The sequence below is a fragment of the Typha angustifolia genome, chromosome 6, assembly GCF_048772165.1.
Source record: "Typha angustifolia cultivar Huaian chromosome 6, ASM4877216v1, whole genome shotgun sequence".
Lineage (NCBI taxonomy): Eukaryota > Viridiplantae > Streptophyta > Magnoliopsida > Poales > Typhaceae > Typha > Typha angustifolia.
The window spans coordinates 253,291-389,608 of NC_133244.1; the positions used below are offsets into that span (position 1 = coordinate 253,291).

A 136,318-nucleotide genomic window follows, 5' to 3' on the forward strand; every position below is an offset into this window, starting at 1 on the left:
TTTAGAAATTAAACGTTTCTCTATCAGCAACGTGTATATATCTATGTAGTTGTTTGTTTCATCTGGAATCAATCATCTACCACCACTTCTAATGACTTATATTTGCATTTTTTTAATTATTTTCCTATTCTAATTCCCTCATATAAGAAACTCGTCTCATATTTGTTATCACTGTTTACAAGTCGTAATACCTTAATAAGATGCTCAAATACTACGCGGCAATTATAAATTATCCCAAAATGCATTTTCAAGAGCAATATTTATTAAAGTTTCACATAAAGTTTTATCTTTAGGTTTCGTAAATTTAATTTTTATAAATCACTCGTGTGATATAAACATTCACATAATATCACCATTATAGCGCATGATATTCTCCAATACTAAAATATGAGTGATAAATCTAGTGGGACAGGGTCTAATAATCTCCCTACTACTAGTCATCTACACACAAGTAAATGAGAAATTCAACTATAGTTATATAAAAAAAAATTTGTCAATCTCTGACCGTCATATATGATCATGTTAATTTTAGGCTCTTGAGCAATATCCTCCAACATAAAATCGATACAATGTGCAACGTATCTCTTTATCATAAATAATTTTCCAGTAGCCTTATAATTGGCCCCGTTATCTGTAATAATTTGGTCTACTCCTTTTTCATATACCACTTCATCCATCAACTAACAAAGATAATGTGCATTTTTCAAATGAAAAGTAACATTCTCAGACTTTAGAAATATTATTCATATACTCAACTATACCAAAAAGATTAATTATAGTTCTTCTCTTTTGTGTAGTCCACCAAATCACAAATTTATATACAACCAAAATCATTATAATACCATTTAAATGGTTGAATGTAAGTTTGAAACTCATCTACTACTAACTTAATAATATCATTTTAAGTAGGAGGCGGAACATCAGACCCTAGTTTAACATAGTATGATAATAAATATCATCAACTATATTGGAAGAAATATAATTATAAGATAATTTTAAAAATAACTCTACCAATGTAGTTCAACATAGTATGATAATAAATATCATCAACTACATTGGAAGAAATATAATTATAAGACAATTTTAAAAATAACTCTACCAATGTGCTTCTTTGCATTTTTAAATTTTTTTAGAGCTGTTTTTAATACAAGTTTGTGTACAAGCACTTTTTATCTTAAGATATATATTCGTTGGTCTAATATTTTTGGACTCTGCTGTAACACTACAAATTATAGGGGTAGAATTATTGTTCTCATATTCTCTCTCCTTGTATATGAACTAATTTAAGACTCTAGAAGTTACTACCACTATATTTTATCTATTGCTTCTTTTTATATATATTTTTGCTCTTTTTATTGCCATTCTCATCATCATCTCGTATTAATCACTACTATTATCATCAATATGTATATGGTTATACATCATTCTTCACGAACCATTGACTCTCTCCGTTTATCATTCTTTTTGCCTATTAAATGAGCCAATATTTATTTTTTGATTTTCATAGCTACTTGAGTGCAAGTTGCTACATTTCCTTATCTTTCAGTTAAATATTTTTTTTCAAATAACTAACACTCCTACTCATTTTTCTATTCATACTAGTTGCACTTAACATGTCTTATATTTTGTGATACACTTAGTTATGATCTTTTCTTATTACATTAGGTGTTTATTTTCATTAAAATAAAATTCCTGTAGGTCGCGTTCGAACGCAAGTGAAGTCGCATTCGAACGTCCTTGTGAACGCCTGAACGCCCGCGTTCGAACGCATGTGTCGCATTCGCAAATCCAAAGAAGGGGCTTTTTGAGTGCGTTCGAACGTGATCGAGCGCGTTTGACCCGATCGACGGGAATCCTCTAGAATTAGGATTTCATATTGTTTTAAGACTTGTTGGCTAGCCTCTATAAATATATGGATGGCAACCAACTACATATTGCTATTTGGATTCTTGATTTCTTGCCTATCGTCTGTCAAGACCCCCCTCTTCTTTGGGATCTCGACCACTTCATTCCCTTCGTCTACTTCCCTTAATCACTTCCACAATTCACCCTCATCTCCATACCCATCCATAACCCTAGCATCCACTCCACCCGTCACCACCACCATCACCCACGTTATTCCGTATTTTCGTCCCTGTTACAGTTCAAATCTGTGAAGGGCATAAATACAAAAGTTGTAGATTAGGAAGTTACAGATCCAACCCAATTAGTTTCATAATTTTCTAATTACCAAATAATATCTGACAAATATTTTCCCACGGACTGCTTCCTACAATAAATTCAGATCTTAAGGAATTGTTCCATAGTCGATCTTTTAGTTTCAGATCTCATCAATTGGTATCAGAGCCCATCAATTAGTATCAGAGCCTATAAATTTGTTATCAAAGCCTATCATTTTGCCACCAATGTCAGTATCATATGACTTCTATTTTGGAACTATTTTAATTTTGGCTACAAGTAAAAAATAAATAAAAATCAAAATAAAATAGAAAATATATTAAATTTAAAAATAAATAAAACCTCTCTTTCTCTTAATATTTTTCCTTTCCTATTCCTTCTTTTTCTTCGTCTCTCTCTCCTTTCCTCCCTCTTTCAAATTCCTTATTATCGAAAACTTGACAAAAATAACTCTAATTTTTTTTAAAAAAAATCCTCCATTTCTTCTCTCTTTCTTCGGTGCCCCCCTCTCTCTTCTTTCCTCACTCTCTTACTGCCGCATCCCTCTCTCTCTATAGTTGATGCAACAACTATAGCAATTTTTTGTTGTAGCGGTAGGAAGAGAAAAGAAATGAGAGAGAAGATAGAAAAGTTGAAAAAAAATAAAAACTCATCCGAGGTCATTAGAGGTCAAAAACTTAAAAGTGTAAGCAAATGAAAATGTACTTGGAAATTAATTTGCTATTGCAAGTTATGGATAATCCCATTTTCGAAGCGGACTTGCAATTTGAACTCACTACAATGTGTTACATTTTCTCCAAGCTACCTACCCTCTTCAGAGTTGATCATCATTTCTTAATATATGTTTCCCCTTAAATGTGGAAACATATCTTGATTTAGTCTCAGTTAGAAGTGATTTTACATAGAAGATTAAATCAAAGTGGAATAACTACACCAAAAAAAAAAAGAGACTCATGTAAAATTCTTTCAGGAATTTCTAAAATTTCAATAGTTACCTTATTTTCTCTAAAATATTCATCAAATATTTATTTATAAATTATGACTCCTAAGTTTGTGCTCATAATTTATGGATATTTATGTGGTGTTTCCTGTAGGAATAATCACGGGAACAACAATACATATTTTTGTGCCAAATACTGACCAAAGTGGACATGTGGGTATCAGATGTACATAGTTATTTAAGTATTGGCATATGTAAGCACTTAATTAGTCATGAATCAAATAGGCTAAGTATTTGAACATAACGAACATACCCATCATTCTCACTATAAGTGGAAAATATTCTTCGTCAGGGAACCAAAAACTCATAAACTGACTTGAAGCTCCATCGAGTTCGTGAAGTTCCTCTACATCTAGTACACTTCTAATAGCAATTGGGAGTATCTCTAGATTGGACTTAGGTGAATAAGAATAGGAAAAATCTAAGGTTTCATCTAGATCTACACTTTACTAGTTCAGCCTACATGATCGATCTACACCAATTTAAGTTCGGTCCACACTGAGCTTAAATTACCTCAAATACTTCTTTAGTGCTGGCATGTCGTGATGCGCACAGTATACAAATATACTGTACCTCAAACTTAATATCAAAATATATTCTAGTACCGTAGCCTTACATAAAATACTAATAAATTTTATCATCTTAGGTATGTAGAACCTTACCCAACCAAAAATTAACAGATGTTATCATCGTTTTATATTTAAAAAAAAAACATTGAAGAGTTGAACGTTTTCTTAGAAAAAAATTGAAAAAAAAAAATAGAATTAATATTCGGAGGAACTTTTTTTCGTATCTTTATAATAACATATTTTATGACTAAAATAAATAACCGAGCATAAAATTACGATATTATAAAAAATTTCTTTATATTTTAATCTATAGCTTTCTCATTTTGTACTTTTAACAATAAAACATTTAAATTTTCAGCGTTTTATATGTATCTTTTTATTCTAGTAAAAGCATTTTTTTTTTATAAAGACACTTATCATCAGTGTTTTACTTGAAAAAATATTTATCTAATTAGCATTTTATTATAGTTATAGTAAAATAAACACTTTTCAGTATTAAGTTTGGGGGGGCTAAGCTACTCCAATAAAAAAAATTAAGAATAAGTCTAGCTTGGACAAAAACTCAACATATAACTCTGAATTTATTTCCAAAGTTGCCAAACTCACCCAAGCCCAATGTTCAAACTTATTTTATTCCTCTAGCTGTTCCTATGGTTGAATTAATGGTATCATTTGGTGCTCTTGGATCAGCTGAGATGGCACCATATCTCAATGCCAAATGTTTCCAGTAAACATGGCCTTCCAAATAGCCAGTTAGCCCATCTACTAATGGATGCTAACAGTGCTGTGATTGTAGCAGCAGTCATTTAATTATGATATCTTTTCTAAAAGGTACGAGTTTTTTTCAGAAAAATATTGATAACCTAGGGTTCACATCATAAAAAGTCTATAATGTAGGTTTTTATCTTAAATTTTTTTTTACCCTTTTTTAAATATTTTATAAATCATATCCCGTGTTTTACGTCCCAGGTTAGATTAATACTAACACCGTTTGAACAAATTTGCTATCATCAAAGTTGGGGCCGAGAGGGATAGTAAGAAATTTCGATAGAAATGAAAGAGATGGAATTGTTATGAGAGAAGAAAGAGTACAGATTTACAAATATTAAAGCTTTTAAAGGGAGGAAAGTTATACATAAATGAAAAGAGAATAATAGTAAGCATCTAACTAATTAGGTGCACCAAATATAAACTCTGGCCCTCTCTGCAGTAGATTAGTGCTCTTGAATTGTTCATCTGCTCAAGATGTTGGAACTCCCAGGAGCAAAATAAACATTATAGCAGACAGGAGTAACTTTTCATTGGAAGTGGGGTCTCTTCTTCTTCTTCTTCTTCTTCTTCTTCTTCTTCTTCTTCTTCTTCTTCATCATCTTCCTCTTTTCAAGTTAATTTGAATGAGCAGTCACAGTCCCCTTAGAGATAAGGGTCGGTTGTCTAAGTAAGTACTACACCTACTGTTACATCCTCACCAACAAAAACTCTTTAGCTTCAGGTGGGCCTTCCTAATTACCTCCCCCCACTCAACAATTAACATTAATTGCTTCTCTTTCTCTTTCTCTTTCTTTCTTTTTATAATAAATTATGCATCAATAGGCTAAGGTTGGTCATTTCTAATTAATAGATTGGAAAACTAGATCAACCATCCCAATAATCTCTATCATGGGATGGTTGTGGTAACACCTACTATAGTATTTTTATTTCAAAGGCCAATATCGATTGATTCATGGGGCCGAGTTGGATGGATATCTAGATTACATTGCCTTCTTTTCTTTTAAATTTTTTCATTTTAAAAGAAGTAAGAATTTAATAGTATCCACTGAATATCAGTAGCTACTTGCACAACATGAGTAATTTTAATCAATTGAGCACAATTAAACATATGCACGAGATTATTGTCACTTTACCTAATAGATGAGACATAAATGTCTAGTATGCATGCATGCTCTATCTTTGGGAGCATAATTATCCTCAAAAACCACAAAAGAGTCAAAAGAGAGAGAGAGAGAGAGAGGAATCCCATATGCAAGTCTCTTTTCCAGTAGTCTTTTTTATCCGACTCCTAAAAAGTTTCACTCAAAAATCTTTATGTTAGATGAAATGAAACCCAACACAAGACTCTTATCTCTCTCTCTCTGACCTTGAGATCTTTTCACTGTTGGAGAACTTTCATTCAAATTCCAGTTCTCCTTCTGGGCTAAAAGGTGGCTCATGAGACAGGATATGCCTGCTCTACTTGGGGAACTTGAAAGGAAAACAAAGCAAAGTGGGCACTTGATAGCGTCCAAAACGTCTACTTCTCCTTTCACTGTTTTGGTAAAACCTTTCTTATGTTGAAATTTTGATGAATGGGAAAGCTACTGAATAGTTTTCAACTCATATAATCTCAAATTTAAGTTTTAAATTACACTAGATATGTTTAAACATGTATATATATTTACAAGGGATATAGTTTGGTCAAAAAAAAATGTTAAAAAAAAATCTGGAAAGTCTGATAGAGAAGTAGGACCTATCAAATATATGCAAATGGCCACATTTAATGCAAACATGCAGTGGATATACATACACACTCTCCTCCACCTCCTCTTTGGGGGGGCACAAAGTATCTGAAAAATGGAAATTGCCACCCAACAAACAAACCACTGCAATCCAAGAAAAGAAAGTAGTTGCAATAATAATAATACTGCAGACTTGCATACATAAAAGAGAGTATTTATTCCCTCCCCAACATACTTCAACAGTAGGCACTGCCAGATAAGAAAGAAAGTAAACATAGTTTGAGCAGCTAAACAATTCCAAACTCAACTACCAGCAATTATGCAAAGAAAGCAAAGAAGGGGACAAGGAAAGGGTGGGCAATTCAATACAATGCACTCCTGAGAGGATAATGGAACAAGTAGTTCCAGTTTCTATTTGACCAAGTTGTTATCATTCAGGAACTGGGTCTCAATGATGTTGACCCAACAAGCAATAATGCAACATCAAATGGTAAGATGTCTATCATGATATTCCCATCAAATCTTTCAGAAAATTATCCCGAATGAATGACGTGGACGAACAGCAAATGAATGGAATAAGTCTAGCTTTTTTACAATGTAAAACTTGTTCATATATGAATGAACAGATGGATGCATCAAATCAATTACTGCCTTTTAAAAACTCCCAACAAAATTGAAGATCACAAGAAAAGAGAGATAGAATCAACTTTCTAGTGACCAACCAATTGCATCAAACAGTGTAACAGGAAAACAGTGGTAATTATTAATTTATTATTGAGGTAGAGGAATCAAAATCAATTTAAAATGCAACTTTTATTGCAGCTAAGTACTTCAAGATAACGATCTAGCTGACTGCAATTTCTCAACCACATTGGTCCAGGGTCCCAAAGAGCTTAACTTCTTAAATTAGGAAGTGAAATTTGCTTAGACCCAAAAGGCCAAAACCCTCTACTACCTGACATGATGCTACGAGAAGTAGAAGGCAATACAGAACAAAGAATAATTACGTATTCTTGAAGCAATTCAAAGTTAAACAAAAGAAAAAGATTAAAAAGAATAATGCAAACTATATACTAGAGAAGATGCGATAAGAACGGTTCAAGATAGTGCCTTGGAACATCCTAAGGGGACAATTTCAGGAGCACCATACAAAACCATCATTCTGCAGGTCAAAGGAAACCATAAAAGAGATTCAACTAAAACTTCTACGAGTTACGCACAGTCGTTTAGTTTTTGTGATTGGAATAAGAGAATCTAATCAGATAAATATAATTTTTGTATGGTAGTTGTCACTTATGGTAGTACATTACAGAATGAACAATTTAGATTAAGTAACAAGGACTAGTCCTGAGCATTTTGGCTGAATGAGACAGAACCACATTGTCACTGTAGCTTGACATACACAAAGCTACTTTTTCTGGTCTGAGATTCCAATTCCTGTTGGTTGAAGTGGTGATCAACAAGATAATCCATCCGCCAAACAAAAACTAATACTTGATGAGAAAGATAGCAGGATGGCTCACAAGCAATAGAGGAACTATTTTATCACCGTAAATCATTAACATGTACATTGTAACATCGATTATAATCTAAGAAAAACAGTAATTCAGTCATATCCAGCTGAAACAAGAAATACAGTTCCTTTAGTATGCTCTTATAAAATGTCATTAGGGCTTCATAAAGAACTAACAAAAAAGGAGAATTAACATCACCGGGTCAAAGAAAAGAATATTGGAAAGTTGTTAGTACCATCAACAAGACTATTATGCTGCCAGCAGAAGCAAGAGTTGCAACATGATTGCATGTCTAGAAAGCTAAAGAAGCATAATATCAGAGGTTGGAATAGATACTATGCCTTGCAGCCAATCCGGGACTCACGTCAAGAACTTCCAATGCCACTCAACTAACAAATACCACAAACCAATAATAAACTGTTGCAGGAAAATGAAAGAAGATAATTTCCAGAGTTACCCAACAGAAAAGACTAAAATGATAAAAAGACACTATTATAAGCTATCCACTTATTCGTTCACAAGAGCTTATAGGGGAGCCCGGAAATATCTGTTACAGAGCACAAATATCGAAACAGTAAAAGAGAAATTTGGACTTCCATGTAGTGGTCCTTTTGAGCTTGAAATTTCTAATATAAACAATTGAAGAGACAATTTTCTTAGGATATAAGAAAAAAAAATTGATTGATCAAGAAGAAACACTGCAAATCATAATTTTCTCGCGGACATAACCATCAAATTGGAACTATTTCACAATGATTTTTTTTTTCTGTTTTGTTTTTTGACCCCATTTTTCAAGGGTAAACTCTTTGCAAAGCAATGGTACACTGCTATAAAAAAAAAGAACAGCAGGATTCAGTAAACAACAAGGAAAGTAAGGAGATGACTAGTTCTTACAGTGCAACCAACTAGTCAAGGTTGGGGCCGTGGAGGCGCTTGCTTGAAGGCGACAGTGGGAGCAATCCGGCAGCTCCTCCTCTGGTGCTCCAGTACGAGCTCCTCCGCAAACCAATCCAGCTTCTCCATATTAGTCTGCTCCGCAATCCTCTTCCCCCCGAACAAAACAGATTCAACATTCTTCTGCTTCAGCATCTCCTCGGCTGCACCCAGCAGCGCCTTCACATTCTCGGGGCTCGGATCACAATCCGAATCCACTCCACAACTCTCCATGCTTGAACCACTCCCCTGCACTCACCAACAGCAAATCATCCTCTTTAAATCAAGAGAAGATCAAGACACTTTAAGGAAGCACCAATTAATGAAGACGACAAGCAAGAAGCCTAAAACAATAGGATGATACTCCACTAAGCACTAGCGCAGAACCAAAAGAATGGAGAGCAAGAATTTGATGAGGTTAAAAGAAAAGAAAAGAAAAAGAAAAGAAAAGTAAAGAGCAAGAGGATAAGGTGTCAGTGGAAAGGAAGCAAAGGAATCCCTGCAAGATCTGCAGTGCCTCCTCTTCGGCTCTTCCTCCTCCACGAAATGGTGGCATAGTACGTCCGTGACAAACACAAGACATGGGAGACAACTCATCCAAACCCCCCCAATCTCAGTTCTCTTGCCCGCTAAAGATCAAATCTTTGGACCTTTCTCACTCTCACAAGCGCACAAAAGACCATTTTTATTTTTATTTCTATTTTATTTTATTTTTATTTGTTTTTGGCAATCGAGAGTACCTGCACTCGAACGTAGTTGGAACTCCGGCACTGCCCGAAGGCGAGCGCGACGGCGTGATCGACGAGGTCAGCGGCGCCGTCGGAGGCGATCCGCGCCACCGGACGGGCCCACTCCTTCGGGCCCCACCTCCGTAGCCGCCGGACTTCGACGGCGGACGCGGCGCCGCCTCCGCTGCTGCCCACGCCGCAGCCGAGGGAGAGGACGAGGAGGTCCTCGACTCCGCGAACGAAGGGGAACTCGTTCTTGTTGTGGAGGACGTGCGTGATGGCGGCGGCGGCAGGGTTGTTCATCGCGAGTCCGCCGTCGACGGCGACGCACGACGTGGCGCCGTCAACCGAGCGGACCTCGGCCGGTTCGAACCGGCCCGGCTCGGCCCACGTGGCCCGGCAAACCTCCCACAGCCGGAAGTCGAAGCTCTCGCTCTCGAGCGCGTCGGCACGGGAGAAGACGAACGGCGCCGACGACCTAAGATCGTAGCACGGCACCAGAACCGGCTTTATCGTATCCCTTAGCGTCAGCTTCTCCCCAAACGCCTCCTTCATCGCCACCTCCATCGCCAGGGTCGGCGCCGACAGGGGCTTCTTCTTCTTCCCCACCCTGCCGAGAATGGAGGAAGTCGACGACCTGGGCTTACGGAATAGTCGCCCGGCGTGATCAGCGAGGAAGCGCCACGTGTCGTCGGCGCGGAAGAGAGGGCGCCCGCCGTCGCGGGAGGCGAAGAGCATGGCGGCAAAGACCCCGCCGACACCGGTGCCAGCGGCGACGTCGAAGAAGTCGGAGATGCGGGCCTCCGGATCGCCGGATTTTGACTTGAGGGCCTGCTCGAGGTGGGCCAGGGCCTTCCCTGGGAGTAGGCCGCGCATGCCGCCTCCGTCGATGCAGAGGACGCACACCTTCCCCCTCTGGTTCTTGATCGACGGCTCCGATGCTGCGGCGGCGGCGGGGGGAGCCTTGGGCACCCAGAGCTTGTGGTCGTCGTAGCCGAAGAGGAATTTGCTCTCGAGGATGGAGAAGATCTCGTAGTTTAGCTTGTCGGCGTCGACGCTGGGCTCGTCGTCGTGCACCTCCACCAGCATCTCCTCCGCCGCCTCCATGTCAAAGTCTTAAAAAGAAAAGCTCTCACCTTTCTCGTTCTCCTCCTTCGTCTATTGGATGGACATCTCCCCAAGGAAGCGACAGGAGAGGAATTGCCAAGTGGGTCGTCTAAAACCGAGGATTCCTAAACTGGGTAGCTCTCAAAATTGCAACTTTTTCTTTCCCTTCTCTTGTTAGTCTTATTCTTCTTCTTCTTCTTCTTCTTCTTCTTCTTCTTTTCTCTCTCTTCCACGATGGCAGGCTTTGGAGATCTCTGCTGATACTGCTGTTTCTCCTCCCCCACCCTTCCTTTGGCTTCCTTTTTTATTTACAGAGCACGCGAAGAAAGAAGAGGGGGAGAGGACAAAGATGGTTGAGAGAAAGGAAATAAAAGAGGGGTTTGAGTTTGGTATAGCATTTGGAGAGGGGAGGCAAAAGGACACAGATGGATTCAGAGCATGTCTTCTTCTCGCTCTGTAACCGATGAAATCAAATGATAAAAAAAAAATGAATCCTCTCTCTCTCTCTCTCTCTCTCTCTCTCTCTCTCTCTCTCTCTCTCTCTCTCTCTCTCTCTCCCTCCCCCTATCCCCTCTTGGCTGTGATTAATGCGTTGTTTTGTTCCTTGGCTCTTCCTCTCTCTCTCTCTCTCTCTCTCTCTCTCTCTCTCTCTCTCTCTCTCTCTCTCTCTCTCTCCTCTTCGCATCAAATATAATCTCCTCTGTTCCTCTCCCTCCTCTACGGTAACTTTTTCTCGTTAATAAAAAGAAAGAATCTTAAATGTGAGAGAGGGGAAGAGGAAGAGGGAGAGTGAGAGAGGAAGGAACGGTTGGCGATCTGGACGGAGTCGCGACGTGCGCGGCAACCGACGGCCAGGATCGCGCATTCGTGCGGGGCTCCCCCGAAGAGACCGACGACTACCATGCGGGCCCACACAAGCTTTGTCTGTTGTGCAGCTTGCGGGAAGAAAGAATTAAAGAGAGGGTTATATTTAATAGCTATATATCAAAATTTTGCAATATCAAGTATTGATTTTTATTCCACAGGTTTAATTTAATACAAGGGTTTAATTTACATCTTGTCACTTTCACCACTTGAACAATTAAACAATAAAATAATAATTATTAGACCAATATAGAGAAAGGAAAATCTAAACTAAGGATTGCATCATAGTATATAGTGTATTTGAATACGACTATAAAAAAGTTTGGTCTGAATTGTATTCCAATCATACCAATAAAAAGAAGCAAGCAAATGAAAGAAAGAAAGAAGAAGCAAAGGAAAGGAGAATGCTTTAATTAAAGGAAGCAAACAGTGGGCAAGAAACCCAAAATTATATTTATTAAGCTAAACCAAAAAGTAACCCAGAAGTTATCAATCCCATCATGGCTTTAAAAAGCATGAATAAGGTAGGTCTGAAGTTAAAAGTGAGGAAATGAAATGACTCCAGGAAATACAATCAATCTAGAATAATCATGGGATTTTTTTTTCCCCCTTGTTTATAAATAATTAAATTAAATATTAAAATGTATCTCCCAATTTTACCTTATGCATAATTGAGGATATAATAAAATTAATGGCTAATTAAAATCAATTAATTTTATTTTAATTTAGTTGGTCTTTAAAACTATTTATTTGGATGGATTCCATTCCTCCTCTTCTCTTTTTGGTTTTTGGGGCTTCACAACAAAAGGGGAGAGATTAAAGAGCTCCTGATTTCCCGGCATGAGTGGAGATACTGACATCACTACCCGCCCCCCACAATAAGTTAATCTGCACCCCCTTCTCGTCCTCTCTCTTTTTATCCTTCTCAATTCGAGGGGGGTACTATTTTATTAATACGGGGGCGTGCACGTATCACCTCACCTGTGGCTGTGATTACGAACCGGGACTCGTGCTCCTCACGTGTAGCGACGATGGCATCAACCAGGGGCCCACCTAAATCCCATTCGTGATTGGCTGTTAGGTGACACATAGCGGTATATAAATAATTAAATATACACAACTCTTTCAACTGGAAGAATCGAGGATGTTATTTTTTTTTAAAAAAAAAACTTTAATTTATCTGAAATATATGTTAAAATGTAATTTATCCTTGGTTATCCGATGTGATGTAGGCCCGATCGGATCACCTCATAGGAGATATTGGGTTCAAACGTCTAATGTCAAGATCGTTGTGTTAAAATTAATTAGAACTATTTTAAATTTTCATTAGCCTATAAATATCTCGAAGACCGTCATTTTGAGAAGAGTGATGAATATTGACATTTCTATCATCTCCAATCTCATCTCGCTCAACTATCTCCTTCCATCCAAAGCTGATACTATTTTCTTCCTTCTCGATTGCTAATCCCCATAGTCCAGTAGGGCCAGCCATCTTTTCCCTCAAACCCTAGCCATCGGTGAGCTTCTCCCTTCTCATCCTTTCTTCTTTAGGGTCGACTATCTTCTCTCTCTTCTTTTTATCTAAATCACAAATCTATCCTACACTGCCATCACTATTATCTCTTCCGCTCTCATCCTATGAATCTTACCTTCTCTATTAAATCCACTATTAAATTGCTACCATTATTTGTACAAAATAAATTCACCTTATCCTGGTTCACAACATTATACTCATAAATCATCTCTAGATGATATAATTTTGAGATATCTATAATTTAGTTTTTTGTGTTCTACTTTTAACCCCTCAAAAATATTTTGTCATCAATTTTATTTTACCAGCAGTTACATAAATATTAACCCTAGATATAAAATGATCTTAACATTTTTTTTAAGTAAGCTTTTTAAAATAAAAGAGGAACTGCTATTTTAGGTTTCTTATTTTTTATTTATTAAAGTAATAAAATATTATTTATTATGTCGGTTACAAATGATAAATATTTATACGAATAAAATGTGAATGATAATAAAATTAAAACTTATAGAGTAATTTTGTTAAATCTCTCTAAAATCTAGATCTAGATTAGTATGGTATGGTTAGATTGTAATCTTTGATGATGACATTTTGAAGGACATTAACTTCAAAATTAAGCATTGATATTTGTCGTGACATTGACTTTGGCATGGTTTAGTAGCATTGGCCATACCATATGATAATTATGAAAAGAGATCAACAAGGAGGAGAAGGTTTATGTTTGGGAAATTTTACCATTTATTAATATGGTTAGATCAGCTTAATTTGTTATTTTTCTTTTATTTAATTTATTTTGAGAGAGAGAGAGAGAGAGAAGGTGGAACTTTTATAAGAATACTTGCATAATTAGTCTCATTAACCAACTTGCTTAATTTGATCTGTTTGATTTTATTGCTGAGCTAGTTCAATTTAATTAGTTTAAAACATTTCACCATTCTTATGTTCTTGTATAATAATGAGGAAGTGAGTCATAATAATTTGATAGTTTCTATAAGCTTAATTAAGCTTCTTTGATTGATGGTGTCACTTATGTCCATTAAATTACATATGCTTTATATATATATATATATATATATATATATATATATATATATATATATATGGGTTAAATGTATTTTACTCATATGTACTTATGTCAAAAATTACTTTATCTCAGTCTCTATACTTATGACTAAAGTGAAACCGTTAGTTCTTTTATTAAACTTAACTGAATAACGTTAAAATAACTAAAATGTTTCTATCGTATTTGTTAAAGAAGACATACATATTTTGATATAATATAGCAAAATTATCAAAACAGCCATAGTACTTGGTTTGAGATTTTTTTTAAATATAGAAGGTAAAATATATATATTTACGATATATATATATATCGTAAATATTCTTATCATGCACAAACGTGTGATTTAAGCTTTTCTGAAGCTGTACTACTATATATGCTTAATTTGTCAAGCTAATGAATGAGTTGTTGGACCACTACATAATCTGACCTACTATCTAACCCGATTAGAGTTGAATATAGGTAAAAAATCTTTATCCGATAAAATACCGATTTAAAATATAGGAAAGTTTTGTATAAAAATTGAATACGAATATGGATTAGGTATATTTTTTGGGGTACTCACATAATCAGTCTCACTCCCTCACTTTCTCTTTGCATTTCGACAAACTCTGTTTCTAACCTAACCTTAGTTGTCGTCTCTCTCTTTCGCTCCTTGTGACCTCACCTTCCTTCTTTCAATCCCTCCGACCTCCAACCTCAGTTTCTTCGACCTCCCTCTCTCTCTCTCTCTCTCTCTCTCATCCACTCCTTTACTCTCTCTGGCATTCCAACCTCTCTAGTCTTCACCTACCGGATGCCACCTCCGATCTTTTTCATGTTAGATTTGGAGACCTAGGAGAGGATATATCTGTCTTTCCACTCGACGAGGCAATCAATGGCGGTGGTTGTTGCGACAGAGCCGTCTTTGCTGTAGATCGATATCCGTCGATGATGCGATTCACTTTACTATATGACCTAAATTAAGAAAAATATCCACATATATCTCCTAGGATTAAGAAAAAAAGAAGAAGTAAAAGTCAAATACATTTTATTTTTCTATACTTATGCTCAAAATCACTTTACCTCTGTTATACTTCAAAATATCTCAAACCAATCCCTATAGTTATGACTAAACTGAAACAGTTAGTTTTTCTGTTAAACTAAACTGAATGACTCTAAAATGACTAAAATATCCTTATATATGAATATATGATAAATAAAAATGAGTAGATATGGAAATTGTTAGAGAAAATATCTAAAACATAGACCTTTTTACAAATCTCATTTGACTAGGGATGACCGGCTATTGTTTCAAATCGCCAATCATATCTGAAACCATCTGAGTCTAAGATTCATCAAAAGAAAAGTTGGAATAAAAAATGTCCTTATATAGGAATATATGGGCTCCTATTCTTCACTTTCCGAGATCTTATTATTCTTCTCTTGGAAAACTTATAAACCCCAGAGGATAACGACGTGAGATTAATAATAATTAAGTACCACCCGTATTAATATTTAGATAACCCAAGTGGGATAAGGGACTCTCTCCCACTTCTATTCCCATATACCCCACTCGTGTTATCTTAACAAATGCTTATTTATCCTCCACTTGAGGGGGGAAATATTCAACTCTATCCGACATATTTATTCTAAATATTAAAAAATAGAAAATTATTTATTAAAAAAAAATACTCTAAATTTTGTCTTTACTGCCGTTCACATCCTAACATATTCATGAATATATGTCACCCTACCCATACATTTTATTTTTATTATTATTTTTTTTTAAAAAAAATATTTTGAGTTATTATTTTGTAAACTACTTCTCACTTGACTTTAACAGTCTAATTTTCTTTTTATTTTTACCTTAATTTTAAAAAAATTTACTCAAGGGTATTTAATCTTATTATATATATATATAGTTAATTTTATTTGTTTAAGGAAAATTAAGCTTAAGGTGATAATTCTTTTTATATATATATTTTTTAATAAAAAAAGTAAGTCTTATTATTATTATTATTATTATTATTAGGTATTGTAATTTGGGGTAATGGATGGCCATAAACTTTTGACATTCCATCCACAAACTTTGGCTTAATTAATTGTTCATTAAATGTTAATGTCATAATGGTGAGTGACTACCATCATTATAGCCTGCAACTGGTGGAGATTTGTAGGGTATAATGCCAATCCACTAAATGATTAGAAGACAACAAAGGTATAAAAAGCATTAAAAACCTAGATTTGGGCATTAATCAATATCCATGTTTGAATACTCTTTTGATCTCCTAAAATAATACTCTTATCTGGACATAGAAGATGCCTTTTATTTTAGCACTTTTACATATAAAGTATTACAACATAAGAATAGATACTTTTTCATGATTTTTATGTACCTTAGATTTATTTTTCCTATGTAATATCTCAATATATTATATATTTATTATGTAACTATTTATAAATCTAATATAATATTCTCAACTAATAGTAGAACCTTTTACAAGCTAATGTCGGGTAGGGATTCCACACGGGTCCAAGTATGTCATTGAACGCGCAATGACACATTGATCATGTGTATATCTGATGGTCTGATATATGTGATTAAGCACTCATATATGTTTAAAAAAATTCTAAATTACTTCCTTGTGCCTGATATATTTTTTTTTCCTCTCCTCACACAGAATCTTTATTTATCCGGTGCATAATATTATGATAATATATGACTATCGCACTACAATAATTATTCCATGTTAGAGTCTATATATTCATCAAATTAGTCGCAGTAAACCACTTTCGAATAGTCTAGAATCGTCGAAATCATCATCTATAATATTAATAAAAAAAATAAGAGAGTCATAGTCTAAATGAAATAGAGTTGGACACAAACTTAACTTAAGAACCCACTTCAACCTCTAAAAGTTTTTTCTCTTTGATAAATAAAATCTAGAAGAGATGATGAGTCACCCATTATGGAGAAGAGTTTAGACAAAGAAAAAGTAATCTAATATATATGTATATATGTACTTGTTTTGTCACTAAACTCCTTATAGTGGTAGCCTTTTGTTGTGAAAAAACTTCATCTCCATCCATCCAACCTTCTATCATTCCTCTTTACGCATCACAACAATAATAAGAAAAGAGAGAGAGAGAGAGAGAGAGAGAGAGAGAGTTGCTGACAAAAGGAAAGTTTCCATAGGCTAAATGCTTATAAGAATCCCAAATAAACTAGGGACACATGGGGCCAACTAATGAATGGGCCCACAGGAAGCCCAAAGAGTTGTTGTTTAAGAAAAATAGATTAATTAGTCAAAGGCATGGAGATGTGATTATTAATATAATTAATATCTCCTTATCTCTCTCTCTCTCTCTACATCTTTCTGCTAATCCCATGTTAAAAGCAGTCAAACGGGGACGGGATTATTAATAGAAGACGGAATGTTTTAAAAAGAACAAGTGCATTATTTTTATATATAGGGCTTCTTTATAAAAAACACCCTAACTTTTTTCCTTATAATTAAAATTCTACAATAGAAAATAAAAACTAATATAAGGTGTGTTTTTCAAAAAAGAAAATTTATAATTTTTGCATGACGTGGTGATCTCAATGATTAATTTGATCCGGTGGATCGTCTACTTGTCATCTAATTACTTGATAGGGCCGAGCTTGCCGGTGGTAGCAACGACAAGTGATCCTGAAAAGCTTCATTAATTTTAATTAATTCCAATCCATCACAATTAATTAATTAATTAAGCACTATTTAGAGAATAATGGCCGGACTAACAATGATGTTACCAAGACCTAACAATTAATTCCCATGTTACGCACGTACACCTTACCTTATATATATATATATATATATATATTATTTATATTTAATCTTCTCTAAATTGGTAATATTAATTGCATAAGATAAGATATGGATGCATGATTGGTTCCTTTGTTGCTTTCATCGATTATAGCATCTAAGCTAACTATATCTTGGGGTTTTATGTCCCACATTTATGTACAAAAGAAGGAAGTGGACGACCTACTTTTAATTATTCTTATATTTTTTATTATTATTATCATTATCATCGCAAATTATAATTTAATATTATTGGAAAGAAGGGCGTCTCATTTTGATTTGAATTAAATTAAGGAGATATCAATAAATAATATTGGTAGGAAGGATGATGAGAAAGTCGGCAGGATAATTGGAGGAATGTGTAAATTTCCATCTCTTTTCTTTTTTTAAAAAAAAAAAATAAATAAATAAATAAAAGAAGATATGACATGACCCTTTGATTTGATAAGGTGTTTGGTGTGTAATTAAATATTTATTAACTTGTTGGATTTTTATTACAATAGTCTTGATAATATGTATATAAAATTCTAGAGTAGTGTAGTCATTATATATATATATATATATATATATATATGTATAGATGCATCCAAGTATCAAACCGGTGATCCAATTAAGTCCAAGTTAAGTGAGTATTTTATTGCATTTAGTCCGACACATTGATGGGGATCTCTTTTAAGAATACAATGATCACTTTCGGACATTTACCTTCCATTACAAAAATGTTTTAGGTAACTAATAAGACTTTGGTCTCTGAAAATATAAATAAAATAAAATAAAATAAAATAGGAAAAAAAAATAACAAAGGACTAATAAAAGTTAGAGTATGTTTAGAGGGTGGGCCGGGCCGGATTTTGGGGGCAAATTGGCCCAATTCTTGGTTAGTTGTATCGTGCCACTGTTGTTAGGCTTTTGGATTGGATTGGATTACGTCGGGTCGGATCGGGTCGAGTCGGGCTGTATTTTTCATTGAAACGATAAGAGTAGATGGATATTTGGAGTTAAATACAATCTTGTCTTAATTCTTCCTCTCTAGCCTTTTAATTCTGCGTTGTTTTATTTAGAGTTGAATACATTACAGTCTTATTGGCTTTTGGTAATAGAATTTGATCATAACATTCCTTCTACTAGGAGTGGTAATTGATTTTGAGCCTAATTATAATATAAAGCTTGAATTGATATTAAATTTGAGCCTAATTATGAGATAAAGCTTGAATTAATGTAATTTTAATTTGAGTTAATAAACGAGCCGCTCAATAGTAATTTCAAGCCTAAATTATGTATTATATATTATATAAAATTAAATATGATATTATTATTTCAGAGCTTTATCAAGCCGAGCTTAATTAATCTGGCTTGTTTTTAAGCCCGGCTCGAAATTAATTTTGAGTCTACTTTGTCGAGCTTGATTGAACCTTACAAAGCTAAACTAGATTATTTTGACCACCCTACCTCAAACCTATCTATACCACAAATATTCTTCTGCCCTGATATTTTAATTTTGAGATTCCAATGGTGCACATAGATTCTCCACTGAATTTGCTATAGAATCTCTCTCTCTCTCTCTCTCTCTCTCATGCTTGTTTGGGAACTGGATTCATGTCTTCCTCCTACACCAGAAGCCATGCTTTTCCTATATGGAGAGCTACTTCAAGCTCACTTGGACCAAGAACCAATGCACCAGCCAAAGCAATCTCTTCCAAATTGAAGCACTAGTATGTTCTTTTCAATCTTGATTTCAAAGACAGAACGTCTAAATAACATTTGTTCTACTTTCTTTTTTTTCCTTTGGCAGTCATTCCACTTGCACCAATCTTAAAAGGCACCATCATGTATGTGAGAGTTTGATGGTCCTGATGACACACAAGAGGAGGCTTGTAGTATCAGAGGCCAAAGGGAGCTCAGAAGAGTCACCAATGGTGGAGAAAGCATCAAAGAAGAGAGGAACAATAGTCGGCGCCGTTTCCTTGATAGTCGGCACCAGCATTGGGTCTGGAATCCTTGCAATCCCACAGAAGACTTCCCCTGCAGTACTCTCTTTCTCTCTAGATGTGGTTGCATCTCAATGCTACATATGAGAATTGTTGCAAACGTAGTATTCAAGTTTTAGCCACCATTTTCATTTTTGCTCTTTTGTTCTGCTCTCTATGCCTTTTGCGACAAGGATGGAGATCAAGATGCTTTAAACTCTTTGTTAAACATATAATTATTAGTCCATCACCTGATAGTTTAAGCTTTTGGGTCAACTGGTTATCAAACATGACATTATCTTCTATTATCTTCACCTAACTAAGAAACTCTCAAGTTTCATGCCATTGATACTAGTACGCTTCACTTCTTGACTATTGCAGGGTTTTGTTCCTAGTGCTGTTTCTATAGTCATATGCTGGCTTTTTCTGGTTATTGAAGCTCTCCTTCTAGCTGAGATTAACACCTACCTATGGAAGAAGAGGAAGAAGGATGAAGAAGAAGAAGAAGAAGATGTTGTTCTAGAGGTTATATCCCTGAGGACCATGGCCCAAGAGACACTAGGAGAGTGGGGAGGCAATTTGGCAACCATCACTTACCTATTCTTGGCTTACACTTCCATGGTCGCCTACACATCCAAATCAGGAGAAGTCATCTCTCACTTGATCAACCTCCCTGCTTCCATCTCAGGAGACTTTTTCACACTTGTTGTGGCATTTCTCATCTTTGTTGGTGGCACACAGATCATAGACCAAGTTAATCAATTGTTGACCATTTCAATGATAGGTATGTCTACTAAACTATAGTTCTACCCAAGTACCCAACTCAACTATAAATCCTTAGCACTGATAGTATATGATGTTTTATCCTTATGATCATATAGCTCATTGTATAGATATAAATCTATCTACTTGCTCATGATATACTTTCTAATGCAGGATTATTGATAATGATTGAAGTTATAGCGATTGCTTCTGGCGGTGGATCCAACTTGACAACAATGTCGAATTGGGAGAAGGTTCCACCAACTATACCAGTGATTATCTTCTCACTGGTATATCATGACATTGCACCTGGTACTTAGAATCAACTAGGTAATTTATGAAGAAGCATGTAATTAATTACACATGAACCAATCTTAGCTTCATCTGTGTACAGTTATTTGTGCATATCTTGGCGGGGATCTTGCGCGGATAAGGTTATCGATAATATTGGGGAGCTTTGTGCCATTGATATCTTTACTTGTTTGGGATGATATTGCACTTGGTCTCTCCTCAAGTTTTGATGGTTTTGATCCCTTGGACTTGGTAAAGATGCAGTAAGCAATTAATCTTTTCTTGTTCATGGCTACAAGTAGGTTTCACATCGCAATTGCAATTTTTCGATTGCCTAACTTTTGACTTCTACACGTCAATAATACTAGTATATATTCTCTATAATAGCATGTTGTGGCATCCTCCTGTTTGAATTCATCTCCTAATCTTAAATCACATCCATATGTTTGATTGTGTTTATAAGGGTTAATTTGATAGTTGCTTAATAAGATTTGGATCCAAATTCTCTATAAGTACATTCCATATGATTGATCTTGAGATGGTTATGGGCTCCATTCAACTTAACATTTACTTCTGAAAGTAGCTAACAGTTCCTACACAAGAAAGTGCATCATGAAACAAATTTACAGCTGAGGATGGCCTAAAGAAACAGAACAAGTTATGCAAAGAGAATATTAATCTAAACCATCCCCATTTTTCCTGCTACTTATCAATTTTTATATGGTTAATGAACTGAAAAGAAATCAATCTATTGGTTAGTCTTCTCCGGGAAACATTATCAAAGGTAATATATATATATTCCAGACATATATGTCATTTGAAATCAGAGTTTAAAGGTAATATATATATATTTCAGACATATATGTCATTTGAAATCAGAGTTTTGAAAGGGCAAGTGTACCGTGAGTAATCATATGTATCTAACTCATTAAAGTACATAATTATTGCTTTATAGCATGCCTCTGTTATTGAGAGAATAATTATTTTACTTTTTGGTACATAAGCATGCCTTGACTGAAGATAATCTAGGATTGTTATTCACCAAAATGCTCTTTTCTGCAAGATGGAGTAACATGTCACTGATGGTAGAGACATTTTCGCTTCTAGCAGTTGGGACATCGCTGATTGGAACTCTCCTCGGAGCGTCTCAATTCTTTATCGAGCAGCTTAAAATTCTCTTAAATTCCATTGCACCAGCAATCCAAACACAAGTAAGTTTGCCTTAATTCAATTATTATATTGATGATGATTATTGCCATGAAACCATTAGGTAACTTATACTACAAAAGTAATCTTAAATGATGCAAGCAAGTGCATGCCAAGATAATCCATTCTCCTAAGTGCACTCCAAGAACCTTTTGGGCCTATTTCTTTCACTCAAGAAATCACATGGCATATATAATGAATAGTATGATTGGTTGTAGGAAATGATCAGAGATGTTTCAGTTGAAGGCATTGCAAAAGATAGAGCTCACTACAAGAGGGGAAGAAAATCGTCAGCGAACAGCAAGCTCAGCTTTTTTGCAACTTCACTTGTGATTCTTCCCACCATACTCATCTCAACAATTGTGCCAAATGCATTTTCACTAGCGACAGACATTGCAGTAAGTGATTCAACTTAGAAATTAGTAACAAGTATATTCTCTGATTACAGATATGAATTACGTCGAAAGTACATATTTTCTCTTTGTTGTTCAGCGATCCTTATGTATCCTTATTTCTCGAAAGACGTAAAAGTTTCAAAGATAAGCTAATTTCAAGCAACAAATTGATATCAACTACCTTACAAACTCTTCTAACATTGAATATCAAATTAACTGCCCTAGATCACAAGCCTAAAACTCTAAAATCTGAAACCTTATGCCTGAATAATTAGTCAGTTTACCACAGTAAAACTAAATTGTTGAACTAACATGAAGCAAAATGTTAGATATGAATTTTATCAGGCTCTAATTCACTGAGGGAAGAAGTGAGGAAAACTATTTTGTCCCTCTTATGAATGAAATTTTGAATTAGATTCTTGAGAGAACTTGTATAATAGATGGTGAAGGTTTCCTCTGAATTTTCCTTGTCTGATGCTGAATAGCGTAACATACTAGGTAATGTGTTCTATTATGTTATCCTTCTCGTAAAAATTGGTATGAAATTTATTAGATTCTTTTGAAATCTACGATCGCCTTCTTTCTAGGGCGGCTATTGCATGATGATATTGTATGGCGCTCTTCCACCAATGATGGCATGGGCTATGCATTTTCGATTGGCAGACCGCGACAAAGATATCGACCATGAAGGTGAAGATTCTGAAGACAGCTACAGAAAATTACTAGTATCTAGTACTAAGCCTATACTAGTTGGAACAGGATTATTTTCTTTTGTAATAGTGGTGGAGCAAATCCTACAAGATGTAGTCATTTTGAACTCTTACTTATTTTCATAGAAGATTATGAAAATGAAACCTAAATGCAAATAAGTTCTTATGCAAACACTGCTTATTTTTCAATTGTTTGAACTCTATGGAAGACTACTTTGGCTTCTCTAAGTTCCTCTTCTCTTGTGAGTAGAAGAGACAAGATGACTATTATGAAGCAGAAGGTTTAAAGATTGAGTTAGAGTAAGCAATCGATTCATATAGTGCAAGATGGATCTAAGTAAAGATCTGGAAATTAATCTTATGATAGAACTAATAACATGATCCAATCATATCAAATTAAATCTAAATATTTAACTAAAGAGATTTGTTTCCTCTGTTGCTTGAACTTGATCTTTTCCTAATATTTTTTTGAGGGGGATTTTTTACATAACATATCATAATTGCCACTAAATTTTTTCATAATATCAGAATTACCACCAGATTGTGTTATTTCAAAATACACCATTATAATTAATTTTTAACATAATATTCCTAATTGGTTATTATTAAAGTTAATAAATACGTATAAGTGACTAAAATAAAATATTTATCAACAAATTTTGTCTCACATAAAATAAGATAAATTTCATAGTACTATTGCATTATATATAATATTGGATAGCTTTTAAATTATTCGTAATTATTTATATAAGAGCAAAATAGTCTTTTTTTTAAAAAATAATTAAATTATTCTTTAATTATAATTAGTTAGATTTAATTAATGATGATATTTTGAAAGTTTTCAGTAATTACATATGAAAATCCTTTATTTTTAATGGAAATTTGCAAATAACGCCTTATATTTTACATTTTTATTGATTGAGGCCCGAACCGGCTCGGCCCGATGAGTAGGAGCCCAGTAGACTCTGGAGATGAAACCGAGACCCTTCTCTCTCTCTCTCTCTCTCTCTCTCTCTCTCGCCATAGCCTCTTGAAGACAACCGATACAGCAGTAAGCATGTCTTCTTTACCTTTTCTTCTTTTCCTTGATGTCTATTTACATGAATTCGTTAACTTCTGATTTCTCTGCCCTCCGTACACCACGAATTGAGTTCATCGTAGTCTTGTTGTTAATGCTCAATTGCTAAAATTGTGCCTTTGTTGGACTTCGTAGGTGTTCTTGATCCTAGATGGTTGTTTCCTAATGTGATTAGAGTAGGCATATGCACATATGCTCAGATGATGTTAGTCGTATCTTCCTCCTTGTAATGTTTGAAATTCTTGTCTAGGGCCTTAATTTGTATTGAGACGGCATTATCGGTGGAAGCAGACAAATGGGCTCCGTCGATTTGATCAAATCTTGCCTTGATTCCATCCGCCAGGTGAATTAATACTTCCATTGATTTAATTCTTTTCGCAATTGGTGCAGATCTTAGATTCAGTTCAACCAATTGATGGCACCGATTCTGAAGTTGCTGTAAATTTGCACTGATTTCTTACTCCTTTGCCCACTGAAGAATATGAGTGATTTTGTATTTTCTTTCCCCCATTTAGACTAAAATTTTGGCGATACTAACTAGCTCTCTTAATTCCTCTTATTATTTTTTGTTCTACTAGGTTTCTGATCAGATTTCAGAGGCCATTCTTTATCTAGATGATGGTTGTCTGGAGACCTTTCAGTTTATCGGTGCATTCCCTCTCCTTTTGGAACTTGGTGTGCGTGCTGTTTGTAACTTGGAGAACATGTCTCCTCTTGATGCTGTGAGTTACTTTTTTATAGTTACATTACTGTCATGTCGTAGTTTAGTCTATATTGATTCTTGCAAGCATATGTCACTGGGTTTGTGTTGTTCAGGAGCATTCTCTGATGCATATTGATGTGTTTGATGTATATCCTAGATACCCAGGGAAAATGTGTATGCACAACTGTAACAGTTGGATTCTCTTGCATATAAGGTTTGCTGAGCACATATTTGCCGGACATGTTCGAAAATTGGGTCTTTTTACCCTCTTTGTACTACTAAGAATTGGTTTTCTGCCTGGCCTTCTTAATGGACATTGCAAAACTCACTACGAGAGTCTGAGAACTCTTGCATATTATAGAATGTTTTCCTAATAAGAACAACAAAATAAAGGCTCTCAACCACACAAAATGCTTGCATTTATGTCTGATTGTATTTGCTACTTCTTAGCTAGATGTTCCCATTTCCCAAGACAATGCTCCACTTTACTGTGTTTCAATTACATGTCTTTAATTTGCAAAGGCATTTTACTTGGCTATTATTATTTATATTTTAATTGTATCTTTCTGTAAATAATGTGAAAAAGGCAATCTAGCACATCTTTAACTTACAGAACTTATTTGCTTTGCAAACATTTATTTGAGGGCTAATCAATTCCTTTCTAAATGTAAATTGTAACTGTGAGATGTAATGGAGCAGCAGGAGTGAACTATGGAGGTTTAAGATGGAATCAACTTGTTGCCTGACAAACATGATAATTATAAAGCTTTTCTGCACATATACCCCTGCAATTAGCTAAACATTGACCTATTTAAAATTAGAACTTGCTTCTTTGCCACTCTAAAAACCCAAAGTTCTTGTGTATCTGGTATATGTGGTGCTCAATATCTTTGAAATAACCAAGGTTAAACTGTAGACTATGTACCATACAGAGTAGAGACAATAATTCTTCTAACTTCTAACCCACACAATTCCTTAATTTCTTTTAATCATCTCTTTGGCAAATCTAAGTTGGTTCTGAAAATTGAATAATTCTTCCTATCATTCTTATTTTAAGTTGTTGTATGGTGAATCTAGTTTGCTTCAAGAACCTATTATGTCATGATTATCTCTTATATTTGTATGATATGTTACAGATCTTATCATATAGAAGATGGCACTAATCTACACATAACACTGAATTGCTAGAGGCATGTGGTCTGTTTGCAATTTGGATTTATTCTGTAAACCTTGAGAATATCTGATTGTGCTAATAATAGCTTGATATATTTATAATTGATGATTGATCTGTATCCATCACATCTACTCTCTTTGTTCACATCAATTGAAGTTTGAGATAATTTTGCCCTTTGCCTTTTTATTTGTTACCACAGACTGCCAGCTGGGACTCAACTTTTGTGGGCCCTGCAAAGAAAATTGTAATTATCACGTCACGTCTTCTCAGTGATGCTCATCGGTATATTCTGCGCTGCCTGGGCACTCATAGAACAATTCGTCATTGTACTATTTTTACATCTATTTCAGAGGTGCTTCTTCCTTGCAAAATATTATTGATTCTGTTAATGAACTTTGTCTTATTGATTTTTGACATGATCTTAGTATGATCTTCCGTTCCTTTTTTCATGTGAAAGGTGATTGGTTTTTATTTAACTTTTCCTAAAGTGAAATTGTTGAATCTATTACTTCCATTTTCCTGCGATCTGTGTTAGAAGAAAAGGTTCAGCCATATATTTTGGATTTTTAGATAACCTCATAAGAGTCTTGCTACACATGACCTCATTGGCTGCATGAGAAGAATGAGTACTTATCAGTTATCACATATGGTAACAATACTAGATATATATCATCTCTGTCAAGTAAGCGTAACCTTCTTGCTGCTATAAATGTTCATATCTCCTTTTCAAAAGAAGGTTTTAGTCTTCCAATGATCTTCAAGATATCTTCAAGATACAGTTTAGTGGGAGAAGGGATGTCTAGGTATTGAGAAATGTGATATTGATTGCAGATGATATTTACTTTTATTGTTTAAAGTTCTCTTCTCTTGTTTTTGTTTGTAATTTTCAGTTTACAAAGGCTGAAAATTTGGATGCTTGGCAGGAATTCATTTTCTTGTCCTCTCATATTGAGTTTAGAGGGTGTCAGCGGTGCTTGCCTCTTGCATTCAAGAGGCCATGGATTCAAGTCTTAGAAACAGCCTCCTTAAAGATGAGGGGAAGGCTGGGTACATTTTCCCTCCTCAAACTCCTGATAAGCGGGAGCCTCATGCAAGGGACTCTAGGATGCCTTTTTTATGTTGTGAAATCTTGAAGTTGGAACGATGAATTTCACTTTAAGCTACTTAGAATAAGTTGCTCTTTTTGTTGATATTCTACTAACATAATTAATCATAGAGTCATAAGTTATGGTCTTTAATTGTAAATATTACTGGTGTTATCTTAAGGCCCCTTAATGATGGTGAGTTTTGCAGAATGCTCTTTAAGTATAATGTAAAAAAAGTTCTCTATTGATTTCATATTTAGTGATCCCATCATCGAGCTTGACATCTATTGCCATCAACAGTTCTGTAGGAGCTTGACACCGTGGCTAGATCATGATGCAGTTTTTCAGGCTTTAGTGAAACACACTTAGAATGGTCTATCTTGATGTTTTCCTTTTTTTCTTCTCTTTCTTCTTTTTGTAGCTTTTACTGTGATCTTTCTAGTATGAAGGCAGTTTCTTAACATGCATCCATGTTTTGCAGACTGCTCATTCAGCATATATTGATTCACCTCTGGGACCAGATGCTTTTCATGAGTATGAATCCTTGCTTATCCAAGATTATGAAGAGCTTTTGAGGAAGTGCGAGGAAAAGGGGTTTCTCTCACATCATGACAAAATCACTGCTTCTGCAGAAGATGACCCTCTGAGAAAATTGGCTTCTGAAGATGATAGCTGGTCCCGGTGGTCTACTAAGGACTGCGAGCCTACAATTGAAGCTAGTCCGGCTAAAAGAGATTTATATGATGATGAGTCAAATTATACAGAAGCTGAAGGGTCAAAGAAAATGCTTATATCTGTGCTTCATTTCCCATTGATAATTTGTCCTATATCACCGAGAGCATTTGTTTTGCCTTCAGAAGGCACAGTTGCGGAGTCATGCTTGTCAAATGCTCATGAAGACTCTCTTAGTCCTGGACTACCCCCTATATCTACTGGTCGACCTATTGATGGTGAAGATGTTCCACCAGGAGTAACACTGACTGCTCACTTCCTATACCATTTAGCTGATAAGGTAGTCCAGGGCAACCCATGTGCTTGTTAGTTGTTTCCTTCTATTTATCAAAGCTAATCTCTTGCTTCTTATAATTGTTTTCTGATGTATATGTAGATGGATCTAAAGATGGAGATATTTTCATTGGGTGATACATCAAAAATCATTGGTAAGATGCTGACTGACATGTCAAGCCTATATGATGTAGGCCGGCGTAGTAAAAGATCAGCTGGTTTGTTGATCATTGATCGTACACTCGATCTTCTAACACCCTGCTGCCATGGGGATTCGTTTCTTGATCGGATGCTATTCTCTTTGCCTCGCAGAGAAAGAACCTCATCCTCTTCACTTGTGAAAAATGCACAAACTTCAAGCAAATACTCCCCTGGTACCATAAAACTTGCCCCACTAGATATAAGAATACCTTTTGAAAAGGTACTCAGCAAAGATGAACATGGTACAAGCAGCATTCAGCTCTTTGAAAACATCCTAACTTTCATATCTGGGTGGCAATCTGGTGAAGTTGATTCCGAATATGCCTTAGGTGACACCTCTGACAAGGCTCACAATAACAAACTTGATAGTTTTAGCATGCCAAATGGGTCCTTTCTATCCAATTATACAGGAGCAAAATATTTGGAGGCTTTACTTGATAGAGGGGCTAAAGATGGATTCATGCTGATAAAGAAATGGCTCTTGGAAGCTCTGCAGCATGAGAAAGTACCATTCGGTTCAAAAGGTCGCCTAGCTTTGACGTCTGCATCAGAGCTTCATGCTATGGTTAAAAAGTTGGCTCAAGATCAAATTTCTTTATTAAAAAACAGAGGGATTATTGAGTTGGCTCTAGCTGCTGAGATTGCTCTTCAAGAGCCTCAGAGTTCCCATTGGGATGCATTTGTTAGCGCTGAGAGAATACTAAGCGTCAGTTCTGCAGATACAAGTCAAAGTCTTTCTAGTCAAATCCGTGATTTCATCAATACAAGCATTTTAGTAAAATCTACTCAACAGAATAAAAGGATTGAAACTTCGGAGGCCCTTCTTAGTTTTCAAGATGCATTACTTCTATCAGTTATTGGTTTTATATTGGCTGGTGAAAATTTCCCAACATCTGTGAATACCGGTCCTTTTTCTTGGGAAGAAGAGCATTCTCTTAAGGAAGCAATTGTGGATGCCATCCTGGAAAATCCATCTTCTGCAAAGTTCCAATTCCTCTGCGGTTTGGAGAAGGAACTTGAAGCTAAGTCTAAGAATGCTAATGTAAATGATGAGGATGCTTCTGAGAAGACATCCAAAATAGACGATTTCGATGATCAATGGGGGAGCTGGGATGATGAAGATACAGATCATAACAATGAGCAAGCATATGGGGAAATGCAGCTTAAATTGGAATTGCGAGATAGAGTTGATCAGCTTTTTAAGTTCTTCCATAAATTGTCATCTTTGAAGTGGAGAAGTCCAGCTCTTAGAGAAGGGTTAGCATCCTTGAGCAAATATGGAAGTGATACCTACAATAGAAAAGGTTTACTTTACAAGGTTCTAACTGCTGTTTTATTGAAGTATGATATACCTGGACTGGAGTATCATTCATCGGCAGTTGGGCGTTTTTTTAAAAGTGGGTTTGGTAGATTTGGCCTTGGACAGGTGTAATCTTCATTCCAGAATTGTCTACTCTGTTGCCATTTTACTTACTCCCACTAATATGTACTATAAATTTTTTCCAGGCTAAGCCAAATCTGGGAGAGCAAAGCATTCTTCTCATTTTTGTGGTTGGAGGCATCAACGGTCTTGAGGTTTGAATATCTATGTACCTTACTCTCACGTTTATTATTTAGGTCATATGTATTTTCCCTGCCTTCTAAGGGCTTCCTTGAAGGCAACTGCTCAAACGAGTTGCATGAGACATTGAGGTGCTTGTCATCAGATGTATGTTGAACAGTAATGATATTGAGAATTGGTGCAAAAGTGCTTGGTGGCCATTTTATCCTCATATTCTGTTTCTTTTTCTTGAATTACTATTGCATAAATTTGCTTATGTGATTCTAAAAAATAATGATGGAAATAAGGAAATACCAATGAAAAAGGTGGTGTATGCCATCAGTTACCGCTTCCTTTTTTATTCACTATATTAGAATCTTGAGCCCTAGTCTTGAGTCCTGGCAAACGTTCAGCAGGCCTAACTACTCTTTTAACTGGTGATAAATCTTTTTGTATGCAAGGTTCGGGAAGTTATGGAGGCAATATCAGAAAACAGTAGGCCAGATCTTGAGATAATTCTTGGTGGAACAAACCTCTTAACTCCAGATGACATGTTCGAGTTGATGTTGGGCTCATCTAGCTTCATCTGAACTGTCAAAGAAGGTCAGTCTAGCAGCAGCTGTCAGGCGAGATTGCCTCGTCTCAGGTGAATTAGTTTTGAAATTAACATTAAGCCAGTTCTTACACAACTAAAGTTGGACGTATACAAGTGCATCTTGCAACTGATCCTTACCTTAGTTATTTATTCAGGCAGCAGTGCAGCATGATCTGATTTTTGAATCACCATACAATATAAAATGAGCCTTCCTGAGTTTCTTATATTTTTCCTGAGACATTTTTTATGAACTTGCACTTCCAAGGTAAACAGGAACAGTAAATTTCATATATGAGATGGCTTTTGCCGTCCAAAGAAACTTGCTCAAAGTTGCTAGGCCTCTGACGAAAGCAGTAGGATATAAGATTGGTCAAGTGGAGAACAAGTTGAAGAGGCCTACTTCAATGCAATAGTTCTTGCCAGATTATTCTGTATCTCCTTTGGAAGTTAATGTAAATGATACATTGGCAATAACAGATATGAGCATTCAATCCAGTATTGTGACAAATGAAGGTGGCAGCATGGCACTACTTACTCTGTACAATAATCATGTGGTTTCAATGTGCTAGATGGTGACCAATGGCCAAATATGACGATACAACAGCTTGACAACCATTAGTCCCAAACATGCTGACTGCTTCTCAATTTTCAATGGTGGCAATGGTGTCCACAGTGGAGTCATTTTGCTCTTATAGGTGTCTGGTTATCTTAATTAGTAACTGTACAAATGCTTACTTGAAATTACGGCATATTGTGAATTTTTGTTTTCACCCCATTTTTTGCAGTTGAGTGCAGCCGACAGTGTCTGTTTATAAGCATACTCGTCATTCTATATACTTGTGGCTGGAGAGTATTTAATGTATACTCATGCTCTTATTTAAAGCTTTAACAAACTTTGCACTATATGGAGTATGGACGAGTGTGATAGAAAGGAAAGATTTTGCTCAAGTTGTTTCTTTACTTTAGCTTTTGCTTCAGGTTTGGTTTCTCTATTATTGCTTCATGGCTAAAGCCTAAGCCTTCTTTCTTTCACAAGACGGTTTGTTTGTTTGCCTTTCTATGGTCAGTTAATAGCAAATGGGGAAATCCTCATGATCCAAGAAAAGAAAAACATCTACTTCATAAAAGCCATATATTTATTTATGTGTGCATGGTCTGGCATTTACACAATCTATGTCAAGATTGTGCCGAGAGTCCTTTTTGTACAAACATTAGAAGAATATTTAGCATGCTGTAGCTGATATGAGTAGCGTGTTATTATCTCAAAAGATAAAATTATTATTTTAGATTATTAATAAATAGTTTTTAGAAAGTTGTATTGAATAATAAGATGAGAAATAATACTGAAATAATACACTAAAATAAAAAAAAATTATTTAGTTGCTATACCAGACGACGAGAATAAGGAGGTATGAGTTATCCCAATTTAGAAAAGGACCAATTTGCCCCTCCCAAATACTTTACTAAAATATCTTATTTGGTTATATACTTGCTAATATATTAGAATATATTTATAATAAAAATGTTTTGATATGGAATGACTATATCTTTGTGTGATGCTACTTATGATGATATATCTGCAGTGCGTATATTACGGTGAATTAAGTTCAAATTATTTTTTGGCTGGGAATTCCAAATTTAACCATAAGAAGATCAATTTATATTTAATTTTTCACTTAATAGAATTTTCTATCTTTCTCAAAAAAACGAAAAAAAAGGAAAGAAAATAAAATTAATTTGATAAATTTATCTCCTATCCCAACAAACACAATTTATCCAATACCCATTATATTCATTATTCTTATTTTCTGGAATAGAGTTTAGTTGGTATTGATATTTATCGTGGCACTTCTATAAAACAACTCTAATAATAATAATAATAATAAATTAGGATAGCACCATCCTTTATTTTGTTTATAAATAAATATACGGTCCCTTATTTCGCAATCAAACATTAAAGGGGTAGAAAAGTAGAATGTCACATTATTTCACTATTAAATCCTCATTTTATCCATTATGTTTGTGTGCGCGGATAGTGAACTCTAGCTCCAGTCGGCCCACTAAGACTTGCTCCAATTTCGCCTCATAAAATCTCTCCATAGAAAGAAAGCTTTCCTCTCTCTCTTCCCCACGAAAGCACACTATGACATCTCGGATCGCCGGGTCGCTTCGTAGTCGACTTGGCCGGCGCCTCTCCTCCCTCGCGGCTAGACCGGCATACTCGCTCGCTGGCGCCGCTTCCGATTCGCCCGCCGCCCCCGTGAAGCGGCTGATCGATTCCAAGAATCTCGAGACCGTCGTCTTCAAGGTAAAAAACCCTAAACCCTAAATCAAGTTTCTTGTTTTTCTCTTTCCGAAGTGAGAAGTTCTCTTCGTTCAGTCTTTTGCACTAGGATAGCTAGTTTTAATAGGCAAGGAGTTGGTCACACGTGTTGTTCGATGAAATGCCAATGCGGCAATCTCTTGTCACATTAGCTATTTAACTGAGGTAACCATTATTTGGATTCTTTTTGGTTATCTGGGAAAAAGATCAAATTTTGTACGTTATATCAATAGTTGCATTTAGGGACAGATACTATAAAACTAGCTTGCTTTCTTGATTATAGGCCTAGCTTGCATCGTTCTTATTCTATATATCTTCGTTGGGTTCTTATTTTTGGTATAGATATTATGTCAATTTTTAATTTAGCAAGGCTCTATTAGAAGAAAGCTATTAAACTATCTATTTGATATCTCAAGTATGTAAATTATGTTTACTAAGTTACTTCATTTTTTTATATCATACTGTCTTTTGATGTTTTGAGTATTTAATATCCTATGTCTTTTGATGTTTTGAGAATTTTCTGCTCATTAAGACTAAGCATTGTTTCTTGTAGAATTTCTCATAAGTTATCCTGTTTTTTGTTCTTACTTCTAATTTATGATTCCCTTGATTTTCTTAAAGTTTTCTCATCAAAGAAATCTCATTCAAGAAATCTCATTCTTTACAAATCTTGACAGCAGGTTGCATTTCTTGTTAGATATGATTCTTCTTTTTTTGTTTGTTTGTTTGTTTTTCTTATCCTATTCTTTTTCCTTTGCAGGATGTAACAAGAGCTGAAGGTCAGCTATATAATTTAGCCTTTGAAGTCGATTTTGCTTTTATATAAGTTGCTCTCCGGAATATATTGGTTGTTCCTTATGAATTGACAGGCTTTTGATGTGCATTATGTATTCAAATTCTTCTTGTATGGCTCGGAGAAGTTTTACACCTTTTCAAATCCCTGTTATATATATGGTTTATTTGCAGTTATGTGTTATTTTCAGTCCACACACATCCGTAAGCATGCCCAGAATGCATCTGATGTTTGTATAAGTAAATCTGAAGTCCTGCAATCCTGCAGCATGTTACTAGGAGAGATTACCTTATTTAAGAACCAGAAATTTCTCGTTTTTGAGCTTATAAATTACATCTAAATTGGTGAAGGTATCTACTAATCATTTTTAATATGATTGAACCCACCATAAGACTGTTTCTGGTTCATGGAAAATTCAAGAGTTATTATCACAGAACTTGTACACCTTGATGTTGTCTTCCATTGAGAGAACATAGGTTCTATCCGAGGGTATCATGTTTCTCACCATGACATTCTAGTAGTGGATAGTTCAGATTAAATTTGTGTTACTTTTTTAGCTTCAACATTTTCCTAGGTGGTGGACCAGATTCTTGGGGGGGGGGGGGGGGGGGGTTGACAACCAACACATGATTTTTATTGAGAAAGAAATAAACATGAAATTTCAATACAATTGTGGCTGTATGCTATGGTTCAGTTCATTAAAGATATTGTTCCTATTTGCAGCTGAACTATCGAAAACAATTCATATGGTCAACCTCAAAATATTTTTACCCAGATGCTCAGCCTGGTCAGCGTAGGACCCGAATAGATGTAGTTTTAGAATCCCCCCCCACATTAGCAGAAAATGTGCAGAACAAAATGTGATCTTTGGTAGACTAGATATGTTCATTGGGCAGTTTGTTACTTACAGGTGGTAGGTTTTTATCATTTACAGGACTATAGGCATATTATTAGAAAGAATTGTATAACTGTGTGTTTAAAATGTTCACTAGTAGTTGGTTGGGCTATTTTTGATCGCATATATTGTAGCAGTTTTTGGTGTAGTTAGATCTTTCTGTACAGGTTAGTATTATGTTCTTAAAACGTAAGGATCCACAGTGCAGGTCTGGAAAGGTAAGATGTAAAAGGAGTGCCTTTTGTGATTTGAACCTGTGAACAAGTTGTTAAGTTACTCCTCATGCTTTCATGCTTACATTACATTCCCTTTATATCATTGTAGTGATCTTGTAGTTATTCACTGTTTGTTCTTCTCTGAATTGTATTTTCTTTGATTTCTATGAATTAGAACTTTCAAGAAGGCCATGTTTTTTCTTCCCCAATCTTTCAGCCGTAAAGGTTTTCTCAGATCTCTAGATGGGCAGCATAGCTGGACAAAACTATGACATATACAATCTTATTTGCTTCTTATTAGATTGCTTTATTGTGCAAGCAAGCAATCTAGCCATGAAAGGCATGGCATTCATGATATGAAGGGTACATTTTTAATATAGTAATATTCAGACCTTTAATTATCAGTTGTCATTTTGATGATGCCTCTTCAGCGCACTAAGCATTTTCCTTTTGAACTCTTGTTTGTCTTAGAGAAACAAAAGTTTGCTTTTGAGGAATGGGTAACTTTGTGGAATTGTCATTTACTGGGTTCAGTGGATTCCACCTGTCCTTGAATGTGTCCTAACAGATCTTTTGCATGCTAAGAATATAAACTAGGTAATTTGGCATCAATTGATATGATCCTTTAAGTTTTCCAGCTTTTTTCACGGTTGCACATTATCTTGATATTCATGGATGACTGACTGCTTCTGCATGTCCTCTGTATCTGATATTCTTAGTGCTATAGTTGGTTTATTCAGATATGAATATTATCTTGTTTGCAAGTTTAGCATGTGATTTATTAAATTTATATCTTTATTTATATTGCGGGCATTCTTGCAGGGATCTCTGTTACATTCAGAGACCATTTGAGATGGCATATGATCAACAGAAGTTCTTTAAATTTTGTGAGCAAACACTGTGGATATTATTGCATGGTTCCTTCTTTAGCAAGAACAACATGTGCATCCAATTATTCTACAAAAGCATCGCCGCCAAAAGAGGTTTGAGTTTGATATCAGCTGTATATTGCTGTTTTTGGTTAGTTTGTGAAATGCAACTGCTCTATCTATCTTCCGTGTCCAATTTTTTAGTGTTCTTTGAGTTTCGAGAAATGAAAAATTAAAGGTTTCAAGTATCGAAATCAGGATAATAAATGGCCGTTTGAAAAAACGATACGTATTGGCGGTATCAGTAGTATCGGCCATTCGTATCGGTTTGTATTTGAAAATAATTTCTAAAATATAAAAAAAATCTAAATTGTTTAGAAAAAATAGTAAGATATAAATATAAATTATTCACATATAAAGTCTAAAAACTAAAATATAAATAATATTGTCTCAATCTCCATCTCTCCTTTCTACCACTCACACTCCTCACACAAATAAAAAAAAATTCTTACATTCTCTCTCTCTAAGTCTCTCTTATCAAACTCTCTTCTACTAACTCTCTGTCTTATCAAACTTTCTCTCCCACTAACTCTCTCCTATCAAACTCTCTCTCCCACTACCTCTCCCTCTCTCCTACTAACTTTCTTTCTTATTAAGTCTTTTCCTTAAAAAAAACTCTCCTTCACCCTCATCGACTACCACCTCTCCCTCTCTCCCTATCTCCAATATAGTTTTTTATTTTTTTTCTCCACATCTCTCTCTCGTATCTTTCCCTCTCACTCTTTCTACCGCAACCCATAAACTTTCTTCCTCCATATCTTCTCTCTTTCGCTCTCTTTCTTCTGCCCTTTCTTCTCCTTTTTCCCTCTCTCCTTCCTTTTTTTCTTTTATGCATACTCGTCTCGGGTGGGATTGGCTGATACGACCGATCCCACTCGGGATCAGCCGAAACTAGGAACTATGAAAAAATTAACTTGAATCAGAATCATGAGAGGTCATATCTTTCTTTGACGGTGTAATTAGAGGTTGTTTAAACATCTTCTTTGACAAGTCAAAAATTTGCCTATTGGCCTCACAAGATGATGAAGCAGAAATTTATCTATTTGTGATTTTCTACTTTGTTTTTGTAATACATAGATGTGGCTAGTAGATTTCTATGTTTTAATGCTGAGCACCTAGCGTTAGCATGTGGAAAGTTATAGTTCTTTAATTTTCTTGATTAGTATATGTGGTTGGTAAAGGTTTAGTATCTACTGACTACATCATCAATGTACAGTCATCTTAAGAAGCTTGTCAAAAAATATCTATATTGTAATCAATGTTTTGAAAGGTGGTTGTGAGTGGCGGGCGGTCACCCCACCGCCTAGCGCCTAGGCGGAGGCTAGTGACAAGGCGGGTGACAAAGTGGTTTAGCATTTTTAATATAGAAATAAATAAATAAACATATATAATATACATTATAAACTTATATGTAATTATTGACAAACAAATTAATAGACTAATTACTAAGTGATTAACATTTAACAGATTAAAATATTTCAACGGATTAAGTGATTAACATATAATTACTGATTTACAACTTTACAAGCATTTATTCTTCAACAGATAATCAATCTATTTTTGATTTGTCATTTTGTCTAATTGCCTAGCATAACTGATCAATTGATTAAAACAAATTTATAAAAAAAGGACATTCGATCTGTCTGACTTAGAGAGGCTATGAGGGAGGGAGTGAGAGAGAGAGGGAAAGAGGACCGTACCTCTTCTGCTTCTCGCCATTGCAGCACGATGCCGCCAGCTGCCGCTTTAGCTGCTTTGGAGCTCGCTGCTGCTAGTAGTGGAAGGGAGAGCCGGAGAGGATTAGAGGTTTAAGCCCTTTAGGGTTTCTAATTTCTCTATCGAGGCTTGAGAGAGGAGAGCAACGAGAGAGAGAAGAGAGTTTTGATATTAAGGCTAATGAGTTAGTCATCTTAGTAATTAATAACCCGACCCTTTACTTGTTTGTAACCTGATAAGGCGGGTTGGCAGGCCTTTTGGTGCTCAGGCGGTCTGCCTTATGTGAGTGCCTGACTGAATGGCGGGGCGGCTGATGCACTATCCCACCATGGTGGCCGCCTTTTTTGATTTTCAAAACACTGATTGTAATATATAATACCTACTAGGTCCTAAGATAGGGAGATAGGAAACGCATTGGATACACTAAATGGAGCAATACATTGAGGGACTATGAAGAGTGTCTTCCCTCTTTTGTTTAATTGGTCCCATGAATTTTCTTGTTTAATCAAGCGGCACTGGTTCTTTGTAAGATGCCATCCTATTCTGTACTATGTTGCAATATACTTTTAGATATTTATGTAAATCCTTTTAGAATTTAAAAACAAACGGAGTAATCTCTGTTCCTCTTCAATTTAGTTTTGTCCTAAATCTCCATAGATATCCTCTCTGATTCATGAAGAAATGTAATGCTATTTGCTTCATATGACTGACTTCATTTTGATGGAAGTAACCTCTCAGAACAAGATATTTGATAGGTAATGTCTATTAGATGCTTACCTCATTTTAGGTAATTGAAAGGCCAAACCTGTCAGGTCCTTGGTAGCAGGAATAATGATCATTGCTTTCCAGTCATTGAATATACATTATAGCCATTCATGATTCAGGAACCCTGGAAAAAGGAAGAAAAATTCCATAATATGAATGCAGACACGAACTATTAAAGGCTATCAGGAGGAGGAATAAGAGAGAGCCTTGAAAGTTGTAAAGAATCTTAGAGACAGGGAGAAGTGGAGAGTGATTAAAAACGTTTTAAATGGTGTATCTTTTGTACAACAATCATAGTATTTATTCATGGCTTAGGTAATGTCTATTAGATGCTTACCTCATTTTAGGTAATTGAAAGGCTTCTAACTCTTCTATTTCAAATAAGAAATTATGAAAAAAATCTAAACATCTCTGTTCTTTCTCATATCTTCTTATAAATTCAAAGTTGTTCTCCAATTGATAACGTAAGCTGCCTATCTTTGGAATTCTTTTGAATTGATGCCACCCTTTGAAGAGAGCATGCTTACTATGCAACTTCTATTTATCTATCACCACTGTTTCTCTATCTTATCTCTTTATACAAGTTCCCAAAAATGCCCTTTTGTTCGTATGCTTTCTAAAAGAGAAATCTCCATAACGAATTGTGGATACTGGCCTATCCTTCTTTGTATCTCGTTATAACTCCAAAGGCTTTTTTAGTTTCTCTCTATCCTTCTATATTGTATTTGCATTACAACTCCAAGGATATCTTTCTTAATAGATGAAAAAGTGTAGAATTAATAAGGAGATGTAGTCTAGGACTCTAGGCATCTTTGTCCATTATCCTTTTGTTACAATTATTGTAACTCCTGTATGCCAGTTTGTCTTACATAATAGAGTACTTATTTCTTGATGAAAGATCATCTTTTCCTTATTTCCTCAGATAACCTAAACTGTTATTCATACACATACATATATCTAAAATTCTGCATATAATTTCTTACTGTCTAGTATTATTTATGCCCTTCCTCTACAATAGTTGGTATTTACACCTCTCTTAAGAAAATTATTTTATGTTTTTTCTCAGGAGAGGAAGGATATATCTACTGTAGAAGATCCTTTTGATGCTCCAACATACAATATTCCTGAAAAACCAGTGACATTCACTGAGGGTGCTTCATACAGTGTCATAATACTAGTTGGGCTTGGCATAGCAGCCTTGGCAGCATATGCGGTTTTCAAAGAGCTAATCTTTGAGCCAAGAGAGTATGTTACTCATTACTTCGAAAGTTTTCCATTGTTATAATCTGTAACAGAGAAGTGATTATGTTATTTGGGTTAATGCCTTGTTGTTTGTGTAGAAATGATTATGGATGTTCTCTTATGATCTATAACACTGGTAATTGCAAATATTTTTGCTTAAGGTGGTATTTCTGAGGTCTGCCATACATCACAAATTAGAATAATCTAAGAAACTTACTAATGACTACTCACAAATTGTCGAATACTTGTTTGATGACTTTCTTAATTGTTTCCTACACTTCTGAAGGGGGCATCACTTTTGCATGATAAGAAACACTGAGGTTTTCTTCTTTTTGTTGGAATCTAGTATCGATTGCTATCAGAAATAAGTTTTTATTGTTTATAAAGTTCCATTTGTAGTATCTACATGTGAACATGGTATGAGGTCAGTATCATGATTTAGTGATGGTTCCTTTTCTGATTTACTATTATAGAGAGCCTTTTGTCTCCATTAAGAATGATAGCCCCTAAACATCCTGAGAAGATGTGTTGAATTCTCCCTTGAAATTTTCTGTTTGACCACTATTGGTTAATCATCTGTGTATGAAACAGTCAGCTTAATCCTTAATTTTCTTCAGTGCTTATATAGTTATGTTGAGCACTATGATTAGTTTGGTATATTTAGATCATAAACCACATATCAGGGGGATTAATCTATAATTTGTGCAATAAACTGTCATCTGCAATCTGCATACCTTTTGAGATTGTGTCAAGATAATGCACTCCTAAAACTGAACAACTGAATCTTATACTGCACTATTTTATGGGTGGTCAAGAAATTCATTGGTGTAAAGTGTTTTTCTTGTTGCTCTCTTCTATCAGGCTAGTTGTTTGAATCTCCCTCTCTTTTTTTTTATCTTTTTTTTTTCCTACTTGCTGCTTGGTAAAGAAAAGCTTCCTCATTGTTTGCCACTTTTTTTTGTGTGTGTGCAGATACAAAATTTTTGGAAAGGCTCTTGAAAGGGTTCAGAATGATAGTCAGGTCAGTGATAGGTCAAGACTTGAGACTGCTACTTAATTACTGATCATCTTATAGACATTGCTATTTATGGGCTATCCACCTGTTCTTTGTAGAAATAAATGTGCTTTTCATCTCTCCATAATATCTGGTTTTCTTGTTAGGTTACAGTGAGAATAGGCTCCCCTGTCACTGGTTATGGCCAGGAAAGCAGAAATCGTGCTGCGAGGCAGCGCATTCCGAATAGAGTTTGGACCGATGAAGATGGCGTCGAACATGTTGAGGTAGCACTAAGCTTCAATTTCAGCTATTATTTGCAAATTATCTACAGAGCATCTTTTTAAGCTTGACTTCATCACTTTCTAAACTTAGAAGCCCACAACAGCTAATGTGTGATTAAGAGTATCATATTCTATTTGTTTGAATACTTGATTTACATGATATTTTTTCAATGATCTCAAGAAACATGATTTATTATGCATACATAATATTCCAGTCCCATGTCTATACAGGTAAATTTCTATATTCGTGGACCACATGGAGCTGGGAAGGTGTACGCCGAAATGTTTAAAGATCTTACTGATAAGAAATGGAAGTTCATGTACTTAATAGTTGAGATTAAGTCACCGTCCCAAGCACAGTTGATGCTAGAATCTTATGTTCCAGCTTAGAGCACAGGCAACAATGGTAATTTATCAGTCTCATCCTTATAAATGGTGTATAGGGTGAGTTTCTTGTTAGCCATAGATTTTATTTTTATAGACCTTTGCCATGTCTATTTGTTGTCCTTGGCATGGCTAGATTTGGTCCCATTTGGGGTGTTTTAAATTGTCGTCTCATTTTGATAAAGTTTTGAGGGGCTTTCTTTCTTTCTTTCTTTCTTTCTTTCATTCTTTCATCTTTTTTCTTTTTTCTGTTGTTGTTGTTGTGGTGGTCTTCTTAAATAGCTAGGGAAATACACCAGGAAATTGAATCTAGGAATCACATATTGAGCTGTTTGCTTTCCTATAAATTTTGAAGAATGAATTTTCCTTCTTTATAAGTACTAGTCGTCAGGGAAGGTCATCATTTTTATCTTTGGTCTGTATATCTAAACAATTCTCCATTTTTACTTGCATTAGGAAGTGAAAAAAAAATAGCAATAATGTCTCTTTGTTTCAGGGAGAGAGAGTTCTTCAATTGGCCAAAGTTGGGGCAATGAAGCTTTTGAGTAGAGAGCGGTGACAATTTTTCTGGAAATGATCTGCTAGCAGGGTTAGCAAATTTAGTTCATTTATGAAACATTTGGCTCAAAATTTTGATCGAGATCAAGACATTAGGAAATGAGCCACACACACAAAAAAATAATAAACTTTGGCTTGTTAAAGTTTAATAATTATCAATAATAGCATATCTTATTTATACACATTACTTTATTTTAATGTTTGTTTTAATTTCACATTGACTTAGTCTGAACCAAATTTGAGCAGTATAGGTGCTTACCTAAATCTAAATGGCCAATAACTGGGGGAAAAATTAGGTGATTTCCTTTCATCTAATCTAGTTATGTTTTCTTCTTTCTAATATTTGAATCTACTCATTCAATAATTTATATATATATTCTCTTTAGCAAAAGAGACCTCATTTTATGTTGGAAGAACTGCTCTTATTAATTCATTCATTATCTAATAGTTGTCCATAGCTTGTACAAGGTTTGAGCCCAGCTGTTGCCGTTTGCCCAACTGGCAACTGGCAACTGCTCAATGAACTAAATAAGTTGGATGTCCAATCTTATTCTTGGGAACTATTGTTTGCCAATTGAAATGCATATCATCACATGTGTTTAATCTGATAGTTGGTAGTACTTGAATTACATACATGCTTGCTGGTGATTACCTGTCAAATTATATATATGTATCTGTCTCTCTCTATTTTCCTATAAGATTGCTTTGACTCAATAATTCATAGGTTTCTTTCACACCTTGAAAGATTCTTGGATCACTTCTCTTGTTCTCATTTGGTCAGCAAAAGCCAGATCACAAATAAGGATTCTAAGTGTAGGACAAGGTGTATCTTAGTTGCCAAAGTAGGAGACTTATAAATGAGTTGGCTGGTTTAGTACAACTAATCTCAACTTGGAGTTGGACTTTTTCTCTAACCAGCCTGGCCCAAAACTAAGCTAGCCCTAAAACTTGACCAATCTGTTGACCACTTAACCTAAAAGCTTAAAAGTCGTTTAGTATCCCTAATATCGCACATTAGTGCTAATGAGGGTCTAAACCCACCCATGACTCTGATACTAAGTTTGTAACATGTGTCACTCTTAAATATTTATACATCTTATTCCCTTCTTTTTGGGTGGGTCAACAATTGTGATAAATCCTTTTTAGCATGATCCATATGGGGATTATTCTTGGAACAAACGTTCTTCTTTTCCTGTGATGTATACCACTTATTTGTATGGTGAGAAATGTGCATCTCTCTTTCTTTCTTTCTTCACACCAATATGTTGATGCCAATATGCTCATTGCTTTCTCCATCCTCATCTATCGGCCTGCAAGAATATCTCTCATCCTTTTGATGCAAAGCTATGATTCGAATATTATGTCTCAGCCCTGTGGTGATGAAACAATTGCCAAAAGGGAACTAACTATACATGATTATTCCCCTACATCTTTTCTCTATCTCACATACAAACAAAGGAATCAGAACATGGTAGATTTTATATATCAATTTACGTATACTAATAAGAAGAATGCACACCTTTATTCCACTCGTTTTCCATGTTAGCTAGTCTGGCACCTTTTAGGATCATAAATCCTTCTTCTTTATGTTCATAATTTCAAAAATTAACAACTTTAATTAGATCAGCATATTCTACTTTGCCACTAATTAAGTTGGGCAGGAATAAAGAGCTTATCACTTTCTTCATCCATATCCATTACTAAATACATGCCAAGGGAATTACCATCTTCTTCTTTACTTTACTTGCTCTAATGAACAACATAAACAATTCCCATGCACGTAACTCCATAATGTTACTAGCTATATATATATATATACCTCCTTTCTTGGGATTAATTTCTAATCATGCTAATTAATTAATTACTGTGGATAAGTTCTTATAGTGAAGGTTTTCACTTCAACTGAGTAAACTACTGCTTATACTATTGTTGTCAACCATGATGCTCTAATATAAATTCAAAACAATATTGCAAGCCTTTTTTTTTTTTTTTTCTTTTTAGCTTCTCTACCACTTCAAAACAATTAAATTAAAGGAAGAAAAAACATATTAAAATCTGAAATAAGATCTGATAAAATAGTATTACGACGTGCAATGGATAATAGAATAGAAAAGAAAAATATAGCATTCAAAGGAAGATAACAAACTAAAGAGGTCGAATGGCATTTTATGTTATATACTCTATGTTTTTTTATATATTTATATGGATTAATCAAATGTCAGATAAGATAGTTTGCTCCCTCCCTCTAATGTTGCTCGTTGACCTTTATTTTTTATTAAAAATTTTATAGAAGAAAAAAATTAACAAAATTAAATAATTTAATATTTTATCCATCTCTTTCTTCTTCCATCCATTTCTCATAAACTAAAACTGGAAAAAGAAATCACTAATAATTCTGAGATCTTTTGTTAGTGATAACATTTTTATGGCACGTCAACCCCAAAGTCCAACGTTGACTGTCGGGAAATATATTCAACGCTCCTAAAAAAGTAAAAAGCCCAAAATGTGGGTCCCACTGTGGGGATATTTTCAAAAGATCCCCTGCATTATGGATTTATTATGGTTGTAAAAGTAAAACCATTTACGTCAGCTCACTGTGAGTTAGGGAATTTCAAACTGTTATTTATTTTTAATAAGATACATGATTCTTTTCCAAATTATAGGTTAAGGTAAGGTTAACCTACCTAAGACGACGTCCAATGCATAATTTCTATAAAACTTGTGGGCCTTTTCAGAAAAGGCTATGCGGTAACGTTGCAACTAGGAAACAAATAACCGTAACGTAGTCCAACGGTAATTTGATCCGGCGGCTCCTCCGCCAACGGTTTTCCAACGGCTTTTCGGAAACTAACCCTACTTCCAAACTTTATTCACTATATTATTAAAAAAATAATATTTCTTTTTAATTTTTAATTCTTTTGGTATTAGGTTTGATGCCCATTTTGATAAATAAAATTTTATATTAGTTTCCTTCAAACATCCACGTCGGCAGGGAATCCCTTTTTCCTTGGCGCAACGTAAGCGAATCTTGTTTCCTAATCTCACTCCACATCATTCATTCATTCATTGTATTTGGAAACCAAGGCTTCATTCATATATAAGCTAATAGTTGTTATTATTTAGCTTATGGAGATTAACACAGTATGTTATAAGTTAAAAAATTATTACTTAATTTTGTTTTAGTATAATAGAAACAAAAACATGTGCATCTCTTAAAAAAATTTATTTAGTCTTCGTCTAAAAATAAATCATATTAAATATATCTTGGAGTTTTCTATTCTCTCCGCGTATCCGTGACCGTGAGATGGTCTACTGTAAAAAAGACAAATAGATAAGTTTATTTTTTCAAAAATATTAAATAATAAATAAGAAAAAAAATGTTTATTTAGAGTACAAGTTTATTGATAAAATAGGACGGAGCTGGATTTATCTTTTGCTCGTCAACCGGTGCTCCCATCATTGTTGGTAATTATTTCGGTCGGTTTGTCTTAGCAGTCATGGTTAAAGCGATTGATATGAGGGAAGCGCTCATTGTCATCTGGAATTGTGGTTTTTCTCACCTTATCATTTTATTAGTGGAGCTCTTAGTAACAGTTATACTAATTACAAGGCGAATAAAACTGTTGATTGGCTCACGACTACTGCTCCGATTATGGATTAAGTAATTTATTTTATTTTTTTTTAAAAAGTTTATGGAAATTCAATTGGCACTTTTTTAAAAATAAAAAAAATTGTGGAAAGAGGAGATGATGGCATGGCAAGTTGGGATCTGCTGCTCACCGTTGCAAACATACATCGCCATCCCTCTTTGTACGACTCTGGCTGTGATTCCACGCCATCCACCTTAGGGCCCCAAATCTCTGGCTCGTCGCCACGTGTCACGTAGTGGCGGTGGTTATTTTAATCCGGGGGGCACCTTCGCCAACGGGTTTATCTCGCCACGTTTCGCATTCTTATCCGTAGGATCCCCACCAACGTCATCTTGGAAGTTATTTTCACATAATTATAAGTATCCCTCTTAATTATTAATTAGCATCCACATCCTTAATTACATATATATATATATATATATATATATCGAGTTTCAGGGAATTACGTACCTGATACCAAAATATTAAATGACTTCAGGGACTGAATGATAAATACACATAAAGTAGAGTGTAAATAATAATAAAAAGTAAAATATAGGATCTTTTTGAATAATTAATTATAGGAATTTTACACTTAATAAGCAAGTTGAGCGTAAGGTAAAAACGAGGTAAAAGATATTATATAGATGAGGATGTCCAGGGGTCTATAAAGAAAATAGGCAATATTTGGGGGAGGAGAGTGAAACTAACCCAGATAGGGGCCCGCCACCGGCTATGTCCGGTGAGTGGCCTGCGACGCGACCTGCTAGGAATCCCGTCACCGTCTCGTTGTGTTCACCCTTATCCTCTTCGTTTTATATAAAGCGGGGTCTGCCTCGCTACTCTTACCACCACCATAAAGAATCCAATAGTAACTACTATACGCCAAAAAGAACAATCTCTCTTTCCCACCATTTGCTTGTGTTCTGTTCCATTGTCTTCTTGTTCTTCTAGTTTCTCGCGTCGAAATGGTAATTGGGCTCGTTTTCCCAATTGGTTTTTGTGTATATTTTGTTGGGTTTTGTTTTCTTGTGATTGATTTTGGATTGGAATGTTGCAGACGAAGGAGTGGATAGATGGTTTGACGCAGGAAGCCAAAACTAAGCAGTGGAAGAAGAAGGTGAGGGGGTTGGGATATGACCCCCAGCCATGCGTCTCGTGCACCACCTTCAACATTCTCGCGCCAATCTACAAGAGGCTCGATGAGGAGGTGAGGAATGGAATTTCTGGCATTGTGGGAGATGGGTTTTGGTTGCTACTGCGAAAAGTTGTCTCTTTTTTAGTTACTGGGCTGTTTTTGAAGTATTCTTTTTGTTGGGTTTTTTTGATTTGGATAGGATCAGAGTTGCAGAGAGAGCCAATACAGGGCGAATTGGTTAACCAGGAATCAGCGCATCATAGACCGGCTGTTGGCGGATCATTCTTCCATAATTTGCCTCCAGGTGAGTTGAATTCCAGTGTTTTGATTTGGTTTTGAATTTGGAGTGGGGTGTTCCTTTCTTTTAATTTTTGTTTAATATGTTTACGGTGTGCTTCAGGAGGTATGGTTAGGGAATGATGAGCTCGTTGATATGTATGAGAAGAGGTTGGGTGATGAAAATTATATGAGCTTCAAGCTCGCGCGCACCAATAATCGCGGAGATGGTATGTTTTTAACTCTGTTGTCTCATCATCATCTTCTTTTTCTTCTTTTTTATTGAGCATTGAAACGCATATTTTCATCCAATTAATATCCCGAAGCATGTTTGAAGAACATGTAATCATTTTATGTTTGCAATAATATGCAACTAGCTATTTGTGGGTATTTTTTTATGCTTCCATGCCCTGAAATTGAGAAAGATTAATAGGTATTTTGACAGGGAAATGTTGGGACATTCTTGAAGAGAAATTTTATGATGGAAAGGTATTCGATAGATTTCATTTAGTATTAGATTTAGTCACAAGAGTTGCAATAATTTCAATCCTCAAATATAGAATGTAGAAAATGTATGTGAGAAGTTAAAAGTAAGGACCAAATGGAATATATGTGAATTACAGAAAGAACAGATGTTCATATTAGTTGCTGAAAAGATCGGTTTCTTGTACAAGAATGATTGGTAAGGTGTCAGTTAGCACAGGCCTAGTTTGAAAAATAGATGGAGATTAAGGAGTTGCCGAAGTAAAGGGACACGTGGTCTGCGAGAACGGAAGATGACGAGATATACATTTATATGCATCTGAAAATTATGAGGACAAGAACCTTACTCTATCTATTGATAGTTATAGAGCAACGACAGACAGAGCATTTCTACTGTGTTGAGATTGATACATATGCACTTTTTATTAACATCGGAATATTTTGTTAGCCAGACAGTTGTTGCTTACAACACACATACCTCTTATGTTTAAACAGGTCTACTGACTGCTGTACATAGGGACAACTTTAGAGTTTTAAACTACCGAGAGTTGCTCTTCAACGATTTTGGAGATCGTGTTGCTCAGCTATTACATGTTGAGTCAGTTGTTCCTTTCTGGCAGAACCAAAAGAGAAACATTCAACAACAAAGCCTCATTGTGAATACTCATTTGCTATTTCCTCATGACTACAGTCTTTGTATAGTTCGTCTAAAGCAGGTACATTGTCATAATTTCTTGTACACAGATAATTGTATTTGTGTTCCTTTCTGCATTTACAGTGCTAGTCAGAAATTCTTGATAGCTATAGTTTTTTCTTTTTTTCCAATGACAGGTCTATAAGATCCTTCAGTATATAGAATCTTACCAGAAAGAAAATAAGCTTGGTCCTATGCCTATTATACTGTGTGGGTGAGTTATATACCAAGATTTTGGTTTTCCTTTTAATATTAATCTGCTCTGATTGACATCATATTTCCTTATTTTCTTTTGTTCAGTGATTGGAATGGAAGTAAACGTGGACATGTTTACAAGATACTTAGATCCCAGGGATTTGTGTCATCATATGATACTGCTCATCAGTATACTGACAGTGATGCAGATGCCCACAAGGTAATTATAACTTGATTTTATATGATTCTCAGGCCCGCAGAGTAAACAACCAGAACATCTAGATTTGACTTTATTTCTGCTCCCATGTAGTGGGTAAGCCATCGCAATCATAGAGGGAACATTTGTGGAGTAGACTTTATATGGCTTCTTAATCCCAATAACTATAGGAAGCCCCTGAAAACTAGCTGGAATGAAGCTGTCTTTGGAATAATTAAGGTAGTCTTTATACTTTTGAATTTCCATCTTCACTGTTAAAGCTCACCATATTATCTTAAGATAATGAAGTTTATATATCTATTATTTGTTTTCGAATTAATCATAGAAATATTTTTGTAAATTTGTAGTATTTTCTTTTACTTCATGTTGGGTCTCCTAATTTATCTTCTCTGGATTCAGTCTTTTGGCTCTTGTGGAATTTAACAAAAGCTTAATCTTTGTTTTTCAGAATCTTCTTCGAGCAGCTTCTCTTTCTGAGGATAATGCATTTGCTCTCCTTAAGGGGGACAGTCCTGGTGATTATATCACATATTCAAGCTTCTGTCAGGCACTCTGTCAGGTAATTTCTGCTTGCTTACTGAACATATAGGTGTCTAAAACCTTTTAAAGGTGGAAGCTGCTGACATTTTAGTCAAATGCAGTTAGGGTTACTTCGCCATCCTGACGGTCTGAGTTCCCAAGAAACTGAGGATTTGTGGATCCAAGCTGACATTGATGGGAATGGTGTGATGAATTATGAAGAGTTTCAGGTAAAGTATTCATCTTAAATGTCAAGTTTCTCGTAATCAACTTGTAGCAAGCCATAATACTATTAGTATCCTTGGTCACAATGAGAATTGCATAGTGTTTGAGCACTTTTGAGGGCCAGAAAGTGTTTCTTTGGAGTATCACTGGCCATACCACTACTTCTGTTTGCCGTTAAATGATTGACTGCTCTCTCTGACACAACTTGGTAGTCTCAAACATTAGTAGCTTCAGTTTATTGTCATAAGTATATCAACTCTTCCATCAAATGATCGACCATATCAATGCTTTTTCTGATCGTAAAACTTCATGTCTCTCCATCAAGTATTACATCTACTCGGTTTCTTATCAAAACATTTCTAACCTTCTGCAGCAGCGGATTTGGAATCCTAAATCATCGGAGCAACCTGAGGAGAATTTTGAGCAGGTTAATAATGCTAGAAAAACCAAGTCAGGCCCAGTGAAGAAAGCTTTTGGTTTTAGTGTGAAGGATGCCGTTCTCTTCCCGCCAGAGATGGAGAAAGGAATGTGGCCTGAGAATTACTCCCTCTCTGATCATGCACCACTCACTGTAGTATTCTCTCCGGTGAGGGTTCCTTGTACCCAGCTAGTCTGCTAAGCCGCGGTATTGATCAGTCTATAGATACATAGGCATGCTTGTAGATGTAAACTTGTATATTTATGCACAGAGAAGATAGTGTGTAATGAATAGAATACATAAGAGTTGCAAGATACTACGAGAGAAGTGGAAAATTACAAGGTTGAGAAGGAAACACAGGATGTTTCGATTCATCTTACTGAGACATCGTTTTCCAATGTAACAGAAGCTAGATTTTATCAGATGTAAGTTATATGACATTTGGCCTAATCAAATGTGTATATAAAATAACAGTTTTGCCTGTTCTTTGGGTGCGAACAAATACTGAGTCCTTATTTGTGTAAGCAGAGTACTGCAAAACTATGTGACAGACGGATGAATTTTTTTAAGCAGCTAGCCTGCAGTTGACTCTCTTCTTTCATATTTCTTTGGAAGAATATTGCAGGTCAGTAGAATGACTCATGGCTCCTCATTGTTTATCTTTCAGTTAAACAAAGTTGAGATTTGATTCTTTTTTTTCCTCTGAGGACATGATCCTAGTTGACCATGATCTTAGTGGGCTGCCTGTAATCGGAAGTACACTATTAAATCAACCGACACAAAATAATTGTTTGACCTTCATTAAACAAATTAGGCATCAGAATCCCTGACAACTGGAAATCTTGCTGACAAACTATGACACCAGAACTACTTATGAGACCTTGACTTTGAGCCAGAACTCTGCTCTTTTTTCTATTGTGTGTGTGTGTGTGTGTGTGTGTGTTTTTGCTTTGATTGTTATTCATCATATTCCAATATAACTTTTCTTGTTAGCTTGCTAATCTATATATACATGACTGTAATGATGCTAAATCATGTTAGAATCATGTGTTGTTTTTCTCTCAGCTCTCATCCTCTGTTCAAGATGGCATCATCTCTCATAAAGTTTACTTTTCCACTTAACAGAGGTCCAACTAATTTCTTACTTGAGGAATATAATATTCAAAGAAGGATGCACCAATCAAACAGAATACCAATTTTGAATTTATTCGGCCAAAGACTTACATGATTGTTTATAAAGTTAATAAGGGATCCAACCAAAATCCTAATCTGACACACAAAAAAAGAAAAAAAGAAGACAAACTTTCACTATATAAAAGAAAAGGATCTGGATTCATTGACACAATATAAGACACACAGGAACAAACGAAATTGGATTTTGAGTTCTATGTATGAAACAAAAACTTAATAAATTTTGAAGACTAAAATTATAAACATTGGCCAAACTAATAGAATCACGTTTTCCTTAAGACTTCATCAAATTTCATGCAAATTTGAGCTCATCAAATGCTGATCTCCTCCTATTCCAACACGGCTATTTATTTATTTCTCTCTTTCTAATTTTAATATCTCCACAGGAGCAACTTCTTTGACGATCTTGGAGGATTTCTGGCTCTTTGCATAGACTGGTAGAATAATGAGATTGTTCTTAATTAATTTACGGATCCTTGGAGTATATATAAACTATCTCATTTTTATTTAAACAAAATTTCATCAAGCTTCTTCCCCGGTTATAAGTAAGTATGATTAAATCAAGAACGAGCCACTCATTCAATAATGGCGAAACTTGAAGATTAAGAAAGACTCTCCTCCCATGGCTGCAGTAAAGACTTTTAAGGGGCTTGTTGATGTCCCAGTTTACATAGTTTATGCCATGGGTTAGCCCAACCCCATTCCTATGTCCAAAGATGTGAGAAATAGAAATTCAAGCCCATGGAATCATGGTGTGATTTAGGGAGGACGCCATACTGAAAATGCCATGGAAGACTTCATTATAGTCTTAGACGGCATAAATTGAAATTATAAATTAGGAGAAAATATATTTTACTCTCTTATAGTTAGTCCAAAGTGCCTAAAATTAGGATGAAATATCATATTTTTATCATCTAAAGTCTAATTTGTATTATTTTAGATATCAAATTCTCTAAAATTATCTTAAATGAGTGGGGGCGGCAATGAGCCGAATATAGGTTTTAGTCATGTTTGGCTTGAAATTAAATTTGTGGAACTCTAACAAGACCCAAGCTAAATAATGAACTAAAATCCTAGCTTATATTCAGCTCGAAAACAATTAAAGTTAGCTTCGTATAGCTTGTTTAAAACATAGCAGGTAGCATAAAATAAATTTATACGCTAGTGAGTCAGAGTTTTCTTCTCAGCATGACTAGAATGCCACTGGACCAAATTGTCATCACCTTTGGATACGCTAGTGAGTCAGAGTTATCTTTTCTTCCATCAATTTAATTTCATTCAGTATCATCCACCTGTTGTTTTTGGTCTCCGACTTCGTCAAGAAATTAGCTGGTCGACGATCTGGTGTCGGCTCAAGAAGCTTCCTCTCGATGGGTTAGGTCTTTTATGATAGACAAATTTGTAAGAAAGCAAAGTTTTTCGTGATATAAATTCTTTATATTTATCGTAAAAGGTCAATCGCACAACCTTTGGTCAGGCCTATGGATGGATTCTTTTAGGTCCACGGGCCACCTCGCTATCGGACCTGTGAGGGACTCTTTCTTAGAGTATTGAAGTGGACTACTCAGTCCAGGAGCAATCCCCTTGGTTCCAGACCCTAGAGTTCACTTTTCCGTGTATAAGTTCTAGGAGGAGTTATTTGAATTGAATGACTGTAGATTTGATTTCAGTTTCGCATATCAACCTCAGATACACGAATAAACATGAGTGGTCAATCATATATCCAAGAGATGTATTTTTCGTGTTTCAATAGCTCAAAACTAAGAAGTGAATCAATCAGCTTCCTTCCCTTGGGCAGAGTATTCCTACAAAAAAAACTAGCTATCATTTCAACAATAAATAAGACGCCTTTTGAAGTCATATATGAAAGCTCAAGGTTATTTACTTTCTTATGTGCATGAGACTTCTAATGTGGCTTCAATAAGCCAATCTTTATTTGAACTAGATCAGGTTTTGCAAGATGTTTACGAACAATTATCAGTAGCCAAAGAAGATTATATTTATTTTGCCTTCAAATTTATTACCAAACTTCGTTAATTTTGTCTCTATAAAGTGCTCCAAAGATTGGTGATAACATATCACTTGGAACTACCGTTGGGGTCCAAAATTCATGCTCTCTTTCATCTCTCAATTAAAGGGAAAAAATTGGTGAAGGAGAGTACATATCCCCAAGATGAACTGCCAACTCTGCACCCAAACTCCAATGAACTTCATTCTCTTCCACAAGCCATTTTGAATTGTAGATATCAACAGCTCCTCATTTGTTCATCTTGGATTAATTCATTCAAGATAATAATAAAAGGTTACAGGTGGATTAACTCAATCCTTCCAAGCCTAGTTTAAAATTGCAAACTTTGCTATACTACTAGTGTTTCAAAAATCCATCCAAGGCATTCAGATATGAGTGTCCGGATTAGTCCCATTGACCCCCCAGATTCTAGCAGTCGCTAAAAATCCACATCATTTTACCATTAGCTATTTTGGAGGCTTCTTTGATCGTTAAAAGGAAAATAAGACTAGTGCTTCTCATGCAAGGCATTTTGAAAGTGCTCTAAAAAGAAAGCTCTCCCCATGCTAATTAATAGAAGAAGGAAACACGATGAGAGCTCCCCTAACACTGCCGTGCGTTTGACCATCAACAAGCTCCTCGTTTGTTGGAAAGGACTCTCCTCTGCTAATGCGACATAAGAAAAGGCATAAGAAATTATAGCTTGTCTTCTAGATTTTGATCCATTGAGGATAAAGGTTTGATTATTGGGGAAGGACTGTTATGTGCACTATGATTACCTATATAATTTGCTAATGTGATTTCCTTAGTTTTTCTTATCTTGATCTTTTTTTTTCTTTTCAAGTTACTTTATGCATTCTTTCTTTTGTAATCCCTATATAAGGGATTGCTACAATGAATGAATATTGGATGGGAGGAGGAGATCCTAAAAGCATCTCATAGGAGGTTAGGATTCCTCCACACACACACACACACACACACAAAAACTTATTCCGGTCATTATAGCTTATTTTACTCCTCAGTTGGAATCAATCACCCTATACTAAATCCATGATCAAGGCTACTAACATTTGTTTCTTTAATCTGTATTACCTCTTTTTAAAAATATTATAATGTCCAAAATAAGAAATAAGAGAGATTGTGATGAAAGTAACATAAGATAAATGAGGTTTTGAAAAAATAATCAATTTTCTAATAAGTTGATGTAAAACAAAAAAAAGAAAGAAATATTTTGGTTATTTCATATTAAAATTAATGTATATCAAACAATTATATATATATATATATATATATATATATATATTACTACTTTAAAGTATTTAAGTAATATAAATAAAAGTTCAGGGAGCTATTCTGAATTTTAGCTTAATCAAAGAAGTGTAAATTATAATAATTAATACAGAACTTTTTTTTTTAATTGATAATGAGCTTAGACATCATCATTAGGCCCGACCCATCCAAGCCCGACTCGAACCCGCTTGATTTTAATCCGGTTAAGCCGGCCTGAGCCCGACCCACTACTCTCATCTATGATCTATCGCGGTCCGGCCCGAAAGCCCGATCCACTACTCTCATCTATGACACGACTCATAATGCATGTATATTCTTATAATTTTTTTAGTCATGTTAGGTGTTTAGTAAACTGTATATCAACATATAAGTATGTTCTTATAAAAGACAACTAAAATGTCTTTATATAAACCCATTAAAATCGGTCTAATAAGATATAATATTTTTATATTTAACCCATTAATTAGATCCATTATACTTAAGCCAAGTCCAATATCCAATGAGCTAGTGGGCGGTAACGGGCTAGAATATTCTAGCTCGGCCCGGCCTAAGTGATTGATGAGTTGGGCCGTGAACAAATATATTTTTTTAAGCTCGGTTAGTAAATATGTTGAATAATTAGGCTATCTCTCGTTAGAAACAAACCACAATGAGTTCAAATTATACACTAAAAATTTCACCAAAGATCAATCCTTATATTTGGTGGCCAGGGTTACTGCAAATCAATGAGCTACTTATTTAAAAGTTTTGTACAATGATCTGCTAACAGATTCTATTGGACATATGCTTTAAAATTAATTTAAAAGGAAGAGAAAGACCTTGTGGTGTTTTCATTAATCTTGTAGCCAACTTGCATTTATACAGTGGATATATCCTTTTCTTCAATTCTCTTATTCCTTGTTTGGTTGATACAATTGATCAATATGAATGACTAACTTGATACCATTTTTTAAAATCCAAGTTCTGATAATATACTGGAGTTATACTATCTTTTTTTCTTTCTTAGTGAATGCCCACTCCGAAGTTGCAATATAAAGAGTTGACTAATTACCTTATTGATAGCTAATTATGACAAGATGATCTTTCAAAACTGTCAACCTTCAATTTTTAGTTTCTGTCACTTTGTGGAAAAGTTATTTCTAATTTTACTCTTGCTACTCTAACTCCAGAACGATGGCTTATGGATGCCAAAGGATTCCTACAACTATGATTGGCCAATGGCAACGTTGGCGAGGACGAAAGTCATGCGGAAGGTTTCCTTGTGAATAAAGAGAGATAAGGGAAAAGAATACATAATAAAAGAGGAGGAAGAATAGACACAAATCTTTATAAACATAACTCAACTAGGTTTGCCGTTTACATATTTATAGATGCTAACTCGACTAACCGACTTTACTCAAGTTAAGATCCAACTAAAACAGACCATATATTAGATTAGAGTGAACTTGATATGGAATCAAACTAAGTAAATAATTGAATCAGATATAATAAGCATATGATTCAACTGAACCATCTCAATCAGCTTGTTGGCTCGGGCTAACTTAGGCTCAGACTCAGACTTGGCTCAAATCAAATTAGATCATTTCCTATAATAATTATACTATAGGCATATAAGAGAGATATAATTAGCTTGTGAGGAGAAGAGCGAAAGTACATATTAGTTTCCTGATAACTTTGAATACTCTGTTTAAGATAACAATTTAAAACTATTAACAACCAAGTTGTAATCGCCCCTGAACCCCCACCCCCCTAAAAAAAATGTCTTTCATCTTCACCGGTGTGTGCAGGGTGGCTCACCCCTTAGGTTGGGTAGAGGGCCGCTGTTACATCTCTTTATTTCTTCCTTCACTTCCCTCCCATTACCTTTCACCGAGACTCCTCTCATCATCTGGCCAATAATGAAATACTGCTTGATGAAGTCAAAGCCGGTGAACCGGCCGTCGTTAATAAGTCCTCCCTTGCTCCCTCGTCTTTACTTCTGTATTTGGTAGTGTAGTGGTGCTTTAGGTGCTTGTGGCAACCAACCTTAGGTGTGATCGGTTGGGCCGACAGCAGTGGTCAATCGATCGATTTTGGCAATCGGTGAGCTAGGCAACGAGGAGAGCTCCTTCTCTTGCTCCGATGAGGCCTGATAGGGCCTCGAAGAGGGTGCCAATTTGGCATCGATGAGGCCCTTGAGTGCCTCACTATGGCTCCCGATGGGCAACCATGACCCTCCTTCCTCCTGTCCCATCTTTTGCCACGCCCACGTGGTGCCTCGCTGTGGCGATCGGTCGCAACCTGATGTTGGAGCCACCTCGGTCATGCCCGTTCCCTTCCCTAGGTCATCGGGTGACTCCTGGCGGGTGTGGGGAGTTGTCGAGGTCGAGGCCCTTAGTGGCATCCTCCTCAACACGACCCTCCTTTGTCCAACAGTGTTTTAATATTGGCTGGCCACTGATTGGAGGTACCCCTCATGGAACGGTATCGAGCGAGAGGGGAAAGAGCCCCTCCGTACCTTGGTCTAAGTCCAGTTCGATCATCGATATGAAAAGCTGGTACCAAATATAACAATTGGCAATTATAATTATTAGATTAGGACTCTAAATTCTAAGGGATATTGAAATATTTGCCATGAAACAGTAATGGAATTACATCTTTTTTTCTTTTTTTTTACTTTGAACAGAATCCCTACTTATACAATGTAAAGCAGATGTACACTGTCGAAAATTATACTGATTCTATAGAATATTCCTAATCGATATGTAAGATAATAGAGTCAATATGAGAATGCTATAAAACGGTGATGGTAACATATCAAGTCTAATTAAGAAATCATATCAAACCAAATAATATCTCTAACAAACAGAAACTATGATACCATTTTTCTAATCCGAGAGGAATTGATGTTGACGAACAATAACTCTGAGAGAGAGAGCTAGAGGAACATCAAACAAAGGATAATCTAGGACAGTAATTTCAGATTCATTCCACAATAGATTTAATAATTCTTAACCCAATGTTTGATCAATGAATCAAATAAGTGTTTGATCATGATCAACTTTGGTTTGCCTACCAGGGCCATAACTTATCAGGACGACTAAGTCAGCTCATTTGTCAATGGAATACTAAAGACAATTTAGTAGTATGGCAGCAGGATTTTGAACAAATCTTATGAGTAGTTGTTGGCCAGTCATTTGCAAATGATTACATTTCTATTTTTTTATTCTTATTATAAAAGTAGCACTGACAACATCATGTCTTCTGCATCCTCATTTAAAAAGTTTTGTACAATGATTTGCTAACTGATTCTACTTGACATATGCTTTAAAATTTAAATGAAAAAGAAGAGAAACACTTTGTGGTGGTGTTCTCGTTAATCTTGTAGCCAATTTGCATCTATATGTTGGCTTTTATCTTTTCCTTCAATTCTCTTATACCACCTTATTTAGTTGAGACAATTAATCAATATGAGTGACTAATTCGCCACCAAATACTAAAATCTAAGTTCTAATAATATATTGTAGTTATTATTACTAATCTTTATTTCTTACACAAATGCCCACTCTAAAGTTGCAATCTAAAGTGTTTGACTAATTACCTTGGTGATAAACAAGTGGATCTTTAATTTCTCTCAATTTTTGGGAAAAGTTATTCCTAATTGCCATTATGAAATGGTAGGTTCCGTAGATAGTATTTTATTTAACACCAAAAAAATTATTTTTAATTATCATATCTCTAATTTAATAAATTTATCGTACTATACGATTTCAGATAATAATTCAAAATTATTGAACCATCAATTCTAATACCACTTGTAAAGAAAATTAGATCTTAAAGTCTATCTCACATATAACCATAATCAATAAAAAGTTAATAGTGGGTCATTCAATTATGTGCCCCAAAGAAGATAAAAGCATGCACCTGTATATATTTTTATTAAAATCATCATGTAGATTAATCACTCTGCCTTACAAGTTATTTCCCCAATAAAATATCATAATAGGCACCTATCAGTTCAAATGTCACTTAAAAAATATATATATAACTGTAATTATCCTATGACCTAATAATTGGTATAAACTAATAGTATCATGGAAGCGATTGACACCAACCTAGGTATAATTTAAAGCTAATTAAACTATTCTTTGTTGTTCACGACTGAATCCATTTGGAATGGTAGCTAGAGCTTACTGGGACACCATGTCACATCTCTCTTCAATTAAAATATCCACCTCCAATAATAGACAAGATAGAAGTCATAGATAAGGATTGTCTTTTAAGAATAAACATTAAATGAAGACAGTAAACAAGCAATAAAGGCAAGTCCTGTACCCAAGATGATGCCCTCCTCACTGCCAAACTTCAACCAACTTTAACTAACAGCTAAACAATTCTTCACCCAATCAATCCTCATTGCTTAGAAACAAAGTCAAACCATCCTTCAACTTCTGCCCCCCTCTACCTCAACCACCATGACAGCAAACCTTTCTCTCTCTCTCTCTCTCTCTCTCTCTCTCTGATGGATCTCATTCAGAATCCAAGTTAACTAGTTGCTTTGGAGAATGATTGAAGGCAAAAGGATTAGGAGATGGCTTCAGTCATGCTGCTGCAAGAAGAAGAAGATGAAGCCTCTCCTCATGAGTGGGCTCTGAAGAGCATCACAACATCAATCCTCAAGTGCACGAGATGGCAGATAGAAGAACCCAGAGACCTCCTCAATTGCCCTTACCACTACTTCTGCGACAGCACTTACCCAGGAGACTACCCTTCCATTGTGGACTTGTTGGCTCTCCTCTTTGCAGCTTTTTGCTTGCTATCAACTGCAGCCTTCACCTTAATGGCATTCACAAAGTTCACAGCTGCTGTGAAGAGGAAGTACCTATTGCCTTCTGGCCCAATTGCCCTGCCATTTGTTCTACTGATCCTTGCCAAGGGACACAGGATTAATACCTTCTTCCCTCTCTCCCATATGGGCCCTGCGCTGCTGCAGCTTCTCCAGCTCTCAGCTCTTGCTTTCAGACATGAAGTTGATAAAGATTTGCGATACGCAGTCCTCAAGGCGTCGACGGTTTCCGGAATTCTACACGCCAGTTTGTACCTGGATGCCATCATCCTGCCTTATTACACAGGGCTGGAGGTTTTGAGGGAGTCGACGTTCTCCGGTGAGTGCACGTCGTGCGTGTGCAGGACGGAGGCTCTGGTCGTCGGAGGGAAGTCGGTTTCTTACAGAGGATTGTCGAAGACTAGTTTGTCGGTAATTTTCGCGCTGTGCTCAAGAATGGTGTGCAGGATATATGGGGAGGAGAGATTGAGCTTGGTGATCAAGTGGGCATTGGAAGGCATCAGTTGGATATTCATTGCAATTGACTCTGTCTACCTGGTGAGTATGAATCCAGAAGGGGGACTTCTTGCTACTAAAGTGGTTTATAGAATGCTTTGTGCTTTAGTCTTCCTCAATATCTTCATAAAGGTGCGTTGCTTCTTAGCTTGGGCATCAACAAGGCAAATTCAATTCAATTCAAATCATTGCCATAATGTTGTTTGAGGTCTGTACATTCACAAATAGATATGCCACAGTTAAAATTTCATTTGATTCAACTTGGATGCACAGGAAGGCTTATCATCCAAACATGTACAAACTTCAGAGAATACATGTACAAGTTTTCTTCTTAAAAATCAAGACCTTCTTTCTCTGATAAACTCACAAGTAACATATTGCTTAAGCAGGAGGATTTACCCTAATAAAATCATGAGATGAGGTGGTTCTTCTCAAACCTTGTTATATTTTCTAGCTCTGTTATCTTGCCAGGAGAATTATAGCTGGAAGAAATAACTTTAAAGCATGAACAAGAAGAGTAAGACTTGTTGATAGTTTAGGTAGGAGAGTGATATGTCCATCTATCTCTACCTACTACAGTACCAAAAGCAACTGAGTGATTGAAACAAGGCAGCTGCTTTGGAGATACGTAGCTAATATTAACATAAAGTGATGCTATAGATTACCAGATGAGTTTTTCGTGTAGTAGGAAAAGCGAAAATGAGGACATTTAGGTGAGAGAATGGTCCGGATGATTGAACTAGGCTACCTAGTGTCAGGTGCTTTGGTTCCTAAATCTAGAACGAGGGTCTAATTTTTTGAAGTAATTTGTTGGTTTGATCCAATCAATCACAAATCAGACACAATTCCATGTACCTTGTACTTTTTGGGTTTGGATCGTCATAAATTCAATTGGGTTTTCATTTTAATTTTGCTTAGACTACGTAATATACTCACTTTTATAATAAATAATAATCTATTGTAACGGAGACAAAGAAAAAAGTGCTTCAAAAGTAGGTTGTGATGTCAAATCTAGTCAAGATTACTCCATCCTATGTCGGGTGATCTAGTTCTTACTAAAGAGCCGGCCTAGTAGAGTTTTTTTTGCTGGGGTTTGAATGATTTTTTTTCTTTTTCACCCTCCTAGGGTTTCTTTTTCGCCCTTCCCCTCTCTTCTAGACCATGGGCTACGGTAGGGGAGAAGCTTCTCCTCTTGCTAATCTAGCCTCCCTCATCCTTCTTCTTCTCCTCTCCCTTCTCCATGCGCCTATCTTTCTTTCTCATTTTCCATATCATTGTTAGGATTGTCAAATTGCCTTCTTCTAGTAGCAGCCAGCATTTTTGCCATCGTTTGAATCATCTCCCTCCACCTATTACTTCGTCCCGTGTCGATAGTGTCGATCCGCTTGGTAGTGGCATCTAGGTGGAGTCTTAGCTCTGTCGCTACATATGTCTCTCGAGGCTTCGATTGGGCTGGCCTCGTTGTCAAAGTTTACTTCGATGCCATTGATTTGCCCTAATCTGGCCTCTTACTAGTAGTCACTTCCTCTGTCATCCCATTGTCTCTTTACGACCTCACCCTCACCGCATCTACCACACCGTGCATATCACCCTCATTGCAACTGCCACGTCGACCTCACCACTTCTCTCTCGCCACCCTTGCCACACCTACCTCCTTTCGCTCCGACGAGAATGATGTTAGAGGTAGTTGTTGGGCCACTTCATTTCTTTGGTTTTTTTTTTATTCTAGTTTTCTAGAGGGCTTTTATAGCAACATGCTTTAAGATCCATGACGATCATGTTAAAGTTAAAGTTAGCTGGTCAGTGATGCATGTGTTATAGGTGTTATCTCATTTAGATCTTGTATGCCATTTGTGCTTGATACTTGTTTCTTCATATAAAGCTGGTAGCAGGCTATTCAAATTTTATCCAATTTTCTATACATCTCAAGCTTGTAAAATTGGTTGGAATTAATTGAATTATTAGCCTATAGGCTTTCATAAAATAATGTGTGGCAATCTGGCCAAAACTGTGTTGATGCTGATAAACATTAATTTTTTTTAAACAAATTTTACTTGTCTAAAAGTATTGTCTAAGCAAGGAATATGTCTTGGAGAGTTCATGCAAGGTTGATTTCCATTCCAACTCAACCTCAAGTTAGGGTTTCTGGATAGCCCATGAAATTTTGAACCCATATCTAAGGTTTGTTGTATGTCATATTCGACCAAGTTCAAGTTGACATCATTGGGCCAACTTCGGCCTAGGCTTAGCCTGTGTCATTATTGAAGGCCCTTTAGGGCGGGCCTTGGAGTGAGAAGGTTGCAATTAATTTTTGGGCTAATCTAGGATTGGGTAACTAGGAGGGAGGAGAAGAGAAAAAGTAGGAAAGACAAAAGGAAAAAAAAAAGTGTGGTATAAGAGAAAGAGAGACGGAGAAAGAGGAGCAGCAGACAATAAGTGATAGAGTAAGAGACCGCATTGGAGGAAGAGGAGAGGCAAATAATGTTGGAGTCAAATTTCTATTAGGGTGCAAAAAAAATTAAATCATTTGTATTAAAATTTATTATATTAAAAAATTCAACAAAGTATTATGTATTAAAAGAATTGCTATAAATTTTTCTAATAACATTCTATTATAAAATGAATCGCTATAAATTTTGGGTATTGTGTATAAAACAACAAAAAATGGTTAAAGAGGATTATGTTGTGATGGTTAAAAGAATTATGCTCATTGTATGAGTATTTCTAGGTTCAAACCCTAGTGGCATAGGTTAACTGAAGCACGCTAAGTGTCCACCTCTCTCTCAAAAAATGAGAAAAAAGAAAGAAAGGAAAGCAAATGAGATGGTGCTCAAATGAATAAAGGGGTACGTTATGTATGAGTATAAGCAAGCTCGAATCTAACTACATCGATTTAACTAGGGTACCATCACTTTTCCACTTCTTTACAAAAAGAAAATAATAAATAACATTAATAAAATAAAACTAATAAAATAAAACTTAATAAGTAGTCCCAGAGAATCGGTGGACAAAGAGGTGACAGAAAGGGATAACAAGGAGAAGAAAAGAAAGAAATATTATTACTTGCTTTAAGTTTAGAGATCCTCTATGAACTAGTTCAGGGACCCCTAAACTAATTCTGTAACTAAATATATTTTTATTTTTTTTATATCTAATTAAAGTTATTCTTCAAAAAATTAAAACTAAAAAAATAAGACTAACTAATCGATTTCGGAGTTTAACCCTAAACCAAATAAGACCTTAGGGTTTTGTTCAGTAGTCCTCGAGCTCTTTGGATTTCCTGTGGGGATCGAGAGGGTAAACCCATTCCGTACGCAATAGGCTCGGATTTTGGTGTGAGAAATTGAGTCCAGATTTAGGAAAAGGGGCACCTATTTAAGCAGGGTTTGAAGAACAACTCTCTTGCATAAGATTGAAGAGTATTTCTTTCAAAACAAAAAATAAAATAAAATGAAGAGTACTGTCAGTCAGGCAGGCAAGAATGAAATATCCTTTCCCTCCACCCTCTCCTTCCTTCCTCCTGCATGCAAAGAAAAAGCAGATCTCCATTTCCATTACGCCAAGAACAATTCCTTTCCCATCACCACCATAACCAATTAAGCATCTTCTCCTCCATAAATTACCACCTCCCTCGCTCCCACCTCTCCCACAACCAAACCACCTAACCTACATGTCTTCCTCCGGAAAAACCAACGACCACACCCAAAGTCGACGCCACGCTGAGCAGGAGGTCCACGAGATGGTCTCCAAGCTCACACGCCACCTCACCTCTCTCGGCCACGGCCGGGCAGGCGACGGCGACAATGGCTTAGGCATCATCACCTTAGCAGGGGACAACAAAGGCGCGACGATGAAGGCGGGCTCCGAGGAGCTCATCGATACACACGGATTCCTCCACGACGACGACGACGGCATGAGCGCGTACACCAATAGCAACTACCAGGCCATCAACAACTCCATAATGCTCGGCGGGAGCTGCACGGCCGACGACCCCGGCGTGCATGTAGTCATCACAGATTTCGTGGATGAGAGTAGTGATGATAGTGAAGAGGAAGAACGACGTGAGAAGAAAAAGAAGAAAAAAGAGAAGAAGGAGAAGAAGGAGAAGAAGGAGAAGAAAGAGAAGAAAGAGAAGAAGGAGAAGGAGAAGGAGAAGGAGAAGGAGAAGGAGGAGAAAGATGAGCAGTCAGATGATGCGGAGAGTGAGTAATGAGTTAACATATGCTTGATGAGTTGCATTTTTCAATAATATGGAGACTGGATGCTACTAAACTTCTATGCAAAGGGAGAGATTGAAATAATTTGTTAATAATCTTTCACTTAATTTACAACAATCAAATGTTACTTTCTTTTAACGGTGTTGAAGTAATTTGCTAATAATCTTTCTGTCTGATTAAGTCTCGTGTTGTTTGTGAAGGGAGAGATTGTTGAGATATTATTAGTTGTGCCAAATTCTCCTTTACTTAGATTAGGATTAGGATTACTATAATCGAAGTGTCTATTGTTGTGCAATAGATACTTCGATTTATCACTCTCATAGATAGGTAGAAGAGAGAGAGAGGTGATGATCAATAAAAGAAAATGGCGATCGGTGAGCATGCATGTTATATATACAACGTACGTACGTACGTCTCCCTCTTATTTTGTTAGATTATTACCCGAACCAGAAGGAGACAGAGATGATCTTGTTCGAGATTAATTAGGAGATATCTAACCCAAAACTTAACTAATCCAACATAAAATGTCATATTTTGAGTTAAGGAGATGTCAGTGGAAGTATATATAGAAGAGGCTGGGGGACAAAAATCCACTTTCATTTTGGGTCTTCTCTAATAGTAGCTTTCCAAGGAGGAAGATTAATTTTCCTCAAGTATAGAAGAAGATAATCCAAAGCACGTACCCTTTTGTCTTGGCCATTCTATTCTTCTTAGTTACACTATATAATCTTTTCCAACTCAAATTTTATTCTCTTACGTGACCAGTTATCGTGGGATTGGGATATATTCTTGTTCATATCTTTTGCTTCTGAGCTGCTTGGAAAGCTACTTATATCTACTTGTTCGATCCCCATTCTTTAGTATTAGATAAATAAAGCTCAATGTTCTATAGAGTGAATGATAGTGGGCAAAATTAAGGATATGGACGCCCTTCTATAAGTAAAATTAAACTTGATCCTAATTCGGTTTTCATTTCCCAAACTCAAATCACTCGAATAATTATTTCAAGCTAGCTTAATTTTAGTCAACCATTAGCTTGAATTCTATCAAATTTGAACTTATCAAGCTTTATGATTGAATCATTAATTGTTGCCTCAGTTAAACATAATTCTTTCAATCAAAATTAGTGTTAAATTGGTTTCGAGCCTAGATTTAATTTGGTGATCCTATTTTGGTGGATCTAATCTCAAGCATTAGTGAGTGCCTCCACAACAACGCAAAATCAAATTGAATCTTCATAGAGAGTTTCAAATGATGTCTGACATTTTAATAATTTTATAATTATTAATTGTCTTTTAAGCTCTTTGTGGTACAAGTCTTCTATTTTGCTAACATTTTTAAATGATATCTTAGTTAGTTTAAACTAATCAATTTCTAACGAATCTTCCATTTAAGAATCCAAGATTTTCTTATCTTTTTATAAAAGTTTATAGATAAATAACTTATTGAGTTTCAATATATCAATTATATCTCGATATACATAAATGGTAGGAATGGAGATCAAGAGACAATCTTAGAATAAAGCCCACACTTAGCTAAATATAGACAGAACAATAGAAAACTAAGGTATCAAGCAAATAACAAAGATACAAGAAGTTGAGCAAAATATAAAAAAAGAGATAAAACATCAGCCTTAGAATAATCCTTCCTTCTAGCTATCAATGGCAGCACTACAAAGAAGCACAATTATAAAAGACTTAAACACAGAGTATAGCACTCTACGAGTTGGTGTCCTATGGCTTTTGCTATTTACAAAAAATCCAACACAATAATCTAGAACATCTGGAACCAAAGGAATAGAGAGGGAAGGGAAGATGCCAATCTAGGGTAAAGAAAAACAAAAGAACACATGCAGATCAACCAACGAACACATTCGATTATAATAAACGGTCAAGATTAAAAACAGCCAAACAAACCCTTGAAGAGGCTATCCCATGGGGCAAAGGCAATAGGTACACAGAGGGAAAATCGACGAGGTGCTAAAGTAGAATAAGGCCTTGGCAAACCAGTTAAGGCCCAGTGACAAAGAGCGATAGTAGCTAGAGGAGACCCCAAAAAAGGAAGGGATAGGTTGATAGAAGGAAGAGGACGAAGCATAACTAGCTGCAACAATAGGGAAGGAGGATGACCGAGATAGTGGCGGTGCTCTCTCAAGGGGAGGAAGATAGACATAGACAAAAGAAGGCATGCGGGGAGCAGTAGTGCTAAGAGAGGAGAGATATCAATTGGAGAAGAAAAAATATTCTAATATATATATCAACTATATAATTAGAAATTAGATTAACTTCTAAAAAATATTTTTGAATTAATTTAAGAAAGTGCGGTACATAGAATTAGTGAAAGTTTATAGGGTAGTGTATTGTTTAAAAATTCCCATCTTTAATCTATTGAACTTGAAGTGATAGTGAGCAGAGACCCTCCGGGATTCAGGTTGGACCAACTCCGCTCCAATTATTAACTTCGAGTCTTCGAGCAGGTGTGTGTCAATCGACTCGATACCTACAAAACTTTTCTCTCTCGACCCGAGACCCGCTCCTATCGCTTAAACCCTCCCTCCTTCTTCTTCCCACTCGCCGTCGAACGACAATGGTAGCCGAGCTCGATTTCCCGGCGACAACTACCCAAATGAGCGCCAGGAAGCGGAAGATTAAACCCAGGAAGGGCAAAAAGCCGTTCAAGAAGGCAAAGATGCCCTTGTCCATGGATTCTGCGACGAAGGCCAAGAAGCCCACCCAGAGAATGCTCAAGATCTTCCAGAAGAGGGCCAAGAACTACCACTCCGACGACGACGAAGAGGCTGAGGAGCTAGGGGATGAAGAGGATGACGATGCCTCGAGCGGTGATGAGGAGACGCAAATCGATTCCGATAGAGAAGGATCCGAAGGCGACGACGAGGGCGAGGGGGGAGGAGGCCACCGAGGGATTACCAGATTTACAGAAGGTTGTAGAACCTTCAGGGTCGCTTTCTTGAAGATTATGAAGAAGAATTTGCCCAATGATCCATTGGTATGTTCTTTTTGATGCCATTTGAATGTTTTGAAGCGTTAAAGATGAAATTTCTTTGTGATGCAACTTTTGTTTTGAGTTTTTTAGGGCCCTATTTTGTCGGCAAATAAGAAGCTGGTCGCGGAGAAGCTTGCGGAGGAGGAGGCGGAGCACAAGGTGAAAGGGGAGGCTAAGAAGGAGAAGCTTTTGGTGTGTATACTTTACTTCACTGCTCGCAATTAACGTGCTGTGACTTCTGGTTGCTTGTTTAATTATACAAGTTCCTTATTGAGCTTTTCTTTTGGTTGATTTAAAATAGGCAGCAGAAAAGGGGCACACAAAGCCGGCTAATTTCTTGGATGCAAAGGAAAAGTTTCTTATTAGTGTCGCAACAAAAGGAGGTAAGTGTTGGCATACAGAGTATGGAAACTCTCTGTTTTTTATTTCACCTTGTCAGTGATGATGCTCAATGAGAAACCTTATCCTAGGATTGAAGCTTTACTGACTGAACCATCTTTCTATCTTGCATGTTTGCTGCTGACGTTTCAGTTGTCAGGCTATTTAATGCGGTAAGAGGACATTATATTTCTGCTAATTCCTATATTTGTTTGCTGAGTTATCCATTAGAATCTTCTTGTTGTTGCAAGTCAATTGCAGATGAAATTCCTATCATAATTGATTAATTCGGGGTTTTCTACACAGGTCAGTAAAGGACAAAATCCACAGAGAGGTTTAAATCCTTCAAAATTGAAAGATGCAAAAGGTATTGATTGTATCCACTACTCTTTGTACTTGATGGTTCGTTGTATACACAACTGTATAATCCATGACTCTTGAAAAATTTAGATCTTATTCTGTTTCTCTGATTAAATAGATTGTTTCTGAAAGATTTAAGCTTCAATAGGAGGGTAGAAATGCCAATTCTTATCAATATTTGCTGTTTGCTTTGTTGAGAAGTTGGTTTTGTATGCTCTCTTTCGCACAATGTACTCATGATATATCATTTGTCTGTATTCTTAAAAGATTATTCTGGTATAATAGTATATACAATCTTAAGTAATTGTCCTCAAAGTTTACTTTATATACTCTTGTAGCATAAAGATATGACATAGAAAACAATTATGTAAGACATAATTTGTAAAACATATATTAAGTCTCAACTATTTGGGATTGGCTATATGATCCTTTTTCTCTATTCATCTCTGTTTCATTCAAAGGTTTGCGGTTAGATCAAACGTTTTCATGTCCTTTCTCACAAGTTCCTCTCGTGTTAGTCTTGGTTCTCTCACTTTAAGGGCCCTACTAATTCAATGAAATCACTCTGTTGTGCCAAATATATTGTCTCCATTGGACATGAACAAACCTTTTCTTTTTTCTTCCTTTTTTTTTCTTTTTTTGATAAAAGGCTGATCCCTATATTATAATAAGAAAAATTGATGTTAGTATGTTACAAGAAGAGGATAATAGATCATAATAAATGTTACAATTTGTTTGATAAGAAACCTCCCGAGGATGCCATATATCAACTATTGATCTCCAAAAGCTAGTAATTTTTCTCATAGATTTCTTAAGAATTCTAAAAATTACTTTCTATCCAAATATTTTACTAGAGGAAGCAAATTAACATCATCCATCTAGGTGACTAGGTTACAGGTCTTTCCTGATGAAAGTAGTAAGCCAAAGACAGCACCGAACAATTTGAGGAATAATTAGAGATATTCAGACCATGCAAGATAATAGAGATATGTTCCAGGATTTCTTCTTTTACAAGCACAAAGTGGATGGATTGAATTAGAGACTAAATACCCTTCCAAAGCAAGAAATCATTAATGTGAAAGTGACCCCAAAAATCATGCCCAGAGGAAGATTTTAACTTTGATAGGAACTTTGCTTTTCTAGACCTTATGAAGAAAGCAAACTCAATGCCACCATGGTTTAGTAGGTTATACATAGATTTTGTGGAGAAAGATTAGAGGCATTAAATGTGCAAATAACCAAATTGTTACCTGAAGGAAGTTTGAAGCCTTAGAAACGAGAGAGAATGCTAGATATTCCTTTCTCTGCAACATATTACAATGATTACATTAATTCTCTTGGAATGTGATCAACAGTGAAAATCTATTGGAGAAGGCATTTACCTAGTGATAAATGGAATTGACAACTTGCCTAAGTTTATGTTGCCCTGGTAGGAACAAATAGTAATTGAGGATAATTCAGAAGTATAGGAATGTGAAACAAAATATTTCGGTATATTAAGCTTGACTCAGTTTTGACTTTTGATAGGCTTGAGAGTATCTAGATGAGTTTCTTTCTATTACCTATTCAATTAAATGAAAGTTGGATAAGCTTTTTTCAATTTGCGATTGTGAATCATTGTCAATGTTGTCTCTATAGAATCGCATGTCTTATATCTCATTATATTATGACCTCATCATATTTCTATAAGCAGTACATCTTTTTTCATCTCAGTGTTGGCCAAACAAAGAAAAGAAACTTTTCTATCGGAGCTAAAAAAGTCGACAACTCAAGGTCATTCTAGCCACTTGTCATCCAGTTCCTCCAAGGTGCTTTTTCCACTTTCTTAAGTGCTATCTATTGAAATTCCATAAGGCTACTAAATTTAGGATTTACTATTTTTTGTATTTGGCTTGAACACTGAAAAGAATATACTTGCAGTCTTTTTGTACATCTTGCTGATGCATTTTTCATGTTTTGTTTTTTTTTTTGCTTGACAGATCTCCTTTTCACATGGGTCATTTTTCATTTTTTACTTTACTATTATGGTCTTCCATTTGAATACTAAATATATCATGACACTAAGATGGCACCGATTTTTTTTATCAAGTTGCATGATATACTCTTTCATCATGTACCTTTTAGCTCACAATAGTATGAAATGCCTTTGGCATACTCAACGGTGTCATACAATTCTTTTTTTGTTTGTCAGACATATTTTATTCCTGGACTGGTCTATATAAGTTGTTTTGGTGAGGTTATTGCTTCTGAGGTAAAATGCTGCATTCAGATATTCTGAGATGCGTAAGTGACAATTGAAGTTGCATGATATACTTTATCATGTATCTGTTAGCTATCACTAATGTAAAACAAAAAAATGCCTTTGGCATGCTTGATGATGTGTCATACATTCTTTTTGTCTTTTGGGGAGACATTCTGTTTCTGAACTCATTTATAAGTAGTTTTGGAGAGATCCTTGCCTGTCAGGGCAAAGTTGATTTGAGATATTCTCAGATGCCTGATCTCTCACTTATGACTTAGTGGTCTGGTGTTCGAATCTTGGGACAGGACAACGTTGTTTTTGTTTGAAATGCATTTTGAGCTTGACGTGGTAATCGAGTTAGCTGAACTTGAGCTGGCTCTGATAGTTGCAAGTCCAACCTGAGCTTGATCTTAGCTCAGTTGCTTCAGCTTGGCTGCGATACTTTTGACTTATTAGGAAGTTTAGTTAATTTGTTATTTTGACTAAATGGGAAGTTCTAAACAAAAATTTGAGGCGGTTGAGCATGAGAAAGCAGCCTTTTTGTAGAAGATGATATCTTACATCTTGGGAAATATTAGCTTATAAGATAAGGAGGTAAAGAACATATTCTTGACTCTTGTATGTGCACAGCTTCATAGTATTCTTTTTAATGTAGTGTAGTGTAGTGTAAGTTAGGCATGTTAACTAATTTACTGTTACATAGTCACGTCCGGTGAAACGTCTTCTATTTCTTTGGATCAATTGATCATCTTGGATTTGTAATACTAATAGCTTGTTTTTTTTTTCCAGCTTCCTAGTTTGGACAAAGAAGATACTGATGAGCCTGGGTGGGCTCCATTACGTGATAGTTATATGCTTACAAATTCAAATTCAAAGTTGAAGGATTGGGATAAATTGCCAGTAAGTATTTCCAGTCAATGGTTTGTCTTTCTTTCTGCAACTTCTGTTAGTTGGTTAGTATACATTCTATTATTTTCCTTGAAAGATTAGTAATTTCTCATATTGCTCATTCAGGATCCTGTTGCAACAGTTGATGAGGATGAAGTCCCCATGGGGAGCTCCTCTGATGAGGATTAGAACCTCTGTATTAAGGTAAATTCTCTCTTTCCATTCCAAGAAAGAAATAGGCTCCTGTATGTGATTTGCTGGAGATTGGTAAATTTTGTCGCTTAAGCTGGGAACAATTGAGAGTATGATGATGGATGACTGAAGTTGTATATTGGCTGGAGTAAGATAATGACTTAAGTTTTTAAAGAAGCTAGCACCTGAGCTCCAAACCGCCAATCAAGAATTGATATTTGATGCATGGTATATTCGCTGGAGTAAGATAATGGCGTAACTATCTAATGAAGCTAGCACACACCCAAGCTTCAAACTGTCAATCAAGAATTGATACCTGATACATGGTAGAACTAATTAGATACTTAACGTGAAAATCCTCTTTAATCAATGCAAATTCATGCGACATCCATCTATAAGCTTCTGTTTACATCATGCTGTTCATTGTATAGAACATAGGTGTACTGAAAGATCCTGGTGGCATAATGTACATCTACTATTAAAGCAGAACCTTTTAGCTTCAATGCAAACTGATTTCAATCTCTGATAATCCCTTCCCTGATGCATACATTCTTCTTATTTCATTTCTTACTCTCTAATTGTGATGAATGATGATAGAGCACTGGGGAGGACTAAATTTACATTTATCAACTTGTACCACAACTAGAGATATCAGAGTTTCTATTATCTAGTCATATCACAAACTTTTATAGCACGAGTTTATTCCTTTGGATAGTCGTTTTATCCTTCACTTGATGTGCATTAGACATCTCCAGAAACTATTAGAAAGTAGGAACAGATTAACTGTCAATTATGAGCATGGAAATGAATAATTTGATTGGACCACTAAGGAAAGGAAGGATCCTCTCATAATACTTAAATATTGATTTACATTTCATTTTGATGATGTTTATCCTTGAAACACGAAAGCAGTGAAAAGTGAAAACACATGACTTTTTGCTTAGTCTTGACTTGCAATGAATTTCTGTGAGGATAGCAGAACATTAGAATTTCACAGTGAGCTAAATTTGTATAGAACATATTGGATATCACAAAGAGCTGAGCTTCCTAGCACAAATTTATCTCACTGAATTTAGAGCATTTGGATATTTGATTATTACTTTTGGAATTGCTATTATGCTGTCCTCAACGTCAACAAAAGTAAGATCTTGCCCAGTTAGTAGTTATGTCTAATGCTGATTTATATATCATAATGCACTAAGTTTAGGCTATAATTAATTTAACCTTAAGGCACTAAGTGTAGCTTATAATTGATTTAACTTGTGCCTGTCTCTATTGATTCTGCATAGTAATCTAACAGTTCTATCTCGCACATGCTACAGACTTTTTATGGTTGAACCCGAGGTAATCAGAATTATACTGAGATCGAATACATTTCGAATATGGAACAAAGATTTTAATTCCTCGTCTTCCAATCTACAGGCTATCTATGGATGAAATTGAGTCCATCAGGTTTTCAGATAGAAAGCTTGGGCGAAGTTTTGGTGCTAGGGATATCCATCCCATCTGAACAGGGCATGAGCAAGTTGGTTGATTCTGCTGCGTGTGGTTATACAAGTTAAGGATTCATTCAGTAGCCCAGGATTTTCTCCACCAAGAATAGGATCTTGACTTGTGCAGTTGGACTGCAACTATTCTCTGATATTTATATTGTCTTTGCTCATATTTTTATTTTGTACCTCAACACAGAAAGGAAAGGAAACTATAAGCATGTTGTTTCACACAGCAATCATGATGCCACCTTTTCTTCTCGTTTATATATTGTTGATGAGTGCTGCATAATAAAGTTCCAATTTGCTGTGAGGAATATCCAGAGGAGGAAATTGGAAACTTCACCACTCTGATGAGCATCAAATCAAGGTGGAGGAAGCCAAGGAGTCAGTCAGACTTGGCTCTGGTAAGAAGATATATCCTAACGGAAGTGTCCTAGCCCTAGGTTGATGCTTTTCCGGGGGGAATTACTGAGATATAGTTTGAGAACTTATTAGTGAGGTACCAATATTTGAACTATCTTAGGTATGTTCATTAACTATTTGAGCACTTACCTCATTGGCGGAATTAAGTAGTTAAACAGGACAATCTCCAAGGAACATATCAACAGTATAAGTAACATATCCAGCTGAAGTTTTAATAAGAGTTTTTGACCAAACTAGACAACACCTAAAACTTAAATACCAAATAAAATTTATCTTACTGTTGCCATAACTACTTAAATGCTTAATTTTTAAATAGTTTTTCAAGTAAACTAAGGGACTTGAAAAATTACTGAAGCGTTTTAATAAAAACAGTGACAAGATTAGTATTTTACTTAGAAAAATATTAATCTCATAAGCATTTTAAGTAAAACGTTTAAGAGTAACTCCAACCGGGTTTCAAATTTCAAATTTGGGAATTTAGAGCTCAGTTGAGCTCCAATAGGACTCTAAACCTAGCTCTAAATTTGGAGTTAGGAATAGTGGGGTTCTATGAAAATGGAGGGGCTCTATTTGTCATATCAAAATTTTGAAAATGCCAAAATTGCCTACTAATTGTTATATTCAATAATTTTAATTCTATTTGTATCCTTTTTAATAAATTTAGTTAGTTAAACTGAATATATAATTAGTTTTACTAATCGGTTTTTAACAAAAATAATACCATTGGAAAGGTCTCATCGAGAACTTTAAAATGAGTCTAATATTAAATTATTTTTAAGTTAATTTAAATTTTAAATTTTTTATTATTTATAAAAATGAGTCTAATAAATTATGTATCCTAAGATATAATTACTCAAAATTATCCCCAATGTAAATATTAAAAATTAAAATACATTAGATATGAAATACATCAAACATGAAATACATTAAAAATGAAATACATCAAATAAAAATTACATTAAAATTTATATTCCTTCATTCCCGTGCTTCTACCAGCCTCTCTATCTTGGATCTTCCTATGTCGAGCAAGGAATTATTGAAATCGTTCATCATCATTCACCGCTTCAAGCTCTTTAATGATTGGAAGTTGACTAGAATCAACAATATCGGGTTCTCGTCCTGTTCATCCTCTATAGTCATATTGTGTATTATCACATAAGCAATCATGATGTCGTGTAATACTCACTTATCCTAAAATCGTGCTGGTCCTTTAATAATGGCAAATTGTGCCTGAAGAACTCCAAATATTCGCTCCACATCTTTTCGATATCCTTCTTGTTTGGCAGAATATTAAACATGTATTGCTTTTATTATCTTTGGTTAATTTCTGTTTATTTTATGTAATGTAATTTTGATATATTTTAGTTAATGACATGTAATGCTTATTTTGATGTTTATTTCGTGTAATGTAATTTCGATGCGTTTAATTAAAAAAATTAGTAATTTAAAATTACTTCTAAAACTATTGAATATTAGTTTTATTTTAAAGATCTCGATGAGAATTTGCTAACCATATATTTTTTATTAAAAAAGAATAACGCTAAGATGATCTATTAAGTAATTTAAAATAGTTAATATAATAATGTATATTATATTATTATTTTAATATATATGGAGCCCGGTGGGTTGGAGTGCACCGGGCTCTTGCTCCATTGGTGGCTTCATATTTAGAGCCTTTGGAGCCAACGTTGGAGATGCTCTAAGAGTTTAGTATTTTACTTAGGGCTACAGTAAAAATAAACTTAATTTACTATTTTAATTTAAATATTAATTATTTTATTAATAAATCAAAATATGGATCCATTTCCGCCAACAAATTTTTAACAGGGTTGTTTAAGCCTGGCATCCATTTATTTTAGAGACTGACCAATTCCAGTAAAGGTAGGAACATCTTAAAAGAGGTTTACTGAAACAAATGAACTTGTGGCCGCTAAATATATTTTATTTTTTTTGTACTTTGAATTAGATTTATTAATCTCTGCACTTTTAATTAAATTATAAATATTAGATTTTTTTAATCTAAAATTAACGGTGTCTCTGTGGCCTTATAGATTAAAAATTATTATCGGTTTGGATAAAAATCACTTTACTCCAAACTTTTGTTTTATAATAGTAATAAGTAACTCTAATCTTTTATATTATAATACACATTTATTTGACATAAACATGGTCATTTAAATCATAATGTCGTCTCGGTCAAAAGATAATTTATAGGATCCAATCTGGCGGCCCCGAATGAGATCCGAAACCGACTAAAATTCCCTGTTTCGTAGTTGGGACCCGAATAAAATAATCCTAGTTACGCTCGGATCCGGTTTGTGGTAAACGGGTCCATCGCCGGCCCTAATTCGTATTCGTCTATAAAACTCTAGTACAAATCCAACCGATACTTCTTCTCTTCTCTTCTCTTCTCTTCTCTTCTTCAGTTGGTTTTGAAGCCAAAACCCGAAGGAAGCGAAGCATGGGAGAGAAAGAGACGAAGCTCTCCTTCTCCCTCTCCTCCAAACCCTCCTCTCGCCCCAATCCTCCCAAACCCCCACTCCGCGACTCCGAATCTGGCAGCGGAAGCTCCCCGGCGCCCCAATTCGTCACCGTCTTCGATCCCTCCCAAACCCTAGACTCCGCGGGCGCATCGAGACTCGTCATCCCCCCCATCCCCAACGCTGACTACCTCCACCCTTCCAAGAGGTCGAAGCACTTCCTCCCCCTTCCCACCGCCGACGATGACCCGTCCTCCTCCTCCGTCGACACGAAATTCATCCTCGACACCACCTCGTCCGCCGGTGCCGACTCCAACGTCCAATACGGGCTGACGGTTCGATCCACATCCAACGGCTCCGGATCCGAACCCCATCGGGATGACGAGGAGGAGCGGCGCGAGCCCGGCGACTTCATGCTTCGGAGGTTCAGGGAGGACATGAATAATCTCCCAGACGATCGGGGATTCGACGAGTTCAAGGACGTCCCCGTCGAAGGATTCGCCGCGGCGATTCTTGCCGGGTATGGGTGGTCGGAGGGGAAAGGGATCGGGCGCCACAACAATAAGGGCGACACCAAGGTCGTGGAGTACGACCGCCGTGCCGGCACCCATGGCTTGGGATACAACCCCTCCATGTCGGATCCCCAGAAGCAGAGGGGAGAGTGGAAAGTGATGGAGAAAGGTGGGGTCTTTAAGGTTGTTAAGGAGGCTCCGGCTGTCGACGCGGCCAACAAAGTGGGGCAGAGGGGGAAGGAGGATAAGAAGAGGAATAGGGATGAAGAAAGGAAGAAAGATGATAAATTGGGTCAGAAGCCAAGCAGTAGTCGTTCTGAGGAGGTGTCTGTCCGGTGGCTCACTAGCCATATTAGGGTTAGGATTATTAGCAAGGATTTGATGAAGGGGAAGCTGTATCTGAAGAAGGGGGAAGTAGTGGATGTTGTTGGGCCCACGACTTGTGATATCTCCATGGATGGGAGCAGGGAGCTGGTGCAGGGAGTGGAGCAAGAGATGCTAGAGACGGCGCTGCCCAAGAGGGGAGGATCAGTGCTCGTGCTGTATGGGAAGTACAAAGGTGTGTATGGGAACCTTGTGGAGAGAAATTTGGAGGATGAAACTGGAGTGGTTAGGGATGCAGACAGCCATGCCATGATCAATGTGCGCCTGGAACAGATAGCCGAGTATGTTGGAGATCCAGAACTTCTTGGCTACTGATCCTTTTAATAGTGGACAGTAAACACTGAGTCAGATTTCTGTTCAAGAAAGGTAATATGTGCTCCCTCATTGATGGGTACTTTTGTAAGAACATTTGGATCATTTGGGTCTTCTGAAATGGCTGATTAGCTAATGGAAATTTAGAACAATTTGGAAATATTAATATGGTTGTTCTCATTTGTTTGGTTGTCGTAATTGAATATGTTTTTTTACTACATGTTCTACAACTATCATGCTTGTAATGCTGATAATAATGAAAAATGTTTTGTTTTGCAGCATTTATAGATGTTGTAGTGCCTGTGGTAATGGATGAGGACACTTGCTGCAAGATGGTAGTCCTTAATGGTCAAATAATAGTAGAACATATGCTCGGAATGTTACGTAAATTCTTGTAGAGATTTTAAACACTTTAGCTAGTCAGCGATCCTTGTAGAGATTGCTGCCAAGTGTCCGCGATCTTACATATATAAATCTGATATGAGAAGACCATATTACTTCTACAATGTTTCATTACATTTCATGACTGTGAGGATGGTGATTTGAATATCTCCATCAGGAGTATTGTCCGTCACTTGTCCTTTTAGGCACTGTCAAATTTATACTGTTACCCTGACCAGAATTATTCCTATTGTTTGAATGTTGAGCTCTAATAAGGCTCAGTTCAATGTGAGGAGGAACATATCAAAGATGATATTTCTTTGTGATGTCACTTTGTTTTGAGTTTTTAGGGTCCATTTTGTCTCCAAATAAGAAGATGGTCGCGAAGAAAGCTTGCGGAGGAGGCGGAGCACAAGGTGCAAGGGGAGGCTAAGAAGGAGAAGCTCTTGGTAGGTATACTTTACTTTACTGCTCGCAATTAATGTGCTATGACTTCTGGTTGCTTGTTTAATTATACAAGTTCCTTATTGATCTTTTCTTTTGGTTGATTTAAAATAGGCAGCAGAAAAGGGGCACACAACACCAGCTAATTTCTTGGTTGCAAAGGAAAAGTTTCTTATTAGATTTGCAACAAAAGGAGGTAAGTGTCAATTGGCATACAAAATATGGGAACTCTCTGCTTTTATTTCACCTTGTCAGTCATGGTGCTCAGTGAGAAACCTTGTTCTAGATTGAAGCTTTACTAACTGACCATCTTTATATCTTGCATGTTTGCTGCTGAGATTTCAGTTGTCAGGCTATTTAATGTGGTAAGAGGACATTATATTTCTGCTAACTCCTATATTTGTTTGCTGAGTTATCCATTTGTTGTTGCAAGTCAATTGCAGATGAAATTCCTGTCATAATTGATTAATTCGGGGTTTTCTGCACAGGTCAGTAAGGGACAAAATCCACAGAGAGGTTTAAATCCTTCAAAATTGAAAGATGCAAAAGGTATTGATTGTATCTCTTACTCTTTGTATTTGACGGTTTGTTGTATATTCAACTATATAATCCATGAAATGATTTAGATCTCATTTTGTTTCTCTGTTTAAATAGATTGTTTCTGAATGCTTTGAGCTTCAATAGGAGGGGGTAGGAACATCAATTCTTATCAATATTTGCTTTTATCTTTGTTTAGAAATTGGTTGTCTTTCACACAATGTACTCATGATATATCATTTGTCTGTATTAAAAGATTATTCTGGTATAATAGTATATACAATCTTACGTAATTGTCCTCAAAGTTTACTTTATATACTCTTGTAGCATAAAGATATGACAAAAAAAAAAAAAACAATTATGTAAGACATAATTTGTAAAACATATATTAAGTCTCAACTATTTGGGATTGGCTATATGATCCTTTTCCTCTATTCATCTCTGTTTCATTCAAAGGTTTGCGGTTAGATCAAACGTTTTCATGTCCTTTCTCACAAGTTCCTCTCGTGTTAGTCTTGGTTCTCTCACTTTAAGGACCCTACTAATTCAATGAAATCACTCTGTTGTGCCAAATATATTGTCTCCATTGGACATGAACAAACCTTTTCTTTTTTCTTCCTTTTTTTTCTGTTTTTGATAAAAGGCTGATCCCTAATTATAATAAGAAAAATTGATGTTAGTATCTTACAAGAAGAGGATGATACATCATAATAAATGTTACAATTTGTTGGATAAGAAACCTCCCAAGTATGCCATATATCAACTATTGATCTCCAAAAACTAGTAAATTTTCTCGCAGATTTCTCAAGAATTCTAATATTACTTTCCATCTAAATATTCCACTAGAGGAAGCAAATTAACATCATCCATCTAGGTGACTAGGTTACATGTTGTTCCTAATGAAACTATTAAGCCAAGAAGATAGACAGCCCTGAACAATTTGAGGAATAATTAGAGCTATTTAGACCATGCAAGATAATAGAGAAATGTTCCAGGGTTTCTTCTTTTACAGCTTACAAGCACAAAGTGGATGGATTGAATTAGACTAAATACCCTTCCAAAGCAAGAAATCACTAGTGTGAAAGCGATCCCAAAAATTAAGCCCAGAGGAAGATTCTAACTTTGATAGGAACTTTGCTTTTCTAGACCTTATTGAAGAAAGCCACCATGGTTTAGTGAGTTATACATAGATTTTGTGGAGAAAGATTAGAGGCATTAAATGTGCAAGTAACGAAATTGTTACCCGAATGAAGTTTTAAGTCTTAGAAATGAGAGGGAAAGCCAGACATTCCTTTCTCTCTCTCTCTCTTTTTCTTTGCAACATATTACATTAATTCTCTTGGAACGTGATCAACAGTGAAAAATCTACTGGAGAAGGTACCAGTGATAAGTGGTATTGACAACTTGCCTAAGTTTATGTTGCCCTGTTAGGATCAAATAGTAATAGAGGATTATTCAGAAGTATAGGAATGTGAAACAAAATATTTCGGTATATTAAGCTTGAGTCAGTTTTGATAGGCTTAAGATGAGTCTCTTTTTATTACCTATTCAATTAAATGGAAGATGGATAAGCTCTTTTCAATTTGCGATTGTGAATCATTGTCTATGTTGTCTCACATACTTGTAGAATGGCATGTCTTATATCTCATTATATAGTGACCTCATCATGTTTCTATAAGCGGTACATCTTTTTTCATCTCAGTGTTGGCCAAACAAAGAAAAAAGAACTTTTCTATCGGAACTAAAATAGTTGATAACTCAAGGTCATTCTAGCCACTTGTCATCCAGTTCCTCTGAGGTGCTTTTTCCACCTTCTTAAGTGCTATCTATTGAAATTTCACAAGACTACTAACTTTAGGACTTACTGTTTTTTGTATTTGGCTTGAACACTGAAAAGAATATACTTGCACGTTTTTTTGTACATCTTGCTGATATGCATTGTTCATGTTTTTTTAGCTTGACAGATCTCCTTTTCACGCGTGTCATTTTTCATTTTTTGCTTTACTATTATGGTCTTCCATTTGAATACTAAATATATCATGACACTAAGATGGCACTGATTTCTTTTATCAAGTTCTGATACTTCAAGTTGCATGATATAGTTCTTTATCATGTATCTTTTAGCTCACACTATATGATATGCCTTTGGCATAGTGGCATACTCAATGGTGTCATACAATTCTTTTTTCATTTTTCAGATAGACAAATTTTATTCCTTGACTAGTTTATATAAGTGGTTTTGGGTTTTGGTGAGATTATTACTTCTGAGGTAAAATGCTGCATTCAGATATTCTGAGATGCTTGATTGTGACACTTGAAGTTGCATGATATACTTTATCATGTATCTTTTAGCTATCACTAGTGTAAAATCAAAAATGCCTCTGCCATGCTTGATGATGTGTCTTAAATTGTTTTGTCTTTTGGAGAGACATTTTCTGTTTCTGGACTCATTTATAAGCAGTTTTGGAGAGATATTGCTTGTCTAGGCAAATGTTGATTTGAGATATTCTTAGATGCCTGATCTCTCACTTATGACTTAGTGGTCGGTTGTTTGAATCATGGGACAGGACAACATTGTTTTTGTTAGAAATGCATTTTGAGCTTGACTTGGTACTCGAGTGAGCTGAACTTGAGCTGGCTCCAATAGTTGCGAGTTCAACCTGACTTGAGCTTAGCTCAGTTGCTTCAACTTGGCTGCAACACTTTTGACTTATTAGGAAGTTTAGTCAATTTGTTATTTTGACTAAATGGGAAGTTCTGAACAAAGATTTGAGGCGGTTGAGCATGAGAAAGTAGTTTTGGTGTAGAAGATGATATCTTACATCTTGGGAAATATTAGCTTATAAGATAAGAAGGTAAATAATATATTCTTGACTCTTGTATGTGCATAGCTTAGGGGTGAAAACGGGTTGGATTAACTTTGATCCGGATTGGATTCGGATAAAAAATTTCTATTCTATTTAGATACGGATAGGATTTTGAAAAAATCTAGGATACGGTCGAATACGGATATCAGATATTTGTTTACTTGCATATTTTTTTGAATGATTTACAATTTTTTAGTTTGCTTATTTAAATAGTGAATATTAATATTATTACTAATGATGCGTTATATATTATTTGTAAAGATTAATTTCTCTAATTTTATATGTATTTAACATATAATAAATTATTTTTTGTGAAACTGTTAATATTTTTGTGTTAATTATGTCTAAATAAAAGGTAATAATTTATTTAGAATTCGATCATATCTGTTTAAGATCCGATCCTCTACCATAAATTATTTATATCCGTTTAGTTAGGATATGATTTTAAATTTTGCTATTCGTCCAATATTCATATCTGAATTCGTATCCGGACTAAAAATATGGACCGGATAGTGCTCGACGGATATGATTTTAAATTTTGCTATCCGTTTAATATTCGTATCTGAATCCGTATCTGGACTAAAAATATGGATTCGGATGTGAGTTGGACACTATCTAATCCATATCCGATCTGTTTTCACCCCTAGCACAACTTTATAGTATTCTGTATTTTTTCTTTTTAATGTAGTGGTGTAAGTTAGGCATGTTTACTAATTTACTGTTACATAGTCATGTCCGGTGAAATTCCTTCTATTTGTTTGGATCAATTGATCATCTTGGATTTGTAATATTAGTATCTTGATTTTGTCCAGCTTCCTAGTTTGGACAAAGAAGATACTTATGAGCCTGGGTGGGCTCCATTACGTGAGAGTTATATGCTTACAAATTCAAACTCAAAGGTGGAGGTCTGGGATAAATTGCCGGTAAGTATTTCCAGTCAATGGTTTCTCTTTCTTACTGCTACTTTTGGGAGTTGGTTAGTATACATTATGTTATTTTCCTTGAAAGCTTAGTAATTTCTCATATTGCTCTTTCAGGATCCTACTGCAACAGTTGATGAGGATGAAGTCCCCATAGGGAGCTCCTCTGATTAGGATTAGAACCTCTGCATTAAGGTAAATGCTCTCTTTCCATTCCAAGAGAGAAATAGGCTCCTGTATATGTTTTGCTTGAGATTGGTAATTTTTGTCGCTTAAGCTGGGAACAGTTGAGAGTATGATGATTGACGACTGAAGTTGTATATTGGTTGGAGTAAGATAATGGCTTAAGTATTTAAAGAAGCTAGCACCCGAGCTTCAAATCGCCAATCAAGAATTAATACTTGATAGATATATTGGCTGGAGTAAGATAAAGGCTTAAGTTTTTAAAGAAGCTAGCACCCAAGCTTCAAACTGCTAATCAAGAATTATTACTTGATACATGGTAGAATAAATTAGATACTTAATGTGAAAATCCTCTTTAATCAATTCAAATTCATGCGGCATCCATCTATAAGCTTCTGTTTACATAATGCTATTCGTTTTATAGAACATAGGTGTACTGAAAGATCCTGGTGGCATATGTACATCTACTATTAAAGCAAAACACCTCTTAGCTTCAATGCAAACTGATTTCAATATCTGATACTCCCTTGCTTGATACATACATTCTTCTTTTTTCAGTTCTTACTCTCTAATTGTGATGAATGATGATAAAGCACTGGGGAGGACTAATAATGAAAAATGTTTTGCTTTTCACATTTATAGATGTAGTTAATGCCTGTGGTGATGGATGAGGACACTTGCTGCATGATGGTTGTCCTTATGTATATTCTTATAGAGATTTTAAACACTCTGGCATGTGAGAGATCCTTGTGGAGATTGCTGCCAAGTATCCGCGATCTTACCTATATAGATCTGATATGAGATGACCATATTACTTGTACAATGTTTCATTACATTTCATAACTGCGAGGATGGTGATTTAAATATCTCCATCAGGAGTATTGTCCGTCTCTCGTCCTCTTAGGCACTGTCAAATTCATACTGTTACCCTGACCCGAATAATTTCTATTTGTTTGAACGCTGAGCTCTACAGGCTCAGTTCAATTTGAGGAGGAACATGTCAAGAATCCGAGTTGACGATGAGTCAGTTGTCAGCTTACTGCTGTTCATTGAGATGACTTGATGGCCCATGTTAGTTCAAACAGTCTTGATGTCGTCGTCCAGTTTTCTTATGTATGGTAGTAAGGACTAAGGTACAGAAGTCGTAGGAGCTAGGATTAAGTTCTAATAAGCTTCAAATATTATTTATGTTTCATAGATCGACCAAAAAAAAAAAAAGAAAAAAAAACTATTTGGCAGACAAGAAAATGCCAGAGGATGCAAATAAGAGAATAGATGAAAGGAACAGAGGACCAAAGTGCAGAAATAACCCGGACTCACACCTATAGGGTCTCAACCTTGCAAAGCTTCACGTTAAGAAAAAGTGGAGGAAACTAATTTTTCCAGTCCTTCCTAGTAATTTTATTGATCAATAAACAATAATAATAGATCTTTAACCCATTTATAATACACTTGTAATAAGGGATTGATGTAGCCTGGGATATGCTGAACAATACAGGTGTCTAAAGCAGAGGAATCTGAGTGTCCTTTTTGAATTAGCACGGTTAAGAGGAGAGAGAGAGGAGAAGAGAAGACGAGAGAGCCCAACTGGTTTGTAGTGTAAAAGGGGAAAAACCACCTTGTAGGAAGATACTTCATAATCCAGTTACTAGACCCATTTGGCTGTGGGCGAGAAGAAAGAGTGAATAAGAAGTGTGCATTGAATCCTCCGCAATGAAAATTTGAATATTTCCTGATATATCTCTAAAGCTTTGAGGAGTTTTAAATCAAATAAGAAACTCTCAAACATGTTCCAACTCCAGTTCGAAAGAAATATCTGGAAAATGCTCGAGTTTAGTTCCATTACGGGTAGATGAGAATTCTTTTAATGGATTCAAAATCCTAGTTTGAGTGTAAGAGACCTTATCCATATGTCATAAACAAATGTTAGCTTATTGATTTATAACACCTTAAATCAAAGCCTAAAGAAGATCCAAAAGTCACAGGAGTACATTAAATTTATCCAAATGAGACAAGTTATTTAACAATATTTCTTTTCTTTGCTCTCTGTTTATTGCATGCTCTGCTCTCAGATATTCCTACCACCAGTTGATCTGTTACTTCTGGCATTTAGTTGGAAAGGACAAACAAGGCAGCAATGAATAATCTAGGAGTCATTTCTCTGTTCTCTGGTAGGACCATCTGTTTCTGCAATTGTCTGGGTGACAAGTTTGCAGCAACCGAAGGATATGCAGAGGATGAGGTAAGCTCTATATCTGCAAGTGACATCTCCCATTTCTACTATTCCATGAGCTCTTTTAAGAAGTAATATGTCTGTTGTTGCAACCTTGGAGAGTGCGACGAGTCTGCCAGAGTTGTAAAAAATAATCAAAATATGGAGACAGAAAAAGAAGAGCATAATATAATTATACGGATGGATACATGAAGAAGAAGAAGAAGAAGAAGAACTAATGGGAAGGGGTTCCAACAATCCTAACGTCGTCAAAGAGAGAAATCTCGTATTAAGATTCTGTTTTCTTTTCCAATATATTCTACAACATTGAGGTTATAACCCAATCTACGGTATTTTTATTGTCAAGTAATTAGTAACTTTATAATCAGGGAATTAGAACAACATGAAGCACCAATAATAACCTAAACAAAACTACCGAACTCAAAAACCAAAAAAAAAAAAAAAGAAAAAAAGGAAAAGAAAATAAATGCAATAAGAAGTTGTAACATCTTGGGACATAACTTTCAAATATTTGTGGTTAAATAAAAATATGATTTCTTTCTTTCTATCTTCCTAATTGCAAAGTAATACTTATTTGGGTTTCTCTCTTTTTTTTTTTTTTTCCACGTATACGATTAAAAAATTATTTATCTCCCTCAAAATGTATATTATTTACGTCCATAATTGTTCCTTTTTAAGTGGAGTTCAAAACAAGAATAAAGATAGTTTCGCTTTTTCATTCAAGTTTTAAGTGTATATATAAAATAATAAGAATTTTAAAAGGCATATACATAAATATCCATTTTAGAAGGTCATACTATATTTACGTTTTTTTAGTCTTCATATTTATCAATTTTTAATAGATAGGGGTGTCATGGAGTACTACTCCCTTTTGCCCGGTTAGAAGGCAGCCAACTGCTATATATATATATATAACTTGAAGACTAATCAGGTAGGAGGAGACGTAGAAAAGTTCTGCAGCAATGAATGAAAACTCTTGTCAAGTCTGACATCATCTCTGCAGTAGATGTCTAGGCTTGTCAAGTCGAGAGAGCAGTTGCTTATGGAGCTAACAACACTTCCTCCATATTTCGAAAGAGAAATCATTTATTAGTAATACCCATGAGATCTCTTTCTCTCTCTCTTGCCATATTTATTTATGTAAATGACCCCAAACTCCGGGGGGTTTGAAAGGGTCCAGTTTTGGAGCAGGAAACAAACTTTGCATCAAGAAGATAATAAGAAAAGAACAACTCAACGCAGAGGGAGGCAGTCAGTCCTAAACAAATAAATCTCCTCCGTCGGCCTCGGCTCTTCGCTCAGGCTCGGCTAGTTGTAAGTTGAATCACCCCCTCACATTTAGAATATAAATCCGGAAAGAAAGAAGGCGTTCTGTAACTCCACCACCGGATTAGGGGTTGGTTTGTTAGTAGATAGATATTTATCCATATCGAATTTAAAATCTATGATCCAATGGTCATGAATTGACCATCTAAGATGATAGAGATTTATTTTTATAATCAGTATCTAACTTGAAAAAAATAGACATAAAAGAAGAGCTCGAAGATCTATATATATATACACTCATATGCTACAGTTATCTAAAACTTTCTCCTCCTTCTCTCTTTCGACGACTTGTTTCTATGGAGACTTCTCACAAAATATTTGCAATATTGGTTGTGATTTTTGTACTGCAGTTGAGAGGAATAGTAGAGGCATCTCATATGGTATACTCAGAACTCCAATCTATTTCACCTGACATTGTCGATGATAAGTTGAGGACAGGGTATCACTTTCAACCTCCAATGCATTGGATTAACGGTATATATTCCTTTACTACTTATTTCAAACTTCTCATATTATATTAAGCATGTCATCTCCTTCTCATATTGGATTCTAACTCTGACGTCTCTTCTCATGGGTTGTGTTGCTGACCGAACGACCGAACGAACGAACGAACGGGCAGATCCAAATGGTAATGAAGCTCGATCGATCGACTTATTTAATAATTTTATACTTGGTTGATGAGTTAAAAATAAGAGTAATCTAATAAATGGATCACCGTACAGGACCCATGTATTACAAAGGCCTCTACCACCTCTTCTACCAGTACAATCCTAAGGGTGCAGTCTGGGGCAACATTGTTTGGGCTCACTCCATCTCAACAGACATGATCAACTGGATCGCCCTTGAGCCGGCGATCTACCCGACGAAGCCATTCGACATCGAGGGATGTTGGTCGGGCTCCGCCACCATCCTCTCCGACGGCACCCCAACCATCATGTACACCGGCATCGACTCCGACAACAACCAGGTCCAAAACATCGCCTTCCCTGCCAACTTATCGGATCCCTACCTCCGCGAGTGGATCAAACCCGACTACAACCCGATCATCGCCCCGACGTTCAGAGTCAACGCCAGCGCATTCCGCGACCCGACGACGGCGTGGCTAGGTCCGGATGACCACTGGAGGGTGGCCGTTGGAAGCAAGTGGAATAAGAGGGGGAAGGTTATTCTCTATCGGAGTAAGGATCTCAAGAACTGGATACAGGTGAAGCATCCGTTGCACTCGGCGCCGGAGACTGGCATGTGGGAGTGCCCGGATTTTTTTCCGGTGGCCGAGGAAGGGAAGCTTGGGCTGGATACGTCCATGTATGGCCATGGCATGAGGCACGTGCTTAAGGTGAGCTTGGACTTGACGAGGTTTGAGTACTATACGATTGGTACGTATGACCGTAAGATGGATAAATACGTGCCGGATGCCACGTCAGTAGACAATAGTATGGGATTGAGGTTCGACTACGGTAATTTCTACGCCTCCAAGACCTTCTATGATTCAGATAAGAAGCGCAGGATCTTGTGGGGTTGGAGTAATGAATCTGATAGCGTGAATGCAGATAAGACCAAGGGTTGGTCTGGTATTCAGGTTAGTACTTGTTTTATATAAGCTAATTAATAATTAGGATAAGCCCAATGTTTTGGTTCATTGCATTTTTTTTTTTTATTGTTTTGGTTAATTTTAGGCTGTTCCAAGAACTATTTGGCTTCATCCAAGTGGTAAACAATTACTCCAGTGGCCTATTGAGGAGCTTGGATCTCTCAGGGGGAAACAAGTTAATTTAAATGATAAGGTTGTTAAGAGTGGAGACTACTTCGAAGTAAAAGGAATACAGACCGCTCAGGTTAGTCTTTATAATATATATATATTTCTATTTTGTAGTAGTATTTCATATATTATATTTATTTTTCTATCTTTCTCTTGTTTTCTATTTTTTTCGTGTATGGACAGGCTGATGTGGAGGTGGAGTTTGATGTGGCAAGCTTAGAGAAAGCTGAGCCATTTGATTCTTCTTATATAGGTGACGCACAATCTCTATGCAAAATAAAAGGTGCAGATGTTAAAGGTGGGGTTGGACCTTTTGGGCTTTGGGTTTTGGCTTCCTCTAAGTTGCAAGAGAGAACTGCAGTCTTTTTTAGAGTATTTAAAGATGTTCATAAGCATATGGTTCTCATGTGCCAAGATCCTACTAGGTTTGTATCTCAATCTATCAAAGTATTAATATTACTCTGTTCTATATTTGCTAAATAATTTTGTTTCTTGTTTATTTGGAAATAGGTCCTCTTTTGGTCTAAAGCTTTTCAAACCAACATTTGCTGGCTTTGTCGATCTGGACATAACGAAGACTAAGAAAATATATCTGAGAAGCTTAGTATGAGCCTTAATTTCTCACTAATATACTTCTCACTTTTTTTATTGGACTTCTTAAAAGTAAACTGTTTTTTTGGTCTTTTATGCAGATTGATAACTCTGTGGTAGAGAGCTTTGGTGAGAAAGGGAAGACTTGCATTACTTCAAGAGTTTATCCAACTTTGTCAATAGGATCAAATGCTCACCTTTATGTATTCAACAATGGAGAAGAGGATATTAAAGTCTCAAACTTGGAAGCATGGGAGATGAGGAAAGCTGACATGAATGGGGCATAGTATCATTTATGTGTTAATTTAGATTTTTTTTTTTATTGTTTGTAGTTCTCAATTCCTAAACTCATTAGAATAAATTAATTAGTTAGTTCATTCAGAAAAGTTTCAATATAGTATTGCTTTTACATATTGAACTTACTATTAAGCATAATAAATTATCTCTTAAATATAATGCAAATTATCACTAAAAATAAGAAAATAAAATAATATGCATATTTTTCCTTCATGTTTAGAATATTTTTAACCTATATATTTAGCATTTTTATTTAATATTCATGTTTAGAATTTTTTTAATCTACATATTTAGTATTCTTTTTATTTAATATTTTATCACTCTTGAATTAGAAATATATATATATATATATAGGAGATTGAAACTATCTCAAAAAATTGAAATAGAATAGCGGATTGTTCACGAGTTCCAGATATAAATTGAACCTCAATTTCAACTTATAATTAATGAGTAAACTGTATCACTTCTCTTGGCAATCTACTCGTTGGTTTGTAAGAAATAATTATTATCTCAAATTATTTAGACTACTGATAATATTAGTGAGTAAATTGGATCGCTCTTGAGGGTATATAAATAAATAAAAAAAATTAGATTTTCACTCAGAGTTACACGTCTAATCCCTCCTTTTCTGCAGGAGAAAAGATTCGTAGATCCCAAGTTATATACAGCTAAGTATTTAAAAAAAAAAAAGGATATTAAATCCGCTATGAAGCAATGGAACCAAACCAAACCAAACCACTTTGTTTGTAATTTGAGCACTTGTTTTGTGCTTGCAATCTACAGCAAGCAAAGAGCAAAACGAATGCTCAAATGGAGAAGGTGTCTCAAAAACGATAGCATATAAACTGAGAAGCGTAGAAAGTATAGTTGCTGTTATCGCTTAATCTCGACGTGTCTTATGACTTCTCTTTAATTTTACTCTGATGTTCATTCACAAGAGTGTGGCTCCTACTAGTAGTAATCATTGCTGGACATTGAATTGTGAATGAGGTTGTGGGACTATTGATTATCTAAATGTTGGGAGGCCAATTAAGATGCAGAAGTGGCAAGGATTTCAAAAAAAAAAGATGATTGTAATTGTTCTTATTTATAATACTATCAACCTGAATTAAGGTTTTCCTCTTCCAAAGATAAGTCCCTGAATACTTGATTAAAGGAAGTAATTGTAGCCAGAGACACCTGATTAGGCTGCTCCATTTCCTAAGACCACTGCTAGATAAATCTTACTAAAATTTTGGCTGTGAATTCACAAGATGTGAGAGAGGTCACCTGAAGAGTTTAAAAGACATTCAACAAAGGTGCATACTTGAAGTTTTTAGTGTTTCATTCTCATATTATATATGGCTTAGCTTATCAAAGGAGATCATAATAGATATAAGATTTCCAAGGCTCAAGTGCTTGAACACAACCAATTAATCTTCTATCTTCTTGCAATTAATCTATGCATCACTTGAGAGAGTTCTTGATGTCGATAACGAGCCGGTACTTCACATTCACATACCTTTTGATGAGCCTTTTGCCTAATCGATGTCTATTAGTTCAATTTCTGGGTAGATTTATTTGCTGCACAGAAGTCAATCATCTCTTGTGTATCCTTTCAAGCCCATAAATTTTGTCCTTGGATATTCAATTATGTAAAAGTTATTGCCCTCATATTCCTTCCCTTTTGATGGATTATGAATAGATTATTACCTTCTTCTTTTTTTTTCTTTTCATTGAAGCTTACATAGTAAATAAACTACAAGCATTCCATTAACTTGTTGCCTAATTACTAAACTTTGACTAGGAAAGTAATGAGAAAGGAAAATCAAAGAGAAATAAAATAATTAATCACTATTATACGGAAAAATATATCACTTCCAAGTACTCTGAATAGTCCATTAAAGCAAATTTAACAAATAAGTCATATAAAATTTGAATGATCTAAAACATGTTTGACTTGTGGAGTTCAGAGATTCTACAAGTAGATTATATCTAGCAGATTCCTTGGAGAAATTGTAGCCATTGAAACCTTTGCTGGTGAAAAGTAGAGGTGGACAAGAATGTACAGTTTTCCCACTTCGGGAGGTTTATGAGTCCAATCATGGACTATGCCATTTTGAAGTCTTATAGTTTGAAGTTTCAATTCAATTCGGTTTTGGTCCTAGAGAAAAACAAAATACTTTGGAGTTTCTATCCGTTTCAGAGTTTCGGTCATTTTAAAAAAAATTTAAAGAGAGAGAATTCTTAAAAGTGAAGCATAAAAATATCAGATTTAAATAGGTTTACTGCCATTGAACAACAATTCCTAAATAGAGTTATTACTATTGTTACCATAGTTTTAATGAATTGAGGCATTGCTCATGTTACCAAATGTGTCTATTGTGATGGTACGAGAAATTCTTGCTATGTTTTTTTTTTTTCTTTTTGGAAACATAGTCCATAGATTTATTCAATCTAAGGTATCATATTGCAATGGAAGTTAGCAGAAGGGTTGACCCGTTCCTTACTACATTGTTTTACATAAGCAAACTGTAACACCCATGTAATAAAAAAAGAAAAAAAAGAAAAATTTAAGTGCACACGCCAAGCGCGTGCACTCTAACTGCAAGTGTGATTGCAAGCGCACACGTCAAGCGCGTGTGTTGACCCATTCTCCTTCTCCCCCACCTCTCGCAGTTAGTTGTGAGAGGTGGGAGAGAAGTGCGCCGAAGTGGAGTTGAACTCAACTCCACCACCCTCTCCGCCTCATCTCTATTTAAACTCCAACAACCCTCTCCTTCGGGTCTTCTACGCTTTGCAATCTCTCTCTCTCTCTCTCGCTCTTCCACCCTTTTCTATCTTTTCTCCTCCGAGCCGCCGAAGCCTTCGTCGCGGACAACGAATCATCGGAGCGCCGGCGGCCAACCAAAACCCTCTCATCTCAATCCTCGGGTTAGCCTCCATCTTCCCTTTAATTTAATTTCAATATTGCTTAGTAAATCATGATTAATTATAGTTTATCAATTTCTATCCTCGTCGGAGAAATTCGCCGGCCAGCAACTTCGGGTCGACTACCCACTGATCTAGGAAGTTTCCCCGCATTAGCCCCTTGCCATGGGTACCCATGGGGCGTGTGGGAGGCGATGCCATGTTGCCTCCCACCGCTGAGTTACTTGGACACTAGCGGCCACCACTGGCGGTGGTAGCCTCGCTCGTCAGCCTCAACTGACTCACCTCTTCACATGGAAGAGGTGGGTACTTGAGATGAGGGCTTCGAGCCCATTCTTCACCGAATTAGGAAGCTCTATGGCTGCTGGCCATGGAGTTCCTCATTCCTCACATCGGCCACACCGACCGATGGTTCAAACCAAGTTGCAACCCAAGTCGACCTTGTCGACTTTGGAGAGCTGGTGGAGCTTGGCTGTCGGCGACAGGGATCACCGGCAGCAGCATCACTCTCTCTCTCTCTCTCTATTCTGAGAGGATCTGAGTTGAGTAGGGGTTGATCAAAGGAGTCAAAGGAGCTTGAATAGACATTGAAATCATTACGAATCCGCATCCCAGGTCGGCAAACTCGGTGAGGGGATTGGGCTCGTGAGCCTAGTCCACCCGACCCCTGATGGACTACAGGTGGGCCATAACCCACGCCCGTAGCCAGTGGTGGACTGGGAGCCCAGTCCACCCGACCTCTATGGGCTATAGTGTGGGCCGCAGCCCACACTTGTAGCTAGAGGTGAATTGGGCTGACCATTTTATTCTGTTTTATTTTCTCTCTTTCTAGTGGTTGTTGTGGTGGACTGGGCTCTAAAGCCCAACCCACCCAATTTCTAGGCAGCTATAGTGTGGGCTATAGCCTACACCTGTAGCTAGCCTATCTTTCGGCCTAGTGGACTATGGGTAGGTTCATAGCCCACTTCCTCAACATTAATGCTGACTGGGCCTTGAGCCCAGCCCAGCCTGTGAACCCTTGAGCCCAACCCAACATGTGGACCATAGGCTAGTTATTATTAGTCTTTTATTTTTCTTAAACTTTTGTTAACTATATTTCTTTTATTTATTTTATTTTCTTAACCATGTTATTAATAAAAATTAGGAACAATACATAATTAAAATAGGCATTTGAATTTATTAGTCTTTTCAATTTGACACTTGCAAATGTAAATGACTCTAATTTTACCATAAATGACCATTTTAAATTAATACAAAATAATATATTAATAGAAAAGGATAAATACAAAACCAAGTCAACTACTCGAACTTAGAAAATCAAATTTAATTTATACAACAAGGTAGTTAGTTCTATAAGTTTATCATTTTTATGTTTATTTTATCTATAAATTATTAGACATGTTACTGTACGGGGAGGATCTTGAAATTTAGGAGGAGCCGATTAATTAGGAGAGAGAGACGGATTCTAGAGATATCCCAAGCGAGTTAGATCCTATATTAGTCTATGAATAATGTATATATATGTCATTTCTTACTTGCATTAATTACATGCCATTTCTTACTTGTAATAATTACATGTCATTTCTTACTTATTAATTACATGACAATTCTTACTTGCATTAATTACTACTTATTGCACATGTATGACAGGTTCTATACATTGTTTATAATATATGTTACTTTGACGATCATGATATAATAAATAATAGAAGTCATGGCACCACATGCACGTATCATTGTTAGTCGAGTCCCAACTAGGCAGTGCCCCTCTCACCCACTCAACCCGGGGTTAAGGGTAGAGTGTATTATATAGTATTATATTAGCGGTCTACAGAGGTCGTTAGTTGGTAGAGCATTTAGATAATTACACTACCCTAGTTGGAGACTAGTCTAGTATGATATTAGTAAAGATGATTCAGAAGTAGGGTTATAGTTTTAGCAGTACACGAGGACGTAGGGTCAGGGCTTCTATCGAGCTGTGTGCTCTTACTCGTCGTATGCGATGATTCTGCTCCATGCGATAATTCAGCTACAAGTAATGATTTTGCTCTGTGCGATGATTTACTAGAGTGGTGTTGATGGGCCTACAATTGGGGTCTTTAGTCTGATGGCCATAAATAACCGGTCATATACAGCGTCGTTAGGCATGTATGAACGATAATACCGCTAGATGACTAGTCCCCCTTGATACTATGTTGTTTTGTGAGATATAACATTAGTGACTCGATTTCTGTGTGGATTTTTTATGTATATTGAGCTATGATGATGATAATTATTAAAAATTGTACTGTACACATTTCCTTAATATGTTCATGGATTTGCATTTCTGTTTATCATGCAATATAATATTCATAGATTACTATTGGATTATACTTGCTGGGCTTTGTGTTCACCGCCATTTTGGTGGAAATACTTCAAAGCTAATTATGAAGGATGCGGATATCGAGGAGTAGCATATTCATTTCCCTATTTAGTATTGTTTATTCTATTATTCCTAGTTGGACTTAGCCCTTGCGAGGGTTTTTATGTTTAAAATTTGTGTATGGACTTGTATTCCTAAAGGTTTGTTGAGGCCTATGATAATTGTAACTTTGGATTATTATGGTATTTCTAGACTTATCCAGATACTTTGTGAGATTTTTTCACTAACATGTCACGTGAGAATCACGTAGAACTCTCCATGTGAGGAACACATGATTTTTGAAAATGGGTGTTTCACAAACTTAGCTAAATTATTAGCTGTGAGGTTATTATTTCTGCTAGTGTAGCATACCATTAGGAACGAAGCTTTGGAAATCCAATGAAAGCATTTAGGGATTAAAGGAGCTATTGTCCAAACCACTTTATCAAGAGAGGGGCTGTTAATAGCTGAGACGAGATTTTGGCAGTCACTGAAGATCCATATCTTATTACCATTTGCAAGTTTGATGGCCTCTTTGATTGTATTGAGAAGAGCTATAACTTCTCCATGGAGAGCATTCCGGTAGTGCTCAATAAAAATGGCTTTACCTAAGCTAAAGGGAGAAGGGTGCAGAGCTAGATGAGTCATACTCTACTAGTATTGGAACCATCCAAGAGGCACTCGAGCAGCCAACTAGATCATCTTTGTTAAGGGAGGGGAATTCTATGAGAGGTAAAACTAGCCGAGACTGGATTGAGAAACTTCAAATAAGAGGTGAGAGTTGAGTTCCTTGAAAATAGTGTCTGCCATGTAAAGCACACAAATATGGCATGGACTCTCTCATTTTGCCACACTAGTTTCAAGGAACACAAATATGCAATGCACCATAGGAGCTAAGAATATTTTGTAGATAGGAAGCTTCAAAGGCCAGAACTTTACCAAACATTAATAAATCATCTGCAAAAAGAACATGGGATAATGTTGGTGCACTTCTAGCTAGGCCGATGCCCCTGTAAAGCTTGCGTCTGAAAGCTTCTTTAAACTTTAGGAATAAAACATTTAAACCAATTATGGAAAGGAAAGGAGAGAAAGGGCATCCTTGATGAAGGCACCTAGAAGGATAGAAGCTTTGACTGTTTGCTATCATTGATAAGAATCTTGTTAGCGGTAACAATCTGATTCCAAAAAGTCACAAAAAATCCGATCAAAATAAATAAATTATATAAAGTTACAGATTACAGAATATAAAATTCTAAATAGTCGAGTCTAGTGTTGGATATTATCTCCTTAAGACCAATTTGCCCTTTATCGATTGCTTCTGGAACAGTGAACGTCGGGCTCCCAGGATACGATTGCCTTGCACTTAAAAGGAAACAGCTATTCGAATGCCTTGTTGAACCTGAATCGTGTTATGCTCTCTCTCAAATGCAAACTCAAACTTAAGACTCGACTCAAACTTAGAAAGAATGAACTAAATTTCTATGTAAAATTATGAAGACTGACAGCGTATTTATATAATTAAACAGGCTCGACGAAAAGATGCAAATGGTCACCGAATAGATGTACCATTTCGGGTTGGGTTCAACCAACTAATTGACTCATTAATTGTTCATCGAAGGGACACGCTACTTCGACATCGGGTAGGTTCAACCAACCAACCTTGAACCCGTATCAGGCAAAAAATTAAAATTGGACTTGACCTGTGTGAATCGAACCGAGCTGGACTGGGCGGCGTGTGAGTTAAGTTGTATAGTAATCTTTACCCACAAAATAGGTACCCCTTTTGGACCCAAAGCCCATAAGAAGTTTGTTACTGATATACTATACTAACATTTATCAAATATCTAATATGGTACTAAACTCACTTTTCTTTATTTTTCATTGCGATAATACCCACTTTAGAGCTAATTTTCATTAATTTCTCTTCATGGATTTGACTAAGTGAATATATGATAATAAAGTACTCTTTGAGCTAAATTAATTCTACTATTAAACTATCATTAATAATGTGTGGATCTCGTTTAAAACTTAGCTCAAAGTTAATAAAAAATTTATGTCAAATATATAAAATTACCAACAAATCTCAAAGGAGATTGTGGAGATGTAGTTGTGAATGAGTTTTATAAAGGAGTTGGGAAATCTATGAAATTTAAGCTGTCACAGATGAATCTCATTCCATTCTATCAAAAGTTTGGAGATTCAACTTCAAGAATGGAAGATCCAACTTTGCTAGTAGAGGTTTTGAGATAAACCATGAGTTCTTGGGCAATGAATTGATTGTATGATCTGTTGACCGAGAATGAAAGCATACTGAGCCTAATATATAATACTTGGCAGAAGCACCTTTATTCTAGCATAAGCACCCTAAAACTCTAGCCATCGGCTAGCTTCTCCCTCCTTATCCGTCGATCTCTTTTTTATGGTCGACTATCTTCTCCCATTCTTTCTTTCTAAATCACACATCTACCCAATACAATCATCATCTCCATTATTCCACTTCTATTATTTAGATCTCATTATCTCCACTAATTCCATCATCAAACCACCCATCACCGTCATCACAAATAAAACCACCTTAGGTTGGTCCATTATATAACTAGATGTATCCGATAGCAGCGTTGAATCCCCTTGCATCCGTGCACATCTCTATGGCCCCAGCCTTGTGAAGTTCTTGAAATCTTAAAATTGTCGTATGATATTGCTCATGGTTGCTCTAGTTATAGGCCAAAATCATTTGGGTGCATTCATATGAGCAGGCTTACGCTAATGTTTTTATTTATGTAAGGCTTAATTAGCTAAGTATTTTCATCTCTTACTTATTTCAGAAGCAGGAGACAGACTGGACTCACATTACCTTCACAAATGGAGGTTGTCTGAAGTTTAAGTGCTAAGCAAAGGTGAAGAGTGGACGCAGATGAAGGTCAGAGGCAAAACTGCAATATTAAGAAAGGAATAAGTTTGGCCTTCAAGAACAAAATTACGAGAAACAGTTGGAGACAAAAAAATATACATCTAAAATAACCTCAGCCAGCTACTTTTAAAGCATCTCGATCATCCTTTCCCATGCATATATTTGAACAAAATTGTAATGATTCATGACTAGACGGCATCATCACCATGAGTATACCTTCATTTAAATCAAAACACTAAACAGACTGATAATATACAAGTTACAGACTCTTATCCAAGTTCTGGATAAAGTATACATATATATAATGAAAACAATAATAATAATAATGACATCCTTCCATCCAGTTCAGTTACGTAGTTCAAGCTGGTTGATGAGGGCCAGGGTATTACTGGTGTACTGGGAAAATTCCACCACCTTCTTCCGGATAGCAGCAGCTCGTGCGGTTAATGGGATGACATCTTGGTCGAGGGATTGGAGGCAGGTGGTGGCGTCCGTGAGGGCCCCACTCACCCAAGCCTGGATGTTGCTCAGACGCACCTTGAACCGTTTACTGCTTGGCCGGCCCATCCGGTTCATTTCACGTACCGCCTGCCTAAGCCGGTCCGTGCTGTCCTTCATTGTTTTGGTGCAGTCCAGAACCGGCCCGGTGTGAGTGGACCGGGACGGCCTGGACCCGGAGGTCATCTGGGTCACGAGGTAGGACGTGGACCGGGCCCGGGCGGCGCAGATGGTTAGTGCGGCGTAAGCTAGCTGCCGCCGGCTACGGTGAACCGCGGGGCCGTAGCGCGTGAGGGAACGCACACAGAGGTCCGAGTACCGCGTGGTTTTGCACGACGTGAGGATGAAGTCGGTGGGAGGAGGTGAGCCGGTGTGCGTACTAGCGGAGGAGCAGACCACGCCCAGGGTTAACACTACAAGGAAAAGGCCGAATACTCTCATTGCCTCTCTCTCTCTCTTTCTCTCTCTCTCTCTCTACACTTCTTTGTGGGGAGGTTTGAGGGCATGAATGAATGTACTTTACTTATAGGAAGATGAGGGCACGTAGCTTTGCTTGTAGTTTTGTTTAGTCAAAAGCTTATTGAGTAATTATAATTGATTAATTTAATTGTGGAAGGGAGAGTGAGGAGTATCTGTGAAGTACTTAGCATCGGTTTCCGATTATAATACTCACTCTTTCTTTCTACGATAGTCCACATCAAATTTCTTATCATATTCTATTGTACTATTTAATCAAAATTTATTATCTAGTTTTTTAAGGGTTAATTATGTCTACGCTCCCCAACTATATCCAGATTTCAAAGAGACCCTCTAAACTTTTTAAGTTGTATTGTCTCCTATAAATTTTGGAAAAATTTTAACATCACCATTGTGTTAATGTACTATTAGAAAAATTGGGTGAGTCGACTTACATGTCATTGATCAGACGTAATTAATTTAAAATAACCTAGAGCTCTCGTTGGAGGGAACTTTGATTTCATTTTACCCTTTAATTAAATTAAGATAAAATTATATATAGTAATATCGTTTAATTTTTTTGTTATCATCTTCAATAGTCGCTAACCATCACCATTTCTTCTCCTTCACCATCATCGGCTTCTGCCTCACATTCCCTTTTCCTCCTTCCCCGGCCTCAACGTTGATAGCATCGACGACTTTGCTAATCTCGATGGGGTAGAGCGACTGATCCCTCTATTGGTCTTGAGGATAAGCTTTCGCTTGTGGTTGCCAAGGAGGATCGTGCGGTTCCAACAGGACTAGCCATGGCAGTAGCCTCACAAAACGATCCATCGCCAACCAACGGTGGCAATCAGCTGCACTGCACACTTCTTCGATCCGGTAATCAAATCTTTCGCCACCTTGTGGCGAAGCTCGAGGTTGAGCGATGTGGGCAGCTACAAAGTAGGGAAGAAGGGGGAGTTGGTTTTGGCTCTGTGGCCATGAAATCGACGAGCAATTTCATCGTAGGCCGTTGCTGCTATATTGGTTCCACCTATGCTCGATGAGTGCCACATGTTTGGCGAACAAGAGTGAGAATAATGACGGTGAGCCCATTTTGTAGATATGGTCGGTTTTCTAGATCTCCATTCACCACTTGATCCGGGGGTGTACTCGAACAATCGCCACCATCACCCCGATGTTGAAGTAGCACGACTACCAATTAGATCGAGGTGGAGATGAGGTTTTGGACCAATTAGGTATTTTTTATCACTGTCGTCCACTGTTTCACTTAGCCTTAAACTTTAGGGGGTCCCATGAAAACTAAATATTATTCAGGGGGTGTAGACATAATTAACGCTTTTATTTTATAGCACCAGATTCGTGTGAAGAAATCTATAAGGAAACTGCTAGCTCATAAATGAAAGGGGAACATTAATTTGGATGGTCAATCACGTAGTAGATAAGAGGATCCGGAAAGGTTCGAGTAGGCGTCACGTGATTGAGTAGTCGGTTGAAACTTTGGGTTCACGATTTGCTCCATGGGCACCAGCTGTTTTTAAATAATTCCAACTACTTGGTTTGGAGTCAATCCCAACTCTAGGTTGATTCAATTTCTTGTAGTGATACATCTGTCATTAAAAAAATATATATATATTCTCACTGTCTTTGATGCAGCTTTTGATTCACGCATGAATATCGGAGGGTTATTATTGACTATAAAGAATACAAGATCAACACCATAAACTTTTGGAGAGACACAAAAGTCCAAAGATTAACAAAACTCTTAAATTTTGTTAAGATTTTTTTTTTTATCAAATTAAGATTTTAAGTCTTTATCTAGTCTATAAATAATCAAAAGATATAAGAAATTAATCGTCAAAAAAGAATGGATTGGCGTTGGCTTGACGGCGTCGGCCTTGGATCAAGGAGAAGATTAAAAGAGATGAGAGATAGAAGAAGATTGAAAAATATCAATATTTTTTAATGCCCTAATCATAGCTGCACTGTACATATTTATTTGAAGGCTAACTCAAAATTAATTGAGCTTGAACCCTAAAAGACAACCAAAATAACCTAATCGGACTAAAATCGACATTTGAACACCTAACGAAGGCTATTCTCTAGTTCAGACATTCGAATGCCTTTATAAAGGCTGCTCTTGACTGACGGGCCTTTCAATACTATTAGACACGCATTTGTACACTTCGACGAAGCTTGCTCTTAGGTTTGAGCATTCAAATGTTGTTAGTTCGGGATTTGAACACCTTGACAAAGGTTGTTCTCATATTTAGTCGTCCAAATGCTATTGGCCAGACGTTTGATCACACAAGTATAAAGTCAAAAGTTTTTTTAAAATATAAATAAGCAGGTTCGATCAAGCAAACTCAAAATCCCCCTAAGTTGACCCACTTAAGTTCGGATCACATCACCGTTCCTTTTGAATATAAATAACTTCAAAATATTTATTATGATAATTTTCTCTTTAAGAAATCAATAATTTAAATTTTAATCATGGATCCTTTCAATAAGCCAAAATTATCATTTTCCTTCTTCCATTTATCATATATTTGAGAGATAAGTCTTTCCGTCACTAGTAAGATGGTGGATAGATAATTTTCATTTATTATAAAATATAAAACTACTGTATAAAAGGAAATATTAAAATTTTTATCTAACCCGTAATTAAATCAAAAGTATCTTCTCCAAAACTAAACCCTACTTCACTAAATCTAAATCTTATTCCCCCAAACTCATTAATATCCCACTAAATTTAAATCTATTTCTGCAAAACTAAACTATACCCTACTAAATCTAAATCCTATTCCATAAAACTAAACCTTATTATGTTAAACATAAATCATCTTTCTCGAAACTAAATTTTACCATACAAAACTAATATACTCTTCTTGGGGGTGTGTAGTTACTAGACGGTGGAAAAAAAGTACTCACTTTTTAAAACAAATTTAACGTTTGGTTAAAAAGAAGAAATTAAATTGTGACTTCTTTATAGTATTAAAAATAGTGTGACTTTATTTTTTAATAGAAAAGAGACGTTTTACTGAAATACGATATTTTATTGAACTTGACTTTCTAGCAATCAAATTAGTATTACGTTTAGGATATTATACCAAAGTTAGAGAGAAAAAAGAGAGTCTATAAAATCATACATTAGAAAATATAAAAAATTATAGGGTGTGATTAGTAAAATTTTCTAAGAAACGTTGGGCTCAGGATAAGGTTTGAGCACACTGTTTTAAAACAAAAGAAGAAAAGAGACTCTTTCGACTTCTCGGTGAATTTATCCCAATATCAAATGAAAAAAAGGTAAATAAAATAAAGATATAAATGCAGCCCGCTGTAGATCCGGAAGCGCTGCTACGGATACACCCGGCAACCGAACCTAGTGGAATGATCCACCAATAGATTACTTAGATAATAGCTCAAGTTAAACACTTCTTATTTCCTAGTTAAAGCAATTAACACATTAGTTTAATCAGGCAAGCAACGTATGGATCCACGTATCAACTATTCAATTTTGGGTTTATGCAAGCAACTAACACGCACATTAACTTCCTTTTCGTTTTTCTTTTTAGGGATTTTTATAAATAACATCCTATATTTTACCGATTTATGATTTCCAACCCGTCTTTAATGATTTTATAATCCGACCCCTCCTTTGCCCTTATAATTCTCATTTAACACCTTGGGTTAACTTAAGAGTACTAAAAAAATATATTTCTTTATAATATATAAAATAATTTATAAGTATCTAAAAAGAAAAAAGGTGGATAAGGGTATTTTAGTAATTTGGTCGATATTAATGAGTTAAAATAATGCCAGGGTGTCAAATAAGAATTATAGAGAAAAAAAATAGGTTGAGTTACAAAATCTTTAATGACGAAATGTAAATTATAAAATAAATAAAATTTAAGGTGTAATTTATAAAAATCTCATTCCCTCGTGTGTGTGTGTATATATATATATATGATCGATTGATGTAATTCTAAGCCACTTAATTTATAAAGGTCGGAAAAGAAAGAGAGTGCATTCAAACTTTTCCGTAGTATATGCTTATTTTATAAAGTTTTGGGCAAAATATTAAGTTTCCAAACTATTTGAACAAATAGGTTAACTGATTTGTTTTTCTGATGCCATAGTTTAAACCATGTCAACTAACTTTTCTCAATCAGAAAAAGAAAATGGTGATCAAAATAACCCAGATCTTTTTTAGACTTTTGCCTTAAAAATTAGACATATATTTGCACATTTTATGTCTTCATTGTAAATTTGTTCTATTTCACTATTTTTAATAGATTTATCCCTCTCTAATCTTTTAAAAGTTTCTATCAACCCTGCTTTTATTTAATAAAGTATAGATAAATGATAAGATATGTCCCCATTAATACACAAAACATATAGTATCTTGAAGAAAAAACTCTTCCTTATTATGTGAGACTGAGTGTGAGAAAAAAGCTGTGGCCATTTTTCGTCCTTGTCCCTGTTGTCTTACTTATATAAACTCTGATAGTGCTAGGATATTTCCAATATAAACTTCGATCGACATTATTTTACATGCGTTGAAAATTTTATTTAATTTCTAAAACTTAATCTCTAATGAGTATCTTCAAATTCAACCATTTCGGAGGTTTTAAATTTAAATTATGTCAATTTGAATAATAAATTATCTTCCATTCACTCCTTTTGTTATATTTTTCTAATATGAATTCTAATTGACATTATTTTATATGCATTGAAAAGCTTATTTAATTCTCTAAAATTTTATCTCTAACGAGTATTTTTAAATTTGACTATTTAAATAATAAAATTAATTTTATTTCACTATTTCGTTTCTTTCTCATAAGAACTCCAATAGATATTTAAAATTTAAATTTGTCAATTTGAATAATAAAATTATCTTATAAAAAATAAGGCGAGGGCACATCGATTAAAAAATAGTAAAATATGGAGAATCAGTAATAAAAATATAAAATCGGGAGAAAGTGCAATTTGAAAAATATCTTAGATTTATTAGTTCTCATCTTTTTTTTTCTCATTGCCAATAATAAATGAATTTCAAGGTGGCTAAACGTTTCCAAAGAATAAGTTTGATATGGAACCAATCATTCGAGAAGGAGCATTACCTCTTTCTAATTGTTATTAGATCTTAATTAGTATTTTTTTAGGATTTATTAAATTTATTATCAACCATAAATTATCATGTCAGATGATACTCACTATATTTATCATGACCATTAACCTCTACCGCTTCCTCTACCACCTTAACCACCTCAACATCTACATCTATCAATATTAATAATTATTAACCCACCCTACCACAACAACTCACACAAACCATCATCACTTACTACCAGTACCATCTTCACTACCATCACCATCTTCACATGGCCACCTTTAGCACTATCACTATTTTAATTATGACTACACCTATCTTTATCATTATCTCATTACCACAAACCCTATCACCTTCATCATTTTCAACACCTTCACTACTGTTATTTTGACTTCCATAAACCCTAAATTGACCACATACCATTTATGAGAAACCTATGTAAAGGCTAAAAGAATAAGAAAAAAAAACTACAATCTTTATAAAAAAAATATCAAAATAGTGGAAACAACATAAGAGTTTATAGACTATAATAAATCTATTAAGAGTACATGTTGAAATATAATACGATAAGAAAAAAAAAATCCCTTTACAACACTATTACACAATAAATAATAAAAAAGGTCTAATACACTACTTAATAAATTGCTACAAAAGCTCTTGCCACTACTACAGTTAACATGTATCAAGTATAAATTAGTCTAATGCTTAATAAGCAGATACTATTACTAACATAATAATATGTATATAAGTATACTCAACATAATAAATACATAAATATAAAAATATCATATCATTATTATGATAATAAGATAAGCAGACAAATATATTTGCTAGCATAATTCAACTCATGCAATTTAAATATCAAAAAAGTTTGACTCTCCCGTCTATTGGTAATTTAATTGTTAGTTTAAAATGAATGGATAATATGTCTAATTGTTTTAGATCTACAAACAAAGATCTCAAGCGTAGACACCACTATGTAATACTATTATATAATTCCTCAATCTCTTTCCCTAGTTGGGGATGCATAATGGTGTGCACTAATACTATTCTTTCTGACCCTAAATTGCATATCTTTGAAATTTTTTAACTATGTTTGACTTTTGTAGTTTCGTTGATGCATCTATAACTGACTTTGGCCTTTTAAATTTTTTTATCCTTTCTAAATTTACTCTCTAACATGGGATCATACATAACATGTATATAATCATAATCAAGACCAAAGTATAAATAACAAATGTATAAGATAATAAAACACCTAGCGTGACATATAGTATCACATTTATGAATATAGGAATCAAAGATTTTCTAAACTTGTTATTCTTACTCGTAACATGCATATCCTAAATGAGAGGCGACATAGGTCATCTTATATAAGGTGCCGACACTGACTTCATTGTCAATGTAGGAGAACGATGAATTGGACATCAAGGAGGGTTCCATCGGCAAAGTGTGAAACACATGCTACCAAATATATGTGCCTCTCAAGTGGATAAACTCACAATTTTTATGTGATTGGTTGACCAATATTTTAAAACTTCTACAAATTAATAGTTAGTAAAAAAAATATATTAAAGGCCACAACAATCTCTTAAAATATATATTCATTCAACCAATTAGTAATATTGCTTTCGTAGGGGTTACAACTTATCTAATTTACAAGAATAAATAAATAACTGAATAGTAATTAGCTGTCACTAGTTTCGTTACAAATTCGAAATCATCTACTCATCTAATAAATATCTCACAAAATGTGGTAAGCATATAGCCTAACAAATGAACACATCTATAATTCAGAAGTAATGCAATAAATGATACAAAATAATATATATATATATTATTATCAAAATAATGCATTCATATAACATGCTCATTTTATTTTTAGATACAACTCATATGTATTAATAACATTGCTCAAATAAAATTGGTATCATAATAATACCAGTCTAACATGTTATTAATAGTAATTAATACAATTACTTTCTTGTTCACTATTATGCTAATTTTTATCAATTTAATCTATAAAAACTATAATAGATAACATTTATTTAACTTATTTAATAAATATTAGATTGTGTTAAATATAATTAATACTTTACAAATAGAACGAATTCATCGTTAGAAATAGTTAATAGAGGTACCTTCTAATCCACTATTATGGAAAATACAATCAACTTATAATAACTATTATTATAATTTTTTATTCTTAATATTTAGCTAAATTAATTTATTGAGGCCAACAAAGCATACAACTCTAAGATGAAAAGCTAAATAAAAAATTCTAAAACAAATAAAATTGCACAAGCCTTTGAGCAAGCCCATAACCTAATCATTTAAGCTGCAGGCTAAAACCAAGCCACCAAATCAACAAGTGGGCTAGGCCCAAAGCCTAACTCAAGTGTGGGCTGCTATCTGACCACAACCTAAATAACAGGCAGCACAACTTAAGGTGGGTCGTGGCTGAAACCATAACCCACAGAACCATGGTGGGTTGAGCTCGACCAACATCCCTCTACCCTGCCGAGGGAGGAAAAAAGACTCAACCTACCATCACCAATGACCACCACACTAATAGTCCATCCCATATCAATTGGATATGGGATTCTAACCAATGAGGAAAACCCAAAGAGAATAGGAGAATACCAATATGAATGATTAATGACGAATGAACAATCCCTATTATAGCGTCCACAAGAAACTTAGACTACCCACAACGTCATTAAAGAGAAATTTATAAGCAAATATTTCCCTTTAATATTCTTTATAAACCTACATTTAATACATATACTCATACAAGGATGGACCTCTTACACACTTTTCATATTTTGAAATATTTAAAAATATATTGTAAATGACATAAACTTTAAATAAACAATTAAAGAATCATTGATTAATTAAAATAGAGCTTAATTAGAAAAATACAAGCATTCATGCCTCACCTTATTTGCATCTCATCTTATATAATAATATCATCGTCTATGCAATGACATGAGGAGGGAATGAGATGAAGTTGGCGAGCTCCCCTCTTATTCAAATCCCACTATTTTTTTTCTCCTCCAAAGTAACCCAAGCCTCTGTTCCACACCATCATCTCCCTCTATGAGAAGCACACTTCTCTCTAGCAAAAATTCCCTCCTCGACTCCACCCATGCTGGCTTCCCCTACTCAAAATTCATATCGTGCAACAGAAGACGTAATCAACTATTAAATAAGTAGAAGTCCATACTACTATGATCGCCGCTATTATTCACATAATCTTCCACCACCTTCCTCGTCTTGTCAGTCGCAAGCATCATCCCCTTTGACCCCCAAAGTTTTCCCATGAAGTCCGCATGAATATTTTACTTTATGCTCCTCAGCTCCTACTAGAGCCACCGTTTCTTGTGCTTATATTTGTTGTCTTCTATTAAGACGGCTAGACGTGATCATCGGGCGGGCCGGGCCGAGCTGGGTTTAGGCCAACCAAGCTTAAGTACTTGTTCACGGCCCGACCCACCAATTACTTGGGTTGGTCCGAATTCGGGCCAAGCTAGAATATTCTAGCCTATTATTACCCACTAGACCATTAGATATTGGGCTTGAGTTGGATATAATAGGTCTAATATAATTGGTTAAATATAAAAAATATTATATTTTGTTGGGTCGAGTTTAATAGGCTTATATGAAGACATTTTAGTTATTTTTCATATGAACATATTTATATATTGGTATATAGTTTACTAAATATCCAATGTGAGACTAAATAAACTATAGAAATATGCATGCATTATGGATAGTGCCATAGATGAGAGTAGTGGATCAAGCTTTCGAATCGAGCCGATAGGCAAATGCTTAGCCCATGTCGCCCACTACTATCTCGGGCTCGAGTCAGGCCTAAATTGAGCTCAGGTCGGGCGAGTTTGGGCTGGATTTGGGCAGGTCGGGCCCAATAATTATGTCTAAAGATGACAGAGGATACAACTAAGGTACAAAAGAGGAATCCACCTAGCTGCTCCATAGTGTCAACTAAGATCATGGTGGTCAACCCAAATTAGCCCTCTCTACATTTTTTATCGCACCTCAAACTTAATAATAAAATGTGTTATATGGTATTATAGCACTATATAAAATGCTGATGAGTTCAACATTTTACGTAGTCAAAAATAAAATATTAATTATATCATCGCTTCATATTAGAAAACATTCAAGAATTAGAGTGTTTTATCATAAAAATTTGAAAAAGATAAATAAAAGTAAAACTTGGAGGAAGTAGTTTTTCTTTTCTTTTTTTTACTGTACTAAGCGCAGTTAATTGTGGGAAATAACTACTTAAGTCCAACTTATAAAATTTTTCTATATCTTAACAATATATTTTATAATTAAAATTAATAAACGAGCACAAAATTACGGCGTTATAATATATCCTCTTTTTCTAGATTATAACCTCCTTTTCTAATTAAGCCTGAATTATTCGGTGTGTTTTGTTTCAATAATGTTTTATTTAAAGAAATACTGATTCAATCAACATTTTACTTTTGACGGGATAAAATGATTAACAATTTAGTAATTTATGTATAGCTACAGTGAAATAGACTATTTTTAGTATTAAGTTTGAAATATATATATATATATATATATATATATATATAGTATGCATGTACACTCTTCTTTCCATGACGTAAGGCCAAGAAATCAAATGAAAATTTATAACACATCACATATTAGCCCTAAGAGTAAATGCAATTTGTACAAGACGATACCAGCGACCGATCACCAGAACATATAAATTGTTAGAGCTCAATTGCCACTTGAGAAGATTAGGCATCTATTCCAGGACCAGGATATGCGGGCAGACTCATTATCCGCTTGTCGACCACAGGACCTCCGACAGTGAAATGGTAGAGGCTCTGGAACTCCAAATCTTTTAAGCCAAGAACCTCATGAACTGCATGACAAAAAGCGGAAGTTTGTATCTATCATTTGTGTATTTCATAAGAACAGATATGATTGAAAGTAGAAGTAAAAAAAAAAGAAGAGATTCCTTTCAAATTTTACACATTCCGTTGGAAGTATAAACTGAAAAGAAGGATAATGTTTCTGACAGGGTTTATCACTACCAGGTATCTTTTGGAGCAATTGGTGATCAAAACCCACCATGTTTGTGAAGCTTATGCTTTACATGCTAGAACATAGACTTGGCGCCTTGATTCTTCTAATTGGTTTTAGTTCATTTACCTTCTCAATACAATGCCAAGTTGAGTAGACAAATTCATCAAAGGTTGAAAGACATAAGCAAAACATACACTTTAAGAAGGAATGATTAAATTTGTATGGAGTAAATATCTAATTAAATTAAAAGAACAGCTCTTGAAGAGAATTTCCGATAGGGAAGTTCCTTTGGTGAAAACAAAGGGACTTTCATTATTGGAGACTCAATAAATATCCAGCAATGCATTATGTTGCTTAGGCAGCATTAATGTCAAAAAACCAAAATTACACTATTTCCGAGCCTGATATGCTTGAAATGCTCCTAATACTCTTGGAAGGAGCTTGTTGAGTTGACTGCCTATATCCTATTCTCCTATTTTGCACTCTTAGTCAAAATGGTGCTTGCCGTTAGTTATCTGCCATCATGTTTATTCATCAATAGGAGGTAATCTCACCTATCAGTGAGAACTACTTCCAGATGGAGTTATTGCACATTGTACACCGACAATAACTGAAGAATTAGTTCCTAGCACTCAGGATATGAAAGATGATGATAACTAAAGAAGGATCTAGTTCAAGTAAAGAGTATCACAAATGTGATGGCTTAGCATATGCATTAGCATATAGGGAGAGAGATAGAGAGGTTCTACACACAAAAATGGAAACCAATAAAGGTGGTTACAAAAGCTTGGATCAGGGTGTGGGTGTAGCGATGTCAAGCTTTGCTGAACATTGAAGACTGAAGGGAGACTAAGCAATTATATACCAATGAGATAGGGTACAAGTGCAATTTTATCAAAACACTTGTAATGTGCAAACTATGTTGTACAATCTAGAAAATTTATAGGATCAATTCATATTATTCAGAGAAGATTGATACGTGCAAAGAAATCTGAGTTCCATTGAAAGAAGAAAAATCCAGCAATATGCAAGACTCAGTCAGGCGGTGCGAACCGAGACACAAAAATCAACCTAATTCACTTTAGAAATATAAGTTCGGAACGAACTGATTTGTACTTGGTTCGAATCAATCAACTGTGACTGAACTAAGAAAGTAATAAACTAAATTGGACTGAAATTTTCTTTTGCTAATTCTCAGAATATGTACCAGAGGTGTTTTTCATACTTTATAAAAGGAACCTAGAGACAAAGGGACTTCACTGAACTCAGGGAGATCAAAGTATTGTATACACAAGTTCTAGGTTTCCTCATATAGCATGCTTTCTATCAAAGTGTTATGAAAGCTACTTTATAGTTCCGAGTGCTTGTTCTACATTATAAACTGACCTAAAACATCGAAGAAGCTGAACCATTCATCAATCTACTACAACACTTGTTCTAAGAGATAGATCTATAGCTCATGTGCAAACCAAATAGAGGCTTTCTATTTTACAGGAATAGTTTATCGTGCAGAATGCATGCAAGAGGTTACATAAACACTCAGGCATCGGTGTATCAAGAGGAACTGTAAGTCTTATTTTTTATATTGGTGTAGATTTATCTGTTCTAGACAAATTCGTAGTGTTTTTCTCCTTAATAAGAGAGAATTTTTATATTAAAAATATTGTGTCATGGTCTTCGCTGTGTTTTTATTTTTCCTAATCGTACTAGCCTTTCTCTCTTCCACTAGATTTCAATTTTCGTAGTACTTTTAATATTGATTTTTCTAGTCTTAGTAGGATTATGTTTTTCAAATGTTAGGATGAGTTTCTCTTTTTTTAGAGAGATCAAGTTTGGATATGGATTTTCAGGGTTTTCTATCATTCATATATTATAGGGTGTTTTTTGAAATTGAGTTTCATTAGAGATCATATTATCTTAATTGAAGATGAGAATAATTCAGAGGATTTTGATAACGTGGTAAAAGCCAAATATTATTTAGATCAAGATAATTATATTGTCAAATTTAATCCCTATCAAGATAATTTATATTGTCGAGTCTTATTCCAATCATGATAATTATATTGTCTTTACTACTTTTCCTTCCATTTATTATTATTGTAAGATGCCTTTTCAGATAGACAAATTTAAAGCACGGATACTGAGGACGACATGGAGCTTCAAGCTGCTTGCAATACCTTGTTTAATAGACTACAAATTACAAAAGGCAAACCTAAAACTTATAGAAAAGACAGATTGAAAACTAAGAACAAATTGAAAGTCAAGTTGATCAATGAAATGGAGCAACTTTAAGAAGAAACTTCAACAGGATTTGAATAATTCGTTATCTCTATCTCATAATTTACCTTCCAAAGTAGTTTCCAAAATTGATAAGATTAAATTTTTCGAAGTTCATATGCATGAACAGAACAAATCTAGGAAAAGCCTAGATAAGATAATAAAGGAATTAGAATTTAATTTCTTTAAAGCTAATTAATCTCTTACAAATTATTTACAAGTTCAATAAAGATCAATCAAAAGGAGAAAAAGAAGAAAAACAGATTGAGATAGCAAAGTGACACATCTACTTTTCAGTTTTCACTTCTTTGACAAGTAACCAATATTCCAAGCAAAAGAACAAGATCAAATGGAGCTCTATTTCATAATGTGTTACGGATCAGATCTGGAATGATCCATCCGTAGGATGATTATGAAAATTTAGGAGGAGATAGCCTCACGAGTTAAGATTCTAATGGCTTTAGTTTCACCTAAATTGAAGGTCTGGATGAAAAGATAAAAATAAAATAGTGAAGATAGATCAGGGAGGGCAGAACGGTAATTTTCGACGTTATGGCGGTCGTCAGAGGATGGTGGACGGCCGTGTAGTAGAGTGGCTACTGGAGGTAGAATATGGCTAGGGTTTAGATGCTTGAAAGAAATCTACGATTAAAATCTACTCTTATGAAGATAAAGATAATCTAATAGCTAATGTAAAAAGATAAAGACGAAAATAATAACTGACTAAACTCAGATTTCTCTCAATGATCATTATCAACTCATATCCATCCCTATTTAGAGGAGCAAAATCCCTAACGGATCGGATCCATATGCGAATTATCCAATTTATTTGAAATTCAAAACAGAAAGATAAAGCTAAGTAACTAATTTGACTCAACTCGACTTGACTTAACCCATATGATCGGATCGTAACATAATAATTTTTTACTACTGAAGGTCATGTTGACCGAGTGAGTTTTGGATTTATTGTGTTTGGGTCAAATTTGAAAAATACTTAAAACACAATTTTTTGCTAATTTAAATTTCCGATTCGACTTACAGATTTTATTGCATTGGCTTGTTAAAATGATACGCAATTTTAAAGCCAATATGCTATTTTTATGGAATGAAGTTTTAGTTGCTTGGAATTGAATTGAAAATATTTTAATAAACACTGAGGTTTAATGCTTTGTATTAACAAATAAAAAAATTGTCATTAAAAAGGGGTACAAATGGTTATGATTGCCTTTGATTGATTACTGATTTCTTCTGAGCAATCGCTGGTCTAGTTGCATAAATTTTTTGATTACTTTATAGCCATATGACTAATTCGGATTTTTGAATTCTATGCTAATTTTTTTTATCTGAATATTGGGGAATTCTTAATGTCATTCAAACAGCCTCCATTGCATTTTTTTAGTTCTCTTTTCAATGTGGTGTTTTATCCTTACCTTTTATTACTCTTGCCAATATTTGACAAAAGGAAAACGAATTTATTTAAGTGGGAGAAATGATTTTTATTGTTTTACTACATGATTTGCTTATATTGACATGATATGTTGAACTTGCTTACATTGACTATGACTTATCATGTTTGAGCTTTATGAACATAGGTCATGTTTCATGTTTTGATCATATGCTAATTTGATTAGTCATCTACTTTGGATATGCATTGAATATCTTGAAAAATTGCCTTGACAAAATTGCGTGGATGTGATTGCAATTTATTTCAATGCTTATCAATTTCTACAAATTGTGAATTACTGAATTTCAAATTACCCAACTGATTTTAATTTGAGCTAAATTAATTTGAGGATCAAATTGTAATTTGTCAAATTAGTTTATGTTCCTTCCATACTTGCGTCTTACAGGTTATCTAGTGTTTTGATTCCTTGCAAGAACTTTAGATCTGAAATAAGTCTGTTGACTTCATATTAGGATGATTGTATTGGGTATATAATTATGTGGTTTTGTTCTTGATAAGCTGGTTACTCATTCATGGTTTTGTTCTTCATGAGATGTTCTATTATATGTCTACATACTACAGGCTGTGTTTAATGCACTAAGAAGGGTGTACGGCCAGCCGTATGTCCAAGAGAACTACACCTTATGCTTTGAAATAGTTCCGTAAATGAGTTGTAACAGCAATAGTAATGAAAATACAGTTTTCAATGTAGTCATTTAATCTATAAAGAGTAAAACGATCCCTAGTTGATATTGTCATCATGGATCTATTAAAAAAGCAGAAAACTTAGAACTAAACATTTAGATAATAATCAGTCAAATGTATTGCCTAAAATACTAGAATCATGGAGGAGAAGTTGCAGCGTAAATGTTGTAGTTTAGAGTTGCTTACCAGCATCATCAAAGTAGCAACCAATTCCCGTAGCAGAAATCCCAACAGCATGTGCTTCGAGGTACAACACTTGACCAAGAACTCCAGTCTCCCAGAACAACCGTGGATACATCCACGCATTCTTTTCACGCAAAACTGGCTCAAAATGGGCAACCATCCCTAGACTGAAACACCCATCTGAGGCAATATCCTGTATTTTGCATCATGGTTAGATCAATAAGAGAAGGATCACAAAGCAAAATAAACAAAATACATTCTTTCCAATCATCCAATTTATTCATTCCTCAAAACCAAGCAACTAATGTAGATAAACTTTAATAAATAACTTCAAATAACTCTCTCGCTTTGAGGACCAATCTTGCCACAACTTGGAACATGCATAACCTATTTTAACAAAAAAAAGTTAAGACTTTAGATTCCTCTACAACAAGAAGATCGACAAAATGTGCAAATAATAAGGATAATTCACTTAGCAACAATGGCATCTGTTAGTCCAATTGCTTCATAGGAAGGCAATAGAACAGTAACGGGAAAGAGCACTGAAACTGTAGCATTCACCAAAAGAACACAAACAGCACAGAAACATCAAACCTTCTACCTCAAATTAAAATTGGATGATGGATCTCCATACCTGATGGCACGACAACTGCTTGGCAAGCTCCTGACAGTCACCTCTAGCAAGCCTATACAGTGGGAGGCCATCTGGGCACCCATCAGGTTTTGTCCATTCAAACTCCGTCCTCATTGCCCGTCTCAACGCATCAAGATGACCCTCATTCCTCACCAGGAAATACAAGCCTTTGGGCAAATCCGTAACACTATGTACAAAAAGCACGGCGTGCACTTCTGCGTCCCATGTCAGGACCCTGAAGGGCAACGCATATTGCTTTCCCTGCTTCTCTCCCGAACCAAGCTCCCCTGACGGCAGGCAATGCAAGAGAATCTGGTAGAAAGTGTCCCTTTGCATAACATGAACTCCGTCCATATCCACTGCGCTTCGCCGCTTCCTAACAACCTCCCTAATCGTAAAATCCTGATACAATCCCTCTGATATTAATCCACTCTTATGAAATGGATTTATCGAGAACCGCTCATCATGGGCTGCCGCCGCCCGTGGCTTCTTGATCGCCTCTGCGGTCCGGTATATGACATCCCAACAGACATGGTCTTTGCTAAGCGAGTTGGGCTTCCCAAGCCACTCCAAGGAAGGGAACTTCCGCAATGCTGAGCTTAGAGCCGAGTAATCCACGTCCGGCTCGGCGCCAGCCGGGAAGAGGAGTAGCACGCAATCCGGGTGCTGGGCTTCGATCCATGGGAAATTTCCCCGAACAGGTCGAGACGGCAATTCGCCCGACGGCGGCGGGTAGGAATGCCGGACACCGATCATCACCTCAAGATCATCGTGCGAGAGCCCGTCGAGGAGGCGCGCGTCCCATCCGAGCGCGGCGGCGGAGATCGCGACCGCGGCGATCGCGTGGCCGACGTCGTGGTTGCAGTAGCGGAGGGCTCGCTCGCCGTACTTCCACGCCTCGCGCCAGAAGACGGAGGAAAGGGAGAGGAGGAGCAACGACGGCGGGGGGAGGAGGGAGGAGGGAAGGGAGGCGCGGATCTCGAGGGAATGATCTTTGGGGGAGTAATGGGCGATGAACGGAGAAGCGAACGGGGAGCCTGGCAGCGGCGAAAGGGAGATGACGTGGGCTTCGGTGGGGTGGAGGTTGCCGCTGCTAGGGTTTACACGGAGGGACCACGTCGACAGTCCGGTCGTCTTCCATGCGGAGAGGGAGAGCGAGTCGTAGAGGAGGCGGGAGAGAGAGGAGACAGAGAGAGGAGAAGGGGGAGAAGGGAAGCAGGAGGAGGAGAAGAGGGAGTGGTAATTGGGGGAGTCATGGGGAAGTAATTGGGGATGGGGAAGGGAGAGGGAAGGGGAGGAGAGGAAGCGGAGGAAGGGGTTCGGCTGGTTGGCCCAGTCGAGGCCGCGTGGGCCCCGGGCGTAGCCGGAGGTGAGGGAGTGCTTGGTGCGGTTGTGGTAGTTAATGGCCTGGTCCTCTTGCTGGGTATCCGAGGGTAGCGTAGGGGCAGTTGAGTGCATGGCCCGGAGACTCTTAGTAGTAGATGTCAGTGGTGGTGTGGGTAATCGCCGGCGCCTTAGCGGGAAGCGGGGAAGAGAGTGGGGAAGGAAGATATACGACATTAAATAAAGTTGTGTGTATAGTCGGTGGAGGAATGGTCAACTGGAGCAAAAGCCAGAAAGGGTGAAGAACGTTATTCGGTTAGCACTAGCAGTAGGACGGCTCATCTCGCCCGATAGCCCGATAGCCCGAAACCCATCCTAAGCCCGAACTGGACCCGACCCGGCCCTGATTGGTAAGAGGGTGGACCATAGCTTTCCTAGCTTCCAATTTCCAAATTCTTTTTTAACAAAAAGTTCTCAATCCCCGTTTCAATTAAACTTAAAAATAAACTATTAATCTCAAACAGATATTAACCCAACACATATTTAAAATACATATTATAATATAAGAACTCCAACAAACAATCAAAGTATAACCAGTAAGATATCGACGAGTTTTACCAACATTAGTAAGTAAATAAGTAAAATCTTAACAAGCAACAAACTACCAACGTACCATTCCACAATCAATATCAAGTAGTAAAAACTAACAGAAATAAAATAGGAACAAAAAGTAAATGTCTCGGGTAAGCTCAATCCTCTAGAGTGATTGAATAATCAATAACAGTCGCTTGAGTTATTTGGTGAGCTCTATTCATAGCTTCCTCTCCTCGAATTCTTACCCATCAAAAGTGACCCCACTTTGTGGTACAATTCCTCCTAGGATTTAGTGCAATTATTAAAATTTGTGTTGTTTCGCTACAACAAAATACTCCAAATAAAGCGCTTAGTGAGATTAACAAACACTTTAACTTTCTAGCCTTTACTTTAATATCATTTAAAGTAAACAAATTCCTTAGATGCTTGATGTTGCCATTGATTCACCCTATAAACAAAAAAAAAAAAAAAATACAACTCGCATTACCAAACCACCATTTTCGTAGCAAATTATATCTAATTAGAAGTCTATTGTTACAAGCTAACCATAAAATTGCCCTAACTTTAAATAACTTTTAGTTGTCATATCTTGAGCAAGCATCTAGATTTAATTCATTCATCATTAAGAAATATGTATAGTGATTTTGTTGTAAAGATACATTTTTTTTTCTCAAATCTCCAACTAGCTTTATCCACTTCATTGTTTATTAATGCATGACTACTGCTAATCAAATTAATCATATATTATTCTTCTGTTATTAACTAATCAATTAAACTTTTAAGGCACTGTAAACATCATCTCTAACAATCTAACACCTTCTCATCCCAAGCAATATCAAAAAGTATAAGAAAACTCTTAGTAAGAGAGCAATCTCAACCAAAACTATTAGTTTATAATTTTACCCTCTTACTATTATGCACATCAATTCCATTGTAGACTAGCTTTGAAATATATTCATTTTGTAGAATCCCTCTCCGAAATGGAGACCTTCTAGATGAATTTATTAATTTAAAAGATTTTAGCTTAATTTTCTTATAATACCTCTATATCGCAATTGAGGACCGCATCTGATTATTAAAATTAAATAATCTCCGCCATCACAATTGACACCTACACCTGATTATTAGAATTAAGTAATGTCCACCACTATTCTGCTAATAAGATATTATTTAATTACTCTAAGTTAAGAATTCTCATACCACTATACTCCTTCCTCATACATATTTTATTCCAATTGATCAACCATAGCCCTTTTTTTCTTCTTGGATACCATAAAGAAACTTTTTTTATAATTAATTAATTATTTTTTGCACCCACGTTAACATAATAAAAAATTATAGATAATATAAAGGAACAAAACTTAGAAAAGTGATTCTCCCTACCAATAAAATAGCTTTCATTTTTAACCCCAACTATTTTTGCATATCATGAAGTAGTTAGTCCCAACTACTTGATTAATAATCTTCCTCCTTATAATTTAAAATGTTAGCCAACTTTTTACCTTTTTCCTTATTATTATTTAACTAAATCAGTGAGCTTTCCTTAAAGTTTAATTTTAAGTTTAAAACTATCTTAATAAAGTAAAAAATTAACACTTTAACATTTGTTTCCTCATCTACAAAGAAAAAAAAAACAAAAGAGTATCATTTGCATATTGCAAGTTAATTATCTTATTTATTTTTACGTTACTTATCAATCCTTTGATCAAACCACTTTGTTATGCCTTTTATAATATCTTATTTAAACTATTTGCAGTCAACACAAAAAAGGTAAGAAAATAATGAGTCTCCTTATCTAAGCTTTTTCTTATATTTAGAATATTTATTCAAACCACCATTAAAAGTAATAACATAAAATCTTATCAAAATTGACTACATTGTCTAGTCAGTCCACTGAACTAATATCTTTTATCTTCTTCTTTCCTTTAATATCAATTAACTTCGCATTATCTTTTTAAAACTCTCCTTCCTATTGATGTGTATTAATCTTCATAATAAATACATTTTATATATTATTCTTCCATAGAGGCTTTTTCTACGGAACAACACCTTACAAGAATCATCTTAAGATTATTCATTCCAACTTCTCTAGTCATGAGTGTTGCTTTGATTAGAACTTGGTCTATAACCTTTTATAACCCAAGTATAAGACTTCAAACCCTCCAATATTTAATCATTGTTTTTAATCTCGCATCAAACCTCAAATACCATGCTTTTAATAAGTAGAGTTATTTTAATAGGAATATTTACAATATCATTGACTATTACCTTCAATCTAGCTAATTGTAGGTTATTTTTCCTCAATTTTTCATAATGTTTCAAAAAAATTTACAATTTTCATAAAATAAATGTAATTGCAATATCGAAGAAAATATACGATAATTAGATCCAAGTTAGTTTTTTTTCAACATCAATCTATCAATCTTTTCTCTAAGGTGTAAACATCACAATAGTAACTCCAAGATCTACTTCTCCTTCCCTCATAATCTTTATTTTCTAAAATAATAAAAAATCTAGTAGATATTTATGATCTGATACAACTCTAGCCTACCATTCATAATCCTCATCCATATAAGTATTCATAACTAGTTCCAATTTTTGAGCAAACATTCTACCTCTCCTAATAGTGGTGATCATGCATCTCTTCAACTTAAAATCATTCTTGCATATCTTTTCAAAAGCTCGAAAGAGTATCCATGAGAAACTAGTTAAAGAGATACTATTTTCCTCTATCATTCTTCGTTTATGCCTACTAGCACGATGCCAAATTACTGACTCTCGTAGCAAATCACACTAATTCTACATGACACCGTTCAACGTCTATACTCTCCACACCAATAATAGATGGGCTAATCGATGTTTCTCCACAGTAGATATAAACGGTAGAGTTTTCTTGATTTGAACAAGAAGCCTCTAAAAGAACATCTCTATAAAAGGCTTATTATTACCTAGCTCTTAATTTTCATCTTTACTTCTTATCAAGAGGCACGACTGCCATGTGAGATTATATAGCTCTTTACTGAGGCAATCCCACTCCATCTCTCCCCACTCTTATGGGAATTAGATCGATGACTATCCAATCCAACTTCATCATCAACCTAAATATCTTCTTGGATTAGGACTTCTTGATCCAGTCCATGGGTTTTCCCATAGGCTTGGCCTTTTCTATTAGACGTCATCCATTTCTTCTTTTTCTATTATAATTTCTTTCTTTGACATTTATATGTCATTTTTAAGACAATTACATTTTCTTTTTTAATCCTTACTTATAGAAGTAACGATGACATTTGACAAAATTTTCCACTCATACTACCATGATGACTTTTTATTTATTATTATAATACATATTATACCACTAAGAATTATTTAATGCATTCACCAATCTTGTAATTTATATCTATTATAACAGACACACAACAACTCAATCTTACTATATAAAATATTTTAAAGTTGTTTAATGCAAATACTCCTAAAAATTAGAATTTATTGTGATGTTACCACAAAAAATAGCTTCATAAAAATTCAGGAGATCACTTATCCATTATGTAGGACATACGTAGAATTTGGAGAATGGGTTTGACCTCTACAAAAATATATTACACATAGATCAAAATATTACTTCATTATAACTTCATAAATAATTATAAAATTTAAGTTACAATTATTTTACTTAAAATAAAATCATCGTCCAGCATAACTTTACAATTAAAAAAAAAACCTAAAAGAACTTTAAATATGATCTGCCCTTTGATCTCATTCGAAGCATGCAAATTATAGGATAGCTAAAAATCTTGACATAAGAGTATTAAATGGGCTAATAACTCAAAAGGAAAATTATATTCATAGTAAAGTAAAAGATAAGCATTTTGGTAAAATTAACTTACATTGGTTAGTATAGATCTTAAATGCAATTATATCTTTTATTGGAGAATATTTTATAATAATATGTAAAAGTAATGTCACAATAAATTAAACTTATTATTAAATAATTAAGAGACATAAAAGCTTAAAATTTTATGCTAACAGTTGCTTAAGAATTACCATAAATAATAATAGGGAGGGAGAGCTTACCAAGAGTGAAGAAGAATTGCAAAGACTTTATGCAAGATGTGATTGCTTATGTCTTGTCAATTTGGTTATAAATGAATAACAAAACTTTGACTACTTCTAAACCTAAGGAATTTCATGGTTTTATCTATCACATTTATAATTGTTTGTATTTGGCAAGCCTAAAAGGGGGAGAGACTCAGAAGATGGCAAAACTTATGCTTTACTACTTAGATCTGTATAAATCATAAACTTGTATATTTAGCCCTATCATGAGTATCATAGTGATATATTGATTGGGTTGCGGTAGGTGATGGTCTTCGGAATGGTGGAGAAGCTGACGTCGGCTCAGGAATGCAAGTAATAGTTGTTCCGGGTGAGATGGTTGGGTTGCTGCAGGTTAGCAGTGAAGATGGAGGTTGTGGGGAGGTTTAATAGAGTGAAGATGATGGCTGTGAGGGTGAGCGGTTTGGGGAAGAAGGTAGGTGGGTGAGAGGATGGCGTCGATCATGTGAGCTGGGGGGAGTACAAGTTAGGAGCTGGTATGCGTGGGTTCAACTGGTGGCCTCGGGGGTGCCGCCAGCTAAAGAGAGAGAGAGGGAGAGTAGGAGGAAGGGGAAAGTGATCTATAGGAAGCAAATTAGGGAAATCTTTTCTAACCCTTGAGGTGCTCACCACAACATTTATAGTGGCTATCCCATACTAGGTTACTTGCTCTCTAAACAATCTTAAACTAGACATCAGACTAGACTAACCCGGCCCTGGCCTAGTTTATAACATATATCTTTGGTAATATCTCATGTGCAGTTAAAAGATAACTATCCTATATCCAAACTGCTCAAAAGCATTTGTACTCCAATTAGAAATTTTGGTTTCTTCCAAACAAATAAAATCAAGTTGTTCTTGAAGAATAGAATCACTAATGAACCTCCTCTTCTCAGCTTTATCCAAACCCATAAGATTCCAAAGGATGCCTTTCATTGAATATCTTTTGACCCCACGCTGCCGTTTCCATCTCCTAAGGAGTTCAATAAGGCCAAAAGCCCTTTCCCTCTCCAAAGTCAACCCCCACAAATATCCATAATTTGCAGTAATTCACCAAGAGAACTTTCAGAAAAAAATTGAAATTACATGAGACTTCCAAGTCAAATTTGGAGAAAGTTTTTTTGCCACTTTAAATCACAAAAATTAAATATGGATTTCATCTCAATTTCATTATTTTCAAGTAGTAAAAATTCGATTCAAATAACACCAACCGAAATTTATTCAAATGATATAAAATAAAGTCCCATGTAGAGTTGATTCCATACATAGTATTACAAATTTAAGAGCAAAGCACAAGTAGAATTTCTCGTGTCAATAATAGGAGATTGAACCTCTCTTCGGGCACATCACAGGTTCGAAGACCCAAATGACCAGTCACAACAAGAGCTACGATGTAGCCAAGTAGAAAGGCCAAACAAAGAAACCAAGGATTTTCAGCATATGAGAATGGTATATTCTGGAAGAATTATAAATTCTTTTGATGATTTTGAACCGAATGAGATGTCATTAGTGAATACAAGCACAAAATCTAGCTGAAAGCTATCATTTATACAACATCACATTCAATCTTGCACCTTGTACTTGCCCCAAAATTGCCCCAGAATCACCCTGGTAAGACAACACTTGTCATTGCTCTCCTGTACAGTATTTCTACCCTCCAGATTCATCGACAATGGACAAAGCAAGATCACGAGATTCAGATACCCGGATGGCATCAGCAATCCTAAGAGCCATGACAGATTTGTATGTTGCCAACTCAGCATTCGCTAAGAGCATCTGAGCTCTACTCCGCAGTTTAATGGCCAACTCGACAGCTCGATTTGCCGCACTTTCTGCTTCTTGGACCCTCTGCAAAGGGTCCTCCTTTGCTCCAGCTGCACAAGCACAAGATCAATGAGTTACATAGCCTCATAATAGGTGACATGAGGAAACTATTGAATGACCCTCCATTAGCATAAGTGAAGAATAAGCAGGTCATACAGTGGATCAAGCAAGAAGCAAGCTTTACAATTTCTACATGAGTAAAAGCAATATAATCAATCCCATTATAATTAAAGAATACCAACCTTGGAATATTAATTGCTAAGTACTCATACTTCATTGACTTATTATAAAACAGATGTTCAAAGGCTGCTTATAGGATTATAACAACAAAAGAAGTAGTGAATCAGAGTTTGATTAAAAAAACAAATATTGAGATGCTACTAAATGATCAACACAAATGAAGAGTAAGTCTGATTGATACATACCATAGGTTCAAGACTAAAATTCAAACTTTTATTTGCGGCCCAACTCAAACAGAGCTCGAAATAGTTTACCAAATCCTGATACTTGGTTTTACGACCATTGACTCTTGCGAGGAAATGCCTCATGTCATACTTATGACATAACTTGCTAAGCATATTAAACACATTAATAAAGGCATTGTTTAGATTAATGGGAGTTCCATAAATGAAATTTAATCATATATAACCCATTAGGTCAGACTTATTATATCCGACCCAAGCTCAATATCTAAAAAACTAATAAACGATAACGAGCTATAGTATTCTAGGCCGGTCTAAATCGAGTGATTGGTGGGTCGGGCCGTGAATAAAAAATTTAAGCCCGGTTGGCCTGAAAAGCCTAGCCTGATCCGCCCAATGATCACCTCTAGACGTATGCTTCTCTCTCACACTCTCACCACCCTATCGATGGCCACCACTACCTCCCTATTGTCCCACTCCCTCTCATTCTCACCAATCAATTCTCATTCTCACCTCTAGACGTGTGCTTCTCTCTCAATGGCCACCACTATCTCCGTATTGTCCCACTCCCTCTCTCATTCTCACCGATCAATTCTCATTCTCACTCCCACTAGCTCTCACCCCACCAGTGGTGAGCCGGCCATTATCCCTCAACTCTTCCTTCTTTCTATTATCTCACAGAAGATTAGATGTTATTTTTATTTTTAAATGTATGTTTGCTAATTGCTATTCTGCTAAGAGACCGAGCTATTATTGTTTGTGAATGATTATTTGTTTTCTGCAAGTATGTGCTTAGTAATTATAAATTAATGTTTGTCATTATCATAAGCTAGTTATGGATGTTCACTATTACGCTGATTATTTTTTATAATTGTGATTACTATTTGTGAATTATTTGCTATTCCACTAGAGAAATTATTGTTAACTTTTTATATAGTATATATCTATATCATATATAATTACTTCTACTTTTTATATATGAAAAAGTTAGACTACCTTGGAGCCCACATACAGGTGCTATGTAGTGGGGTGACGGCCTCCAAACCACGATTGCTTTTAAAAGCATTGAAGATAATTATTCCAAGGAATAACGATAAACTAGTAAGAAATGATCACCAATGTTTTGAAAGGTGACCACGGATTGCGGGTGACCACCCCACTACATAGCGCCTAAGTGAAAGACGAGCGTCAATGTAAACGCCAAGGCAATCTAGTATTTTAACATATAAAAAATTAATAATAATTATATGTATATATGATATATATTAATGTAGAGTATATATAAATTTTCTATGATGCACTACACCAAAATACCAAACATAATGATCACAATTTATAACCATAATAAGTTCACAACCATAATGTGTAACAGTATGATAATATACTAATATGCTCATCAAGGATATTAGAACAATAGTACAAGATTATCAAAAAATAAATAAAGACAGGTAGTGAGGTGTACTGGGTGTAAAATAAAAATTGTCCTTTCAGAAGATAAATTGCCCACTTGCCTATGATGTTCCATCGTATCTCATCACTTTTTTCTTTTCACTAATGATAGAGGGAGATAACACCTCTTCTCCCCACCTACCCGGTTCTCCATACTTACTCCCTTCCTCCACACTTAACACCCCTCTCTAATATCCATTTCTTTCAGTTTGGTGCTTTACTCCATTTCCCAACCTCTCGTACCTCTCTCTTTTCTTCAATTACATCAAATTTCTCTCACTTCCTTTCCTTTACTTCCCCATTCCTCTCTCATCCACCTCAACCTCTCCCAAAATCTTCAACGGGCAGCTCATCTGCCATTTCCCAACCATGTTCTAGGTTTGCAGGGTGGCCGCCAAGACGGCCACCTCCAGCACTTTTCAAAACACTGACAATCACAACCTAAAAGACACTAGTAATTTAAAGACACTAAAATAAATAACTTATCTTAGGAGACCTGAGCGTGTGTTCTTCCAATTACTATAGATTTTTCTTTTTGATTATTTGGCAAATCATAGCTGCTATCAAAAGTAAATTTCATAATAGTGCTTATTATTTACTTTCTCAACTAACTTCCGTTGAAATACCTTGTTGCACTTTCGTAATTTTAGGATTATTCAAAATCCTATGTGTTAATAGTTCTTAATTCAATTTTTTAAAGAAGTGGGAGCAATGTTGTCCCAATTAAACTGTTGTTGTTAGGATTCGAACCCAGAAATACTCATACAATATAAACCCCTCTAAGGCTCTAAAAATCTGAGCACAATTCCAGTAGCTACTTTGTAGTTCTATCTGATTTAATTATACATCTATTATCATTTCTTATTCAATGCCCACAATCCTTATATGACAACAAAGTTTATGTGACATCTTTTAACATTTCCAAAAATAAAATAAAAAGTCCAACACCTAATGGAGAGTAAAAATACCTTGAAAGAAAATCTCTGGTTTACCAATTCCAGCTTGGCTCCTCTGTCTCTTAAAAGACCTTTTTTTCCTTAGAAATGGCTTATGTATCAATTGCGCTCTCCTCAACGGTGCACCCTGCTTGAAAAATTAGAGATTAGCATACATATGACTATCAAGGAAATTTAACATAAAGCTTGTTCCACAATTAGGGGAACAAGAGGTAAGATTTGTATCTGAGTGTATATGATCCAAATCTGTATCCAGAGAACAATCTAGTCTACTACCAGGACCTGAGTCTGAAACTAACTATATCATCGGGTTAGTTTCTGGTGCATGCCCTGTGTTGCGTACAAAATCCAAATCTTTATTCAAATTCAAAGACCGACACATATTGCTTTAAGGATTAAAACCTGATATTTCTACTCAGATGCAAATCAAGTTAGAACGTTTCACTCAACATTAAATATAAAATAGCTAAAGAAGAAAGCAGTATTACTTATGTAGATTGTTCCTTAACTTGCATGTAATGCTACTTAGGAAAAAAAAATACTCCAATGCTATGAACAATGGGCACATGACAACATTTTGTGCACAATGTATTAGTACATACAGAAATGCAGATATGAAGGATTCTATACTCGGCAAATATGGGGACTGAAGTATCATGCACAGATACCTACTTGTATTTTAAAGCACTCCCATAGACTCATGATAGAGGTAATATAAACACCATAAAATCAAAGTAGGTAACCAGCAAAATAACATTCAGCGACACAGATGTCATGCACACCAATTCAAATACAAAACAAATAGAGAATTTCAACTGCCACTATGTTTTTATTGCCACAAATGAATTGATGAACTGGCAAATGGCCTTAAAGCATCTTGACAATATATTCCTTGAAGTGAGGAAGTACTAGAAATGAAACTCGGTGCTTTATAACTATGAAGAGAAAAACCAGAAGCAGTCATTACCTGAAAAACCCTAACCAGGGCTGCACCTTTCTTGTTCCTTTTCCTTATCCAATAATCATGGAGTGCTACCAACATGTCCCGCATCCCTAAATCTCGATAATGTTCAAGCAAACTATCAACATCAGGCATTTCATCTGGATTACTATAAGATTCCTTCTCCAAGATGGAAATTATCTTCTCAAAAATATCAACTGAAATATAATTTAGGCCAGTATTTCCCAGATTAGAAGAACTAGAATTCAGTTGGCGAAGCCATTCCTCATCTTCTGAGTCCATATCATAAAAGGAATACTCCTTAGTTAGAGCTAGCTCAACCTCATCAATCATTCGGATATAGGCATCGGGACGCACAAAAGAACATGTGGTATTTTCCATGTAATCAGGAACCTCTTTGACTCCTGGCACTGGAATAATCTTTACAGCAACATCCTGAGAGTTACGTAAAAGGCATTCCATGTGCAATTCCTTAAACAAAAGCCAATCCCATTTGTCAACAAACTCAAGCTTCCACCCTTGCTCCACCCCCCACATATAAGCATGAGTGAATCGGTTCACTACACAAGGCTTCAAATCTTGTGGTTTGTGCAATAACCTGGTCATACCTTGCACCTTCACAGCGAGACACCACTCATTTGAATCTGAATTCTCCAACATAACCTCAGCCCCCTCTTCTCTCCAACACCTATCGGAGCCAATAACCAAGATATTTGCACTGCAATGTGCCGAACCTATGTTCTGCTTCACCTCAGCCAAAGCCGATCTCTGTTCCTTGACCCGCTCAACAGGACTCTTTAAGGCAGACCTCTTCCTTTTCCCATGAGATGACATAGGAGTAGAAACATCACTATCATCTACATTGCTCAATGAGTCGTCACTAAAGCATACATCAAGTTCTTTCACATGGACAGCCTCGACAAGGGAACTGAGTGAGGCCGACACTCGAGCTTCAGAATGAATTCCTCCAGTGATCTGATTTGGGTGTACTGCACCTGTAGGGGATCTTGTAGAGGAAGGATGACGACTTCGGGAATGCCTCAAGGAACTCCTCTTCCTCTGGTGCTTCCGCAATAATCTTGAATCATGCAGGATAACCGCATCTTGTGTGACCGAAGTATTGTGCAATTCGTTCCTCTTCACCGCAGGAATAAGAGAAACCTCAACCTCAGCTCCCACAAATCCTGTCTCCGCAGGAACAGAAGAATCATTTTCTTCAACACCACCCGCCACACAAGGATGCGTGCGTAACCCAATTAAGTATCTCGTAATAACAACAGGTATAAATTGACGGCGAAGGAGAATACCAACGTGCAAACTCATAAAGTAGGAAGGAAGAGCAGAGAAATTAACAGACAACAGTGGAGTAAACCACCTGGATCCATAAATCTTGCAGAGTCCACAAGAAGAAGGAGAGCTTCTGAGCACAACATTCTGAGAAGAAGATCAAATCAACTTGTAATAAATAAAACAAAGTTCATCATATAGAAATAGGAGATAAGGATATATATAGGAATAGTGGAAGCTCACATAATCCGAGTATCGAACTTGCAAGAAGTGAATGCCATGCCGCGAAAAAACACTGGCAATCAATTCTGACGAGAGGAATGCAGCCAATTCTCGAATTCTCATTCTATGGACCCTCATCCATCTCAACACAGAGATAAGAAGGCGTGAGAACCCACCGTTACCACGAGACGACTCTATCAGCACGGCAAGAAACACCCGATAACCCGAATTGGTTGCGAAATCAGCAAGTCCGAGCACCTTTTCTATTACCTCTGCTTCTCTAGCGTTCTCTTCGTGCCTCTCATCGACTACTTGTTCGAGGAAAGGTGTCACCTTTAGCCTCTTCCCGGGTTGCTTCCTCGCGAATACGATCCCATACTTCCTGTCCTCCTCCTTCGGCCCCTGCGGCCTTGATCTCTTCCTACTGTACACGTTCCGAAACATCTTCCTCTCCGCGGGATCTGCTGCGGGGGGCCTCGCATCGCAACCCTGCGTCCGGGGCGCCGGCACGTGCCAGCCATGGGCAAGGAGGTGCAGCCACGGATCGCCGTCGGATGGCTTCCCCAGGGGCTTCGATAGGGCAAGGCGCTTACCGGACCGGAGAACCCTCCCGGCCGCCGCCTCCTCGGGATCTACGCCGGAGCTGGTGACGGCGGATTTGGATTTGGGGAGGAAAACCCTAGTGGAGCGCCGAGTTCCGAGTGAAGGCATCAGGCTGGAGCTCAAGGGAGGTCTCGGATCTCGCATGCCGCCGCCTCATCACGCCTCATCGGCTTCCCGTCACCGGCCATCCCGCAAATCCCATCACCGCCCTGTGGGCTTACCCCTCGTTATCCGCCCTTCCCTTTGCCCGATCATCAAATTTTGAATTCAAATATGAATAAGAAAATATCGTCTTCCTCGTTGTCTTCGTTTCGATGCGATGTGGAGAGAGAGAGAGAAGAGAGAGAGAGAGAGAGAGAGACGGCGGTAGCACGAACGATCTAGGGTTTCTTTTTTGACGAGTGTTCGCACCGAGTTGTCTGGGCTGTACGATGTAGATCAGACGGTTGATATCAGGTTGGCCGGTTAGCTGATCGTATGCAGCCACAACTGTAGGATTTTTGTGCAATTTTCAAACCTGCAAGTCTACCATTGCCTTCCAACGGACGCATCTAAAAGCAATAAATGATTAAACATTTCTTGACCACGGATTTTGTGCCAAGTATTCAGATGTAGTAAATTCCTGCCTAAGCCTGTAGTCTGTAGCGAACCTTGTCGCTGGGATGGGCACTGATGGGCGTATCGAGACGCCATCCCAACGGTCGAGGGGATTCGTTTCGTCTTCTTCTACGGGCTCCCTGTTGAGATTTAATTGGTGGAATTCGGAGAGAAAGAATAGTACTGCGGAGCAGCGGATGCGAGGGGTTGGATAATAGATAGTAGGGGTCTAGATATTTCGGTTATTGACGAACATGTCCCTGTCACGGATGCCACGGGGGCCACGGGTGGACACGGACGTGCAAGAGAAGGTAACTGATCCGGTATCAGTACAATTCCAGCAGACAGCAAAATTATCCTGTGCAAAAATACGTGGCATTTTTATATAAAACATATTATTATTATTATTGTAAGCCGCAAAATTATATAGGAAACTTACAAACTTCGATACAATGGAATCACCCACGGAGAAGTAAATCTCTACCCCTGTCTTATGTGAGTTAATTAGTAAAATAGTAAGTAGAGTTTATTGGTTTATTGCCTATGTCCAAGGAGGTCATGGGTTTAATTCTAACTCTAAATAATATTGTGGAGAAATTGTTTAGTGGTTTTGTAAGTTGACTTAATTCAGTTAATGGTTCGGTAGTGCGATTAGTTTTGAGGAACATTTTGGCAATACAATAGGTGGCATTTGGTTTGAAATAAATATTTGGCGACGTATATAGCCTGAAGCCTAAACTAGGCAACTAAAAACTTAGTGCGACCTAAGTGCCTCTATATTTAAGACGGGTTTGTTCTTTGTCCAGTCCATATCTAACATTCAGGCTCATAAAATAATAAAAAAAAATTAGTAAAATAGCAAGAGGAAGAAACATAATTAAGAAAAAGTTAACAAATAAAAAATATATGGTGTGGCATATTTTAATAAGTTTGTATGAGTCGGACTCGACTCGAATGTTGAAAAGATTCTATTCACAAATCTTGAGCAATGCATATTTTTACTGTTACAACAATAATGTGTAAGAGTTCAGACACATCTAAGGGAATAGGCACCTAAGAGAAATGCAATTGTGTCTATAGACCACTTTGGTAGCAATTGAAGGGAGAGCAACATTGGTATTGAGAATGCCAACTACAGTGCCTTCCTAGAGTAGAGAATGCAAGGAGATTGAGGAACCCCAAGAGCGTGGCTAGGAATTATAATCCTTTTCTCAATAAAGATGACAATTTTGAACATGATATGTCGATTGGTAGTCATCTTTTTTTTTTAAAACTAACTTGTTGTGACTCTTCCAAAGTTATGGCATCCTATAAGCATTTAAATGAGTTAGTATCCTTAGAGCTTGCTCCTTTCTTAATCAAACCACCATAGTCTCAGATATCTTAAAAGGAGAACATGATTCCTAAATATTAGTTCATAATATCCTATAAGGTTATAACCCTTTTGACACCCAAGGAGAAGGTAAATGATTGGTTCCACCTCTGCGTGGCACATAGGGCAACTGGCATAGGAGAAAGAGAAAGAGCATAGACAAACATTTTAATCTCAGGAAAATTGACAATCTCTAAAGAATTAGTTACCCATTTCAAGAATAATTCAACACACCCTAAGATTCAATAAGAATTAAATGACTGAAAATACTAACACAACACCTATAGGATCGGGAGCCCAAACCCAAGCATCTTCTGAGATAAAGAGGGGAAGAGACTCTTGCGTATGAGCCTCCCAATGATAGGCCCAACATAGTCAAACACTCTACAATGACTATATCCATGATTCAACATAAGACAAAAAAATTTCTTCTTAATTCGATTAGACAAAAATTAAAAAAAAAACTGCAAGGGATGTTAAAGATCCAAGGATCATTCAAAATGAAAGAGGTGCAACCATTCCTAATAGATCAAATAATGCCTAATGTGAAGGTAGAAAACGAATGAAAGATGATAAACATAAACGATTATTGAGATGACGGCTAATAAGATGTCAAAAATTATAGTATTAAGAAGGTAAAAAAAACTCTATATCTAGGGAGACCCGTACTGTAAAACCCTCAGACTATGGATATCCAAACCACCAAGCTTTAGGGAAAGGTAGCTAAAACATTTCGCAAGAATCTTTTCTTATTGTATTAGTTATTTATTTTCATTAAAATAGAATTTATGTAGGTCGCGTTCGAACGCAGGTGGGGTCGCGTTCAAACGCCCTTGCGAACGCCTGCATCAAATTCACAACTACAGAGGACGCGAAAAGTGTGTTCGAACGTGGTTGGGTGAGTTCGAACGCCTGCATCTCGTTCGCACCTATAAGGAACGTCTTTTGTGCGTTCGAACACGATCGGCGGGAATCCTCTAGAATTAGGGTTGCGAGTACTAGACTACGACCACCTTTGAGACCTTCTTCCGATGTTAGAGGAGGCACAAAACCCCCCGTTCAAACTCTCGCGCATATCTAGGTGGAGGAGCGAAGAGCGAAGAGCCTTTGCTTTCGATGCTATGAATGTTTCACCCCCGGTCATCGATGTTCTAAACTGATTAGGAGTGTGATGCTCATTGATGGTCTCGAGGAAGATCATGAGGTTATTGATGATGGAGAGTGTCTAGAGGAGGTTCCTGAGGAGATCGTTGAGGAGGGTGTGGAGGAAGATATCCAAGCTGAAATATCGATGCATGCATATTTGGGTACTTCCACATCGAGGACGTTATAGGTAGATAGACTCGTTAGAAAAAATTGTGTGCACATCCTCATCGATTCCGGGAGTACACACAACTTTCTGGATGAGAGGTTAGTGAGAAGATTGTGTTTGGATGCCGAACCGACCATGAGATCTGATGTTGCTATTGGAGATGACACGAAGCTTAAGACGGTCAGTATACGAGTGCAAGAACATGACGTCATTGTGGACTTGTATCCGTTGACGCTGCGAGGAGTGGACATTGCCCTTAGCACTCAGTGATTACAAAGCTTGGGACTCATCATTTTTTATTTTTGGAGCATGTGGATGAAATTTAAGCAAGAAAACAAGGATCTGCGACTTGATGGCGTTCGATCTTCACCGATTCCTGCGATGCAGCCGATGGTGAGGCTATCATGTGTGAGTGATTTGGCCTATCTTCTACAATTAGGATCAGCAGGAGATGAACCTCAAATGAGTCTAAATACTACCATTGAGTTGTCTAATTTATTAGACAAATTTGCTGGACTGTTTGAGGAACCAAGGAGAACGGCGGACCACCGTATTGAGATTGTGCCCGGGGCTGCACCAGTGAACGTAAGGCCATATCGGTATCCACATGTGCAAAATAAAGTTATCTCAAAGATGGTATCCGAGATGTTGGAGCAATGTCTCATACAACTAAGTCATAGCTTATACTCATCCCTCGTGCTATTGGTGCAAAAAAAGGACGGGATATGACTTTTTTGTGTCGACTATCAGGCACTAAACGCTATTACCATCAAGGACCGGTATCTCATTCCGGTTATAGAGGAGCTACTGAACGAGCTTACAGGGGCGACCATATTTTGGACTCCGGACGGGCATTACAAGTTCCGAGTGATGCCTTTTAGTCTCACCAATGCTCCAGCTACCTTTCAAGGCCTCATGAATGATATATTTCGACATCTATTGCGAAGGTACGTCTTGATATTTTTTGACGATATTTTGGTATATAACAGAACTAAATTAGAGCATTGGCGGCATTTAGAGGATGTGCTGAATTTGTTGAAGCAAAACCAATTGAAGATCAAGAAGTCTAAGTGCCTATGGGGAGTACCACAAGTGGAGTATATATGCCATATCATCTCAGCGAAAGATGTACCGACAGATCCTCAAAAGGTTGCATGCATGGCCGCTTGGCCTATTCCTACTACTACCCTCAAATTGAGAGAATTTTTTGAGTTGACCAAATATTATCGCCACTTTATCGCCGGATATGACAAGATTGCTGCTCCTCTCACATCTTTATTGAAGAACTCTTTTAGATGCACGGATATAGCCAATACAGCCTTTAAAAAATTGAAAGCAGCAATGATGACGGTGCCTGTTTTAGCGCTACCGGACTTCACCAAAGAGTTCATTATGCAATGTGATGCGTTGGGTGTTGGCATAGGAGCTGCACTAATATAAGGATGACGTCCCATTGTCTTTCTTAGCAAAGCTTTATCTCAAAAATCTCAGCAATTATCGACTTATGAGAGAGAGATGTTGGTAATTATACATGCGGTGACAAAGTGGAGAACTTATTTAATCGGTAAGCGATTCATTATCCGAACCGAACAAAAGAGCCTTCCATACTTTATAGGACAGCGTATACACACTCCGGCACAACAAAGATGGATCACAAAATTGTTGGGATATGATTATGAAATACAATACAATAAGGAAATAAAAAATAGAGCGGCGAATGCACTATCGCGTCAACCCGATATCGCCGAGCTTGCAGCCTATTCTTCTCTTACTTTTTCCTTCATTGATGAGCTGAGGTATGCATGTACATCTAACTCAGATATTTTAAGATTGTTATAAGAGGTGATGGATGATCCGGAGCGCCATCCAGAGTTGGAGAACCGAGGCGGTTTGTTATTGGACCATGGATGTATTCGGGTGCCCACAAATGATGGATTGCGGCAGAAATTGTTAGAGCACTTCCACCAAACTGTAGAGGATGGTCATGAGAGTGCCTTCAGGACTTATAGGAGGATATCTCAGAGTTGCATGTGGCCAGGATTGAGGCGGTATGTGAGGAGTTTTATCCGTGCTTGCGAAGTCTGTCAAAGGACTAAGGCAACCGCATTGAAACCGACCGGATTACTACAGTCTTTACCTAAACCGGACCATGTTTGGAAAGACATTTATATGATTTCATAGAGAGCTTTACGATGGTACGTGGTTATTCCATTATCTTTATAGTGGTGACAGATTGAGCAAGTATGTGCACTTTTCGGCATTATCACATTCGTTTTCAGCCAAGTTAGTGGCTGAAATTTTTGTTAGAGATGTTGCTCAGTTACATAGCATTCCACACACGATTGTTTCAGATCGTGATTGTGTATTTATAAGCGACTTTTGGACTAAATTTTTTAGATTGCAGAGCACTCGATTGAACTTCAGTTCAGCCTACCATTCACAGACGGACGGCCAAACCGAAATGATCAATCGAGGCATTGAGCAGTACTTGAGGTGCTTTATTGGAGAGATGCCGAGATGATGGTTAGAGTTCTTACCATGAGCAGAGTGGTCTTACAACATCGCTTACCATAGCAGCATTGTCATGACTCTATTTGAGGTGGTGTATGGGCGCATGACTCTGACATTATGCGCTTATGATCTAGTGGCATCTATAGATCTGACGGAGATGGACTTAGCCTTGATAGATAGAGACGCCACATTGAGGAGGTTACGTGTCTATCTTAAACTTACTCAAAATCGCATGAAATAAGTTTATGATCGCAGCCACAGGGAGCAGGAGTTCGACATAGGCAGTTGGGTATTGGTGAGGGTGCAACCGTGTCGACAGGTGACCTTGCATCCGATGCGAAACTAGAAGTTAGCACATCGCTACTTTGGTTTGTTTCGGGTGTTGGAGCATATTGGTCCGGTTGCATATCGTTTGGAGCTATTAGAGGGGTTGAGAGTGCATCCTATCTTCTATGTTTCATTGTTAAGGGAGCGGATTGGAGATTATGAAGTCGTTGGATCAGTTCTATCGGAGCCATAGGAGGAGATAGAGATCGTAAAGCCAGTTTGTGTACTTATTAGGCGTCGACGACGACATGGTACCAGATTAGAGATGGAGATTTTAGTCGGGTAGTTTTGCAAGCCATCCGATAAGGCGATATAGGAGTTGAAAACTAACATTTTGGAGTGTTTCCCTAACTTTTCACCTTGAGGGCAAGGTGTAGGAAGCGTGGTGGGTTGATACATTTAGTTAGGATATTTTCTTATTGTATTAGCTGTTTATTTTAATTAAAATAGAATTTATGTAGGTCGCGTTCGAACGTAGGTGGGGTCGCGTTCGAACGCCCTTGCGAACGCCTGCATCAGGTTCGCAACTACAGAGGACGCAAAAGTGCGTTCATACACGGTCGGGCGAGTTTGAACGTTGCCTTCGAACGCCTATATCGCATTCGCACATATAGAGAACGTCTTTTGTGTATTCAAACGCGATCGGGCGCGTTCGAACGTGATCGGGCACGTTCGAACGTGATCGACGAGAATCCTCTAGAATTTGGGTTACTTATTGTTATTAGAACTTGTTAGCTAGCATCTATAAGTATGTGGATGATAACCAAATTCATTATGGAATTAGATTATTGATTTCTTGCCTCCTATCTTCTCTCTAATCTCTCTCCCTCCTCCCTCTTCACCATCCTTCCACCTCTACCATTGGCAAGGTTTCTCCTAACTTCTAATCTCCCTCGTCTGTTAAATCCTCCATCTTCTTTGGAATCTCAACCACTTTTTCCTCTTCGTCTATATCTCTTAACCACATCCATTATCCAACTTCATCTCCATACCCATCCATAACCCTAACATCCACTCCACCCGTCACCACCATCATCACCCTCGTTCTTTCGTGTTTTCGTCCTAGTTGCAGTTCGAATCTACGAAGGGTGTAAATACAAAAAATTGTAGATTAGGAAATTACGAATCTAATCTACTTGGTTTCATAATTTTCTGATTACTGGAGAATATTTGGTGAATATTTTTCCATGGTTGCGCGGACTAATTCCTGTAATAAATCTAGATTTTGAAGGAATTATTCCATAGTCAATCTTTTGGTACCGTAACACATCAGTAGCATTTCTCCCATTTAATAAGTGAAGCCTACAACAGGATTTACCATGACCCAATAGTAAAGCCTATGTATTTTTATCAATATGGTCAAAGAAACAAAAGTATTGCTCAAAGCATAAGCGAAAAGAGCCAAAATAATAGAATTGATAAAAGTGGTCTTAATATTTTGAGAGAGAGTAGAGAGCTTCCACCCTTAAAGCTTAGTTTTAATCCTAGACAAAAGTAACTAACATGCCTCACATGAGGCAAGGCCGCATATGCTACATGTTAATTGAATATGATACTTATATAAATAAAAAAAAGGAGCATCATAATTATTCTAATCAGCTTTAGTGTCCATAAAGATATCATCCTCAAATATGATGACAAACTCTTATATCAACATAAATATTAAAGTTATTTAAGAAAATGGCCAGTATTCATCTCTTCTTTAAGCATGTTAAATAAAATTGAATACAAAGAACAAACGGATAGAGGCATAGGATCCTTCTCTCTGAGCTTACAAAAGTTCCTTATCTAAAGAAAAATAAAATTATTAATAAGAAATGTAAATGGGGAGAAATAATATACACACGAATCTAAGAAACCTAATTTATTGAAATAGTTAACAATTAAAATATCAGTGATGATCTTTCTATTAAGCCAAGCAAGACTAGCATAGGTTTTCATATCAAATTTAATAAGCACATAAGGGTCATCACACTTGCCTTCTGTATAGAATGTATAATCTCTTAAGTGAAGATAGTATTGTCCAAAATAATTTTTTCAACTATAAAAGTGGATTGCTTAGGACTAATCAAACCTGACAAAACATGTGTCATATGGTTAATTAGGACCTTACCTAGGAGTTTATAAAGGATATTGCATAGAGAAGGTAAAAATCTTTAAACATAGTAAAGTTTGAAAATTTAAGGTCCTTATTCCCAATCTTGATTCTGCGGTAAGGCTTGGGGGATTTATTTTTAGGCTTATGCATAACACATTTCACAACTAACATGATCACCAAAGTCACAGCCTTGTTCAAAGAACCTAAGTGCTAGCTTGGGATCCCCTTAAGTGTTTCCTCCTATTTATCCTACGAGATGTCGATAGAGACATTAACAAATAAAGGAGAAAAGAGTAGAATATAAGTAGCCTACACAATTGACGCTCTAATAGCAAGATCATCATGTGCAGTGGCCTCCCTTTTTTAGTAAACCCATTATATGTAATTTTCTTTTCTTTTTTAAACAAAGTTCATAGATATTATGTAACTTTACATAATCCATGAGAATTAAATCCTAGATCTCATATTTATAACTTAATGAGTTAGGTGTCTTCCTCTATACTCATGTATAATTATTTTTAGAAGAATTAGAGGTCGGACATCAATTAAGATACACATTATATCAGGCAATCTTTACTATCGTCCAAGAGTAAGGGTGAATTTCATCTTTTTCTAGTCTTAGGGTATCCTTTTTTAGTAGATATAACAATTCATCTGAACACTATTTAGCTAATCTCACTATTCAAGATCAAATCTCATATAAATAGACTAATCCACCACCTCAGCCTATATTATGGCATACATAGTGCTGAGTTTGAGATTGTTTTACATTATATGTTTTTTTTTTGCTATTATGTATTTATCATGTTGGGCGTAAACACATAAATTTTTTTGGCTATGCAATTCTTTATACATTATAATATAGTATCACTTGCTAAGCGTTAGGCTCATCTATGTTTACATATGATGCATATTGACTAGGGTCGTGATGAAAGTTTTCTCAATAGTCTATTTAGTATGGTACTAGACCTCTCTTATTTCTTTTATATTATAGTTTTTCTTGTTAGGGGCATGACCCCCTTATTATATCTCAACTAGCATATACTTTTGTATTTGGGAACTCCATCCTCCTTTGCACTATTGATGGACTTGCTGTGCACTACAGGCTTTACTATTATTTATGTTAATATTTTAGTCTTGTTTGATGATGATGTATATGTTGTTATCTCTTCCAGCCTACATGTGAGTCTATCTTACGTGAGGGGCACATGTCAAACTTAAGGTGATTTAAACTGCATGTAGAATTTATGATCAAAGGAAAGCAACCTTCTGAATGAAGAAGTGAAAATTAACATTGCAAACACTTACATGAACACAATGTAAATCAAACACATGTTGAAAATAAATGAAACTAAAGGTTTGATGAGAACAACACCAGCGTGAGGCTTCCTATCTTTGAGATTAGTTGCAATTGGGAAGACACCCTAAACTCTAATACTATTTAAGAAAGAGATGGACGGTTGTAATACTAATAAGGAATAGATGAACTGACTTGATCCCTTATATGTTAGCCAAATCTGATTCGACCATTGTTAGTAATTTTATGTGAAGAGACATGTACTTTAGTAGTAGATGTCTCTCCTTTTATTCTATATTCTTTTTTAGTGAAACACTTGTGAATCAAGATATGATCAAAAACATGTACTTTAATAGAAAAGGTCTCTCCTTTTATATTATATCCTTTTTTAGTGAAACGTTAGAGAATCTAGATATAATCATTTCAGCCCCTCAAATATGTAGCTTGTCGGTTTTTATTCAAATAGGCAAAAAAAATAATGCATTATTTTAGTCCAAATAAAAGGCAATTGGATTTACTTACAAATAAAAAAAATTAGGTAAACATACAAAAACAAAGCTATTTCAATTGTTTTCTACCATACTAATATTTATCATAAATTCTATATTTTGTTTTTAATATCTCGAAAGCACCCTAAAATTAACATCAATTACCATCTAAATAAGTTAAATTAATAGGTTAATTATAGTTACAACCTTAAGCTATACCTAATTTTCACGGGGACCCCCTAAATTCTTTTAGGTTACAATATCCTCCCTAAACTTTGGATCTAAGTGAAAAGATAAACATCAATGACGAAATATACAC

The 136,318-nt window shown here is 36.1% G+C and overlaps 14 protein-coding genes across 31 annotated transcripts; 10 read left to right on the forward strand and 4 right to left on the reverse strand.

Moving 5' to 3' along the window:
• Nucleotides 1–8,420: 8,420 nt before the first annotated feature.
• On the reverse strand, nucleotides 8,421–11,173 carry LOC140761578 (patatin-like protein 7). Its single transcript, XM_073098974.1, has 2 exons — nucleotides 9,430–11,173; nucleotides 8,421–8,938 (listed from the first exon to the last, which is right to left on the reverse strand). The coding sequence occupies exons 1-2, from the start codon at nucleotides 10,522–10,524 to the stop codon at nucleotides 8,666–8,668; spliced, it is 1,368 nt and encodes a 455-aa protein (XP_072955075.1). The 5' UTR covers nucleotides 10,525–11,173; the 3' UTR covers nucleotides 8,421–8,665.
• An 8,162-nt stretch (nucleotides 11,174–19,335) lies between these two features.
• LOC140760803 (uncharacterized) lies at nucleotides 19,336–23,348 on the forward strand. The gene is made up of 8 exons (XM_073097821.1): nucleotides 19,336–19,518; nucleotides 19,599–19,833; nucleotides 20,155–20,557; nucleotides 20,710–20,847; nucleotides 20,930–21,089; nucleotides 21,890–22,037; nucleotides 22,251–22,430; nucleotides 23,015–23,348. Exons 1-8 carry the CDS (start codon nucleotides 19,403–19,405, stop codon nucleotides 23,261–23,263), a joined length of 1,629 nt encoding a protein of 542 aa, XP_072953922.1. The 5' UTR covers nucleotides 19,336–19,402; the 3' UTR covers nucleotides 23,264–23,348.
• A 713-nt stretch (nucleotides 23,349–24,061) lies between these two features.
• On the forward strand, nucleotides 24,062–31,421 carry LOC140761022 (sec1 family domain-containing protein MIP3). Of its 7 annotated transcripts, XR_012104534.1 has the most exons (10): nucleotides 24,062–24,188; nucleotides 24,466–24,558; nucleotides 24,794–24,937; nucleotides 26,292–26,444; nucleotides 27,659–28,189; nucleotides 28,286–29,640; nucleotides 29,726–29,809; nucleotides 29,890–29,958; nucleotides 30,385–30,526; nucleotides 30,784–31,421. XR_012104534.1 is itself a non-coding variant. In XM_073098186.1 (9 exons), the coding sequence occupies exons 2-8, from the start codon at nucleotides 24,511–24,513 to the stop codon at nucleotides 30,511–30,513; spliced, it is 2,598 nt and encodes an 865-aa protein (XP_072954287.1). In that variant the 5' UTR covers nucleotides 24,062–24,188; nucleotides 24,466–24,510; the 3' UTR covers nucleotides 30,514–30,526; nucleotides 30,784–31,421. The 7 variants fall into 7 exon arrangements, 4 of the variants coding, with proteins under 4 accessions (XP_072954287.1, XP_072954288.1, XP_072954285.1 ...); XR_012104533.1 differs by having other exon boundaries at nucleotides 28,286–29,809; nucleotides 30,385–30,569; nucleotides 30,674–31,421; XR_012104532.1 differs by having other exon boundaries at nucleotides 28,286–29,809; nucleotides 30,385–30,569.
• A 1,114-nt stretch (nucleotides 31,422–32,535) lies between these two features.
• On the forward strand, nucleotides 32,536–41,796 carry LOC140761699 (probable mitochondrial import inner membrane translocase subunit TIM21). Of its 3 annotated transcripts, none has more exons than XR_012104607.1 (8): nucleotides 32,536–32,826; nucleotides 33,602–33,620; nucleotides 35,567–35,727; nucleotides 39,221–39,399; nucleotides 40,369–40,417; nucleotides 40,558–40,677; nucleotides 40,906–41,118; nucleotides 41,555–41,796. XR_012104607.1 is itself a non-coding variant. In XM_073099130.1 (8 exons), the coding sequence occupies exons 1-7, from the start codon at nucleotides 32,662–32,664 to the stop codon at nucleotides 41,062–41,064; spliced, it is 852 nt and encodes a 283-aa protein (XP_072955231.1). In that variant the 5' UTR covers nucleotides 32,537–32,661; the 3' UTR covers nucleotides 41,065–41,080; nucleotides 41,555–41,796. The 3 variants fall into 3 exon arrangements, 2 of the variants coding, with proteins under 2 accessions (XP_072955232.1, XP_072955231.1); XM_073099130.1 differs by having other exon boundaries at nucleotides 32,537–32,826; nucleotides 40,906–41,080; XM_073099131.1 differs by lacking the exon at nucleotides 41,555–41,796 and having other exon boundaries at nucleotides 40,906–41,266.
• Nucleotides 41,797–46,087: 4,291 nt separating this feature from the next.
• On the forward strand, nucleotides 46,088–50,011 carry LOC140761725 (uncharacterized calcium-binding protein At1g02270-like). Of its 3 annotated transcripts, none has more exons than XM_073099171.1 (11): nucleotides 46,088–46,216; nucleotides 46,306–46,455; nucleotides 46,583–46,687; nucleotides 46,784–46,889; nucleotides 47,638–47,858; nucleotides 47,974–48,050; nucleotides 48,137–48,251; nucleotides 48,342–48,467; nucleotides 48,697–48,807; nucleotides 48,890–48,997; nucleotides 49,366–50,011. In XM_073099171.1, exons 1-11 carry the CDS (start codon nucleotides 46,214–46,216, stop codon nucleotides 49,609–49,611), a joined length of 1,368 nt encoding a protein of 455 aa, XP_072955272.1. In that variant the 5' UTR covers nucleotides 46,088–46,213; the 3' UTR covers nucleotides 49,612–50,011. The 3 variants fall into 3 exon arrangements, with proteins under 3 accessions (XP_072955272.1, XP_072955273.1, XP_072955274.1); XM_073099172.1 differs by having other exon boundaries at nucleotides 46,589–46,687; XM_073099173.1 differs by lacking the exon at nucleotides 48,342–48,467.
• Nucleotides 50,012–58,248: 8,237 nt separating this feature from the next.
• LOC140761258 (uncharacterized) lies at nucleotides 58,249–59,581 on the forward strand. The gene has a single exon (XM_073098519.1). It carries the CDS (start codon nucleotides 58,470–58,472, stop codon nucleotides 59,424–59,426), a length of 957 nt encoding a protein of 318 aa, XP_072954620.1. The 5' UTR covers nucleotides 58,249–58,469; the 3' UTR covers nucleotides 59,427–59,581.
• A 3,298-nt stretch (nucleotides 59,582–62,879) lies between these two features.
• Nucleotides 62,880–63,595, forward strand: LOC140761507 (uncharacterized). The gene has a single exon (XM_073098862.1). The coding sequence runs from the start codon at nucleotides 62,890–62,892 to the stop codon at nucleotides 63,427–63,429; it is 540 nt and encodes a 179-aa protein (XP_072954963.1). The 5' UTR covers nucleotides 62,880–62,889; the 3' UTR covers nucleotides 63,430–63,595.
• Nucleotides 63,596–65,923: 2,328 nt separating this feature from the next.
• On the forward strand, nucleotides 65,924–72,302 carry LOC140761791 (uncharacterized). 2 transcript variants are annotated; one of them, XM_073099288.1, is made up of 9 exons: nucleotides 65,924–66,442; nucleotides 66,530–66,631; nucleotides 66,741–66,822; nucleotides 66,971–66,990; nucleotides 67,124–67,184; nucleotides 68,891–68,985; nucleotides 70,209–70,319; nucleotides 70,434–70,511; nucleotides 71,922–72,302. In XM_073099288.1, exons 1-8 carry the CDS (start codon nucleotides 66,023–66,025, stop codon nucleotides 70,494–70,496), a joined length of 954 nt encoding a protein of 317 aa, XP_072955389.1. In that variant the 5' UTR covers nucleotides 65,924–66,022; the 3' UTR covers nucleotides 70,497–70,511; nucleotides 71,922–72,302. The 2 variants fall into 2 exon arrangements, with proteins under 2 accessions (XP_072955389.1, XP_072955390.1); XM_073099289.1 differs by lacking the exon at nucleotides 71,922–72,302 and adding an exon at nucleotides 71,822–71,849.
• Nucleotides 72,303–74,822: 2,520 nt separating this feature from the next.
• LOC140760994 (protein MOS2-like) lies at nucleotides 74,823–82,245 on the forward strand. 6 transcript variants are annotated; one of them, XM_073098141.1, is made up of 8 exons: nucleotides 74,823–76,157; nucleotides 76,835–76,933; nucleotides 77,043–77,124; nucleotides 77,274–77,293; nucleotides 77,417–77,477; nucleotides 81,145–81,255; nucleotides 81,370–81,447; nucleotides 81,994–82,245. In XM_073098141.1, the coding sequence occupies exon 1, from the start codon at nucleotides 74,877–74,879 to the stop codon at nucleotides 76,104–76,106; it is 1,230 nt and encodes a 409-aa protein (XP_072954242.1). In that variant the 5' UTR covers nucleotides 74,823–74,876; the 3' UTR covers nucleotides 76,107–76,157; nucleotides 76,835–76,933; nucleotides 77,043–77,124; nucleotides 77,274–77,293; nucleotides 77,417–77,477; nucleotides 81,145–81,255; nucleotides 81,370–81,447; nucleotides 81,994–82,245. The 6 variants fall into 6 exon arrangements, with proteins under 6 accessions (XP_072954242.1, XP_072954240.1, XP_072954243.1 ...); XM_073098139.1 differs by lacking the exon at nucleotides 81,994–82,245 and adding an exon at nucleotides 81,661–81,960 and having other exon boundaries at nucleotides 81,370–81,569; XM_073098142.1 differs by lacking the exon at nucleotides 81,994–82,245 and adding an exon at nucleotides 79,168–79,263 and having other exon boundaries at nucleotides 81,370–81,649.
• LOC140761184 (uncharacterized) lies at nucleotides 76,179–81,426 on the forward strand. The gene is made up of 8 exons (XM_073098404.1): nucleotides 76,179–76,182; nucleotides 76,383–76,438; nucleotides 76,835–76,933; nucleotides 77,043–77,124; nucleotides 77,274–77,293; nucleotides 77,417–77,512; nucleotides 81,145–81,255; nucleotides 81,370–81,426. The coding sequence occupies exons 1-8, from the start codon at nucleotides 76,179–76,181 to the stop codon at nucleotides 81,424–81,426; spliced, it is 525 nt and encodes a 174-aa protein (XP_072954505.1).
• Nucleotides 82,246–85,200: 2,955 nt separating the features above from the next.
• On the forward strand, nucleotides 85,201–87,713 carry LOC140760993 (beta-fructofuranosidase, insoluble isoenzyme 3-like). 2 transcript variants are annotated; one of them, XM_073098137.1, is made up of 7 exons: nucleotides 85,201–85,468; nucleotides 85,614–85,622; nucleotides 85,717–86,573; nucleotides 86,671–86,829; nucleotides 86,937–87,178; nucleotides 87,264–87,357; nucleotides 87,446–87,713. In XM_073098137.1, the coding sequence occupies exons 1-7, from the start codon at nucleotides 85,291–85,293 to the stop codon at nucleotides 87,629–87,631; spliced, it is 1,725 nt and encodes a 574-aa protein (XP_072954238.1). In that variant the 5' UTR covers nucleotides 85,201–85,290; the 3' UTR covers nucleotides 87,632–87,713. The 2 variants fall into 2 exon arrangements, with proteins under 2 accessions (XP_072954238.1, XP_072954237.1); XM_073098136.1 differs by lacking the exons at nucleotides 85,201–85,468; nucleotides 85,614–85,622 and having other exon boundaries at nucleotides 85,722–86,573; nucleotides 87,446–87,712.
• Nucleotides 87,714–96,208: 8,495 nt separating this feature from the next.
• On the reverse strand, nucleotides 96,209–96,802 carry LOC140761185 (pectinesterase inhibitor 9-like). Its single transcript, XM_073098405.1, has one exon. It carries the CDS (start codon nucleotides 96,800–96,802, stop codon nucleotides 96,209–96,211), a length of 594 nt encoding a protein of 197 aa, XP_072954506.1.
• Nucleotides 96,803–106,545: 9,743 nt separating this feature from the next.
• Nucleotides 106,546–113,850, reverse strand: LOC140761017 (uncharacterized). The gene is made up of 3 exons (XM_073098179.1): nucleotides 112,265–113,850; nucleotides 111,634–111,823; nucleotides 106,546–106,857 (listed from the first exon to the last, which is right to left on the reverse strand). Exons 1-3 carry the CDS (start codon nucleotides 113,822–113,824, stop codon nucleotides 106,730–106,732), a joined length of 1,878 nt encoding a protein of 625 aa, XP_072954280.1. The 5' UTR covers nucleotides 113,825–113,850; the 3' UTR covers nucleotides 106,546–106,729.
• Nucleotides 113,851–119,725: 5,875 nt separating this feature from the next.
• Nucleotides 119,726–126,375, reverse strand: LOC140760874 (uncharacterized). The gene is made up of 4 exons (XM_073097939.1): nucleotides 125,416–126,375; nucleotides 123,892–125,319; nucleotides 122,937–123,051; nucleotides 119,726–120,147 (listed from the first exon to the last, which is right to left on the reverse strand). Exons 1-4 carry the CDS (start codon nucleotides 126,139–126,141, stop codon nucleotides 119,924–119,926), a joined length of 2,493 nt encoding a protein of 830 aa, XP_072954040.1. The 5' UTR covers nucleotides 126,142–126,375; the 3' UTR covers nucleotides 119,726–119,923.
• Between the last annotated feature and the right edge of the window lie 9,943 nt (nucleotides 126,376–136,318).

What these genes read in the sequence shown, in the direction of transcription:
- LOC140761258 (XM_073098519.1), top strand. Translation starts at nt 58,470, where the DNA reads ATGGCTTCAGTCATGCTGCTGCAAGAAGAAGAAGATGAAGCCTCTCCT.
- LOC140760874 (XM_073097939.1), bottom strand. Translation starts at nt 126,141, where the DNA reads ATGCGAGATCCGAGACCTCCCTTGAGCTCCAGCCTGATGCCTTCACTC. An exon ending in AAGTTCGATACTCGGATTAT is followed by an intron (nt 125,320 to 125,415) that starts GTGAGCTTCCAC and finishes TCTTCTTCTCAG; the next exon opens with AATGTTGTGCTCAGAAGCTC. An exon ending in ACCAGAGATTTTCTTTCAAG is followed by an intron (nt 120,148 to 122,936) that starts GTATTTTTACTC and finishes GTGCTTGTGCAG; the next exon opens with CTGGAGCAAAGGAGGACCCT.
- LOC140761699 (XM_073099131.1), top strand. Translation starts at nt 32,662, where the DNA reads ATGACATCTCGGATCGCCGGGTCGCTTCGTAGTCGACTTGGCCGGCGC. An exon ending in AAGCATCGCCGCCAAAAGAG is followed by an intron (nt 35,728 to 39,220) that starts GTTTGAGTTTGA and finishes GTTTTTTCTCAG; the next exon opens with GAGAGGAAGGATATATCTAC. An exon ending in GGGTTCAGAATGATAGTCAG is followed by an intron (nt 40,418 to 40,557) that starts GTCAGTGATAGG and finishes TTTTCTTGTTAG; the next exon opens with GTTACAGTGAGAATAGGCTC.
- LOC140761184 (XM_073098404.1), top strand. An exon ending in CTAAGAAGGAGAAGCTCTTG is followed by an intron (nt 76,934 to 77,042) that starts GTAGGTATACTT and finishes GATTTAAAATAG; the next exon opens with GCAGCAGAAAAGGGGCACAC. An exon ending in TAGATTTGCAACAAAAGGAG is followed by an intron (nt 77,125 to 77,273) that starts GTAAGTGTCAAT and finishes CTGAGATTTCAG; the next exon opens with TTGTCAGGCTATTTAATGTG.
- LOC140761507 (XM_073098862.1), top strand. Translation starts at nt 62,890, where the DNA reads ATGTCTTCCTCCGGAAAAACCAACGACCACACCCAAAGTCGACGCCAC.
- LOC140760994 (XM_073098141.1), top strand. Translation starts at nt 74,877, where the DNA reads ATGGGAGAGAAAGAGACGAAGCTCTCCTTCTCCCTCTCCTCCAAACCC.
- LOC140761022 (XM_073098184.1), top strand. Translation starts at nt 24,511, where the DNA reads ATGGGCTCCGTCGATTTGATCAAATCTTGCCTTGATTCCATCCGCCAG. An exon ending in GCCTTGATTCCATCCGCCAG is followed by an intron (nt 24,559 to 24,793) that starts GTGAATTAATAC and finishes TTGTTCTACTAG; the next exon opens with GTTTCTGATCAGATTTCAGA. An exon ending in TATACCATTTAGCTGATAAG is followed by an intron (nt 28,190 to 28,285) that starts GTAGTCCAGGGC and finishes ATGTATATGTAG; the next exon opens with ATGGATCTAAAGATGGAGAT.
- LOC140761791 (XM_073099288.1), top strand. Translation starts at nt 66,023, where the DNA reads ATGGTAGCCGAGCTCGATTTCCCGGCGACAACTACCCAAATGAGCGCC. An exon ending in CTAAGAAGGAGAAGCTTTTG is followed by an intron (nt 66,632 to 66,740) that starts GTGTGTATACTT and finishes GATTTAAAATAG; the next exon opens with GCAGCAGAAAAGGGGCACAC. An exon ending in TGTCATCCAGTTCCTCCAAG is followed by an intron (nt 68,986 to 70,208) that starts GTGCTTTTTCCA and finishes TTTTTTTTCCAG; the next exon opens with CTTCCTAGTTTGGACAAAGA.
- LOC140761725 (XM_073099171.1), top strand. An exon ending in CTTCCATAATTTGCCTCCAG is followed by an intron (nt 46,688 to 46,783) that starts GTGAGTTGAATT and finishes GGTGTGCTTCAG; the next exon opens with GAGGTATGGTTAGGGAATGA. An exon ending in GTGATGCAGATGCCCACAAG is followed by an intron (nt 48,252 to 48,341) that starts GTAATTATAACT and finishes GCTCCCATGTAG; the next exon opens with TGGGTAAGCCATCGCAATCA.
- LOC140760993 (XM_073098137.1), top strand. Translation starts at nt 85,291, where the DNA reads ATGGAGACTTCTCACAAAATATTTGCAATATTGGTTGTGATTTTTGTA. An exon ending in AGGGTTGGTCTGGTATTCAG is followed by an intron (nt 86,574 to 86,670) that starts GTTAGTACTTGT and finishes GGTTAATTTTAG; the next exon opens with GCTGTTCCAAGAACTATTTG. An exon ending in AAGGAATACAGACCGCTCAG is followed by an intron (nt 86,830 to 86,936) that starts GTTAGTCTTTAT and finishes GTGTATGGACAG; the next exon opens with GCTGATGTGGAGGTGGAGTT.
- LOC140761017 (XM_073098179.1), bottom strand. Translation starts at nt 113,824, where the DNA reads ATGTCGTATATCTTCCTTCCCCACTCTCTTCCCCGCTTCCCGCTAAGG. An exon ending in AGCAGTTGTCGTGCCATCAG is followed by an intron (nt 111,824 to 112,264) that starts GTATGGAGATCC and finishes TGCAAAATACAG; the next exon opens with GATATTGCCTCAGATGGGTG. An exon ending in TTGCTACTTTGATGATGCTG is followed by an intron (nt 106,858 to 111,633) that starts GTAAGCAACTCT and finishes TTTGTCATGCAG; the next exon opens with TTCATGAGGTTCTTGGCTTA.
- LOC140760803 (XM_073097821.1), top strand. Translation starts at nt 19,403, where the DNA reads ATGTCTTCCTCCTACACCAGAAGCCATGCTTTTCCTATATGGAGAGCT. An exon ending in TCTTCCAAATTGAAGCACTA is followed by an intron (nt 19,519 to 19,598) that starts GTATGTTCTTTT and finishes TTCCTTTGGCAG; the next exon opens with TCATTCCACTTGCACCAATC. An exon ending in CACAGAAGACTTCCCCTGCA is followed by an intron (nt 19,834 to 20,154) that starts GTACTCTCTTTC and finishes TGACTATTGCAG; the next exon opens with GGTTTTGTTCCTAGTGCTGT.
- LOC140761578 (XM_073098974.1), bottom strand. Translation starts at nt 10,524, where the DNA reads ATGGAGGCGGCGGAGGAGATGCTGGTGGAGGTGCACGACGACGAGCCC. An exon ending in CCAACTACGTTCGAGTGCAG is followed by an intron (nt 8,939 to 9,429) that starts GTACTCTCGATT and finishes TGGTGAGTGCAG; the next exon opens with GGGAGTGGTTCAAGCATGGA.
- LOC140761185 (XM_073098405.1), bottom strand. Translation starts at nt 96,802, where the DNA reads ATGAGAGTATTCGGCCTTTTCCTTGTAGTGTTAACCCTGGGCGTGGTC.